Raw genomic sequence first — 144,179 nt, forward strand, 5'->3', positions numbered from 1 at the left:
AATGTTTTATGTATCAATAAACCTAGATAATGGAAAGCTAAACCGGTATAATACTTAGTTTTGAGCGTACAATATCAAATAATGTAGTAATCACCCTCCTACGTTTGTATGAAGAGATCCCCGAATTGCGCCATCTTAACGATCAAATAGCTTCCAAGTAATAAAAATAAATGTAATAAATAATTTACACATCAGTACCCTTATTATAAATACGAAAGTGTGTTTGTTTGTTGGTTTGTTGGTTCGTCCTTAAATCACGGTGCAACAGATTGACGTGATTTTTTGCATGGGTATAGATAAAGACCTGGAGAGTGACATAGCTACTTTTTATCCCGTAATATCAAAGAGTTCCCACGGGATTTTTCAAAAACCTAATTCTACGTAGACAAAGTCGCGAGCATCAGCTAGTAGGTACGTATATATGTGTAGTTACCTAAAAATATTGCAACTTATAATATTATTAGAAGATAAGTATTGGCTCTCGAGTTCGAACCCGTGTTTCCAAATCACAGATTCCGGATGCGACAGGCAAATGAAAATGTATCGCCCTGTCGGGAAGCATTCGTATGCCAGTGCCCTCAATTGATTTCTTTACGCTCCCCAGAGAATTAATATGAGCGAATAATATTTTGGTTAAGCCCTAATCATAAGAAATGGCGCCGTAGGGTTAGAATAAGGAAAAAATGTATTAGAAAAATATTATTATTTCTTTTCTTCTCTCGTTTACATTTCGTAATATTAACAACAGAGTAAAGTGAATATTTTTATATTAAAAATACAACAGTATGTCTGTTTGTTTGTTACTGCCATACGCCTCAACCGGTGGTCCGGTCTAAACGACATTAGGCACTGCCGTATCTTGTAACCTAGAGTGAATATAGAGTGTACATATTATACACGTACCTATAATACGTAGATTATACGTACTTTATTTTGAGATAACAATAGGTTTCTACGGGATTTAGAAAAATTAGACACGTGGACGATATCGCTAATTAAAATAAACTAATTTCACATATTATTGTATGCTTTTTACCTATGTGTTTTTAAAAATCTTTATATATAAAAGGAAAAGGTGACTGACTGACTGACTGACTGACTGAATGACTGACTGAATGACTGACTGACTGATCTATCAACGCACAGCTCAAACTGGACGGATCGGGCTGAAATTTGGCATGCAGATAGCTATTATGACGTAGGCATCCGCTAAGAAAGGATTTTTGAAAATTCAATCCCTAAGGGGGTGAAATAGGGGTTTGAAATTTGTGTAGTCCACGCGGACGAAGTCGCGAGCATAAGCTAGTCAAATATAAAATGACTAAAAAACATTGAGTTAGATAAAGTTCTCCAGCGCGTCATGGTTCTTGCAGATATAGGAATTCCGTGAGCACATAAATATCAACACAGTAAAAAAAGAAATTAAAAGCTATAGTTGCAACTACAGAACAAGACTTACTAACCATCCAAATCGCCTGGCAGTGCAGTTGACAGTGCCGCAGGCGATCCTGTCCTCCAACCAATCTGCTCATAGTCCACCGACTGCTTGCATGATAAGGCACAACAACAACAAAAAAAAAAACAGTTAGATAAAAGTTGTCATGATAAAGAATATGTAATACAACGTCTTTTAACAAACAATACATACACGAAGTCACGGGTAGGTATTACTAAGTAAATATGTATTTTATGTACTCCTACGAACTAAATGAAACCGCACAGTAACAAAATCAAGACAAATTAGACTCGCGAGTGAGTAAATAACAAGAAAAACAAAAGCCAATACGCAAAATGGCATGACAAATATTCTCACCTTACATCTTCACGGTAGAATTCCCTTTGTACAACCTTCCCAATTATAAATCCTGTCTTAAAATATTCTTTATTGGTTTAGTAATAAAGGCTACCCTATAGACCTATTTAAGGCAAGTGGTCCGCTCGCTGTATTATGAGATGGAGCATGCTAACTCATCATATCAGTATACGGCATGGACGTAGACGTGAACGGTCGTCTACGTCGTAGCGCCTCGTAGCTCCCACCTCGTAGCTCTACGTAATCCGTATTAACCTTATTTGTAGACAAATTGAATTTAAAAACCACTTCGGTCCTTTGAAGTATTGGGTATTGACGTTTTTGTGCTCTCGTTAAGAGTAAAGTTTGTTAAAGTTATCTTACCTACTCTTCAGTGTTATTGAATTTGTTTTGTTTAAAGTACGACACAAGAGACTTTGAAAGTTATCCTGGACAAAGTTTTTGCCTTTCAATTATTAGTAAGAAGATCTTATCGACGGTTGTGCGATAAATGGTAAGTTGCTTTTTGTATTTGTAATTTGTGTTTGTATTTATTTTTTAATGAAACTGAAATCGGTATATACTTAATGTATATTTTATTTTTATAAGTACCTACTTCGGTTAAAAGCTAAAAGCAATAATTAAAACACTTATTATAAAGTATGCATTGTTAAAAAAGTTTTTATGAATGTATTAAATTGGGTAAAAATCGTTCATTGTAACTTTTATCGAATTTTATTTGAATTAATAGGTGAAAAGTTTTTAATCCAAAAACTACATTATTCTGATCGCTTTTACTAATGTCCGCGTGGATTTAGGCTATTAAAAACGCCTCGTGAACTCTAAGATTTTCTAGAATAAAAAGTAGCTTTTATCCGCCTCCGAGACGTATGCTATCTCTGCACTAAATTTCGCTTGAACAGGTAACATACTGACAGACATTTCAGACAGTCATTTATTCGCATTCATAATAATATTAGCTTTGCATTCTACTAATTTGGATGTACAAGACCTCTTAAATACCTAAATTAATATGTCTAAAATTAGTGCCAGCATTTTACAATATTCTATTGTGGACTGCACTCAAAAGTCAAAGTCAAAGTCAAATAATTTATTCAAAATAAGTAATAAATTACACTTTTTTGATGGTCAGTTGTTGGATTTGTAGGATGATAATATATAGTGGTGATAATGTTTACGCGAACTTAAAACTAAAGCTACGAGGGTCACAAATAGGGTACAAATTACCAATAAGTATTTCGGTTCGTTAATTTAAACTTTCAATCAACGCGAAGCTCAACAGGATCGCATTTAGTTTTATTTGATGGCTCATTTTCATTCTATATCATTCCATTTAGTTTCTCGTTAATGGTACGCTACTGTGAATTACGCTAGCAATATTATTATGTTTACTAAGTAGTTTACTTTACTTTTACTTAAACACCTAACACTGAAAATACTAGTCCAGTCTAAAGTTTTAACACACTATGATACCTGTAGGAACAAGATTGTCGTTATTTTCAATTGATAAACATCCATGGCTGGACATAGGTCTCTTGTAAGGATTTCCATACGGGACGGTCTTGCACCATCTTATCACAGACGGTCTTGAAATCAGCGATCTGAAGATTAGTTTGATGTCGTCTGTATACTTAGTGGAGGGTTTGCTGATGCTGGGCTTTTCTGTGTGAATTCGCCATTCCAGCACATCAACATCATCGAATTGTATGCCCCACCCAATGCCACTTCAGCTTCACACCCCATTGGGGTATATCGGTTTTTCAAAGGATCTCCTCATTTATGATTAACTAGCTGATGCCCGCGACTTCGTACGCGTGGATTTAGGTTTTTAAAAATCCAGTGGGAACTCATTGATTTTTCGGGATAAAAAGTAGCCTATTTCATTCTCCAGGTCTTAAACTATACCCATGCAAAAAATCATTGATCCGTTGCTCCGTTGTGACGTGATTGAAGGACAAACCAACAAACAAACACACTTTCGCATTTATAATATGGGTAGTGATTTACCGTGTAGAGAAACTCCAAGCGTAACTTTGTGTTATGCCCGATGAGAGAAATTTAGCATTCTTATAAGGCTTTAAAATAACAAGTGTGAAGATTACAATTTTTTTATTCGGCGAGGAAGCTTGACTCCAACTATCTTATCATATAAGTGACAATACAATCTAAGATAGAAAAGGTATTATGAGAGAGAAACTATTTACCTACTTAGTTAAATTTTTACTTCCGTTTAGAAAAAAAAACGTAAAACATACTGCGTACCGAGTTAGAAGATAATGTAGCGCCGAGAAATGCGACACGGTTCCGCATGTCCTCATTTCGATACAATGCATATAGAACGCCGTAGAGAGAGACACACCATTCTAATTTGTATGGCAATTAAGCTTTTTTTTAATGAAACTCCTAGCACAGGCTTGCTACTGTGAGCAACAGATTAATCAATGCGAAGTCGCGGGCAACAGCTAGTATATTATAATACCAAGAAAACCCTATATTATGAATTACTAGCTGATGCCCGTGATTTCGTACGCGGAGATTTAGGTTTTTAAAAATCCCGTGGGAACTTTGATTTCCCGGGATAAAAAGTAGCCTTTGTCACTCTCCAGGTATTAAACCATACCCATGCCAAAAATCACGTCGATCCGTTACTCCGTTGCGACGCGATTGAAGGACAGACCAACAAACCAACAACCCAACAAACCAATAAGCCAACAAATCAACAAACAAACACACTTTCACATTTATAATAGGGGTACCTACTGATTAGCTTTTCAAAAAAAATTGCTTGTCATTCTCCAGACCTTTAATTAAGTACTATACCCATAGATTTATAATCATACCCATGCAAAAATCATGTCGATCCGTAGCTCCGTTGCGACGTGGTGTAAAGACAAACCAACTCACCATACTTTCCCATACGCATTTTTGCATAGGTATAGGCAATGATTAGAAGGGGTCACGAGTCACGACTCACGACCCTCAACAAAATAGAACGGGACGTAGTGTATAAATTAGCGCAACTTTATACCATTTAATCGATGAGCATAAACTTTTATATTATACGAATAAAAACTTTCCTTCCCCGGCGTTGGTTTAACAATTTAAATGAAGATGGTAACGGCTAATTAACATTTCACTGCTGAGAAAATTTCGCTTCATAATAACTCTGAGGCGGTGGACCTTAATATTATTTTATTGTATTCTTTTGTATAAGTAGCTAATATAAATGGCAGAATTAGATTTGTAACTTTTTAAGCCCAGTGTAAGTTAAGATTTGCAATAAAACTTAAAGCTAGCCTTATCTAATTACTATACAAATCATGCCCGCGTGGAATGGTGCCAAAAATACTGGTTGCATTTCTGCGCTGGACAGCAAGGCTGATCAGTTGCGCAAAAAATGAGCCAGCCCTTCTGTCACCAGATGAGGCTATTAATTGCGGTTAAATGTCTCGTAATTTTTTTTAGCACTAAAACTCCATGGCTCCAAAGTCTCCACGGCGAACGGAACAAAAATGTAACTCTCGAAAGGAAAGGCATACTTGCGCTGCTTGCCGTTTTCAGATGTTTCTGCTGCGGCTCCCGATCTTGATGCTGTCTCCCTGATATAACACGGGGCCAATGTGTCAACGCAAGTTGCGTCTCACATTAGCGCCCGTCCCCGTTTCCAGGGAACCAACGTCAATCCACAAGATCCAGATTTGTTAAAGAAATGTCCAGAAATATTAAGACTTATTACGCTTTACGCGTAACTCAGCTCAAACCACCGAACGGATCGAGTTAAAATTTGACATACAGATATTTATTATAACATCCGCTAAAGAACCCGCTAAAAACTCAACCCCAAGGGCATAGATTAATTATTGGTCTCGCTCCGCCCATGGGGTTAAAAAAGGGGTTTGCGTAGTCCACGTGGACGAAGTCGCAAGCATAAGCTAGTGTCAATATAAATCATTCACAACATGGTATATGTCGGAGATTCAATAGTAGATTTCAATAGATACAGATTCAAAGTATTTAATTGAATGGACTTTCACAAACCCTTGATCAAAATTGAAAAGCTCTGTACTAAAATAACCATAACTTTATCCATAAAATCTCCAATCAATTTACACCTATACTAAAGATATTTAAATTTATATTTCTTATAGACAGGACAAAGCATTAAAAATCAAAAATCATGAGATGCCATTTTAGCTAATCTTTGCTTCAGTTTCAATATTATTAGCTAGTAAAGAACGCCCTGGTCTATCTTTTATATTCTATTCTATGTTATAATATTCTATTCTATGTTATATCATGGTTCTCATACCCAAAAATCTGTTTTACTACCTGAAAAACCAGTCGCATTTGCACTTGCACATTTAAATGGTTGTTTTCTCACGGCATACTAGTTTACAGAATTAAAGCATAGGATTGGTATTTTTTTAAGGATTACGAATAAAAGAAAATAAAACCTGCTTCTAAAATACAGACTTTCCTAGTTTAGGAGTAAAAATCCTATAAGAAATCTTGCACTAAATTGTTTAATTGTTAACTATTAAAAACAGAAAAATAAATATTTCACACTACTCATAAGTGATCTGGCAACTTATCTGAGAATTGCACTTAACTAACTATATTGTAAATATGAAAGTGTGTTTGTTTGTTGATTTGTCCTTCAATCACTCCGCAACGGGACAACAGATTAGCGTTATTTTTTCAATAGATAAATTTGTTAGTTAAAGACCTGGAGAGTAACACAAGATACTTTTTCTCCCGGAAAACTAAAGAGTTCCCACGGGATTTTAAAAACTTACATCCACGTGGATGAAGTCGTGGGTATCAGCTAGTCTTACCGTACCTTTCCTAACCTACCTTAGTCTTAAATATAGTATTTTGAAACGCCCCTAATAACCGCTCTAAATCAGTAAATCTCTATAACATGTGCCTTAATAGGCTGGATGTGAGAGCTATTTATGCCACTCGAGCACTTTGCTAAGTGGCCATAGATAGTGGTATCTTGGTTCGAATAAGCCAATTTAGATCGGAAATCCTATTTCGTTAACGTAGGTAATAAATATTAGTCATACATAATGTAAAGGAGGGTCGATTCATAAACCAGCGAATCTTTATCTCGATTGAGAAAGTTCCTGCAAGGCCCAAAGTGAGACTGGTGCCGCAATCTTAAAACAAGTTGTTAGTTCCATTTTCAGTAAGGTCTATTCAGGATTTTATTCAGGAATCTAATTTCACAGGACTGGCCTGACTGAGGGGTAGTTTTCGACTTATCTTATAGATTAAACTAAGCAAACTATAGCAGTTTGCAGTTCTTAAAAACATATTCAACTATCAGTTTGCTGGACCAACGACTTAAAAAGAAAGCAGGGAGTGGGTGGATAAGGAAAGTGGTATCTTGCTGTGAAATGGTGAAAAAGTGATGCAGGGACAAGATCGGACATACTTCCCGAAATATACTCATCCTGTAAAACACCATTAAGCCGGCAACTTTGCGGCACGGGTGGTGGATTTGCTAATGAGAACGTTTTTTAAATAAAACAAATATCTCAATACAAAATACCCGCTCGTCACGGTGAAATTAGAGCAAGCTGTAACGTTATTAATGAATTTCCGATATTGCTGGCCAGACCGGCAAATATAATATTTCCTACGCCTATTACCATGGACTATAAGAAAATGGTAGATGGAGCTCTTGGGACCAAGAGTGTTCATAAAAGTGAAGCTAGCACTCTTAGCACCAATAAAAATATTGCTATCTTAATAATAATATTAAAAATATCAAAGTTTCGATGTGTGCGCCAAAGTAACTGGACCAATGTAGTTAAAATTTGGAACGGAGATAGCTTATACCCTGATTAACATAGGCTACCTTTTATCCTGGAAAATCAAAAGAGTTCCTGCATTAAATGAAGGAACATGAAGTCTGCCAATCACTTGGCCACCGTGGGAGATCCGTGCTCTATAGGCCAGCGACGGGTTGATCATGGTGATGATGATGATGAATCGTGGTCTAGCTCGGGTGGTGTGTTGCAAGTATTTTTACATATTTCCATAGCCTAATTATCATGCATCGTGTTGTAAGACAGTTGAGTTTATGTACCTAGTTAATTTCTTTTGTTATTTTATTAATTTATATATTTTCTGCCTCTATTTTTCTTTTAGTCTGTGCCTTATTAAGTGTTTTGCGCACCAAACTCCCTTGTTTCGGGATTATGAAAGAAAAGAAAGTGATCGCTTCTGTACGCTCTGTAAAGGATTATATAGGCCAAAGCCGGCTTGGCTTTGGTCTTATTATATCTATACAATATTAGTACAAGTAGGTAGTACTTGTAATTATGCTGTGCTAGGGTTATTTTTATAATTTTTATGATAATGATTTTACCTACACTTCAACGAAATTTCTAAATAATTTTAAATACATATCCAAAATTGCAGAACCGGCAGGATTCGAACCTGCGTCTTCTGAGTCGTCTTCGTCCTACGTCATAATAGCTATCTGCATGCCAAATTTCAGCCTGATCCATCCAGTAGTTTGAGCTATGCGTTAATAGATGAGTCAGTCAGTTAGTCAGGCACCTTTCCCTTTTATATAATTATTTAGATATTATACCCTTTACGAAAAAGTTACCTAAAGTACCCATTATAGGGTTGTTCTTCCCCCCCTCCCCCACCCCTCTCTCTTTCAAAAGGTTCTTCTAGAATTTATTTTAAAAGTTACATTCTTTAAAATTACTTGCCCGTTATAACGTAAGTCTAACACTGTCGAACAATGGGGTTTGACCCACGGCCTCAACAAAACAATAATTTACAAAGGTCGGCATTAATCTTAAATGTCATAATGTTAAGACCTCTTCAAATGTCCAAATACTTGGTAATACATAAGAGCATTTCTAGACAGGCATCTAGCTTATATTGTCCAGCATTGTAATACTAGGAATTACGGAATGACAGTATAAAGTACATTCACTCTATGACCTAATGAATAAGATACTAGAGTCTATCGGTACTTTTTCGGAAATTATATTAACCCAACTCCAATTCCCATATCCAATATTAGGTCACTTTAATTTATGCATTTTTTATTTATTCAGATACAAGTTAGCCCATGACTGCAATCTCACCTGGTGGTGATGATGCAGTCTAAGATGGAAGTGGGCTAACCTGGAAGGGGTATGTTAGTTTTTTAGGGTTCCGTACCTCAAAAGGAAAAACGGAACCCTTATAGGATCACTTTGTTGTCTGTCTGTCTGTCTGTCTGTCTGTCTGTCTGTCTGTCTGTCTGTCTGTCTGTCTGTCTGTCCGTCTGTCTGTCAAGAAACCTACAGGGTACTTCCCGTTGACCTAGAATCATCAAATTTGGCAGGTAGGTAGATCTTATAGCTGAAATTTGGGGAAAAATCTGAAAACCGTGAATTTAGGGTTAGATCACACAAAAAAAAATTAAATTGTGGTCATGAACTAATAATTAGTATTTTCAACTTTCGAAGTGAGTGACTACATCAAGTGGTGTATCATATGAAAGGTCTTCACCTGTACATTCTAAAACAGATTTTTATTTATTTTTATGCATCATAGTTTTTGAATTAGCAAAATGTCGAAAAAATACGACTGTAGTACGGAACCCTCATTGCGCGAGCCTGACTCGCACTTGGCCGGTTTTTATTAAACCCATGCCCCTTTGGTTTAATAAAAACGCTTGGTGGCATGGCATGGCTTTGCCGGTAGGGCAAAGGGGTTTCTTTAGCGGTAAAGCGGTGATAGCCTAGTGGTTAAGAAGTTGGCCTCCTATTCGGGGATCCGAGGTTCGACCCTGAGTCTTTAACTTTTAAAGTTAAGTGCGTCTTAAGCAATTAAATATCACTGATTGCTTTACCTGTAAAGGAAAACATCCGCATGCTAGAGAAGCTAGTTCTCCGCAATATTCTTGAAGGTGTGTGAAGTCCGCAGTAGGCCAGGCGAAGCGATCTATGCCCAAACCCTTCTCGTTCTAATAGGAGACCCATGTTCAGTAGTGAGCCGGCGATGGTTTGATCAGGATGATGATGATTTACCTGCCACAGACATAACTAAAGATTTAGACTCTTAACATGTACTAGTTGTAGGTATTTAATTTTGTATAAGTATTATTTATGTATTTAAGAAGACTTGTACACAAAGAAGAAAATCAATATTCATAAAATTATTGCTGATCAAAAACACTACGCACGCTGATGTGGATCAAATGAAAAAATATTGAATTTCTAATACTCGTTGTCTCACCACAGCATCGCAAAATATTCAGACTATGAAAGTTTCAAGTCATTTTATTACGTCCGTACCAGCTATCTAAAGCATTTCTAACCGTAGAATTATTTGTTGGAGCCTTCTCCACTATTAAGCTGATTGCACATTTATCCACGCTAAAAGTTCCGCACGCACGAAATTGTCACAGTTCAGTCAAGTAAAAAGACTCTCTGTCTTTTCACTTGACTGAACTGTGACGTATTAGGGACTGGGCCGTAATCTGGCAAAAATTGTATTTTTAGGGTTCCGTACCTCAAAAGGAAAAACGGAACCCTTATAGGACCACTTTGTTGTCTGTCTATCTGTCGGTCTGTCAAGAAACCTACAGGGTACTTCCCGTTGACCAAGAATCATGAAATTTGGCAGGTCGGTAGGTCTTATAGCTGACATTCGGGGAAATATATGAAAACCGTAAATTTGTGGCTACATCACACAAAAAAATTAAATTGTGGTATTGAACTAATAATTAGTGTTTTAAACTTTGAAGTAAGATAACTATATCAAGTGGGGTATCATAAGAAAAGTCTTCACTTTAATTTATTTTTAAGTATCATAGTTTTTGAATTATCGTGCAAAATGTCGAAAAAATACTTTGAGTGATTGAGTACGAAACCTTCGTTGCGCGAGCCTGACTCGCACTTGGCTGGTTTTTTTTATTTATTATGACTTTGTTCACACAAAATTATTAAAGTGCATGGACTGAATCAACATGAAATTATTTTTTGAAGTGCAAGGCCTAGCCATATGGCGGGCGTGAAAAGGTTTTATGTGAATCTATCCACCAATCATCAAATCTGAATGTCTACGCCTATGCTTTTTCGACTGTGTTTTATGATGAAATCATGACGAACTACTAATAAAAATGCGTTATGCATTGACATCGCACGGTCATGTAACTGTGCGAACAGTTTCACTATCATAATATTTTTCATAGTAATATGATGCATATTTTATGAGATTCCTCATAAAATAGCAGCTTAATAAAATTTCTCGTGAGTGGAAATTTTATAGTTTTTATCACAATATGCTCAGCAAAAAGCAAATTTAATCTACAAACTTTTTGGACGACAAGTCTATACCTATCAGTCCTAATTAATGTGAATACCACAACCGACAACGGTACAGGATCCACGCGTAACATGATCCAAATCAAGGCATTGTTGAAGTTATTGACAGTATCGCATTCAAACAACATCGACATTATATCCGAATGTTCTTGAAATATGTTATAGATAGTGTAAGGGGGCTGTTACTCTTTCAATACTATCACGCGATGATACGTTATATCGTCATCCTATATCGAGGGAATAGCGATAATATTGAGAGTATCATAATGTATCTGGATGTTCTTGAAATTTTGCAACACCAAAATCGCTATATGATTGTGTGTAACACCTCCAATCACTTGATTGACTTTACGTGATATACCTACTACTACTAATTTTTAAGTTCCGTACATGAAAAGGTAAAACGGTTCCCCTTATAGAATCACTTGTTGTCTGTCTGTCTGTGTCTGTCTGTCTGTCTGTCTGTGTATCAAGAAACCTACAGGGTACTTCCCATTGATCTAGAATCATGAAATTTGGCAGGTAGGTAGGTCTTATAGCAGACACAAGGAGAAAAATCTGAAAACCGTGAATTTATGGTTACATCACATAAAAAAAATTAAATTGTGGTCATGAACTAATAAATAATTAGTGTTTTCAATTTTCAAAGTAAGATAACTATATCAAGTGAGGTATCATACAAAAGGGCTTCACCTGTGAATTCTAAAACAGATTTTTATTTCTTTTTATGCATCATAGATTTTGATTTATCGTGCAAAATTTCGAATAAATACGACTGTAGTACGAAACCCTTGGTGCACGAGTCTAACTCGCACTTGTCCGGTTTTTTTAATTAATTTATCTAGCAAGATATTTATTGGGATGCCACTCCCAAATATTGGTAGAAACATAGAGTAAACTTTTCCATTTTCTTTGCGGCAGCCAATTTTGTCTATAGGGGCTGATAAGAGTGATTTTATCGCGGGCACCAGTTCTTAAACGTGGAAAATGGCCCCGTATTATATCTCTCAATGTTGCCTAAGTAGCCAATCCCTATCATTCAACCTAATGGCCCGTCTTAATGTTGATATTATATTTGCGATAGTGGCTCTTTTGTCTGTTACTCTGCAACAAACGGAAAAATTTTGCTGATGACGCTATTATGGAACCGAGGAAAATAGCGCGGCGTCGAGATATTTAAATGAGTCCGCTGATTGCTATATGAAAATAATAGCAGTTCAAACAAAAGATAGACTATCTGTCTTTGTTTATATTGCAGCGTACTTTTTGTTACAATAAAACTAAAACATACCTATAGATTTCTATGTCTATACAAAGTCATCGCCAGTATGCGATATTGCCTTAACAGTGAAGGAAACCATCATGAAGAAACCTGCATGCTTAAGAGTTCTTCATAATAGTGTCGTGGCAGCCCCCTGTCAGACACCCTTAAACTTTTAAATTTTAAGGGTGTCTAGCAGGGGGTTGCAATGATACTAAGTGTCTGGCAATGCATGACGTGATTTATAATACTATTCTGAAAAATATAAAAAATTAGACTCTATACTTTGACGTAAGATTTTTTACACCTTTATTACCTGTCATCTCCCAAAATCACCATGATCTAAAAAACATCCAAGCAAACACATTCCTCCCAATATTGGAGGCAATACGCAGATAAACTTTTAGCTTTTATAAAATAACGAAAATCAGGCACGCGTTGTCTCTATTATGTACATTAAAAAATACAATTGGTATTTTTACGTTCGTGATTTTTGTAAAAATAAAATTCAAGTTAAGATAATAACTAAGTTGTAGATTGGCATTCTCTGAAAAAAGGTATTTAAATTAAACTCTTTCAGAAACATCCATGACCTACAAAAAGCAATTTGACACGCTTTTTTTACGACGGATTTTTTAAATGTAACACAATTTAAATAAAAATGATTCAATATTTATTAATTAATTTCATTTTTGTTTCCAGATTTGCAATGCAGCCAAGAGGATTTAAAAATATGAAGGTAACAAATTTCATTGCATAGACTTTAAGTACCTTTATCGTGTAAAAGATAAATAATTATTGTTTATTTATTTTTGCATTTCACATTTACAATTTCAGTTTAATAGTATTTTAAAATATACGATTTACGTGATATAAAGGAACAAAAATAAAATTTATCACGCTGTAATGTAAATATCATGTACAAAATGAATGCTTTTGTAACTTTCATTAATACACTTAAAATTGATTTAAAATTCACGCGATTTCAGTCATAAAATTTGATAGCAATAAAGGTAATATTTTCACGAAGTTCTACTTTTTACGGTTCCGTACCCAAAGGGTAAAAACGCAACCCTACTTATGTCACTCTGCTGTCTATCTGTCCGTCTGTCTGTCTGTCTGTACGTCCGTCTGTCTGTATTTTTATTTTTTACCTTAAAAAATAAGGAAATATAGGGCCGTTAGAATAATAATTGTCAGATTTAGACCATTTTCATGACGGGGGCTATCTCAAAAACTAAACTAGTTAGAAATAAAAAAAGTCGGTATATTATGTACCATAATGTATTTAAACAATATGTATTGAGAACAACAATTTATGATTTTTATTTTTTTTTACTTCAAAAAAAAGGGCCTCAGATTCAAATCGGACATATGACGTAGATATGTCAACGATGTCCACTGACTGAATGGGTAGAATTTGGATCAGAGATCGGATTAGTGCGTAAGCAATATCCGAGTTCGGTCCGAGTTTTTTATATCCGTATTTTCACGGACTCGGTTCGGATGAGTGCGTAACCGCTCTTATTGCAATGTTCTAATTCGGTAAAGAAATATTTCGTACACCGAAGATGTGATGTTCATAATTATGTACAGAAACCTAAAAGAACGAGGCCCGACTCGCACTTGGCCGGTTTTTGATGTATTGAGCTTCTCTACTTTGTGGTATCGACATGTTAACGGGTATCCGTAGATAAGGCAGAAATAAACGTTTCACTTAAAAAGATATCGCGTTCTGGCGGGATATATTTTAAAATGGTTCTGCAAAGGAAGCTGCGGAAATGTATTTCGTACCGATATATTATGTGACATGCCCAATAATGTATGTGACAGAATTTATTGTTATAAGCATCGATTCTGTATCGATGGTTATAAGTTTTAGCATTTTTAAACATACTCGTATAGGTACCTATACCTACTTGCAATCTTCTTTTAATCCATACTAATATTATAAATGCGAAAGTGTGTCTGTCTGTCTGCTAGTTTTTCATGGCCCAGCAGTGCAACCGATTTTGATGAAATTCGGTACAGAGTTAGCTTACATCCCGGGGAAGGACATAGGCTACATTTTATCCCGGAAAATCAAAGAGTTCCCACGGGATTTTTAAAAACCTAAATCCATGCGGACGAAGTCGCGGGCATAAGCTAGTCTCTCATAAGAGTAACGAAAGTGCCCTCAAAGGACACGCCGCCGTAGGTAGGTATATTTCTCGGGCCACGTAACCAACTGGGCCCGGTATTATATAAAACACAAAAAAATGTGTACCTATGTCCGTTGTAAACTTTGAAACCATGCAGCCGATGTGCCCCAAACTGATTCATTAGAAAGGCAATAATGCGAAACTGTTTGAAACAGGATTTAAGGGTAGTAGTACCTATACATCGGGTATCCACTAGTGTATGTAGTGTATGATCCGAATTAAATTATGATCTAATTCTGATGATTTCTGATTCAAAAACGGGATTTTTAAAACCTAAATCCGCGCGTACGAAGTCGCAGGCATCAGCTAGTTATTATTATAAATGCAAAAGTATGGCAAACGATGAATTATTTAGAGATTATAACTAACTGTAAGGTTTTGCTGCGTTTATATTTTAAGCAGTGTGCACGCTCGACTAGGCCTATTTTCAAAATAGTTCGCGTGGAATTTTGCTAAAATGTAATGAAACTCGTGACTTGTTTTGAGAGTGTTTGTTTAGGCACCTACTTTAGTACTTACCCGCTTGTTTGGTTAGTTAGATGCAAACTGCGAAATGTTTAAGTGTTCAAAACTAATTTTGCCTAAAAGGTTTTTGCGGTCACTTTCAAAGTAGTGCTATCTTTTATATTAAACTGGCTAGTTTAGGAGCTTAAGCTGTGTAGTATCATGTACAGTCGAAGTATTCAGAACACAATATTTTCGTTGATTGTTTCAAAGTTACTTTGAAATCTATATATATAAAAGGAAAAGGTGACTGCCTGACCGACTGACTGATCTATCAACGCACAGCTCAAACTACTAGACGGATTGGGCTGAAATTTTGCATGCAGATAGCTATTATGACGGAGGCATCCGCTAAGTAAGGATTTTAGAAAATTCAACCCCCTTAGGGTGAAATAGGGGTTTGAAATTTGTGTAGTCCACGCGGACGAAGTCGCGAGCATAAGCTAGTCCATATATATAAAAGGAAAAGGTGACTGACTGACTGACTGGCTGATCTATCAACGCACAGCTCAAACTACTGGACGGACTGGGCTGAAATTTTGCATGCAGATAGCTATTATGTCGTACCCATCCGTTAAGAAAGGATTTTTGAAAATTCAACCCCTAAGGGGGTGAAATAGGGGTTTGAAATTTGTGTAGTCCACGCGGACGAAGTTGCGAGCATAAGCTAGTCAAAGACAAAAATATTTATTTAAGTATTTAAATGGATTAAGTGTTTAAAAAAAATTACCGTATATAAAGCTATTTCGTGCTACGAGTACATTACAATATACATAAATAAAAAGCTCGGCAAGGTATCTTCTATCACAATCTTTCAATTTAGATCGACCGAGTCGATTCCTGTCCATTTATTTGTCAATCTCAATGTAGAGGAGTGACATTAAGTAATATCTGGAATCGAGATGAAAAGTATGATCAATGTGGTTGTTTTTCCATTCGTATTTATTTGGTACTACCTAATGCCTGCGACTTTGTCCGCGTGGAATTAGGTTTTTAAATATCCCGTGGGAAATCTGTGATTTAACAGAAAATAAAAACAGATTTTTATTTATTTTTATGCATCATAGTTTTTGAAAAATGTCGAGAAAATACGACTGTAGTACAGAGCCCTCGTTGCGTGAGTCTGACTCGCACTTGTCCGGTTTTCATATGGAACCGGTACGGAACCAGTTTTTGTATGGACCGGTATGGAACTCTAAAAACGATTATAAATACTGGAACACCTCAAAGGCAACCGGAGTGATGTTTGAATACGTTCAGCTTGTAGGTTTGAAGATAAAACCTTATTATCGGGTCATGTCATGACATGACCATGACCTCATGCTGCAGTTAGGAAGGCCAGCGCTTTGTGGAAGCGCTTGGTGGTTAAAGTTTGTGTGTTTAATTTCCTAGCAAGTTTTACACTTGACTACGTAGACCGCTGTGATTATTTAAAAGCTTTACTATGAGTACATAATAAGGGGTTGTCCGTTGTACAGTCTCAGCAGAGACCTTCTAGCTAGTACCTTCCAGACAGAAGGTTCACTCCATAAATACGTTAAAATAAATAGCTCTTAAGAAATCTTGCCCAATAAAACGCAATTCCCACTACCAAAAAAAGCAATTCAGCTCGCGCAGTGCTGCGGCCTAAAATTTAATAAACGCTTCTCTTTCTACCTTTATCATTTGTCTCTCATAAGAGTAACGAAAGTGCCCTCAAAAGGTCGCACCGTGTAGGTATATTTCTCGGGCCACATAACCACGCTCTAGTCTAAGGCTTTAAATATTAACTTAAAAGCTGCACTAAGACCTAAGACCTATAAGTACGCGAGATAGCAATCGGGGTATGAGGCGGGAAGGACGCCTCGCACACCTGCACGTCACCCGTGCTCGCACGCACCGGGCTAGCGCTGGGGCTGTGCGGGAGTGCGGGGCGTTCTCTCCCCGGTTGCCATTTCAACCTGAGGCGTACTATTATTATGCTACTACAGTGCCAACAAATAAAACAATAAACAATTCAACATCGATTTAGAATCTGATTTCAATCAACTCATGAACCTTTACACTTTTGTAAAGAATATTATAATTTTTGTCTTAATAGAACTTGGCTTTGACACACTAGCTGTGTGTCTTGATTAAATGAATCGCTACAGAAATCCAAGCAGGAATCGGATTGATATAGCCAATCATCATCATGGTCAACCCATCACCGGATGTTTTCCTTCACCGTTAAAGCAAGTGATATTTTAATTACTTAAAAATGCACATAACTCCGAAAAGTTAGAGGTGCGTGCCCGGATCGAACCCCCGACCTCCGATTGGAAGGCAGACGTCCTTACCACTAGGCTACCACAGCTACTATGCCATATGGCCAATATAATTTTATAATGTAACCCATGGATATAACCGGAAAATATATGGAAGAAGCCTCACTAGCTGAAATCAAGTCATTTGAAGCGGACGCAACGCGACACCACTCCTAATCCTCTTATCCTAATATAAGATACGGCCTTTTTACGTCCACAGCCAGAGCTTATAATATTTTATATTGAATAATCTCAACCTTACGTTCGTTGTAATAAAGCTCAAGATACTGGAAATATTCGAGTGAAATTCTCGTGGAAAATTTTATATGGGATCTGTTTCGACTGATATGTCTTATCGTCTGTCATTCAATGTTCACGGCTCATTGAGCCTCTTCATATACAGAGCAAAGATTATGTTTGTCACAATATCATATCGTATTCATTAGATATAAATACCTACATTCGTAATAATATGCTTATAGGACTTCTTTGATTTTCCAGGGAAAGCCAATGTTCGTCTTCGTGATACAAGCTATCTCAATACCGAATTTCGTCAAAATACAATACTTAAACGGATGTGCCGTGAAAAGGCAAACAGACAAACACATTTTTGATTTTATAATACTAGTATGGGTTATGGTAGTATTTATGAACAATTTTAGCGTTTATAATTTATGAACAAGTTTTGAAATAAATAGAAAACTGTTTCTTCGCTGCAAAACAAATCTTTCATACGTACCTACCTAGTTTATACTAACTCCACATAAATACACACGATTAATATCGTTATGAAAACGTTAATTTTAAAACGAGTTAGCGTTTTACACAACGCTTCGTTCGCAATATATCATTCACAAGAACATTACACAGTACAGTGTTGTAATGTTGACAATTGCGATTATTTATGTTGGACTAAAGAGTGTTCCACATTTGGCTGCGCGCCAGGGCTGCTGTTGACGCTGGTAAGAGCCATTCGTACTGCAAATATATTCTATAATGTCTTATTTGTCGTTCAAATGTATTCCATCTTTTGATTTTTAGACAAACTTCTAAACGATATAATATATTTTAAAGGTACGCCTTACACGGGCTTACTTAATTGAAATTCCTCGATTCCAGGCACTTTAGATAAAATTATTACGTTACGATCCCATGAAGAAATTTAGGTACTGCAATACCCAGCAATAAATGAAAATTTCAGCAATGTGCAAAATAATTGCTCGTAGCTTCATTTATGTTTAGCTTTAATTTCTGTAGATTCTTAATTTTTATGTGTCTTTTTGTGTTTTTCTGGTTACTAGTGAATTTTTTTTTTATTTATTCACTTGATTAATCGATGGTAGGATTTTGTCATTTGTATACTAGGTTAATGATTTTTTTTGACAGATTAATTTTCCTAGTAGCTAACTTTTTAAATAAAGTTTAATACCAATAACTGGCTTATTCGTCTTGTGGCTAGCAAGTGGCTAGCACATGGCTCATAATATCGTCTTGGATTCAAAGCCCTTTTTTCTCCGCTGGTCAAAATGCATTTACGCATACCGCACAAGAGCGGGTATGTGGACTCACTGTCACTGTGTGACTCTCTGGCACAATACAACATACCCACTAAATCCTAGGCCGAGCCATGAACTGAAAAAAAAATCAGTAATAACTCTGATATTTGCAAATTCCTTTGTTTAGCTAACGTAAAGGTATTTCCCTACTTTAAGTATATTTTGATGTTACAAATATGATGCTCATTTGAGTTAGAAAGTGGGTAAGTGGTTAATGGATCCATGCAAATGGAAGCGTCGAAATCGTTTGAAACGGATCGACGGACAAATGACAATGGAAATGCATTAAAATTTTTACATTTTCACTTTTTTGTTCATACGCAGCGAGCAGTGCATAACTGTTCAGTTTTTGGTAGTGCTACAAGCTTTTATTCTGGCGTTGATTTATAATAGCGTTTTGCATAACAATGTAAATAAAATATTATTATATTTTTTATGTTATGTATTTTATATGTAAGTGTATTGGGCAACCAAAAAAAGGCTGAATGAAGTAAAAACTAGGGATTTGTGGAAAAAAGGGAGTGCATTTGCCCAACCGTGGAGTCATTCAATTCATTAGTTTTATTTTAATAGAAATAGCGAGCAAACGAGCAGGCGAGTCACCTGGTGCTAAGTGAATACCGCCGGCCATGAACATTTGCAGCAACAGAGGAACTGTCGATGCATTGCCGCCTGTCAGGAATTTGTTCGTCCGCCCCTTGAATAACTGCATGTTGTAATCTAGTGGGAACACCGCCGATGGGAGTTGGCTCCACAGTTTGCATGTGCGTGGAGGAGGAATAAGAAGTAACTGGCACAACGGACGCTCGATGTGCACCGGACACCCAGGTGGTGAGGGTGAAATTGCGGTGACGCGCGGTGCGGTTGTAGAAAAAGCAGGGTGGAATGAGGTCAAAATGTTTTATTTATATAAACGTGAACAAACAAACATTATTACCTACCTCACCTCTTTATTTCGACATAATTTTGATAGGGACATCAAGCACAGGTGGTGATTAAATTTTCATTGTGAAACATTCCTCAATAAATATAAATTTTATGTAAACTGAAAATTAATTGAAATTTTATCAACTTCAATAGCTTATTAATATTTCAGTCCAAATAAAGTAATTAATGTTTAGTTGTAAATAATAGGATAAAGTTTCTCATGAAAATTTATTACGTCAAGATAAAACAATAGCTTTCACAGCTAAAATCAGATAAAAAAGCTATAAATTCACTAAGCCAGAGAGTTGTAGTCATAATAATAGAGGGTGACGTAACGTTTTGCAAAATGAATCCAACCTAAAGATGTTATTCATCAGGCATGCTTTTTAGGGTTCCGTACCTCAAAAGGAAAAACGGAACCCTTATAGGATCACTTTGTTGTCTGTCTGTCTATCTGTCTGTCTGTCTGTCTGTCTGTCTGTCTGTCTGTCAAAAAACCTACAGGGTACTTCCCGTTGACCTAGAATCATGAAATTTGGCAGGTAGGTAGATCTTATAGCTGACATTTGGGGAAAAATCTAAAAACCGTGAATTTAGGGTTAGATCACACCAAAAAAATTAAATTGTGGTCATGAACTAATAATTAGTATTTTCAACTTTCGAAGTGAGTGACTACATCAAGTGGTGTATCATATGAAAGGTCTTCACCTGTACATTCTAAAACAGATTTTTATTTATTTTTATGCATCATAGTTTTTAAATTATCGTGCAAAATGTCGAAAAAATGCGACTGTAGTACGGAACCCTCATTGCGCGAGCCTGACTCGCACTTGGCCGGTTTTTTTGGAAACGTGTCGGTTACAGTGAGTCGGTACGAATGGGCTCCCTACGTAGGTAAATGAGGAGGAAATTCACGACGAATTCCGGTTTATAGCGGTCACGCTAATAGCTTCAAAAGTTAGAGGTGCGTTTCCGGGATCGAATTTCAGTCTCCCCCAAATTGGACCTCGACTGGATCCGACCGATCCACTAAACATTGTCACCGTTTTTTAATTCCTAGATGTTAAAGAGAGATATTCTACAGGTTCAAGAAAGCACTTTCTCAATAAAACTTTTTTGGTGCTTTCACACAGCACTTTTTTTGTTGTGTTTGGTAGCAAATGTGTACTAACATTTTTAACTGCTATATGGAAGCACCTAAATAATAGTTTTCTTTCAAATCTATCTAACTCAGGAAATAAAAAATAGAGTTAGTAACTACTAGGCGTAAAGGCTTTCATGCGAAATTGCACCCTGAACTATCTGTGCTTCTGAAACCTTTGGAAACGTGTAACAAACGTTGGTTACGGTGAGTCGGTAACGAATGGGCTCTCTACTCTCTACGCAGGTAAATGACGAGGAAATTCACGGTGAATTCCGGTCTCTCGTCACGCTAATAGGTAGTGGATCGTTTGTGAATGCTGTGCTTGTAGAAAAATAACTTTTAAAAATAACTATGAGTTTTGAACGACCTAATATAAGAGTGGGTGGAGAGACCGACCTACATATATTTTGTTACCTCAATTACTTAATTTTAAAACTATATTTGGGAAGATTATAAGAGGAGTTTATTCGTATAGTACTTACGCGTGTGTAGTTTTAATTTTGTAGTTTAATTTTTAATTAAAACTACATAATATCTCTACAAAAATCTGAAAACATTTGAGAAAGAGTGATTTTTCACAATTTCTCCAATCGAATGTTTGAACCCGTGTAACAGGATTCCATATCAAGTTTATGATAAACTATTTGATGCCCGCGACTTCAACGGCGTGGATTTAGGCTTTTCAAAAATCCCGTGGCAATTCTTTAATTTTCCGGGATAAAAAGGTCATTTGTCTATGTCAATTTTCAGGATACAAGCTGATATTAGTTGACAGGTTCAGGCATCAGTCAATTTTGTTTTTCATCCATGAGCGATGCGGATGAAGCAAAAAAATTACCCGATTCTCATATAAATTTGCTATGACAAAATCAGCCATGGCATCCAACAGTGACTGTGGCAAAATTGACTTGAAAAGTTGTCTTGGACCCCAAAGAACTATTTTTCTAACCTATACGAGATCACAGTGAGCCGTAAAGCTTTGATCGAATAAAGTAAAAAAGTAAAATTTGAAAGAACGCAAGTTAAACGTCGAAAGTTCAAAACTAGTAACATAAAAGTACTTAACTCAAAAAGAAGCAAAAAGAAAGCTACACGTAACTAACAAAGACGTCATTCCATCCGTAGTCAACTTTCTGAACTCTAAAACTAACTTTGCACCACCAAAGTCGTTCAAAGCGTGTAACAAAGGTAGTTGAGAGCGAGTTGGTAACAAATGAGCGTTCCACGCAGTTAAATGACGGAGAAACTCATGGTAAATTCAAGTCTCCTTGTTATGCTAATACGAACTGAGACGTTCGGAAATAGCGCGGCAACGAAAAGGCGGCTTATGTAATTGTTTAGGAATAAAAAATGGCCTTTCTTAATACGTCTTAGCGAATTCTCGCTTGGGTAGATCTGTGTGAATTTCTAGCTCTGACTTTGGTAATAACTTAATAAGGACGTTGCAATCAAAGATGGCCGGTGGGTAACTTGAAAACAGCATGGCAGTTTAATGAAATGTTTCTGATTTTAAAAGATGAGCGGTCATAGGGAGCGGTGTTGTAAAAATAATGCGCTTTCCTTAAAATATGTCAAACCAACTATTTACTATTAATACCTAAATTAATTCTATTTTGTATTTGCAATTAAATTAATCTGTGTGTCGGCCTACTCAAATATTTAATGACGATATTGTCAAATCTATGATTAATATTGAATTGGATTATGATTGACGCCAATTAGCAAATGGATTGTTTATGCAATTTAATTATTACTACTATTTAATAATTCATTAATTTCGTTTAAAGTTGATTAAATTTTTAAATACCTATACTAGCTTATTCTCTCCGTTATGGCTGGACTAAATATGGATATGCTAAATAGGTATGTATTTTTTCGAGATAGGCAGGTATACTAGGTTTATCTTTTTTTAATATTGTATTCCATTACAAGTAAGCCCTTGATTGTGATCTCACCTGATGGTAAGTGATGATGCAGTTGAAGATGGTAGCGGGCTAACTTGCAAAGCGATGCGGCGGTTTTTATTGCACACATACCTGTCCTTATCTGTTTCTACACGGCATTGGGACCGGAAATCGCTTGGCAGCTTGGCTTTGTGCCAGCTTTATGTGCACGGCGGGTGGTAAACTAGCCACGGCCGTAGCCTCCCACTAGAATGATCTGTTGGTAAATTAAAAAACTCTTTAAGATTGGCTCAAATGAGGGAGCTGGAATGCAAGCAGCCCAAGATCGTGATTCGGGGAAGACCCTGCAAACGACATAATAATAATATGTCCAGCAGTGGATATCTATCGGTTGCCGAAATACTTTCTAATCAATCAATCAAACTGCCTGTTTGCGACCACTGCTGGACATAGGCATTCCCATGAGTGCGACAACATACACGGTCTTCCGTCTTTCTCATCCATCCATTTATTTTATCGTAAACTACTATCTCATCATCATTAATTACTTATTTATTTTATACTTTATTGCATCATCATCAGTAATAACTGATAGACGTCCACTGCTGGATATAGGTCTTTTGTAGGGACTTCCACACACCACGGTCTTGCGCCAGCTGAAGCCACCGGCTCTGTGCAACTTGTTTGATGTCGTCTGTTCACCTAGTGGGAAGTCTTCTAATGCTGCGTTTTTCAGTGCGAAGTCGCCATTCTAGCTTGAGACCCCAACGTTATCGGTTTTACGAACTATGTGCATTCAGCCTATTGCCACTTTAGCTTCGCAACCCGTTGAGCTATATCAGTTACTCTAGTTCTCCTACATCATCATCAACATCATCAACCGATAGACGACATATACAACGCACATAACTCCGTGAAGTTAGAGGTGCGTGCCCGGGATCGAACCCCTGACCTCCGACTAAGAGGCGGACATCTTAACTACTAGGCTATCACCGCTTCTCATAGTATTTACTATCTAGTATCTGCCGATTAAGTTGTGTGAAGAATTCTTTTCACTTTATCGAATTAATTTTACATCAAATTTTATACCATTAAACAACACTAACATGAAAGTTAATTACTTAATTTGGCTTCGTAAAAACAAATTCATCATCATGATCAACCCATCACCGGCTCACCACAGAGCGCGGGTCTCCTCTCAGAGTGAGAAGGGTTTTGGCCATGGTCTACCACGCTGGCCATGTGCGGATTGGTAGACTTCACATGCCTTTGAGAACATTATGGAGAACTCTCAGGCATGCAGGTTTCCTCACGATGTTTTCCTTCACCGTTAAAGCAAGTGATATTTAATTAATTAAAACGCACATAACTCCGAAAAGTTAGAGGTGCGTGCCCGGGTACGAACCGCCGACCTCCGATTAGAAGGCGGACGTCCTAACCACTAAGCTATCACAGCTTAAAAACAAATTACTAGAGAGTAAATGAAGAAGAAATCTGAAAGGGTCCCCGATTAAAACCTATCTCACTTTGATGTCTGTATTACGAGCTACTAATTGCAAATGGAGTCACTACGAACTTCCCATTGACCGGTGGCAAACATAAAAAAGCCTTTGATAAAGTCGACAAACATAAATTGGGAATGGGATCAAGCAGGGCCAGCGGAGATCGGTTTCAATTTTCATTTTCGGCCTTTTTCTCTCTCGAATGAACTCGAATACGGGAGAACAGTTCAGTAGACTTTCTTTGTAGATGTAATGGATCATACGTTTATTAGTTTACCAGGTGACTCCCAATATATACTTAAACTAGCTTATGCTCGCGACTTCGTCCGCGTGGACTAAACAAATTTCAAATCCCTTTTTCACCCCCTTAGGGGTTGAATTTTCAAAAATCCTTTCTTAGCGGATGCCTACGTCATTAGCTATCTGCATGTCAAATTTCAGCCCGATCCGTCCAGCTTGAGCTGTGCGTTGACAGATCAGTCAGTCAGTCAGTCAGTCACCTTTTCCTTTTATATATTTAGATTACGAGAAAAATGAAACAATCACAGTACTAATTACGTACTTCTATTGTACACCACGAAAATCAGGACAGAGAAAAACACATATTATAAAGCAAAAAACAACGTTTAAGTTTTGGTTTCGGAATTTGTTAACATTAATTGGTCAGTCATTTGTGTTTTGTGGTGCAATAAAGAACATACAAACATACATACATACATGAGTGTATTATCCATAGCATTGAAAGTTGCTAACTTAAAACTGAATTTTATAGAACCATGTTTTATACGGTATCAGCTACATCGTACACGCAAATCGACGTACATTTACCGGAGCCTCAACTTCCATAGAAGGTGTTTAGTAACGTACCATTAATAAAATTATACCCGCTGACGTTTCTGCTTCCCCCTATTAAATAAGGAATTAGGGATTACGCTGAACGTAATCCAATAAGAACATTCATGACGTCCTAATTGAATTACGAGCGGGCCCTGATGCGGCGGTTATGCTAATCTTTTTACGGGACAACATGACGAACACTTTTATGGCCATTACGCAGACGTTTTAACTGTTTTACCGTTGGAATTGTAGTAAAACGGGTTGAATGAAAATTTAACAGGCACTCTAGAGTTCATAGATATTATGGAAGTCAATTTAAATAGGTACTTACCTCCTTTATGTTAACTCAAAAAGTCAAAAGTCAAATGATTTATTCAAAATATAATAAATTACTCTTATTGATGGTCTGGTATGGTGTTAGATTTGTAAGATATAGTGGTGATAATTATTACGCAAACTTAAAACTAAAGCTACTTTTAACTTTTAAAATTGTGAAATAGCAATGCCTAATAACAAGTTATTTAGTGTTCCAGTACGATGCCGTGCGGAAATTGATGAAGACGTTTAAATAAAAAATAATAAAACAAAATCATTTTATTTCAGGTCTGGGACCCATATAAAAACATGTGTTTTTTTTTAATTTTTTTTTTCAACCTTAATTTTTTAGTTTACCCGGTTACAAATTCGAAAGAAAGAAAAATGATTATTTTTTAAATTGTGCCACATATCACAAGTTATACCTAGAGTTGGTTATCCCGGGCGCTTCCTCCACTGGCCTCAAGCAGGAAAAGCGTAAGAATAAACTATGTCATGTGTGGCACAACCAGAAAAAAGGTTCCAGCTCAGCAAAATGCTGTACGCCTTGATACGCAAGAGCATGCAGCGATGATTTTCAGCTGGATGATTTTGACAGCTTTTGTGTAAAGATCTTTCAAAATTATTCCGCTGTTAAGTTATTTAACAATTTAAAAATAGTAATATTTACCCATAAGCTGTGATAGCCTAGTGGTTAGGACGTCCGCCTTCTAATCGAAGGTCGGGGGTTCGATCCCGGGCACGCAGCTCTAATCGCATTTATGTGCGTTTTAATTAATTAAATATCACTTGCTTTAATGGTGAAGGAAAACATCGTGAGGAAACCTGCATGCCTGAGAGTTCTCCATTATGTTGTTATAAGGTGTGTGAAGTCTACTAATCCGCAAATGGCCAGCGTGGTAGACTATGGCCAAAACCCTGACTCTGAGAGGAGACCAGGTGCTCTGTAGTGAGCCGGTGCTGGGTTGATTATGATGATGATGAATATTTACCCTTGAGAAAATATTGAATAATCTAATCAATTTTTGTCTTTTTCAGGCGTCGACGGCGCTGATCCTCCTCGTTCACTTATCTCTCCACACCGTTGATGAGGGCCATGCCATAAATCCCAGTAAGTATCTACACACAGACGTAAATAATACTATATTAGGTTGATATTTGTATAAGCTGATTCTTGTATAAGTAAGGTTATGATAAAAGTAAATGAAAACTGTTTCTCCACCACGAATGCGCGAAGATACGACACGACTATTAAATACCTGGAGACGTAAGGTACTTTTTGTAACGGGAAATCAAAGAATTCCCACACGATTTTAAAAACTCAAATCCAAATGAATGAAGTCGCAGGCATCATCTAATCTAAATAAGTATATAATAGGAAAAGGTGACTTACTGACTGAATGACTGACTGACTGATTAATCAAAGCACAGCTCAAACTACTAGACGGATCGAGCTGGACATGCAATTAGACATCCGCTAAGAAAAAATTTTTGGAAATTCAACCCTTTAGGGGGCAAAATAGGGGTTTGAAAGTTGTAATACCACGCGGATTAAATCGCTGGCATAAGCTAGTAAAATATGATAGTACTAGCTGACCCGCCCCGGCTTCGCTCGGGTGGAATTTAGAAACAAGGTGGGGGTTGAATTTCAAAAAAGCCTGGAACACGTATTTCTTCATTTGTGACCGACAACCCAAATACCAATTTTCGTGCAAATAACTTGAAAAATGACGGACTTTCATACAAACTTTCATCCCCTATTTAACCCACTTAGGGGTGGAATTTCGAAAAATCTTTTCTTAGTGGATACCTACTCTTTACAAAGAACACACCCTCAAAATTTCATGTCTCTAGGACCAGCGGTTTAGGCTGTGCGTTGATATATATGTCAGTCAGTCAGTCAGGACTTTGAATTTTATATTATATATAGATTTACAAGTAAACAGTATGACAAAAACAGTGAAAGAAAATTCACTTAGTTTTTATGGTAAGTTTGTACCCTTAATGTTATTTAATACAGTTGATAAAATGTAAAATGAATGTCCAGTTTTCTTTCTCCATCTTTTTGTGCGAAGCATCTAAGAGTTTCCGAGGTGGTCGCATTATATCCCCTTACCGTTATATTTTCCGCATTTCAGTACCTGTTTTCGATAAAAATATAACGGTTAAATATTACCGTCTCTTCTTCAGTCTTCGTGAAATACATGACTTCCATTCACAACCTTCCTGGTACAATAGGTACCGGGTTCGATTCCCGGGAGGGATAATTTGGAAACTCATAACTTCTAAATTATCTCTAGCCTGGTCTGATAGGAGGGTTCTGCTGTGACTACCACCCTAACAACAAATATGTAGTAACTGCCAAGCGATCTAGCGTTCCAGTACGACGCCGTTAAACGAAGAAAACGGCAGGGATGCTAAACTGCCATACTTCTCCCAAGTCAGCTCGCTGTTTCTATACTTAGTCTGCGACATGTTGAGATTGCAATTGGGGTATGAGGCAGAGGGACGCCCCGCACACCCGCACGTCACCCGCGCTCGCCCGCGCCGGGTTAGCGCAGGAGCTGTGCGGGTGTGCGGGGCGTTCCCTCCTCGACTGCCATCTCGATCTGTCACGATTAAATACATCAGCTATGACATTGTCACTTACAATCACTTGAGATAGCAGCTATGGATAGCAGAATAAGAGTTATTATTTCGTGCGTCCATGGACCGCAGTCATGGTAAAATTTAGGAAAGATAGATATCTCTTGGAAATATAAAATATGGAAAAGATAAAATTGTGTGCATCTAATACTTGAATTACCATTAACCCTCCATTCAATAAAGAGCTTGTTCTGAGCGATTTGTTAGAGCCAATCTCCGTTGGAGCGGCCATATCTATGAAATATTTCAGCTTTTATCTTCCACCGTTTCCTCTCATTGTTTCTAATAAAATAACCCTTTAACCACCAAACGTTTACTTTAGTTACACCACCACCGCGTCGGTCATAGAGGCCTCAAGTTATTATGATATTGTTTAATTGTTAAATGGTTTCATGGTTAATTCAAGTGACTTTAGTCTTTAAATGCGACTTCTTGATGAAGTCGCATTTATATTGAACGTGTTTTAATTATATCAAAAACAATACCAAGATACGTACTTAATTATTACGTTTTATATTTTCATACTATATTTAAAAATAGTTTTATTTGGAATAACTGTGGTTCTTGATGTTGTATTTCAATGAGAAATTCGTAGCAAAATTAAAAAAAATAATGGCAAAAGCAAAGTAAAGTAGGTAGGTACCTACACTATTCATGTTTAAAAAAAAGTTACCATATTTCCATACCATAGTAAAAAAAGTTACCATATTTATTTTATTTTCTCCCAATTTAAGTCGTTTACTATGACCGTGCAAATTCAAATCGTGAATATTTGACTTGCGGTAAAATTGGTACCTGCTGTGAGAAAGGAAAAGTAACAAATGCATAGGGAAAGTGACAGATAGATAGCTTGCACTACTACGGAGTAATTTTAAAAACAAAACGCCTTACGGCCTTAGGGACCGATGACGTCAAGTGACTCATAATGTTAAGGGTTAATGAATAATGGAAGAGGCGCGTGATGAGCGGAAATAAGCAATGATTTGATTATTATTAATGGCGCTAAATATGGCCACTCTTCCGGATTGGATCCATTTTGATGTACTCATGTGAAATGTTATAATTTTAAATTAAATTCATAAATGTTAATGAAGTTCATTTGTTAGAGATAAAGTTTAATGGAGGAGTTTTATGTTTCCAGAAAGTTGTTCGTGGGGCAACGTGTAAACAAAATGAAAACATTCCTTGAAAGTTGTATTTATTATCAGTACTCTTATTATCAGTACCCTTATTATAACTGCGAAAGTGTGTTTGTTTGTTGGTTTGTTGGTTTTTCCTTCAATCAAGTTGCAACGGAGCAACGGATTGACGTGATTTTTTGCATGGGTATAAAAAGACTTGGAGAGTGACATAGGCTACTTTTTATTTCGGAAAATCAAAGAGTTCCCCCAGGATTTTAAAAACCTAAATCTACGCGACCAAGTCGTGGGCATCGGCTAGTGTTTAATACGTACATTTCGTTCTGGGTACGTTATACCCAGAAACGGTGTGCATAAATAGCTTCGAATCGTAACGACAAAAAATAGTTCACATAAAATACCGTCCAAATTATGACCGTATATAGTAAAAACGGTATCCAAAATGCCCATTCACATTCAAGGGACCAATTTAATACTTTGACACGAGAAAAGGCTTTTATCCAATATCAAACGGCATCGCATCCGAGCATGTTATCATCCAATTCTGGTTTAAATATTCCGTGTTAAAATTTTCACGCGACGCGAGATTACCCGAAGAAATGTACCTCTAGTACGATTTCATCATAGTTTTCCAAAACCAAATTCTTTGTAGAGTTTCTCTGTATATTTATTGCCTGCTTTCGTAGTTATTTTATGAAAACCATCATATTATTAGCCTGAAGACTTTGGGACCCTGACTTTTATCAGTTCTTCGAGCTACAGGCTCATTAAGCTATGTCGCTAACTCTGATCACGTTGCAATACTCCAAAACAAACTATCTCCATTACACGCTGAGTGACTCTGCCATTATACCAAAACCATAGTGCCAAAGTGGCAACCCCCTGTTAGACACCTTTAATGTTTAATAATAAGAGTGTTTGGCGTGGGTGAACACGACAATGCATGACGTGATTTCTAATACTACTCCGAAGAAATTGTAAAAAATTAGACTTTATACCTTGACGTAAGATTTTTTTTTCAATACCTGTTATCTCCCAAAGCCACCATGATCCAAACAATAATCCAAACAAAATGTTTCTCCCAATGTTGGTGACAATACCCAGAGAAACTTTAGCTTATAAAATAAGGAAGGTCTGGCAGGCGCTGGCTCTCTCTCTCTGTATTAAGTATTCTGTGGTTATACGTAGTGTATAACTTCAAAGGTTCAGACCCGTTGTACTATTATCGTACCTATTTCATACATAAGCTTGGGCTTACTAATTGTAATGAAAATGGGAAATTATTTGTGTTTATGATGGTAAAAACAAACAAAAACTAACAACTCCTACTAGGGGTACTGACGTAGTCGCAAAAGATTTTCATATATAAAGTATTCATCAGGGTGAGCCGTGTCGCGCTCGGGCCATTCCCTATCTTTTTTGTGTCATTTTATTTGTTGAAAGAGTGTTAAAACGTTATGATTATGAGTCCCATTATGCTTTGGATTCGCCCCAGTTGTATTTTATTGTCTCATTTACAATTACTGCGTGCTGATTATTACACTTTTGTTGTATTTGTTCAAGTCGAAAAATATTATATTAAATTGTCCTATGCAAATAGAATAGAATAGAATAGAATAGAATAGAATAGAATAGAATAAATTTTATTGCATTAACTGTGTAGGTACATTAGGTGTTATACTTGTTATAAAGTTCTAACAGTTTGCCACTTTGTGGCGTGCAATACTGGTTACATTTAATATTACAATTTTTAACTATTTTGTTTACAAAACTAAAAAACACTACCTAGGTACTTACATACTATACTTACATCAATAATTTTCATAAAAATACTCATTAACATTATAAAAGGCCTTACTAATTAACCAATTTCTTAATTTATTTTTAAACATATTGCCTTCTGTTTTTTTTAATATTGAGTGGTAAATGATTAAAAATTTTAACACCAAATGCAAATGCGCTTTTTGAGAAAGTGTAGCAGTTATTTTGGGGTACAATTATGTTGTATTTATATTTTGTACGCAAATAAAAATACGCAAATAATCACGTCAATCCATAAAGTTATGGCCACACCTGTGTGACATGAACGTGCAATGCGGGAGCGTTGACGACGTGAATCTACAGACTGCAGAGCATATTGCCATTAAATCTCGTGGAAGGTGAATACAGTGTGAATGAAGAGCAAACTTACACTTTCTCATTTATAAAACCGGCCAAGTGCGTGGAGGGTCACGCGCAGTGTAGGGTTCCGTAGCCAAAGTTTTGCTGGGTCAGCTAGTATAACAATAAATAAATCCAAACTAAATGAAACGAATAGGATTACGTTCAATCACAAATACAATAGATACAATAAAACTAATGTATATTAATATGCAACTCATAATATCTACGTACAATAATTAACCTCAAAAAACAGATATATAACTCCTTAACCTGTGAACCCTATTTAGCCATGATAGTTTTCCTTTTCTGTTATATTTGTTCTGTTCCATTGGGTTTAACGTTGACGTTTTTTACTATCCGTTCAAAAAACATTCAAATACAATATTATCGCAGGTTGTTCGTGCATACGCTTCACGTCCACGCACGGCAAAGAGCGCGGCACGTTCAGCAGTCCAGACTACCCACGCCCCTACCCTCTCAGCGTCTGCCTGCTGTACACCTTCCTCGCCGAGCCGCACCAGATCGTCGAACTCGTGTTCACGGACTTCGATATTTACAAGGAGCATTTGGAGTAAGTACTTCATCATAATTAACCCATCATCCAGAATGAAAAGCAAAGTTAAACCAATGATGGCGAAGGGTTTTAAGCACAGAAAACCAAATAAACTAAGCTGATTCCAAGTTCTATGCTTTTAAGCCAAGATATTCGTCTACGGCTAGGTCTACGTTTGCCTTTTTTCTTGCATTGCAGGTATGATGAGCAGGCAAGTCATATTTTAAATTGCGCATTATATTCAAGCTTTCTCTTTTCATCATCATCATAATCAACCCATCGCCGGCCCACTACTGAGCACGGGTCTGCTCTCAGAATGAGAAGGGTTTAGGCCATAGTCCGGCACACTGGCCCATTGCAGATTGGCAGTCATTCTCCTGTACATACTTATAAATAAACCAGTTTATGCTCGAGACTTCGTCCATGTGGACTACACAAATCTCAAACACCTATTTTACCCCTTTTGGGTTAAATTTTGAAAAATCCTTTTTTTAGTATATCAAGGGCCAGTGGTTTAGGCTGTGCGTTGATATATAAGTCAGTCAGTCAGTCAATCAGGACTTTGAATTTTAAACATACAGATAAACATAAGGAGCATTTGAATTTTGGACTAAGTTTACTTTCGATGTGATAACGTCGCAATAATAACGTTTATAGCCGTAGGGTGACGTGAGCAATAAAATCTCATGGGATGTCGTAAAATCGGACGTCTCTATTCTAACTACACAAATACACTGCGATCGGGAATTCGTATGCGATTAAATGGCCATGACTTTATGTACTGTCTATAAAAATATCATTATGACGTCATCATTGCTCTCCCTATGGGCCCAGTTCAGTTGAGGATAAGGCATGTGCATAAAATCTATATGTATTCATCATCATCATCGTTCATCGTCAACCCATCGCCGCCCGGCTCACTACTGAAACTTTAATAATCACTGAGAAATAGTTTATTTTTGATGTAGTCAAATACCCAATTAATTAATTACCACCGTACACGGTCCACCGCCTTCCTTATCCACCCACTTCCCGCCATCTTAAAGCCTTGATAATGTAAATTAAAATATTCTCGTTTTGCAAGTTCGGGTTTGGTAATCCTACTAATATTATAAACGTGAAAGTGTTTGGATGTTTGGATGTTTGTTACTCAATCACGCAAAAACAGCTGAACGGATTTGGATGAAATTTGGAATGGAGATATATTATACCTTGGATTAACACAAAAGCTACTTTTTATCCCTGAAAATCAAAGAGTTCCCGTGGGATTTTGAAAAATGTAAATCCACGCGGACGAAGTCACATCATCTAGTTCGGTGATGTAATGTAGTCGGGCATCAGCTAGTTTTTGAATAAGTATTTTTCCTAAAGTGATTCAGATTTTGTACAGTTTTAAATATTGAATTTTGTATATCGGGGAAAATAAAATATGTCGATAACATTTTATTTTATCGCTCTTTTCAAACCTTCAAAACGAGTCTATGCGTTAAATTCGTATCAATTTAAGCAACCTCGAATTGAGGCAGACACTTTTGCATTTATAATATTAGTATAAATCACGTATCTGCTGAGTATTAAAAATCGAGGATAAATTGACTGACATAGCAATGTGCCTATAGCTATAACCAATGGGTCTAGAAACTTAAAGTTTTGTATGTAGGTAGTATTAATAACATAGAGCTTCACTAAAAATAAATTTTCAATTCAAACCGAGCCAAGCAGGGGCAGATCGCCTAGTTTTCAATAAACGAGTACAATAACCATACAATAACAATTTAATTTGCAAATGAAATTGTCATAAACAAACGTAATATTGTATCATTCTGTACCGAGCTTCGTCAAAATAACCAGCTGAGTGGTACTAAAATCTGCATTATGCCTGGTTTACAATTTTGTCACATTTGTACCCATAAAGCAGTCGATGTAAATGGTCGGAGGCAGCTATTGTGAACGCAATAAACTTCATTCGACTATAAAAGCCTTTTACGTGCTTTACGTTTCAAAGGATGATTCACATTTTCTGGTCGAAGACGTAGCAGTTTTTGACCGACTTTTTTTTAAATACACACTGATTTCTCAGCGATTTCTGGATCGATTTGCAGTTTGTTTGTATTCCATCATCATCTCAGTCCATAGTTGATCCTAGTCTAAGTACTGCGCGTATGTCTCCTTTCAGAATGTGAGAGATTAAGGCCATAGTTTATCATGCTAGCAAAGTGCGGATTGGCAAATTTCACACAACATAGTGACAAGAAAAACATCATGAGGAACCTGCATGCCTCAGGAGGCATGCAGGTTCCTCATGATGTTTTTCTTGTCCGTTAACTTAAATTACATTTATTAAAATAATCATCATCGTTTTCAACTGATAGACATTCACTGCTGTTTTAGGGACTTGACCAATAAACCAACAAGCAATACTTTCGCGTTTATAATATGGGAAGTGATTTTTAAATATTATTTGATTTCACGTCACTCCTAGTCCTCAAATACCTTATATTTGACAGATGTTAATGCAGGATCAAACTGAGAGCTCCGTCAATCTAGTTTGCTCTGATTGAACTGCTGCGTTTTACGTTGAATGTGAAGACACTCTAAGGCCGAGAATAGGCAAGCAAAACGGACGCGGGCGAAAATCGCAGGAAGAGCACTTTGTACTCGCCCGCTTTAGATGCCCCGATCAACAGAGCATAGCGAACGATTACATGGGATTCGGGTTCCTGGTAGCTTACACACTACATCCGACTTCCGTCATCTGAACTCTCTCCGTCGTCCGTGAGAGCGATCACGCACTGCACTTTCGTCATCCGAATTCTCTCCGTCATCCGTGAGAATATCTCGAATGTGCCTCAAATTCAAACCGGACGTATATGACGTAGATAATTACGTCATAGACGTCCACTGAATAGCTTGGATTTGGATCAGAGATCGGACGAGTGCGTCAGAGGGGTGACGTACTCATCCAATCCGAGTTCGTGAAAATACAGATTTAATAAACTCGAACCGATCTCAGATATCGTTTATGCACTAATAACATACATACATATCTAAGTCATATGTCCGATTTGAATCCGAGGCACATCCGAGATATTCTTACGGATGACGGAGAGAACTCGGATGACTGAAGTGCAGTGCGTAATCGCTTTAACAGGCTTTTACTGTTAATAGATTCTTTCTTTCTCCTCTTACTTCACATAATTTGACTATTCCAAAGCACCTATACTGAGCAAAGGCAATGTAGCTTACACATTATGTGTATAATACGCAATTGGCCAGTTTTATGCTAGCGTATTATTATAGTATTCTCGTTTCAATTTGTTTTCATACATATCCTTAAGCACTTGTGTGTCCTTCATAGCTCCTCCAGATCTCTCACGGGATGCTGCTCGAACGGATTTCTCATGAATATCATAACACACATGAAATATTTAGACATAACCGAAACACTCCGTGTATCCACCTACCTATGCTATTTTATTTCTTGAGCGTACACATAGGGAATTGCAAATTAAGTAATAACTCCTTATGTAACCATTACACGAGCAAATTCGTATTAGAAACTAGAACTTCGTACGCGTGGATTTAGGTTTTTAAAAATCCCGTGGGAACTCATCAATTTTCCGGGATGAAAAGTAGCCTATGTCCTTCCCCGGGATATAAGCTAACTCTGTACCAAATTTCATCAAAATCGGTTGAACGGTTGGGCCGTGAAAAGCTAGCAGAGAGACAGACAGACAGACAGACAGAAAGACAGACAGACAGACACACTTTTGCCATTTATAATATTAGTATGGATGTATTCATTTTTTTCTATTTTACAAATTACTGGCTGATACACGATTTTGTTCCAGAGATTTTAGGTAATAGGTTTGAGAAAATAGTGAGTGAAATATACACATGACAATAATATCTTCTAATGGACTAAGAGCCAGCGCGTGCCAGACCTTCGTTATTTTATGAAAGCTGTAAGTTTTGTCCCCAACACAGAGAGGAACAATCAACGACTATGGATCATGGTGGCTTTGGGAGATAACAGGTAATAATGGTGTAAAAATATAAAAATCTACGGAATGAAATCGCGTGTCAACCAGTTATTTGTAAAATAGAAAAATTCCTCTGGCACGTGCTGGCTCTCTCTCTATCAGGCAATCATTAATGTACCTATGACTGGCGAGCACTCGCTCCTAGTCCAGCGACAAAACTATCCCAACAACTACCTACTCGTCAACTTTTTTCGAGTTTACTCGTTTCTCGCTAATCATCGGTGGTCTAAAAACTACCTAAAGCTATTCAAATAATATTAATACGCTTCGTCAATTATAATAAGGCAACAAGGTTGCAAAATTTCTGTTCATTATATTCCTTCAGCAAAATTCATCATGGGTAAAAAAGCTTGCAAATTATTTCCAGTTCATAAAAAATATTTATTGGAAATATTTCAACCGAACTTTATAAATAAAAACACCAAAGAGGAACATATTTACAGGTACTGAAGGGTCTACCCACATTAAGGCCTCATTTTTAAATCCATACTCCATACTAATATTATAAATGCGAAAGTGTGACAGTCTGTCTGTCTATCTGTCTGCTAGCTTTTCACGGCTCAACCGATTTTGACGAAATTTGGTACAGAGATAGCTTGCATCCCGGGAATGGACTTTTTATCCCGGAAAATTGAAGAGTTCCCACAGGACTTTTAAACACCTAAATGCACGCGGACGAAGTCGCGGGCATCATCTAGTAAAGAATATCAATCTGACGTCCCTACGAATACTATAAATATAGCTAAGTGGGTTTGTTTTCTTGGTTTGTTCTTCTATCACTCTGCAACGGAATAATTACTGATTAAAGTGATTTTTTGTATGGGTGACGTAGGATTGTTTTTAATCCGAAAAAAAGTCTAATATTATGTTGTTTTTTAGGGTTCCGGAGGAATTTAGGAACACTTATAGGATCACTTTGTTGTTTGTCTGTCTGTATGTCTGTCCGTCTGTCATGTCTGTCCAGAAAACCTATAGGGTACTTTCCGTTGATCATAAAATTTGGCAAGTAGGTAGTTTTTATAGCACAAGTAAAGGAAAAAATCCGAAAACCGTGAATTTGTAGTTACATCACAAAAATGTGTTTATGAACAAATAGTTCGTATTTTCAATTTTCAAAGTAACTATACCAACCAGGGTATCACAAGAAGGGGCTTTACCCGTGAATTCTAAAACAGATTTTTGTTTATTTTTATGCATAATAGTTATTGGTTTATCGTGCAAAGTTTGGAAAAAAAAATCCGTTCCCTCCGACGCGCAAAAAAAATAAAACCAACGCCTGTAACTATCAGAGTTTTTTTGATATTAACAATAAACCTCTACAAAGTTAGTTTTGCAGTTCGTTAACAAACGTGATCCTTACCGTTTTACTTCTTCTATAGTATGGAACCCTCGGTGCGCGAGTCTGACTCGCACTTGACTGGTTTTTCTTTTTCAATTAAGCAGTGGCAATAGCTCACGCACTGGGTTAGCGCGGGGGCTGTGCGAGTGTGCGGGGTGTCCTACCCCGATTGCCATCTCTACTTGTCGCGTATAACTCATGATTTTTGGATAGCTTTTCCGCTATTGAGGTTCCAAAGATTCGGGGTTGTAATAATAGTAAGTTAATTTAAAGGGGCTTTAGTTTAGTTATTAAGACTGATTTACGTATTCATTGGGCCAGGTAAGTTTAAGCCTCGATAATTTAACGGTTTGTTCGTAATCTGAATGGGCGTAGGTTCTTGTCCATTATTTTACTTAGGTACATAATATATTACGCTGTCTACATAAAAATTTGCTTTTTTTATTGCCAATAAGTAAGTAGTATACCAATAATAATATGTACATTGTACATACTATCATTTAGTTTGTTTTTGAATACTTTGAGAGCTTTATCTTTAGCCTTTGGAATTTTGCCTCCTCATTTCTAATTCGAACCGCTAGAATTTGGAACGCCCTTCCAACACCAGTTTTTCCTTTATTTATAATAATATGGGTACCTTCACGTCAAGAGTGAATAGGCATCTTCTAGGCTAGTGCGCTCCCATCTTAGGCTGCATCATCACTTGCCTCCGGTCTGATTCCAGCTAAGTGTTGGTCTATTATATTTTTAAAAAATCTTTAAATTTTACATCTAAGTGACATATTTCCTGACTCATTGTCTGATATCAATGCCCAGCCCAAACCCTTAAAGCTAGAAAACTGAAATTTTGCACACAGGTTTTCTTTATAATGTTGATAAGGCATAAGGCGGGATTTTTAAAAATTTTCGTGAGAAGGACTTATATTTATACCAAGCGAAGCTGCGGGTCGGTATTTGTTGAATATTGTTAAGTCACATTATACAACGAAATATATTCACAAATAATTTACAGTATGCAATTTGAAGGCAAATATATTTATTTATTTTTAATTAATGCCTTGTTAAGCTTTAAATTAATTGCGAAGAACAGGTAGGTAGGTAGCTATCGCTTAATATAATACTCTAGTGATCTGTGAAATTTAATTTTGAATAATAAGCAGACCTTGATTGAATGGAGTCTGGTAAATTAAGTTACGGCGTTGAAATGTTGCCAAAATCCATTAGTATTATACGAACTTATTAAAATGAAATATTACTCTGTAGTTTATCAGCATCATCGTCGCAGGCTTACTATTGAGCACGGCTCTCCTCTCAGAATGAGAAGGGTTTGGCGATACTCTACCGCGCTGGCCAAGTGTGGATTGGCAGACTTCAAACACCTTTAAGGACATTATGGTAAACTCTCAAGCATGCAGGTTTCCTCATGAAGTTATCTTTCGCAGTTAAAGCAAATGATACTTAATTGCTTAAAACGCACATAACTAGGAAAGTTAGAGGTTGCATTTAAACAAAGAAAGAAAAACGATATATTTCTTATACTTAGTCAGTAGTTTAGCGTTGTTAAAGCTTTAAAACTGCGTAGGTACATACGTACGAGGACATAGTGTCTGACCTTATCAAGTCAACACAGAAATTCAAGAAAGACTGTCCTGTCTTCGTAACATCGATAAGTAAACCAAGTTTAATTAAAGGATCTTGCTGGATCTTTAGAGGCTACAACACTATTATCAAACTGGAAACTGATGCCGTCAGATGTGGACGGACCTTTACCCATTCCCGTTTATAAAGCGTTCCTTTACAATACATTATATCGCGCGTTGAACTGACGTCCTGGAACTAATCGCGTGGAACTAACAAACGATATGCCCCAAAGGTGTGCCTTTTCTATTTACAGGTATTTTATTAATCCGTAAAATATAAAATGTTGAAAATAATAGTACTCAACGTTAAAAACTCAATTTTAGTAATATGCCACATTAATCATGTTGAGTAAACCTGGGTTAACCCTCCATTTTCCATGGCCCCACCAAACTCTCGGTTATATGGGGCGAATCGCGGGAGGGCGCCCGTTCGGTACTTGCTCTTGGCGTTTTCCCTCTTGTCTCCCTACAAATTATTTCGTCTCTTCCTTGTCCCATATGCTTACTCTCCCCCCTTGGGGCTAGATGTCACTTGCACAGCTAAGATCCCCGCTGCTGCTCCTCACTGGTGCCGGCCTGGCACCTGTACGCTCCGAGCTGCTTCACCTCTTAAGCCAATTGTAGAATTAAGATAATTCAAAAACTATGATGCATAAAAATAAATAAAAATCTTTTTTAGAATGTACAGGTGAAGACCTTTCATATGATACCCCACTTGATATAGTTATCTTACTTCGAAAATTGAAAATACTAATTATTAGTTCATGACCACAATTTAATTTTTTTTGTGTGATGTAACCACAAATTCACGGCTTTCAGTTTTTTCCCCAAATGTCAGCTATAAGACCTACCTACCTGCCAAATTTCATGATTCTACGTCAACGGGAAGTACCCTGTACCTTCTATCTGATTTTTATTTTTTAGGGTTCCGTAGAACCCTAAAAAATAAAAAGTGTGTGTCGCCAGCGTGTTAGCACAGGGCAGTGTCAGTAGCCATGCCATTACATTGCGGGCGACGATAAATTACATGGCAGTGAGTGTCGTTTTATTACCTAGATTGGTGATACGAGTCTGTTGCACTTTAATCGAATATCTTCGACTAAAACTGAAATGTTCTTGAATGCGTATTTTAACGATATTGTTATGTTAATAAATTCAAATTAAACTCCCCACATGGTAATTTATCTGATTAGGTCAAAAAACGTCCCGTTGACCGTTTTAACTGCGACGTTATGGCTGTTATTTCAGCGGTTTTTAATGCGCGTCGTTGTAAAAATGGTGACGACTTTGAAACAACGTAAAATAAAACAATAAAACATCCCTCGGACAGTTTTAAGTCCACTAACGCCGCCGTAAATTTAGTCGCAGTAAAATACAGAAGGTAGTTTTGCGTTCTAAAACCGACCGCAACACAATATAATATTAACAGTGGCTTTAAAAAATGTACTTAATTTATGTGCAAAAATAATATGGAACCAACTTCCATCAGCGGTGTTTCATCGGGTTATTGTGGATGCATCAATTCTATTCTAACTGACGCTGGCCATACAAGTTGTCTTGCCATACACACTGATAGCTATGCACCACCAGCACCACCTTCAGGTTTAAGTTTACTGGACGCTGCTTCAAGTCCGCTGCAAACTTGATCGTGTATAGCCAGCATAAAAGATTTTGGAATGCCACTGCAATGTGACATTATAATCAACCTATTATCGGCTCACTACTGAACACGAGTCTTCCTCTCAGAATGAGAGGCAGACTTTACGGCACAGTCCTCCACATTTTCCTGAATTGGCAAGCTTCATACACCTTTGAAAACATTATGAACAACTCTTAGGCATTTATCATCATCATCATCATCATCATCATCATCATCATCATCATTTTTAACTGCTAACGTTCACTGCTGTTTTAGGGACTTCCACACACACACCTTGCACCCCCTGAATCCAGCGGCGTCATCTATCCACCTAGTCCTAGTGGGAGGTATTCCAAGGCTGTGCGTTCCGGCGTGAGGTCGCCATTCTAGCACATTGGGAGCCCAACGTTTATCAGTTTTTTGAACTATGTGTCCTGCCCTTTGCCACTTCAGCTTCGCAACCCTATGTCGATCACTCTGGTTCTCCTACAAATCGGGACCCGACCCCTGGACTCCCGAGGAGCCCAAAGTTTAACCAAGTGTTTCACTGCCTCTACGCTACCGCTTCTGCAAAATACATCACATCACAGTCAAATAAATAAAAACAAACCACGTCTAATATTTTAGGGAAGTGTATTTTTTACCCAGCTCCGCAACGGTATGAGAGCAATAAATTCTAGTCTGTGACAGTTATAGATGACAGCGTAATTACACGACTCACCAGGCATTCTAATTGAAACCAAAAAACTGCGCCACAGATAAGCGGTAGCGGTAGAGCAGTCGACAGTATACGCACAGTTCATGGCAGTTTTGAAACTTGTTAATCAATAAGAATTATTATTTCCTACAAATAATTTAAAAATTATAAAAGCTGTGATAGCCTAGTGGTTAGGACGTCCGCCTTCTAATCGGAGGTCGGGGGTTCGATACCGGGTACGCACCTCAAACTTTTCGGAGTTTTGTGCGTAATTAATTAAATATTACTTGCTTTAACGGTGAAGGAAAACATCGTGAGGAAACCTGCATGCCTGAGAGTTCTCCATAATGTTCTTAATGGTGTGTGAAGTCTACTAATCCGCACATGGCCAGCGTGGAAGACTATGGCCAAACCCCTTCTCATTCTGAGAGGAGACCCGTGCTCTGTAGTGAGCCGGTGATGTGTTGATGATTATTTCCTACATCCATGCTTGTAACAAAACGTCGAGGCGTCATCGAGGATTCAGCTAGGTACACTGGCAGGCGTCAAATGTAGGTAGGCTAGGAAGGCTAGTCGCTAGGAAACGACTGTGTATCTTTCATTTCCCGCTTGGAATTAGTAAGTACCTACTTCGCAATTATTTAGGGGTGATTTTACGTTACCCTTAGCCTAATTATTTGAAAATGAAAATTTCAGAGATGTCGATTCAGGATCAAACCGAGTGTTTTTTCACTCTAGTTCACTCTGGTATAACCATCGCTATCTTTTAATATGACGATCGTATACTTAGCATGACGCATGCTCAGATCATCATCGTCGTCAACAGATAGAAATCCACTGCTGGACATAGATCTCTTTTAGGGATTTTGACATTCCACTTTCTTACGCCGCCTGAATCCAGCGGTTCACAGAGATTCGTTCGATGTCATCTGTCCGTGTCAACCTAGTGTGGAGTCTTTTTGGGAGCCCAACATCCATCGGTTTTTCGAACTATATGCTCTGCCCATTGCCACTTCATCTTCGCAACCCGTTGACATCCCAATCTCCTCATTTCTGATTTGATCACGAAGAGAAACTCCAACATTAGCTCTGCTCTCTCCATCACAACATCAACGGTGCAAGCGTTGATTAGTGTTGACTTTTAAACTTCATGTTATTTCTGACTTTCATTCCATTTCAATATTCATTTCAGTCTGAATATACGAAAGGTTTCATTATGATACAAAACATTGAATCAGCTGAATGACGTGCGAATTTAATTACGAAATGAAATTGTATTCATTTCAAAATTAAATTTGAAAGTTAAACAGCTTTCTTTTATGTTTACCTCCTGCATATCTGTGTGAAATGTGAATACATATAATATCTTACTATAGAACATCACCGTCATGATTAACTCATCGCTGGCTCACTACTAAGAATGGGTCTCCTCTCAGAATGAGACCGGGTTGACTGTAGTCCACCACGCTAACACAATTTAGACATAGAAATAGAATAAAATAGAATAAATAAATGAACAGCTATTAGTTTATGAGAAATGTTTTTAAACCTAACTTGTATCAAAATCAGTCTAATATAATGCCGATGCTTTCTACTTATTTATTAAAAGTAAGCACCTAAAAAGCATATAGTACAATCGAAGATTACGTAAATGATAAAAAAATTGTAAATTGAACATTTGAAAAGAGCAACCGCCCAGTTTCTTGCTGGCTATTCTCGGTAGGAACGGCATTCCGAACCAGTGGTAAATATTTCGACTATTCAAAAGCACTTGTAAAAGTAATTGAATAAAAATATTTTCTATTCTATTGTATTCTTTCATGACCAGAATTTTATGATATACATATAAATAAATGTGTTTATTTATATATCATGAAAATAGCAAACAGTTTGATTAGAACACACAGAACCATCTAATCAAACCCGCACGTGTGGCATAGAGAACTCTGCAATCAAAAATTCTGGCCTCGTAAAAAATTCTGAAACGAGCCCTGTTTCGTTTGCGAGTATACACGACTGAAATTGGTATAACTTTAAAATTGACCATTCTAACAAAATTTGATTCTAACCGGGAAAATAATCAGGTTTAACAAAAACAGTTCTACCACAGTCATGCTACAGGATTTTCTGAAACGATCTACGAAAAAAACTAAATAAAGTTTAAAAGTAAAAACCGACGACTGCTTTGTAGATTTATTGGACGTGTAGAACTCTATGAAGCCAACTCAAATACTTACTCGTTCCGAAAGACTTGTTCAATTTTCATACCAAACAATAACACTTCAATATATTATTTGAAGTCTAAAAAAATAGTTATACTCAGAATAGTTTGCGAATTCTGTGCGCTTGTACTTGCTAGAAGTAAATACGTGTATTGACTTTAATAACAAAATTTATAATAACATGTTTAAAGGTATATTAAATGGGTGAGGTCTCTGTAGCCGGTGAAAATTAATCAACCTTAATTGGTAACAGAGCTAACAGACTAATACTATTGAATTAAATGTATTAGGCTCGTCTAACTTCTGTTATATCGTTTAATGTAAGAAACTTTGGATTTTAGGTAGGTATTGAAGTGAATTTGTAAAATCGTAATACAGACATTTTCAATTTGTAAAGAATCAAATACTAGATCTTTTTTGCGGTTTTACAAAAACATATAAAATATGTCTTTTTTCTATCTGATAAACTTAAATAAATATTAGGTAAGTAAGTCAACACACATTTTACCCATAAAGGTTTCAATATTATTTATGTTCGGTAGTGAGGTAGAAAGAGGTAGTAGGTAGGTATAATACTTAACACTTAAGTAAATTAGATTAAAACGTAGGTACCATTAGCCGAGGGGCTTTTAAGGAGATTATTTTTAATTTTGTGATATAATAATTTTAACTGATTCCCTTAAAATTTTCAGCTGATAAATGGTATGCTGGAAATGCGATAAGTTAAATAAATTAAAATTTACCTTTTAGGTATCTGTAAAATAAAATGAAGTATAATTTGTTTATTTGTTAACCCTTTTTAAAAGTTCTTCTCGTTTTCATTTTGTAGACGTAGTAAACATAATATAATAATATTTTAAGAGCTTTTAAATTAGATACAGACCTTTATATTATTATTATCATAATAATATTATCTGGGTTCTTAAAGTCGATATTAACCCTTTATACTATCGTACTGGAACCAGATGAATCGGAACTTTTACGAATAGGTCAGCTTTTAATTGCGACCGAAGATTCTTTCATAAACAACGATAAAATTAATATTATTATAAATGCTAAAGTGTTCTCTGTCTGTCTGTTAGTTTTTCACAGCCTATCTGTGTACCTTTTTGCCCCGGAAAATAAAAGAGTTCCCACGGGATTCTTAAAAAACCTAAAACCACGGGCACGAAGCGATTTATTTGGGACAGAGATAACTTGCATCCTGAAGAAAACCATGCACTATTTTTATCGCAAAAAAAAAACAAAGACTTCCCACGGAATTTTTAAAAAGCTAAATCCACGTGGATGAAGTGGGGGGAATCATCTTGTAAGTTCATAAAATCAACAACGGGAACAACAAAAATATTTATCATTTCGTCTTTCTAGATTCAGTATCGAATAACACCAATAGCCAATAAATTGGTTTGGAGAGATTTCCATCTATTTAGCAGTCTTGCCATCCACACATTTCGCGCTCGATTTCTGTGAGTCTCCGAGACTTTTAGAGTTGTTTTATTACACTTTCAGGCCATCAGTTACGCTCGTTTTCAGATACGTTGTTTTCGACAAAGGCCTAAGAGCATTAAGTAAATGTAGTTTGCAAGAGTATCGAACTTGGAAGCGTCGCGGTTATATCGTTGAATTGTTTGGGGCGATTTGTTTTTGGGGCAACTTTGTTTATTTATTCGAAAGAAAATGTGTACTCACGGGACAAAACCCGGATCTTAAGCTTACAAGTGGACGTAGATCCAACGTCTAAAGGCTTTATGAGAGAATTGATCTAAACTGAAACTCATAGATAAAATGACTGGGATCTCAGCTTTCAGAAAATCATTGTACGGAACGATGATTCCCAGTGAATATGGAGAGAGAAGGGAGAGATAATTGGCACTAAATTATTTACTTAGACTTACTATCTGGTTTATAGGATAAAAAAAGACGCCTGCCTTTATATCTCGTATACCTCACCTTTTTGATATACCCCTAAACTAGTCGACGATAGATAGTACTAGCAAAAACGTTGTAAAGTGCCCTTAGCGACATTTCCTATAACCATATAAGTGATAATAACCATTGTTACCATGGATATTAGAATACCTCAGGATAGTTATCATTAGAATACTTTTTAACACGCAAAGCACAAGGCTAACATAGTATAATATTGCCCCAACTAGATCTCACTGCTGTCCAGTGGCTAAGGCATAACTAATTGAACTTATTTACACCGTCAAAAAGCAAAGAACATCTTTTGGTCGTTATTTTAGGTCTATAGGTTTATTGAAGTCTCTTCAATAAACTTTCAACTAAGTACTATGATAATAAATTTATATCTTATATAAATTTCGCATTTATATATATACTTAATATTATAAATGCGAAAGTGTGTCTGTCTGTCTGGCTGTCTGCTAGCCTTTCACGGCCCAAGAGTTTAACCGATTTCGATGAAATTTGGTATAGAGTTAGTTTACATCCCGGGGAAGGACATAGACTTTATGCCGGAAAATCAAAGAATTCCCACGGGATTTAAAAAAAATCTAAATCCACGAGAACGAAGTAACGGGCATCATCTTGTAACCTATAATTAATTATAGTTGTGGAAAGGTTTCGTCTTCCATTTTGAAAATTTATTTTTAATCACTGAAGTAATTTTACACGTTGTTCATGGAATATTTATGTAACAAAGCTTCGAAAACGATAAATGGAAGACAGATACGAAAAACGTGCCAGTTACTTCTTTTTTTAAATCCAAAATAGGTGTATGGAGTGTGCCAGCACTTTATAGCAAATTATAGTCACACAAGAAGCGAGGCCGGAGCTTTGTGTTCGGAGTTTTTTGTGACTTTTATTGCTCAGAAACAGCGGTATCTGTATTCCGGCTTGTTTAATAAAGTGTTCTTTGTCCGGACTTAATTTAACGGTGTCCGGAATTTGTAAGTGAATTTTTTGCGAGCTTGTTTTAAGAGTGAAACTTCGTGCATTGTAATGTTTTATTATTTGACTAGCTGATCCGCCCGGGCTTCACTCAGATGGAATTTAGAAAACCGGCCAAGTGCGAGTCAGACTCGCGTACCGAGGATTCCGTACTATAGTCGTAATATTAACTTTATTTTTAGCCATATTTCTATGAGTGCCTTTTATATTATGGAGTTTGTTACTTTTTATTTTTGGGTTTGGACTATTTATAAGTTTATTATTTCAAAAGCTAAAAAGGCTAATACAGGTGGAGAACAGAAGGAAAAAGTGTAAATTCACTCAAGTAGACTCGGAGACCATGGTTCGCTCTTTCTTCAAATATAAAGAAGCCAGGGTATCACTACCCATATTATAAATGCGAAAGTGTGTTTGTTTGTTGGGTTATTGGTTTGTCTTTCAAAATCACGACGCAACGGAGCAACGGATCGACGTGATTTTTTTACATGGATATAGTTAATAACCTGGAGAGTAACATAGGCTACTTTTTATCCAGAAAAATCAAAGTTTCCACAGGAATTTTACAAACCTATATCCACGCGAATGAAGTCACGGGCATTAGCTAGTTTTCTATACTTATTTAAGTTAATCCTTCCTAAGTAAATCTTATACCACCGAAAACCCTCGAGGATACATAAAGTGTGGGGCCAAAAGTGACGACGGTCATAAAGCCTTTTGCCGTCATACATTTTTAGGGAGTTATTTTCGTGAGGGAGGCATCTTTTAGTCAGTATTTATTTTGTAGAAATAAGGATCTAAATTCTCGGTTCATTGAAAAAAAAGCAGTTTTTTATATTTTAACAGAGATTTTCCCAAGGTATATTTTAAAATTAATTTAAGTTTTTAACTTCATCATAATCATCATGATCAACCCATCGCCGAACATAGAACCCCCGGTCTCCGATTAAAAGGTGGCCATCCTAACCACTAGGCTATCACAGCTTTTTGTGCTTTATCAAAACGGGTATAGTTTTTAAAATTCCCGTGAGGATTTTCCAGGATAAAATAAAGTGGAATGTTAGCTATTGATGTACCTACCAAATAGATGACGCCTATAAAGTCTACTTTATAGTTTAAATAGCGGTGTAGTAAAAGCCACTTTACAAGCAAAGATTTTATAAAATATTTTCTTTACAGCTGCACGGGAGGCGACTACATCAAGGTTTACTCAGAAGGTGGAGTCCACGGTCCTGGGCCTCCTGGGATCAACGAGTACACCTCCTGGTCCAGGATCCTCTGCGGGAACAGAGCTGATGCTCCTCCAGCGTTATACTCCCATGGACCAGTGATGGTATTAGAGTTGAAGAGTGGAGAGAAACCGTCAAATGCGTCGGGTTTCATCGGAACATACAGGTTTATAGATGGGCGTGAGTACTGAATTTTTAAAATCATTAATGGCTTATGGTTATACTTAGTCGGAATGAAAACACTATGAAAATATACCTACGGCATCGGTGACACACATTTGACGCGGTGGACTTGAACCTGTTATTTTTAAATAAAAATAGCGAGCAAACGAGCAGGCGGGTCACCTAATGTTAAGTGATCATCACCGCCCATGAACATTTGCAGCACCAGAGGAACCGCCAATGCGTTGCCGCTTGCCAGCCTTTCAGGAATTTGTTCCGTTGCGACGTGATTGAAGAACAAACCAACAAACCAACAAAGCAACAAACCAATAAACCAACAAACCATCAAACAAACACATTTTCGCATTTAATCGGTAGTGACGATGATTGATCAATATTAACCTAATATAACTTTCTAGGTAATTTCGAAACGGACGGTGTGAAGGTTATGGACTCGCAGTGCGACTACGTGTTTGCATCACAAACTGACAGGCCAACTCATGGCAGGCTCTACAGTCCCAGATACCCTTCCAGCTATCCCAGCAATGTACGCTGCAATTATCATTTTAACGCAAGGTAGGTAGTTCTCATAATATTTCCTTAGACAGAATCAAATAATCCCCGCGAGTTTGGCCGGATCAATTGAGGTTTTAAAAAATCCCGTGGGAATGCTTTGATTTTTCAGGTTAAAAGTATACTATGTCCATCCCAAGATCTGAACGGTTGAACCGTGAAAGGAAACAACAAATAACACACTTCCAGGGTTCCACTGTGAAATTAGGCTCAAGTTATAGATTATTAAGTCCATTTTGTATAACCAACGTACTCACGTTTCGTCAATTTGACACTTTTTTATGTAAATGGGTACACTTTGACATTCACATTACATTTTTGCGACTAAAAATTCAAAGAGCGCGTGGATTTCAGTTTATTTATGTAAATAAACGCAGCGAGGCTCACATTAATTTCCACGTTCATAACATTTGGTTAGAATCATGCCCCGTAGCTAAATTGGATGCATCAGGCGTGCTTAATTATTATAAACCGCGTAAAACAGACGCTAATTTTGGAAAACTTGTTTTATGTTTGCGTTAGTATAAGATACTAACGGATACCCGGCGTGTGCTACTACGCCAAAAAGAAATGTGCCCCATGCATTATTTTAGTGGTCTATAACCATCTTCCCATGATTGCCTTTCCAATGAAACTAGTTTGGAGCAGACCGGTTGAATGATTTCAAAGTCTGTAGCGGTCATAGGTTGAAATATTTTAAGTGTTTTAAATATCTACCACGTTAGTTTTAGAATACGCAAAAACCGAAACGCGTGTCGAATATTTTTACATGGAGAATAAATATACAAAATTTCAAAAATATTTTATGAAAATTTACGAAGTTATAAGCTTGTTGTGTTGAGTGAGTCGTTGTCTCGCAAAAACATAGTCACCCCAAGCAAGCAGCTGTGAGCGAACGGGACGGCTGGCGTCGATCATTCGCGCTCCCGCTTGCGCTGCTTGAATCAGCTGGTGCATGCGGTCATTCAACTAGGTGTTCAAACTTGCAGGATTGTAAAGTATTTATTGATCAAAATATATAACCCGTTGTAAAAATGATAGCAATCGATTCTGTTACTGACTCTGACCAAACTACTTTCAGGTTTTGCGTATATTAAATTGACGTTGTATATATTAGGATTCTTTTGAAAGGATAGTTGCACAATGCAATCGCAATGCAATCCCAATCCATCAGCCTGTATGCGTCTACTATTGGACTTTATTAATAAGATGTATTATATCCATACTATATGTCTGTCCGTATATCTGTCTGTTTGTCTGCTAGCTTTTCACGGCCCAACATTTTAACCGATTATGATGAAATTACACCCCGGGAAAGCACATAGGCTTCTTTTTATACCGGAAAATCAAAGATTTCCCTCGGGATTTTTAAAAACCTTAATCCAGGTGTACGAAGTCGCGAGCATCATCTAATTATTTATGATAAGGAACATTAAGTAAAATAGTATTTAAAAAAATATTAAGTATTATACGTTTTGCTACAGTATTGCTACAGTATTGGATATATCAGTTTATTTATTTAAATAAACGGAACGTGGAACGAGGAGCGCAACCAGATTAAACATATTCATAACATTTGGTCAGAATTATACTCGGTAGCTAAATTGGATGCATCAGCCGAGCTTAATAATATTGTAAATTAGATTTGTTCCTCAACTTAACATTTGAAATAGAGACTAATTTTAGTAGATTTTAGTGCAAATTTTAGAAACGAATAATAAATAAGTAGTAATAAAATAGGTACTAAAAATAAACCGCATTCTTATCAACATTATCTTGAACACAAAACACTGAAAGCTAGATAGTTCCATGTTGTTGAAATACACATTGACGAGTTGTTCATATAAAAAAACGGCCAAGTGTGAGTCAGACTCGCGCACCGAGGGTTCCGTACTTGGGTATTTTTCTCGATATTTTTCACGATAAATCAAAAATTATTATGCAAAAAAATTAATAAAAATCTGTCTTAGAATATACAGGTAAAGCCCTTTCATGTGATACCCCACTTGGTATAGTTATCTTGTAAAAACTTTGAAAGTCGAAAGCTGACATACGCATTTTCAGTACCTATTGTAAATGCGTGAGTAGAGATTATGACGTCAGCGCCTATCACTACTGACGTTATCAGCATTTCTTCGATGCGCCTAATGCTGCCAACTCTTGCTGCTTTCATACGTATTTTAAGTATGGTGAAATGCGTGAGTAGAGATTATGACGTCAGCGCCGATGACTACTAGCATTTATTTGATGCTCCCGCGATGCTGCCGACTCTTGCAACCGTCACACGCATTTTTAGTATTGAAAAAATCTTGTGGTTCTGTCGTTTTTTGCGCTTCTTTCATTTTTAACCGACTTCAAAAAAAGGAAGAAGTTCTCAATTCGTCGGAATCTTTTTTTTTTTTTTATGTATGCTCCCCGATTACTCGAAGACGCCTGGACCGATTTTGAAAATTCTTTTTTTGTTTGAAAGGGTATACTTCAAAGTTGGTCCCATTTAAATTTGGTGAAGATCTGATGAACATCTTCGAAGATAGATAATGGAACTCCTCAACGGATAAGAGTAAATTGCTCGCGATCAGTGTAATAGCTTAGTAAACAGTAGATTTTTAACGAGGCATAGCATATTTTAATACCATGGGGCCACTAAAAATTGTGAAATAATTTTTTTTTCCAAAAAAAATAAAAACCGACTTCGATACACAAACACTAAAAATTTCAAAATAATTTAATTTATTACCGAATATATTATGTATACAAGAGTTGATATAGTTCTATAATAATATTTTTTGGGGTCGGTGCCAATGAGGTGCCATTGTGGAGTCTCATAAAAATTCGAAGTCTAGACGATTCGCGCAGCTGAAGCTAATTGGCACCGGCACCAAAAAATATTATTATGAAACTATATCAACTCTTGTATACATAATATATTCGGTACTAAATTAAATTATTTTTCAATTTTTAGTGTTTGTGTATCGAAGTCGGTTTTTATTATTTTTGGAAAAAAAATTATTTGACCTAAATTGTATCACCTTAACTCAGACCTCAGACAGTTTAGGTTTTATATATAAATCCTTGTCTTTTGTTACAGAAAACACGAAAGGATCAAATTAGTGTTTGAAGAATTATATTTACAGAAAGGAGATGAGAGGTACTTTTTTCGTTTATTTTATCAAAGAAAAAATAATAATGACAGATTAATCCACTATAACTTAATAGTTGTTTTTTTGTGTACACGGTTTTATTTAATTAGGTACACAAATACATACCTACTTGCTTATTTCTTTCTGTTTTGTGTATATGTTCCATTCGAGTAAGTGTTTCTTGTCAATTAATGTTGGGATTTTGCATCACCATACTAATTTATATTTTTGACGTAACTCCTGTGCTACGTCTGTAGGATGGAAGATGGAAGTTGTTCGCTAGGCGTGCTTTTATTCCTTAATGCAGTTTTAAGAAAACGTGCTCCTAACTTTCAAAGTAATAATCCAGAGCTTGTAGATGGAAATTAACAAACTATTGGAATTAATCATATTAGGTAAAATTGTTAAGTATGTAACAATTAAAACATAAAGACATATAGGTATAAGTACTAACAGTTCGAAATTTTAGAGGTGAAAAATTCAAAATTTAGTAAAGGCTAGTCACACATTTTTTGTATGCGATACAGTTAAAAATAATGTTGCTTACAACTTCAAACTCCTATAAAAGAAAAACTGTTTATTTTGCACTCTCACGCGATCATTTATTCAACACTCACTACATTACCATATTTACATTTCACTGTTTCTTTGTCGATCGGAAGATCGGGAGAGTGAGTTACATCTTTATTTTCTTTACAAAATGTAATGCGGATGGATCAATGGTAACTTTGAAATTATCTTAACCCTTTTGAGTTACAGACTCTTTTTTAACTAGATAATTTATTAATTCAACAACTCGAAAATGATCCATTTAAAATTTTCGCATAATTTCAGGTTCCATTTTTAAGTATTTTGTGTAATCGTGTTGAATGAGAGAATTATTATCTTATTATTAAACTAGCTTATGCCCGCGATATCGTCCGCGTGGACTACACCAATTTCAAACCCCTATTTCACAGGCAGGGTTAATTTTTCAAAAATCCTTTCCTAGCGGATGTCTACGTCATAATATTTATCTGCATGCCAAATCAGCCCGATCCGTCCAGTAGTTTGAGCTGTGCGTTGATAGATCAGTCAGTCAGTCACCTTTTCCTTTTACATATTTAGATTAGAAAGAAAATGCAGAACTGCAACTAGTTTGAAATAGTTTTACCTAATTACAAATCAGTTGGTATACTATTATAATACGAGTAGGCAGGTACCTAAGCATAATACTTTTCCTTTCCTTGGTTGACTTAATAGATCAACAAATCGTTGAAACCTCGGAGAAACGCGTAATTGTGACGCCCGGCGCTTTGGACCTTTTTGAGTTTTTCATTCGTAATAATTATTTTCATTGTCAATTATTCGCGGTACTAGGCCGCCTAAAGTGCTCCTCTAATGCATTTCAGCGAGAATTACTTGTTTAGGTACCAAGGAAAAATAGATTATTAGGTGCAAACTACAAACCCTATTATTATTGTACTCCAATAAACAGATTTAGGTTTAATATTTCAATTTGCCGAGCGTGACACTGAGTATTTGCCATGATTTAAGAAAAATAGCAATAATAATTTTTCGTTTTAGGGGATATTTAGGTACCTACTACTAAACACCCGATATTCCTGATTAATTCACTTATTTTTGAATTATGAAAAATTGGATTTTACTTAGGGACTTTAAAATACAGGTTTCACGAAGTTCATCCTTTATTATTTTTTACAGTTGCCTAAATCGTGCTGATATCATAAAAGTGTTTGATGGAAGAATCTCTACGGCTCCTGTCATTGCAATGCTTTGCAATGAAATTGTAGGTGAGAAAATTGAGATAATTTATTGTGTTACATTTACTTAATTACTAGCCGATGCCCGCGACTTCGTTCGCGTGGAATTAGGTTTTTAATAATCCCGTGGGAACTCTTTTATTTTCCGGGATAAAAAGTAGCCTATGTCACTCTCCACATATTTATCTATACCCATGCAAAAAATCACGTCATTCCGTTGCACCGTTGCGACGTGATTGAAGGACAAAGGTGCTAGAATGGCAACCTCGCACCGGAAAGCGCAGCGTTGGAAGACCCCCCACCTGGACAGCCGACATCAAACGAGTCGCAGGGAGCCGCTGGATTCAAACGACGCAAGACCGTAACGTGTGTCCCTACAAGAGACCTATGTTCAGCAGTGGACATCTATCGGTGATTTATGTTGTTGATGATGATAATGATGTTAAATTATGACTACATAATATAAATACGTAGATAGATAAATAGAAGTACTGTATTGCATACAAAATATTAGATAAACAAGACAAAAAACAAAGAAACTAAAAACTAAGAAATAATTGTATGCAAAGGCACGCATTACTACAAAAATACATCTTGTACTTTCATCAGCATGCATACTTCTCTTTATGAATTTGAAAATTTGTTTAACGCATGATGATTTTTATTTAGTACATAAATATTATGTGTTCTGTGTTTATATTAATTTTCAAATTCAAATATTAATTCAAAATACAAAGGTTGTTTATGTTAGGTACCTATTGTATGTTTTCCTCATACCTTTTCAATCGCGATACCCGGTTTTGTTGCGAAGTAAATATTTACGTATTCCAAATGTAAATATTGATATAGGTTAGTAGGTAACCCTTTTTCATATCCCTGTACAAGTTTCAGGAACCCGACCACCTTCGAATAGGTTGTCTTGTTTATAATTGGGTTTTATTCGCCTTTTTGTTATGTACCGCACAAACTGTTTCCAAAAAAAAATGAGTAGGTACTGTATCATAGAATTCAGAAAACGTACAGAAATGGTGAGCTTGTCTTTGCTAACATAACTAGTGAAACAGCAAAGTTATTGTAAAAATAGACGTGTTTGCTTAGCAGTAGAGTTTCATTTACGTTCGCGTGTACGTAATTACCTTTTGATCTTGCCATGCCCTTTAATAAGGAATATTAAATGAGTTAACAGTCATTGTAGATCGTTGTGAAGTTCGATGCATACACGAAATGCAGGGGAACCAACGCGCAACGTCTTTTACATAACCAAACTGATCTTTATTTAACTGTTCGAATCATTATAATGGAAACAAAACATAAATTAGAGACGTATGGTCCAAAAGTAAATAAAGCTTAATTTTATTTGTTATCAAAAAAGCACTATGCCTTGACTCCACTCCATTCAATGGCTATGTGTTGGTGGTTGCAAGTTACAACTTATTTTTGAAAGTATTTAACCTTAGTATTTTCTTTTAGGTTACGAAATTCTATCAACGGGACCAGACCTTTTGGTTCAATTCACTGCAAACTCCGACACGCCGGGACAGGGGTTTAAAGCAAGTTACCAATTTCTAATGGAGGATAACTCTAGCGCAGGTTTAGTAAGCATTTTCCGTTATGTTTGTTTGTCTTTCGTAACTAGAAAACTGCTTTACAAAAGCTGAAAGTTTCTATTATTTGGTTTCATTGGTTTCCTTCGAGACTAGTGAATCCACCACGGATCATCGAGCAATCCTTGTTTGCAATCAATGCCTACTTAGGTAACACAGAAATACCACCTTAGATAACCATCTTTTATCTTTCTCAAAATTTGCACGATCTCTAGGATCGATAATAGCTACTTACAATGATATTAATTTCGTTTACTCGACTGCGGCAAAGTCCAAAGGAGGGTTATGTTTTTAACCTCTGTATGCTATTCCTATGTCCGCTCGTAACTACTCAAACTTCAAAGACTTCACCATATTATGTAAAAGCCTGTTAATAAAAGATTTAAAAAAAACATTATATTCTTGATGGCGCGAGGTAAATACTTAAAAAAATTTACTGCAGATTTTATGCGTTTTAATGTGCGGGCTAAAAAAATGCATTGTAAATGGTAGTTGGGGTTTTATTTGAAAACTTTTAAATCTCTTGTATAATAATCATAAATTTATTTTTAGGTCTCGAAAGTAATAAGAAATCAAGTATAGGAGAAACAACATCTGCTATGGGACCCGCCGTCAGCGCTGCAAGTAAGTTCTAGAAAATTTACACCTGTAAGTTTAACTCAGGTAAGTAGCTTACGTAATTGTTTGACTACGTCATTTAATTACATAAGCTACATAGGTATAAGAGTGTTTACATTAGTAAAGTCGTAAGTTAATAAGGTATGCTATTTACGCGAGTAAAACTTACAGGTGTATCCGTGGCCTTAATAGTAGTGCAATCAGAAAGTACAACATACAAATTTCCAAATTGCTTCCGCCAGGAATCAAACTCAGGTTCCACCCGCCCTCATGAGCATAAGTCTCAAATAGGGATTTCCACACGCCACAGTCTAGCACCGCCTTAATCTAGTCGTGAGTCCACCTAAGGGATGGTCTGCCCATGCTGAGCTTTTTAGTGAAAAGTCACCATTTCAGTACCTTGGGACTTCAAGTTACCTTTTTTCTTACATGTTTTTATCTAGTATTCACTTTCACTAGCCCATTTTACCCTTCAAATATAATCAGGTGTCTTTAACCTTCCATCCGTTTTAGCGTGGTCCTGCAATCAAGTATTCAGGTGCGATAAGAGCTGGAGTGGGAAATTGATCTCTTCTTTATACCTTTCTAACGCAATGCTATTAGTGAACTGACTGTCTGACATTATCGACGCAACGCCTATATTGAAAACAGATTTAACTTTGGTAAACCGACTTTCTAGGACATACGACATCAAACAAGTTACAGGAGCCACTGAATTCAAATATTGTAAGACCGTGGTATGTGGAAGTCCTTAAAGAGCTCTATGCCCAGCTGTGGACGTCTGTCGGTTGATGACGACGGCTCACCACTGCGTTAGGGAGCTGTTGTCTCTAACTATTTACTTACATATTTTTATGTACTTATAATACATTCACTAACCTACTTTACCCTCCACATAACTCAATAATAACACTAAGGACACGCTCATAAAATATAATCCGGCGTCTTTAACCGCCCATCCGTTTCAGCGTCGTCCTGCGATCAAGTATTCAGGTGCGATAAGGACCGGAGTGGGAAATTGATCTGTTCTTTATACCCCTCTAACGCAGTGCTATTAGTGAAATGACTGACTGACAGTATCAACGCAGCCCCTTTTTAACCGACTTCCAAGGTCGTTCTCAATTCGGCTCGTTTTTTTATTTTATTTTTATGTATGTACACCGATTTTTTCGACGTTCCTGTACCGATTTGCAATTATTTTTTTAATCAACAGAGGATGTTTCCGTGGAGGTCCCATTAAAGTTCCACACCTGAATCCTGATGCTGCAGGGTTACTGCCCTTTTGCCCTGCAGGGGTATTGTTAAAAAATTTTACGAGACATTTCACCGCGATTTTATGCGCAACGGATCAGCCTGGCTATCCGTATTTGTATTTATATCGTATTGGTATAGTTATTAGATAAGATAGATAGATTTTCAATAAAAAACACAACGTTTTAGATATAATATTAAATATAGTGCGCTATATTATGGAGCAGAAGAGTGACAAACTAAGTACAATGTTGTCAATGCTAGTCATATTTTTACTAGGCATACGCCTTATTAGTGAAATTCTGTTTCCAGCTAGACAAGCTGATCTGGTTCACTTTCAAGGATACCTACTTGACTCTAGAAACTATTGGTCAAAAACTTGAAAACTCTGTGCAGTACCCACTTCTGGAGATTAGGGGCTTCCAAAACAGACGTGGCGTCATTACCTTGACATATATATAGAATAGAGGTATTACCTTAGGTAACGTTAATAAAGTTAATCCTGTTCCAGCGTCATCCTGCGATCAAGTATTCAGGTCCGATAAGAGCCGTAACGGGAAATTGATCTCTCCTTTGTACCCGTCGCCGTACCCTCCCAACACGCAATGTCATTATGACTTTCTGGCGCGAGGGAGGGAGCGAGTGCGATTAGTGTTCGAGGACTTCAGCCTGCAGAGGGTCACGGGCAGCATTATCGAGTGAGTTGTCAACACTTTGTTTTTTGGTACACGCATGACTGTAATATTAATTTTTTGTATTTTTATAATTTTTATAGTGTTTAACTTAAACTTTAAGGATATTTCTAAATAATTTTTGATATGTATTTAAAATTATTTATTAATTTTTTGGCTCTACACTCGTGTGTGATTTTTTTTATTCTGATACAAGTTATAGCCCTTAACTGCGATCTCACTTCTGTAAGTGATGATGCAGTCCAAGATGGAAGCGGGCAAACCTGGAAGGGGTGTGGCAGTTTTATTAAACCCATGCCGTTTGATCGGTTTCTACGTGGTATCGTACCGGAACGCTAAAATGCTTGGCGGCACGGCTTTGGCCATCAGACCAAATACGAATTTGTTCAATAGATAACTTATACCACTAAAACTTGTATGGGACCGAAGGAAGGCTTCGATGTACGTAACACAAGTTTTCTAGAACGAGTGCTAAAGCACTATTTTAGGCCTTAAAATACACTCCTTTTTCTTTGTTAACTGAAACCGACCAAGTGCGAGTCAGACTCGCGCACTGAGGGTTCCGTAATAGAGTCGTATTTTTTCGAGATTTTAAAACACTAAATTAATTAATTAATTTTAAGAAATAAAAAACTGTTTTAGAATATGCAAGTACAGCCCTTTCATATGATACTCCATTTGGTATAGTTATCTAATTTCGAAAATTGAAATTTTCTGTGAAATCACAAAATTCTCAGTTATCGGATTTATTCCTTTACTTGTGCTATAAGACCTACTTACTTACCAAATTTCAAGATTCTAGGTCAACTGAAAGTACCCTATAGGTTTTCTTGACAGACACGACGGACAGACAGACAGACAATGAAGTGATTCTATAAGGATTCCTTTTTTCCTTTAAACCCTAAAAAAGCATCGACATAATATCTAAAAAAAAGGTCCTAATCAACTTTGACTAACGAATATCGTCCAGAGGCATTTCACCTGTACCCGTAGTACAAGATTTTACGTCTCACCAAACCAAACCAAATTCGAGAGTCAAAATACTTCCGCGTTACAGTAAACTGGATCTTAGGTACCTTGTTTTAAAGCACAAGTTTGTCTACACTTCTACAGCCAGCGCTCCAAGCGGAAACATTGCGAAATTAAAATCAGTGGCATTGAATATTTGACTTCAATTCAAGGCTGTTTAGGTCCATTTTACTGTAACGCGGAAGTATTTCGACTCTCGAATTTGGTTTCGTTTGGTGAGACGTAAAATCTTGTACTACGGGTACTGATGTTATCTGTACCCGGGTTAATAGAACCTTTGAATATATTATAAGTCATAACCATTGCTACAGATTGCATTGAGTCAGTCCCTGAAGCAGAAAATCTATGCATAATCCAATATGATATCTAGATGTACAATATTATATTACATAATGCTTTGATGACCATGATCGATAACAACAGGTTTGTGCAATGTGCATTCCTAAATTGACCAAGAGAGAGTGAATTAAGATCTTAGTTTAATAAGCTTTACTAAACTCCGATGACCGATTAGTCATGTCCAAAGATCACGATCAAAATGAATACCTACAGGAATGATATGTCTTCATAATATTATTGTGATTGTCTTAGCCGCCAATATGTTTTAATTCAAGAATTTTTATTACATTATGTAGTGGTAAAAAAATGTTGAAAATAGTTATGTAAGCATGCAAATGATTTTCTGCAAACTGTTTTCAAAGCTATATTTTCGGTGGTTTTGGTCATGCCTCGTCCTAACGTCAGATAAAATTGCAATTCAACCATAAATCACTACCCATATTATAAATGCGAAAGAGTGTTTGTTTGTTGGTTTATTGGTATGTCCTTCAATCACGTTGGAACGGAGCAACGGATCGATGTGATTTTTTTCACGGGTATAGGTAGAGACCTGGAGAGAAACATTGGCTACTTTTTATCCCGGAAAATCAAAGACTTCCTACGGGAGATTTAAAAACCTCAATCCACGCGAACGAAATCGCGGGCATCAGCTAGTATTGTATATTATTTTGAGCATAAACTAGTAACTAGGAATAGCAAAAAGTTCCTAAAAACGAACCTCATAAACAATTTTGCATGAACAAAAAACAGCTAAACGCATTTTAACGACTTTCGTTTCACCACTAAGCTGCATGCTGCGAGCCAAAATTAAACTTGTTGTAAAACTCATTTTGTGGTTACACGACCATGTGGGGTTTGGACACAACTTAGCGATATGCGGTTATGTGGTTGTATGGATTATCTGTAGTGATAAATCGCATTCGCAGCTGGTGCTAATTGTTGAGCCACAAAAACCGTGTCGAACGATCTTTATGAGTTCACACAAGTTAGCAATGTGCAAAAACTTAATGAAAACTAAGTAAAGGTACGGACAGACGTGCTAAAAAAAAGCGTGCTTTTATGCTTGCTTAATGTTAGCATGCTCATGCAACTGTTCACATTTGCCAGCAATAAGCATGCTTAAATAAACTGTAGAGTTATATGTTGTATGTTGTACTGAGTACATGCTAATAAGCAAACCCTGTTCAGACGCGCTCGGAGCACGCCCCCTTCTACCCGCGCCTCAGGTAGCATGCTCGAAAATCAAACGTCGGTTGATTTTTGAGCATGCTCGAAATAAGCATGCTCATTACATGACACACGTGCTACTAATGAGCACTTGCTCAATAAAAGCATGCTTTCGTGCTAGTAATGAGCACGTCTGTCCGTACCTTTATGCCTGGCATTCGTTGCAATGCTTCTTTTGATATTTGATATAATTTATTCGTTATAAACACATCACAGTTTTACAGACACAAAAATAATTATTACAATATCACATTATTATTATGTGATATTTTAATATAATGAAATAGCAAAAAGGTTAGTCGACATCACAGGAGACCGAAGAGCTGGCAGCTACCTCGGACAAAGAATTAGCCTAGCTATTCAAAGGGGGAACGCTGCCAGTATCTTCGGAACCTTGCCTAAAGGGACTCCTTTTAATAATATATTCTAGTTATAATTTTATATTTTTTAAGGTTTTGGTTTTAGTTAAAATTATTAATTAATTAACTTTTAATTTTAAATTGTTACATAAGTATGTATGTATAATTTAATTTATATATTTGTTATGTGTAGTATTAACAAATAAACTATTATTAAAAACTTTAAACCTTAACACTTGGACATAAAGTATAATAACGATTGCAAAATATTTATATTTATGACCTCTTGTCATTGATGATTCGGAAAAATCAATATAAATTATTATTATGTGTATCTAATCGAAAACCAAATATTGAAACCGTATTAACCGCAAACACTGAGTCGCAGTTCTATCGCCCCTACATTGTAGTAATAGAACTTCATACGTTATAATAAAATGTAATATTTGTATAATCGGGGTTCTGCTTCGATTTCAGCTTTTTGATTACATTAAATGCAAACAAAACACGATTTATCTCTCTTAATTTCCTCCTTTGAATGATATAACGAACAATGTCATATAAATTTTAACCGAGCAATAAATTCATTGACGCCGTCTATCTGTCGAATGCATTGCGGTGAATCCATTTATGCGAATCAAGAGCTTGTGGATTTTTTAAAAGATGCTTGACAAAACTTGAAAGTTTGTTAGGTGGTACTGCGTTAAAATTAAGCCGTGATAATCTAGGAATCCCGGGCAAGCGCCTTAAGCTTTTCATAGTTATGTATGTTTTAAATTTAAAGCAATTGAATATCACTTGATTTAACGGTGAAGGAAAACATCGTGAGTAAACCTTCGTGCCTGAGAGTTTTCTATAATGGTTTAAAAGGTGTGTGAATTCTGCCAATCTGCATTAAGACAGCAAGGAGGATTATGGTTAAACTCTTTTCAAGTTAAAAGTAGAGGATGATGATGAAAGGCAGCCAATCACAAAGACTAGCCAACTACGTTGAAGATATGATAGTAAAAATACGCTTACATAGGTGCATTTTCGGTTCTCTCACTTCATATTACGTTGGAATGAACGACCAGAGAGAGCACGTGCAAGATCAATAGCTTTGTGTTCTCAAATTTACTTCACAAGAAAAAACCAGTCTTAGGTCTGAACAAATCAATTTTTATCAAGCACCCTCTCATAACTTCACGCTGTCTCTCGGGGTACATAACTGCCAGCTATGTGCTTACCTCGCTGGATCCGAACACAATTCATTGTTAAACTTGTTCCCGCGGTCAGTCAAACATCATTTACAATTCTGCCTACTCGTAGCCTGAATGTTCATCAGATAGAACACGTAGCAGTACAACACACTCGATTGCCTATAGAATGTAAGGATTTAACCACAAAATCCTAATTAAGGCATGCCTTTAATACCTGTTATCCGTACTTAATATTATAAATTCGAAAGTGTGTCTGTCTGTCTGTCTGCTAGATTTTCACGGCTCAACCGTTCAACCGATTTTGACGAGATTTGGTACAGGTATAGCTTGCATCCCAGGGAAGGACATAGGCTACTTTTTATCCCGGAAAATTGAAGAGTTCCCACAGGATTTTTAAAAACCTCGCGGGCATCATCTAGTAGTTTATAGGTTTTATAAACTTTTATGTTAAAAAAATACGGGCTATATTTTTTTAACATAAAAGTTAGCACAAAAGATGTGACGACAATCTCCTACATGGTAACAATCTCAATGGTTGTTATTGGTTGAATTTAAGTCGGTAAGACTTACCACCTTACCGGCAAAACCATGCCGCCAAGCGATTTAGCGTTCCGGTACGATACCGTGTCGAAACCAAAGGGGTATGGATTTAATAAAAACTGCCATAGCCCGCATCTTTCTTAGATTGTATCATCTTTTACTACCAGGTGAGATTGCAGTCAAGGGCTAACTTGTATCTGAATAAAATAAAAAAACGCTAAATAAAAACTTTCATACGAGTAGTTTGGATTTCCACCACATATGGATGCAAACGTTTACTCACGGTTTCTCCTAACATGGGGACATTATAAATGTATTTGCCGTCACGTTAAATTAGCTATGAAAGTTGTTTTTGTGGGAAGCTCTTAAAAGCTTTCAGGTCAAGCCATTTTTCGTGTGACCAAATTAACCCTAATGACGGCCAACAAAACACTTCTACCTGCCCTTTTTTACCCTTTTTCAACACGCCATTCCCGCCTTTTTATTATTGTAATATTAGGTACACCGTTTTAAATTAAGCACAATGTTAATTCCAACTTTTCCAAGTAAAATAATGTTGGAACGTTGGAAGTTACGCAGTCACGCAAAAGTACGATAATGTTATTTGTCATACGAATATTAAGTTATGTTTGTCCATGTTGCTATACTTAGGCAGTTGTTCGACCACCGACTATAAGCGAGAAAAAATTGAGCAAAAGCTAGAAAGGAGCTGCTGGCGAGCAACGAGAAGCGAGTGTGTAGTTGAGATAGTTTTGTTGCTAGATATTAGTACGAGTGTGCTTGTACAATGGACAAATAATTACCTGTCATAGGCCTACATTTATTATTTAATTTCTGCGCAAACTGTCCGAGTATTTTGACCGCCGAGAGAGCGTTGCTGAGGGAGTTATTCTTTGTTTCTTATTGGTGCGACAAATTGGAGAAAGAGTTCTCACCGGCAGTGTGCACAGTCGGAAATCAACCATTAGTACATTAATATTTCTCTTTTTTATTGACACAGAACCATACTATATCGATTGTAAGTTTCTTGAACGAGAAGATATTCGATAGCTATAGTCGCTTTCTCGTCAGCGGTGATACATCTGCCTTTAGTTGTTGCCATACTTACGACCGAATACTGGAAAGTTAATATGAGTTTTAGGGTCATTTGCTCACACGACTAAGTAGGTAGTAAAGTAAAGAGAACTTTTCTATTCAATTACCTAACTATTATACCTACACCGAAAAGGTGGCGTCAAGAAGGCATTTATAAATGACCTCTAATATTTTCAAGTGATACGAACCTTGATATAAAAACCAAAGATAGGTAGATCACTGATAAAAGTGTACAGTACAATGCCCATTTACTTGAGACCTATTTAATGTTCTAAAGTAACAAGCGACAAAAACAAAATCAAAACGAGTTGGAATTCACCGTCATGGCGCTTGTTCCATAGCCTAAATTTAATTTCTAAAGAGCTACATGCTCAATATTATTTTATTCATATGTAACATTAATTATCTAGTCATTCACCAACATGTACTGGGATGAATATCGTGACACTGAACTAGACCCTCAAATACAAATACAAATTTCTTTATTGCGAATCTGGGTAAACAGTGGAGATGTTACAAAAACAAAAAGGTACAGCCAAATTCTGCCTATTAGCATGCAATATGTTATGATATACCTAACAACGTGTACATAGTTTTGATAAAATTAACCAAATTACTTAGTCACAAAAGAATAAAAAAACAAGTAGTACTTAAATAATCAATATGTTATATTTTATTGTTGTATCGTGATCCAACAGCCTAAGTACAATCAGTAGTGCGACGTTTTCTTCGACAAAGCATTGCGATTACATACAATATGTACGACGTAATAATATTATTGTGTCGCACTGATAAAATAATAAAATTATCGTCATACACATTATTTTGCAACACCGCATTGTGCCAAAGATCAAAGGAGGTATTTTTCACGCGAGACTTTATAATATAGCGTATCTTTGGATTCTACATATCAACGGTTATGAAATAAAGTTTTTGTTACAGCTGTGAAAGTATGGACTCGCTGGATGTGTTTTTATACGTGGACGGGCGTCTGGAGAAAATGGCCTCATATTGTGGCAATGACATACCCAAGCCTATAATGTCGAATGGACCAAAACTATCCATGGAGTTCAGGGGCATATACTCGTCGAGATACAGCAGAGGGTTCAAAATATCCTATTATTTTGTTGAAGGCGAGTTTTTATATATATAGATACATGGCATAATATTGTACCTACATGGCATACATTATACATGGCATAATATTGTATATCAAATCTTTGAAAAGAGCAGCCGCCGAGTTTCTTGCTGGTTCTTCTCGGTAGGAAAGGCATTCAGAACCAGTGGTAGATGCTGTTGACGATTCAACTTGTGAAAGTTTAATTGAATATATATTTTTTATTTTATTTATTTATAAAAACAAATTAGAGGACAACGATTCTCATATCCCAATTTGAATGTGACAAGCATTTGTTGGTTTGTCCTTCAGTCATACCACGACCGGAGCGATGGATCGATGGGATTTTTGCATGGATATAATTAAAGTCCTGGAGAGACTGGATCACAGGCTACGTTTTAGCTCGGAAAATTAAAAAGTTTCCATGGGATTTTTAAAACCTAAATACACGCGGACTAAGTCGCGGGCACCAGCTAGTTACACATAATTAAGTACTGACTACTTATACGTTAACATCATTTTGTCACAGTTTTTGGGGGTTGAATTTTCAAAAATCTTTTCATAGCGGATGCCTACGTCATAATAGCTATCTGCATGCCAAATTTCAGCCCGATCCATAAAATAGTTTAAGATGTGCGTTAATAGATCAGTCAGTCAGTCAGTCACCTTTTCCTTTCATATATTTAGATTTTATCTTTTTTATCAGATTATGCTATCGCTACGGGGAAGCAGCTTCCGGAATTTCCATGTGCCTTCGTATACAATAGCACGGAGCGTCGTAAGGGCGTGATGACGTCACCAAACCACCCCGGGCTCTACCCAAGGGATACTGAGTGCAATTATTTCTTTTACGCGAGGAAGAACGAACGTGTGCACGTTCATTTTACCCATTTTGACGTCGAGGGAGTTGTACCGTAAGCATTTAATCCTCAGACAATCTTTCATCTATGATTTAATCCACAGATTCATCTATGACTATTATTAATATAACTAGCTTATGCTCGCGACTTCGTCCGCGTGGACTACACAAATTTCAAACCCCTATTTCACCCCCTTAGGGGTTGAATTTTCAAAAATCCTTTCTTAGCGGATGCCTACGTCATACTAGCTATCTGCATGCCAAATTTCAGCCCGATCCGTCCAGTAGTTTGAGCTGTGCGTTGATAGATCAGTCAGTCAGTCAGTCAGTCAGTCAGTCAGTCAGTCAGACAGTCACCTTTTCCTTTTATATATTTAGATATGTACTTAGGTCGTAAATGGAGAAATAGACTGACATAATTGTCAACGTAGGTACGGCGGAAACAGCTGGGTCAAGAAACTTAGCGGCGCACAGTTGTTTCCTCTATAACGTAGAAATGCAGGCCCCAATAAGATAGGATTTTCGGACATCCGAGTGAAGTCAGGGCGGTTCAACTGCTAAAATCATACGGACGAAGTCACGGCAATAAGCCAGTCTCAGATATTTCTTTTGCTAATCCCATTTTAATACTGTTTGTTTACCTTACACGTCCATAATCAGAAATAATGGGATTGAAAGTTTTAATTAAATTTCATTGAACCAACGTGGTAGGCACGGAGTAAACAAATTATTCTTCCGTAATAACTTGAGATAAAAGTTCCCTTATTATTATGATAAGAGTAGGTACCTATTTAATTACTATATTTATTTTACCTAAGCTACCGAGGATACCTTTCTATATCAACGACCTCTCTAGTCCAGCTATTTACGCCATAATCTTGGAACTGAGACGTCTTGGATTTCAGAGTTAATAAGTTCTAAATAATTATACCTAATAATTTCTTAATTAAAGCATTCATTTCTTAATTGAAGCATTTTCTACCAATTAAATATTTAAAACAAGACTGTATAGGCATCTTCGTCTTTTGTTAGGCCATATTCAACAATTTCGAACAACATCAAAAACATAGTTTAATTTTTTTTACTGTTCTTAGGGTTCGGTACCAGGAGGGTGCCTATGATACTATTAATTACTAAGCCTCCGCTGTCTGTCCGTCCAGTCCGTCTGATTGCCCGTCTGTCTGTCAGCGGGTTGTATCTCATGAACCGTAATAGGTCTCTAGTTGAAATTTTCACAGAGTGCACGTATTTCTATTGCCGCTATAACAACAAATAATAAAAACCAAGATGGCGAATTTAAAATATGCCGTCATGCAAATTCAAAATTTCAAAAAAGTTGTAGGTACGATGATAAGGAACCCTTCGTGTGCGAGTCCAACTTTGGAGTCCACGCGAAATTGACCGGCATTTTTAATATTTCATTGGATTAAACAGTGTTTTTGAAAATTTTATTTAGGTAGGTACCTATAACAATGTCATAAACTACGATTCGGCGGTGTTGCCACTAGATTACAACATGGGGTTATTCAAGAGGCCAACCAACAAATTCTTGAAAGGCCTCAGTTCCTCTAGTGCTGCAAATGTGGTAATCACTTAACATCAGATGAGCCTCCTACTCGTTTGACGTTTGCTAGCTATTTCAATTTAAAAATAAATGATGTAATGTGCAGTCAATACATTGTACTTCCTTAGATGCGAAGCTGTATCAGCGAGCGACTACGTGCAGTTCGCAAGTCAGATGATTGATACACAAAGCCGGCGGTACTGCGGGCAGCTGCGCGAACTTCAGGTCGCTTCGGAAGGCAATTTCCTGCGAATCACGTTCCGCTCCAATGACCGCCTCGACGGCACTGGCTTCCGAGCTGAATACATATTTCTGAAGGACACCGAAATGCAAAGGGCTAGGACCGATTCTAGTGGTAAGGAAATTATGCTTTTTAATGATAAGACAACGTCATCATTCGTGACGTGATTACGTGCGTTACAGCGAGGGCCAATGTGGAGTCACAAAACAATATAAAGAGTAGGTAGACGATTCGTGCGGTATAAAGTATGTACTAAAATATTCTATGCCTGGTTAGAAACCTACTATTTACTGAGCTATTACACTGATCGCGAGCAATTTACTGTTATCCGTTGAGGAGTTCCATTATCTATCTTCGAAGATATTTAGCAACTCTTCACCAAATTTATACGGCACCATTTCGAAAGTATACCTACCCTTTCAAATAAAAATAGAATTTTCTAAATCGGCCTAGATGTCTTTGAGTAATCGGGGAACATACCGAAACCGAACGGGGAAAAATTCCGATGAATAATTGAGAACCTCCTCTTTTTTTGAAGTCGGTTAAAAAGACCTCGGTTGGGTTCAAAATTAGTCGGGCTTACTTCAACTAGTACAGCCGGTATCAGCTATATTAATACTATTATTTTGCAATAGGTCAAATCGTCATCAGAACCATCGCGTAAATTTTATCGCTTATCAGCTTTCTCTCTCATAAGACATTTACATCATCCTTAAATTATTCACACTTTAAACGTTACTCGTAGTTAAACATTTTATTTGGCGATAGCGAAAATTTAACTGTAGGTATTCATCGAGCGGGAAAATTATTCGTTGAACTCTGTTCACCGTTATGGAAGAAAAATTGGAAACGCGCCAAAGGAAATATTTCATTTAGTCGTTACCTACCTTTTATATTTGGCTGTTCCTAAATTATACATCCATTTAGAGTTGTGAGCAAAATAAACACCTAAGTATATTTAACTAAGTAGATATGTTATATTTTACTAGGTTCGACCTTGTTTCGCACGGGTGGGCCTCTACGCTTCAACGATTTTATACAGTTTTTCTTTCATAAATAATTTTGCATTGCGCATATATGACAAATGGGCTGACCTCATAGGTCAGATTTTGCACTTTTGTGAAAATTTATAATTTTGCTTTTTAAAATTTATAATTTTAACAATTTTTGTATGTATGTTTATGTTAGTTTGTACTCGTAGTTTAATTAGTGTAATTGGCTTTATGGCCGTTCTAATTAAATAATAAATAAATAAATAATAATAATAATATATAAGATAAGGTAAAGTAGAAGCCTTTAAAGATCATCTGAAATTTCTAGAAACTGACATAGGTACCTATCGTACAGCTCAATTATTTAGGTACAAAACTTGAGATTTTGCATGCAGGTAGATGTTCTCTATTCTGTAGATCCCCACTTAAGATGATTTTGGCTAAGTTGTGGTTTATAAAGGAGTTCAAACCTACAACGCAAAATTTTGTTTGGTTGTACCTATGTAAAATAATATCAATATTAATATGTTACCTTTTCAGGTACTCCTTCCCACGAGTCAGCAAGGTGTTGGTGGTTTATCGGATTATTACTAATCGTAACAAAGTTATAAGAACCCCAGAACTTCCCCATAGTAAAATAAATTGTTATTAAGAGAAAATAAACGCTATTGTTTGTACGTGTAGTTTCATTTTAATTTTAGAGATATTATTGTAGGCTGGCGCACCAGACCGCAACGCATTAGGGATGATTGTGCCAACACGTGGCGGGAGCGGGCCGTGCCACGTATGAGGCGCGGACGAGGCACGGATTAGTAAGGCTCGGTTTCAACTTAAACGGAGCGGAGAAATATGTTCAGTAGACTAATCCGATTCTTAATAGATGACGTGAAAAAACTATCACGTAATTTTTTTTTTAATAGATATAGCGAGCAACCGTGCAAGCGGGTCACCTGATGATAAGTGATTACCGCCGCCCATGAACATTTGCAGCACCAGAGGAACCGCCGATGCGTTGCCGGCCTTTTAGGAATTTGTTGGTCCGCCCCTTGAATAACCCCATGTTGTAATCTAGTGGGAACACCGCCGATGGGAGTTGGTTCCACAGTTTGCACGTGCGTGGAAAGAAGGATCTGGCGTCATGTTTTGAAAATCTGATTGGTCACACATAATTCCTCTCCGCATCGCGTCGCTTAGATTGAAACCGGGCCTTACATTATGCACGTTCCACGTCAGCTAGCTTGAATATTTACACATGACCTCTGTCCCCTAAGCCTCAAACATTTTAACTTTGCAAACTAAACTACAAAATTGAAATCACTCGTATAATCTCTGTTTAATCCCTCATGAAGCCGCCAAACCGCACGCCTCTCGCCCGCATCGAACTTAACGACCCGAATTAACCTTTTGACCCCTATAAAAGTACCTTTGTCCTTCCTATCCTTATTTGAGAACATATAGGGCTATCATGTTTTGCATACGTTTACTCGCTAAAGCCTACCTAATACCTAAATATATAAAAGGAAAAGGTGACTGACTGACTGACTGACTGGTCTATCAACGTACAGCTCAAACTACTGGATGGATCACTATTATGACATAGGCATCCGCTAAGAAAGGATTTTTGAAAGTTCAAGCCCTGAGGGGGTGAAATAGGAGTTTGAAATTTGTGTAGTCCACGCGGACGAAGTCGCGAGCATAAGCTAGTTTAATTGATAAACGGCAAACAGGTATGTAAAATCCATTTTCCTTATTGATATTACGAATATTTTTTAGACAATCGCTTAGCCGAGGTTGACGAGAGTTAACTTGCATCCTGGGGAAGGCTATTTTTTACTCATAAAAATCAATAATTTTCCAAAGGATTAAAAAAAAATTACCTACCTACAATCTAGGTCAATGTCTAAATCCCGGGCATCATAATGTATTTTGTAAGTTCAAAGATAGCTCGCAAGCTGGAGATGGACATAAGATATTTTTTATCCTGCAAAATCAAGGATGATCAACCCATCGCTCACTACAGAGCACGGGGCTTCTCTCAGAGTGAGAAAGGTTTTGGCCATAGTCTACCAAACTGGCCAAGTGCGGATTGGCAGACTTCACACACCTTTGAGAACATTATGGAGAACTCCACGCATGTTTCTCGCGATATTTGCCTTTACCGTTAGAGCAATTAGTGATATTTAATTACTTAAAACTCCAAAAGGTTAGAGGTTAAAGCCCGGGATCGAACCCCCTACCTCGGATTAGGAGACGGACGTCCTAACCACACTTTACACTAAAACACTATGTATCTACGACAAAAGTACACATTTAATAGAAATTCTATTATCTACTAGAATCACTCTCGGACCGCTCATGTGAAAGTTTAATTTCTTGACTTGTTCGATTGAACTTCTTCTTTGTTTAATGGTTAAGTACGTACTCGTACTTGAAAACCTATTATGTAGGTTTACCTTCTACGAGTATCTGAATTTGAAGTTTAAGCAATCAACTTGCTTTAACGGTGAAGGAAAACATTGTAAGAACTCCTGCATGCCTGTGAATTCTACACACAAAAGGTGTGTGAAATCTGTCGATCTTGAATCTACATATGGCCGGCGTAGTGGCCCGTGGCCTAAACTCTTCTCGTTCTGCGGGGAGACCCATGCTCAGTAGTGGGCTGGCAATGGGTTGAAATGGTGATGATGATGACTCTCTATCTAAAGGCTAAAGATGCAGGAAAACTACAGTACGCGGCAGAAAATAATGTACATCGGCCTTTAGAATAACATTTTGGCTTTCCCGGGCACGCACCTCTAACTTTTCGGAGTTATGTGCGTTTTTAAGTAATTAAATATCACTTGCTTTAACGGTGAAGGAAAACATCGTGAGGAAACCTGCATGCCTGAAAGTTCTCCGAAATGTTTTTAAAGTTGTGTAAAGTCTAGCAATCCGTACATGGCCAGCGTGGTAGACTATGGCCAAAACTCTTCTCACTCTAGGAGGAGACCCGTGCTCTGTAGTGTGCCGGCGACGTGTTGCTCACGATGACGACAATGACTGTACGTTGTAAAAGGTTCAGTATGAACATGAAATTAAGTGTTATATTATAATGACTATACCCCAAAATAAAATAATATTTATAATAGACAGTAAAAAACAAACAAATAGAATCACTCATAATTTTTTTCCGTTCATTAGTGAAAGTGAAGCCAGAGAAAAGTGAAACTCAGAATAATAATCGAAATGCGCGCCGTGGAAGCTGTAAGTGATCTCCATTTTCCGTAAGATTTGGTTTCGGTACTCCAATGATATTTATATAAGACTAGCTTATGCTCGCGACTTCGTCCGCGTGGAGTACACAAATTTCAATCCCCTATTTCACCCCCTTAGGGGTTGAATTTTCTAAAATCCTTTCTTAGCGGATGCCTACGTCATTATAGCCATCCGCATGTCAAATTTCAATCCGAATTTCAACCCGATCCGTCCAGTAGTTTGAGCTGTGCATTGATAGATCAGTCAGTCAGTCACCTTTTCCTTTTATATATTTAGATAAAGTAAAATAAAAACCTGAAACTCTCTTGTAACTCCGACTTTGAAATGTAGAATTATTAACTTACGAACTTACTTATACTTACTTTGCGAACAAAGTCGCAAGCATCGGCTAGTTCATAATATAAAAAAAATTACGCGCGAACTCAAGACAGCTGCTGCAAAAATTTCATACTTTCCTACCTTGTTTATTTTTCATTAACAATCCTCGTTTTCTTTAACGAAAAATGTCCTTGATTTACGTTAGGTAAATTGTTTAATTTTTTTATTTTTATTTTGTTAAATTGCTGTTGTAGTAGTGGTTAAAACCCTTCTCATTCTGAGAGGAGATCCGTGCTCTGTAGTGCGCCAGTGATGGGTTGATTATGATGATTATTTGTTGCGGGCTCTTCTCAGACCTGGGCGCGTTTGGAATTCTCGTAGCTTTAGTTTTAAGTTCGCGTAAAAGTTATCACCACTATTATCATCATTTTACAAAACCGACCATCAAAAAATGTAATTTATTACCTATTTTGAATAAACCATTTGACTTTTGACTTTTGATTAAATTGGTAAGTGTGACCTTATTACGACAGTGCATTTCAGATTGATAGTACTTACACATCATCATCAACAATCCATCGCGCGGCTAACTACTGAGCACGGGTCTCCTCTTAGAATTAGTCCACCGAGCGGATTGGCGAATGCGCAAAGTTTCTTATTTCCTGACGTCAACTAAATTAATTAATAGTAGGTACTATGATTTTATAAACAAAGGAAATAGGTATAACAAATCAACCAAAAAAAAACAACCTTTTCGGCACAGTTCATTAGAAAAGGTGAAAGTTGAAGAGACGCCAAATTGAAACTCTACGCCGGAAGGTAACTGATTCTCATTTTCCGCTACAATTAAGCCCTGAACCGCAATCTTATGATTTTAATGAAGAAAGCTCGGGACTTTTGTTTGAAATAATTTTTTTGGGTGTTTTTCCACCGCGGCACGCTAGCAGAAAATATTAGTAATATGGAAGGCAATCCTGATCGCCTTAAAGTATCATGTCATGGTCAACCCATCACCGGCTCACTACAGAGCACGGGTCTCCTCTCAGAGTGAGAAGGGTTGTGGCCATAGTCTACCACGCTGGCGATGTGCGGATTGGTAGAGTTCACACACCTTTGAGAACATTATGGAGAACTCTCAGGCATGCAGGTTTCCTCACGATGTTTTCCTTCACCGTTAAAGCAAGTGCAATATTTAATTAATTAAAACGCACATAACTCCGAAAAGTTAGAGGTACGTGCCCGGGATCGAACCCCCGACCTCTGATTAGAGGGCGGACGTCCTAACCACTAGGCTATCACAGCCTTAAAGTATATTAATATAATAAATGCGATTATTTATTACTAGCCGATGCCCGCGACTTCTTATGCGTGGATTTAGGTTTTTGAAAATCCCGTGGGAACTCTTTGATTTTTCTGGGATAAAAAGTAGCCTATGTCACTCTCCAGGTCTTAAATACCCATGCAAAATATCACGTCGATCCGTTGCTTCGTTGCGACGCGAATCGCGATTGATGGACAAACCAACAAACCAACAAACAAACACACTTCCGCATTTATAATAGGGGTAAAGTCATATCATTTTCTTGGTGTATTGTGTATTTTTACGGCCTATATCCATCAATACAATCCTAAAACAAAAAAATGTTTTACCTATGTCCGTATTAGACTTTGAAACCATCCAATCGATATGTACCCCGAACCAGTTTCAATGAAAGGCAATAATACGAAGATGGTTTTAGACCAATAAAAAATGGATTAGGCATTTTTTTTAGCGTAGTAGCACACGCTGGGTGTCCACTAGTTTCGAAACGGAGACTGACATAGGCTGGCTACTTTTTATTCCCGAAAATCAAAGTTCCCACGGAATTCTTAAAAAATCTATTTCCACGCAGATAAAATCGCGGGCATCATTTAGTATAATGTTATAATACTAGCTGACACGCCGCAGCTTCGCTTCGGTAGAAATGTTGAAATCCTTCATTAGTCTCCATTTATATTTAAACTAACTCCCGTCTACGACTTCATCCACGCGATTTAGAGCTTAGGTCACAGAATAATATAATAGTACTAAACGTACTTAGGTATAAAACCTGTGGGAACTATTTTTTTCTGATAAAAAGTATCCTTTGGCCATGGCCACCTCCAGGATGCAATGGTAACTCTGGGTCAAAAGGATCGGGTCAATGTTTCAATGTTTGAAGTCCTACAGATACATTAGAATTTAGACCTTACCGGAAATCGAACCCGGGACCACCAATTTATAATATTATTATGGCCACTTACATTATTGTGTTAGGGAGCACGTCAAAACAGAACATAGGAGACCTGTTTTTGAAGGAATTCCAAGTTCAAGAGAGAGAGATAGGCAAACCGCAGACGTGCAGTGTGGCTTGGTAATCTCCGGACCCTTTTGGCTGGGTAACTGAAGGTCAGAACCTAGAATTAAAGATTGAAACAAACAGAACGCGTGACGACCATGCAGCGTGACGAAAATGTATTAATTGGCTCTTAGAAGAATAATTATCAGGTGAATTCGAACCGGTGGTAAAGTCGCGGACGTAGCATAAATCTTAACTGTGTCCTACTAAAGCTTTTAAATACATCTTCTGCATCAGCGGGCATCTCATACTAAGCACCAGATATCCTTAAATTACAAACCGTACACATTAAGAGCCGGTTCCCATTTGCCGTCTGTCGGGCCCGGATTTTAATCGATAGGTCGATTTCGTAAAACCTGCTTCAATCATTCAATCTCAATTGTTCTGATTAGCTGAGTTTGCATAGTAGCCAATAGTGAGCGAGCGTCAACTAATCAGGAGGTGATTGCGATCGTGACATTGTAGCTGTCATTCTACCGCAATGTCAGCGGATATTCCAGTGGCAGAACATTTTATATGAAGCTATTCACACTTATCTGAAACCGGTTTTGTGTCAAAATGTTCTGCCACTCATCCGATCCGATTAAAATCCGGGTCCGACAGCCGACAAGTGGGAATGGGCTGTCAATATGCACGCTAACAAACAATAAAATAAACTTCAAAAAAATGTGCATGCCGTGAAGTTTTCGTCACACGTTTTCTTTGTTTCAGGCTTTTTTTAAGACAGAAATGTTATCGAGTTTAGCAGTGCTCGTAACATGTGTGTCGGTAGGTACCTAGGAAAACTTCGCGAGTACCGCTCGGATGATCTAAAATATTCATCACACGGCCACTGCCGCGTCCTGTCGCACTCGGCTCCCGTATTCCCGTACGTGTGGCAGGGAATAATGTATTACGATCCGCCCACGAAGTTCAGCGGTGCGACGAACTGAGTGACCAGCTGGATGACTTTGACTTTAGTTCCTGGGGAATCTTATACAGTTGGATACATTAAGGCTTATTTTTTTAACAGACTAAGAAATACCTACTTGTAACATAAACATATGTTACTTACCTTAAAGATCTTCCGATGGATCCGAGACATGGTCGCTAACTATGGGCCTCATAAGAAAGCTCAGAGTCATTCAGAGGGCGATGGAGAGAGCTTTGCTCAGAGTTTATCTACGTGATCAAATCAGAAATGAGAAGATCCGTAGTTGACCTTATAAAAAGATTCCGACGAATTGAGAACCTCCTCCTTTTTTTGAAGTCGGTTAAAAAAACATAAATTAGTAGTAAGAATCAGAAACGAGGAGATCTGCAGGAGAACTAGAGTAACCGACGTACGTCAACGAGTTGCGAAGCTAAAGTGGCAATGGGTTCTTGCACATAGTTCGAAAAATCGATAGACATTGGGGTCTCAAGATGCTAGAATAGAGGCCTCGCACCGGTAAGCGCAGCGGTGGAAGACCCTCCACTAGGTGAGCAGACGACATCAAACGAGTCGCAGGTAGCTGCTGAATACAGGCGGTGCAAGACCATGCGTATGAAAGTCCCTACAAGAGACCTATGGCCAGCTGTAGACGTCTATCGGTGCACAATGATGATGAGACTGTAATATTTTACTTTAACTATATCTTATAATTTTACTAGGCTTTGCTCGAGTTGAATTTTCGAAAATCAGTAAGGGGGTAAAACTTCTAAAAATCCTGAAATGAAAAATGCTTCTTCATTTTTGCCCGAAAGTCTAAATACGAATTTTATAAAACTTGAAAATGACGGAATTTCGTATAAACTTTCATCCCCTATTTAACTCCCTAAGAAAGAATTTCCAAAAATCTTTTCTTAGTAGGTGGCTAAGTCATAAAAGAAACTTACTGTCACAAGTTTCTAACCCCAGCGGTTTAGGCCGTACGTTGATAGATCACTCAGTCATATAATATTACAGGTGTAAGTTTTAGTTTTTACCTACACTGGAAGAAAAATACCTACTTATCAAAAATTGCGAATTTTTAATTTTGAATTTTTGATAAGTAGGTACCTACTTTGCCTGCTAAAATTAAAAATTCTAGATAGTCGAGTAAAATAAATTAAAAACCATTTGGTTTGAATCCCGCCAGCCAAGAAATTTAATTTATAGCAAACAATGGATACACAATCAGTCTCACAAAGCGTTAGCTAATGAAAACAAATGAAAATCGGTGTTATATGGATACCCTTTTGTGTTAAGGAACAATAAAGAAATAAAGAAAATACGTCCAAAATTTATTTGATTTTTAAACCATCATCATCACGATAAACCTCAATAGCTCAACGGGTAAAGGTGTGGACTGAAAACCGAAAGGTCGACGGTTCAAACCCTATTGCACTATTGTCGTACCTACTCCTAGCACAAGTTTGAAGTTGGAGAGGATTATATAGTCAGTTAACATGGCTAATATTCTTTTAAAAAACCATCACCGCCACACTACTGTGCGTGGTCTCCACTTAGAATGAGAAGGGTCTAGGTGACAATCCACTACGCTGGAAATGTGCAGATTGGCGGACTTCGCACACTTTTGAGAACACTGTGAACTCTCAGGCATGCAGGTTTCCTCAAGTTGATTTTCTTACCGTCACAGCAAATCGACGACCTTCCTGGCGCAGCGGTGAGTGCTGTCTTACAAGTGGAAGGTTACGAGTTCGATTCCTAACAGGAGTAATTTGGAAATTTTATAATTTCTGAATTGTCCCTGGTCAGCCCCCCAATTGTGTAAGAATAACCATTTCATGGCTATCGCAATCGTCAAGAAATTCTGCCCTTTGGTTGGTTGATGCGCTGTTTACATTTTTTCACAGCCAATCAAAGGGCAGAATTCTTGACGATTGCGATAGCCATGAAATGGTTATTCTTACACAATTAGGGGGCTGATCTGGTGGGCGGGTTTGGCTGTGGCTAGTTATCACCATACCGGCAAAGCCGTTCCGCCAAGTGATTATGCGTTCCAGTACGCTGACACGTAGAAACCGATCGGGGGTATAGGTACGGTATAATGGAACTGCCATACCCCTTCCAAGTTAGCCCGCTTCCGCCTTAGACTGCATCATCACTAACCACCAGACTAACTGTGAGTGACATTAATTTCTTAAAAAGGTACTCTAACTCCGAAAAGTTAAAGTTGCATGTCCAGTTTCGATCCCCGAATCTCTCAAATGCTTAAGCTTTTAATCACTGGGCTATAAGACAGACAGCCTGGGTAGGCCAGACCTTCGTTATTTTATAAAAGCTGAAATTTTCTATGCGTTCCTTTGTCCCCAACACTTCAACAACTTTCGCTAGATGTCGCTTACTGCAATGCATCAATTTTGTTAGAACCATGTTAGAACCAAAGAATTTGTATGTACTACTTAGAACCTACTCCTTACCCCATCTAGCAGCTAGCACGAAAACTATTGCGCCACAGTTAAAAAGTTCGTTCTGGACATCGCTACGAGAAGGCACTTGCAATGTAGAACAGCGTTCGCGATGTAGTTTTCATAATCCTGTATAGGTGACGTTGACTTACAAAATGATTAATTTCGGATTTCACACAATTTTAATATAATTTTTGTCTACGGGTATAAATTATAATAATATTATCTTTTTATCTATAAAAGTGTTTATAAAATCTTAAAACTATCATCAAAAATTCTATCATCATTGGGTTGGGTGAGATGTAAAATTACATACGTTAAGTCCCGCAAATTGCTATTGCGCTGGAACCATGTCTCATTAACATCGAAATGACGTTAGCCGAAATATAAAATATACCATCAGCTCAAAACTTCAGTGTAGTGCTGACGTCACTAAAATGTCGGCCACGCGCATTAGCAATTTGCGGGACGTATACTACGCCTACTACAAACATATTATTACAAGCATTAAGTACTGAATCTAAACAATTGAACATAAAAATTACAGATCGAAAATAATATCTGTAATTAAGAAAAAAGTACTGAATACAGAAAGTTAATTTTCATCGATTGTTATGGAATGGGCTCTTAGGTACACCTATCTGATGCGATAGCTATGATCACTTATTGATTTTATCAATTATAAAAAAAACATAAATCTGTAAGTTGAAAATAAAGTTTTTGGATTGGAGCGTCCTTTGGAGCGCCAGTCTCTGGAACTGCAGAATCGGGAACGCCAGGAGATTTTATTCGTACCTCTTTTATGTAAAAATCTTTCACTGGTAACCGATTGTTTGATTGAGTTTTAAATATTATGTTGGTGCACATCCACTCTGTGTTTTCGTCCTGTGAAAATATATTGGTTTTGTTATTATTTTAAACAGAGGGTTTATCAGACAGACAGGCACTATTTCGCATTTATAACTGATAGGTACTAGCTGATGTCCGCGACTTCGTCTGCGTGGATTTAGGTTTTTAAAATTCCCGTGGCGCCTCTTTGATTTTCCGGGATAAAAAGTCACTCTTCAGGTCTTTAACTATACCTACCCATGCAAAAAATCACGTCAATCAGTTGCTCCGTTGCGACGTGATTGAAGGACAAACCAACAAACCAACAAACAAACACACTTTCGCATTTATAATAACGGTACTGATGATGGCATGACGATGTCTAGTGGATTTAAGTTTTTTTAATACCGTGGAAATTTTGATGTTCTCATATAAAATAGATTAACCGACTTCCAAAAAGATGGAGGTCCATAATTTAGTTTTTTTATATACGAGTAGTATAGTATTAGTATTTTTTATATAAGTACACCGATTTTTCTGATGTTTACGGAACCATTTGATTTTTTTTCCAATGGTTTCTGAGATGGTTCCATAAAAAAAATCCGCTTTTGACGAAATTTGGTACAGACATAGCTTACAACCTGCGGAAAGACTACTTTTTATCACAATACAATTATTCTATACTAACTTATGCTCGCGACTTCGTCCACCTACAACATAACTTCGAAATCGCTATTTTACCGCCTTAGGGGTTGAATTTTCAATCCTCATATCTACATAATAAGCTATCTGCATGAAAAATTTTAGCCAGATCCGTCCAGTAGTTTGAGCTGTGCGTTGATAGATCAGTCAGTCAGTCAGTCACCTTCTCCTTTTATATAATTAGATTAATTGCTTACCCAACATGGTTCAGTCCCACTAACTGTGAAGTTGATGGGCATTTGTTTCGTTATTTCAGAACCGACCAATTGGTCATTCCACAATAAAGCCTTTAAGGTTTTCACGTTCGCATCTTCTGCAGTTGTTGTATTACCAGCACTATAATAGTATCTTATTCTTTGAGATACTTTAACTGATGTTGACAAGAGATGCGATATTTGTGGAATATCCGTACCAGTGATTCCTTCGATCTGAAACAGGAATAACGTACTTTTATATTCAAACTCAAACTCAAACTCAGAGCATTTATTCAAAATAGATAAGTACAGTACTACCACTTTTACAAGTCATGCCGATGTACCTGTGCAGAAACCTTATTTTGAATGGCGCGTAAATATCTCAGCCAACCGTAGCGCGCGTTCGTCCGTTGTTGGTTGTTGGCTATGCTGCTATGTGACCTGCCTGCTCGTTTGCTCGCTATTTTTATTTTAAAAACTTACATTATTGTAAAGTGATTGCTCGTCGTAAGTAGTTTGACTCAGCCAAAGTTGATCACCTAAGGTAACTGCCAAGCCATTTATAGCACTTTCCTCTATTAATTCACCCTTAATGCTAAGACAAGTGCACTTTTCTTCAGCAACGTTACACTTTACTTTAATAGTCCGACCCGAGCTGATGATGTAACTGCTTCCTGAAACCAAAAAACAAAACCTTTGGACAAATCATCAATCATCATATAAAGAAAAATGCCAGTGGGACTCACAAACGAAGAATTCCATAAAATTGTACAAGGTAACCTTTGGGGCTACTTTGAAATCTAAATTGATAAAATGAAAAGGTGACTGGACTGACTGACTAATCTATCAACGCACAGCTGAAACTACTGCACGGGTCGGGCTGAAATTTGGCATGCAGATAGCTATTATGACGTAAGCATACGTTAAGAAAGGATTTTTAAAAATTCCACCCATGCCCCTAAGGGGGTGAAATAGGGTTTTGAAATTTGTGTAGTCCACGCGGACAAAGTCGCGAGCATAAGCTAGTTTGTATATAAGTATTATTTGTTTTTAAATAACGAACGAGAAATACACGCTGTGAAAATTTTAATTCCGCTGACAGACAGACGGGACGGGTTGACAGAGGTGGAGGCTTAGCAGACTGCAAACAACAACTCTACCTTATCAGCAAGTTTGATTTTTAATGGCTATCAGTATTTTTAACATAAATGTACAGTAAATAATATTGAAGCGAACTTCTTGCGTTATTGTTCTCAGCATTTTAACATGCGAACGTCTTCCTATGGGAATCGTGTAAGTATGGGGCGAACCACTAGTTATTGATGTAAGAACTCATACTATCTGATATAGATAAACTGTATATCATTTTTCTTTCATATACCTAAAGGAGAAAGTTATTTTAGAAACTTGAAATTTCGCATATTAATTGTAGGTTATGTAAGTTATTTCTTTAATAATATAGAGTTACTACTAAATATTTTGAAAAATGACAACGAAATTTAAAAAAAAACCTAACTCCACGTGGTTGAAGCCATGGGAAAAATCTTGTTGGATAAAAAAGGACTCACCGGGTTCTTCGACATAATCACAAGATTTAGCTGGATTTTTTATTGTACTTCCCAAAACATTCGATCCCTTTTCTGGACGATCAAGATCTGCGTACATAAGAAAATAAAACTAGTCTCATTTCATTTCATTTATTCATTCGCTTTCATGTACGTTGGATGGTGGATGCCTTGATATATATACGAGACCCTGTCAGACCATTCCAAATATAATTTATCGTAAGTAGTACAATTACTTATATGATAATCAAAATTTTAAAATACAATCAGTGTTAAAATTTGAATTTGTATTAGAATTTACAATCAATTTTGTGCAACGGATCAGCCTGGCTGTCCAGCGCAGAAATGCAGCCAGTATTCTTGGCACAATTCCACGCGGGCATGATTTGTATAGTAATTAGATAAGGCTAGCTTAAGCTTAAGTTTTATTCACATTAATTATTCTAAAATAATTTAAAAAACGTTTAAAAAAATGTTAGAATTAAAATAACCAATAATAATGATGTAAAAGACTAGCTTTAGGCTCATGAATTAGGCTATATATTTTTTTTTTTTTTGTGAAAATTATTTGTATTTAAATTATTTAAATAAACTATTAATAAAATTAAATCTAAAAAAAAAAGAACATTAAATTAAAACTAAAATAAATTAAATTAAATCTAAAACCTCATCGAGACCACCGCAGCGAGGCATTGTACCCAAGATGCTGGCAGCATTACCCCTTTGGATGGCCAAACTAATTCTTTGACCAAGGTAGCTGCCAGCTCTCGGGTCCCCGGTTGACTCGATAACTCTTTTCGCAATTTCTTCAAAAAGAGCTCGAGCCCCCGGGCCCCACGGCCCCAAGGTCTCAATGTCTCAAGGTCTAGATGATGTAAAAACTTTGAAATTAATTAGCTTATATTTTACATATTATTCTAAAACAGATTTTTATTAATTTTTATGCAAAAGAATAATATAATATATTATTAAATTACAAAAAACAAAAATACCAAACTTATTCTAAAACATAAAAATTACAAATCGAAAATATCATCTAAACCACCGCAACGAGGCAGGGTGCCCAGAACGCTGGCAGCGTTACCTCGTTGAATGGCCAGACTAATATGCTGACCGAGGTAACTGCCAGCCCTCCGGTCCCCCGTGGATTCCGCGAGAAGGGATGAAAGGTCCTTAAAAAAGGATCTAGCATCCTCGCCCCACGAACCCATGGTCTCCACCCCAAAGGCACAAATATGAAACTATTTTCTATATTCTCATATTTGCGCCTCTTGGCCCTTTCTGCCTTAGTAGCCGCCACTCCGGCCGCCACGGAGGTCGCCTGTACGTGTGACAGCGCCAGTGTATCCACACACGTGGCATCCCACACAAGCGACCTACCTTGCTTCCACGGGACAAGAGTCATACCGTCTGGTCTCTTGCCATCGCTACGTGCCAAACCATTTGGTTCCAATACTGCAGGCACATTAGCCGTGACAAGAGACCTACGTATGACTCCGTTCAAGGAAGCATGACGGGAAAAACGACCGGCATGTTTTTATTTTTCACAATTTACATATTATATTTTTATCAATATAATTCACAACCAGCCAGAATTACTGTTATAAATGGCTGAATAAATAGTATAACCCGCAAATTGTTAATGCGCGTGGCCGCCGTTTTAGTGACATCAGCACTAGATTGAAGTTTCGAGCTGATGGTATATTTTTGTAACGAAATGACGTCAAAATGACGTCATTTCGTTGTTAATGAGACATGGTTTCAGCGCAATAGCAATTTGCGGGACTTATACCTACTTATGCAGCAATGCAAGCAATTGAACTAATAGTGAGATAGTTTCAGCCAAGCAGATTGTTGAATTGTGTTCCAAGCCCATCTATATACACCACACACTCACACACACAGGCACACGCACACACATACACACATCCTATTAAAGGTTTTCTATAATGCTAGGCCTATAATTATTAAATTATTCTTACCCTTAGGATTTGGAGGTGTCGTAGGTGTCGGCGCATCTGTTTTGTTTTCAGCTTTATATTTATCATTCACACATTCTGCTTTTTCCTGAAATTATTTTTAACTCTGGTATCTGTACGGGATTTGCAAGCAGTGTTTACTTTCAAATGATTTAACATAATTTTATTGTACATGATAGAAAAATTTATCAAAAATTAAGTCAAAAAGAAAAGGAAGAAGGAAAGTCAGGAAAGTCCAAAAGTCATTTGTGGGTATGGGTATTACCTTTTATAATAAAATCCCGCAAACTATTTTGGACTTACCTTTGCACAAGTTCAAAAAATCTATTAAAAATATGCTCCTGAAAAAAGCATATTACACAATTGAAGATTATCTAAATGGTAAAAGAGCCTGGATTTGACCTGCAGCTCGTTCCAGCAACGCACAAGACTGCAAATACTAATTTATACATGGCATAGTCTTGTACCTATATCAAATATTTGAAAAGAGCAACCACCGAGTTTCTTGCTGGTTCTTCTCGGTAGGAAAGGCATTCCGAACCAGTGGTAGATGCATCCGACTATTCGAAAGTACTTGTAAAAGTTTATTCGAATATTAAGGTTTTTATTTATTTATTTTATTTTATTTAGTTACTAAGTTTTATGTTAAAATTGCTAGTAAACCATTCAATAAAAAATAAAAATAAAATAAAATAAATATATATAAAATCAGGTCAAAACGATGTAGTTTTATTTATCTTTAAAATATACGAGTAATAATAAAAGTAAAAATTAAAAACTAAAACCCGACTACGATCGTTTTAATAAACGCTGAAATAGTATAGTAAAATTAGGTTGCTGTCGCTTATTATATACTATATTTATGAAAACAGTATTTTTTTCTCTTTCATTTGACATCCCACTCAATACAATAGCAAAAAAAAATTAACACCCCATAAACACCCCCACTTTTTTGGATGTAACATCTGTGAGATCGATTTTATTCGTATAAAATGTAGTCTATGTCACCCGGACTATAACAACGAATAAATTGACACCTCATTCATTAAAATCGGACCAGTAGTTCAGCCGCTACAGTTGAATACACATAATATGTAGATACAAACATACATACACACATAGACTGCCAAAACCATTATATTATTTTCTTTTGGCTTTACCGTAGTCGGGTAATAAAATAACACCTGACTCACTCAATGACTGTCTCGTCAACGCCTCTAGCCAAAACCCTGGGATCTAGAAAGCTGAAATTTTGTACCAGAGGTTCCCTTTATGATGTAGATAAGAATAAGGTAGGATTTTTCAAAATTCCTACCGGAGCGAAGCCGCATGGTCGTTATATTTTAGGGTTCGTTTTTTTTAGTTTTTCAGACATCCGTACCCGAAGGGTGCTAATTACAAAGCCTGCTGTCCGTCCGTCTTTCCGTTCGCCTGTCTGTCAGCAAGCTGTATCTCGTAAACCGCAATAGGTAGAGAGTTGAAATTTTTACAAAGTGTGTTTTTCTATTGATGCATTTATTGTTTTTCTATGATAACAATAAAAAATAATAAAAGTTTCATAATGGCCGCTATGAAAAAAGGAAAAGTGTTATTTCTTGCACGATGGTACGGAACCCTTCGTGTGCGATTCCAACTCGCACTTGATCCATTTTCTTTAACTTTCGAGCACTAATACGTCTGGTATCTTGACTTACCATGCTTATTTTCACTAGCACTGAAATAAAAGTAAACATCTTTTAGTATGAGTTGGAGTTAAAAACTTATACTCATATTTATTTAATAAATATTAGTATAAGTTTAAATATAATTTATTTACAAATCTCATCAAATAATTTTTTTTAATCTTTACAAAAATGAAATAACATAATACTTAATAATATTATATTTTATAGTTAGTGGACACTTTACTTGTTTGTACCTAGTACCTATGTATTGTTAGATAGGTATATACTTACAGGAACCACTTGTACGGTTAAAACTACTGATAGACTGAAATGAGAAAATAATGGTATTAGAAGTTTGCTACTAAAATTGTTAAACGTTGACAAAACGGTGAGAACCCATATACAGGCTGTAACCAGAACGCTGGCAAAAACGAAGACAGATGATAGTATGTAGGTACCTACTGATGATTACTGATATTATGATACCAAAAAAATAAACACAATTTTTTTAAAAAAAATCCTATCCTATCCTATATGTAAACATCGGACTGACGCTAAAGGTCAATGAACTTTGCGTAAGTAGGCTACTCAGAGTCAATGCCAAATCGTAGGTGGGGCATTGACCCGAGTTTTGCATGCTATACTTTGCGGGTTTGAAGAATACCTACGAAAACAACTTCAAAATGAGGCAAATGGTTATTGGTAATCGATTGTGTTTGGGTAGTATAACAATAACGCTAAGTTTTTGCCAGCGTTCTGGTTACACCCTATAGTATGTACTTGTCTCATACGATTCTGACAAAATCAAATTTAGATTGAATTAGCGCACAAGACTATGTCTGTCTATCTGTCTGTCTGTCTTTTCACAGCCCAACAGCTCAACCGATTTTGATGAAGTTTGGAACAGAGTTAGCTTACACTCCGGGAAATGATATAAATAGGCTACTTTTTATCCACCCAAACTCTCGCGACAAAATAACTTAATATAATAACTTTGCAGCCTTGCCAAACACATAACTATTGTTAGCAGGGCTGATTGCAGCAACGCGCTATTCTATTGAAAAAACCGGTCAAGTGCGATTCAGGCTCGCGCACCGAGGGTTCTGTATTACAGTCGTATTTTTTCGACATTTTGCACGATAATTCAAAAACTATGATGCTATTAAGTATTAGTTCATGACTGTGTGTGTGATGTAACCTTAAATTCACGGTTTTCAGATTTCCCTTTATGTCTGCTATAAGACCTACTACCTGCCAAATTTCATTATTCTAAGTCAACGGGAAGTACCCTGTAGGTTTCTTGACAGACCGATAGACAGACAGACGGAAACAAAGGGATCCTATAAGAGTTCCGTTTTTCCTTTTGAGGTACGGAACCCTAAAAATGAAAAAGGAGACTTATGAACGAAAATCTTACAGGTTCAGGAGTGTCAGGTGTATCTGAAAAAAATACAATAATATTGTGATATATGTGTTGAGTTTAAGTATTAATCCATTATCGCCATTACACCAATCATTTAGACAAATTCAACCATTGTCAATAAAAAAGTGTAGGAGGTAAAGTGTAGGTAAAATACTCAATATGCTATTTTAACTCTATGAGTCAACTGTCATGTCAAAGGTACGGTTCACCTTTAAAATAAGGACTAAAATCGTACTTTTGATATGAAGTTTGACACATATCGCATTAGTATAAAAGGTGTTGACTTATGTAGAGTTTACTTAACATCAGGCAAACGTATCGCTTTGTAATGCCCAAACAGCAAAAGTCTCATCAAAATAGGTTCAGCCTTTTCAACGATTAGCCAGTTTAAACAGACAGACAGAGAGACAAAAATTTTAAAAACGTGTGATACAGTTCAAATAACCATATTATGAGCTTAATTTGAGGTACCTAGGTAGTTATTTCGAAATTGCAGACAGACACTTCAAATTTATTAGTATAGATCAATTTTTGAATTTTGACTGAAGTTTAGGGGTTGAATACAACAAATCTGTTTTCTCTTTTTTATAGTCCGCGACAGGTCAAGATGGCAATCGGGGTATGAGGCAGGGGGACGCCCCGCACACCCGCACGTCTCCCGCGGTCGCTCGCACTGGCAGCTGTGCGGGTGTGCGGAGCGTCCCCACCCCGATTGCCATGTCGACCTGTCGCGCACTATACTAGATGTTCGATGTTACGTCTACATTATTCGAACTTGCTGGAATTAACTTAAAAATTTCGAACATGGACGCATGTGTAGAACTAACTTGATAAAAATAAAAAATTTACTTACCATCTCCCAATTTAGCAGTTTGATAAGTTGCAAAAATCAAAGATAGAACTAAAATATGTCTAAACGGTGACATGTTTGTTAACATACTAAACTATTAATAGTTAATTATTAATTAAGCTTGAAATTCCTGAACAAGGATATTTATAAGGAAAACCGCAAATATTAGGTAAAAATAAATTGTTGGTTTGTAATTAGTGCCTACTGCAACAATTTATTAGATTAATAAGTATATAATATGTTATCAACAGAAGAAATAAATTTTTAAAAACCGGCCAAGTGCGAGTCAGGTTCGCTCATCGAGGGTTCCGTACTCGGGTATTTTTGGGATAATAATATGTTGCACGATAAATCAAAAACTGTTATGCATAAAAATAAATAAACACTGTTTTATTAACCGATTTTAGAATGTACAATACCTGGGTAAATCCCTTTCATAGGATACCCCACTTGGTAAACTAATATACCTAGGTACCTACTAATTATTTTATCATAAACACATTTTAATTTTTTTCGGCATGTAGGTAACCACAAATTTATATTTTTCGGATTTTTTCCTTTATTTGTGCTATAAGACCTATCTACCTACCAAACTTCATGATTCTAGGTCAACGGGAAGTACCCTATAGGTTTTCTTGACAGACACGACAGACAGACAGACGGACAGACAAACAGATAGACAGACAACGAAGTGATACTATAAGGGTTCCTTTTTTCTTTTTGAGTTACGGAACCCGAAAAATACAGAAAAATACAAAAAAAATATAGGTACCTACTGACTTTTTGTAGGAACTTTTTTATAGGTAGGAACTTTTTATTTTTCCGGGACACATGTCCTTCCCCGGGATGCAAGCTATCTTTATACCAAACGTCAAAAAATGGTTATACGGATGAGCCGTGAAAAGCAAGCTAGCTGACAGACAGACAGAAAGACGCTTTAATATTAGTATGTATGGGATATGGATGTTGTATAGCTGATGGATTCTCTCTTCTCACTTGTACCACAATCATATTATTGTGAATATGGTTTTCCATCCAATAAGGGTTAAGTGCTACCCTGAACATGGGAGAATGAAATGGTCCGTGCAAGAACGCGTGAACCTTTTTAGAATTGATCGTTAGTAAATTTCAAGGTATGTAGTAGGTATAGTTCAGGGCTAAGGAGCCATTTATAAGAGCTTCTTATAACCATCTCAGTGCAATAGTCTTAGTTATTTCGTGTTTCATACCTTTTTATAAAATTATTTAAATATATAAAACGAAAAGGTGACTGACTGACAAACTGATCTATCAACGCACAGCTCAAACTACTGGACAGATCGGACTGAAATTTGGCTTAGTTATTTATACTGATTTTTAGGTTGACAGACGTCAATCCAACGAGTCGCAGGGATGTCGCTGCGCTGGTCTCAGGCGGCGCAAGGCCGTAGCGTGTATAAGTCTCTACAAAAGACCTATGTCCAGCAGTGGACGACTATCGGTTGCCGACGATGATGATGACGACAAGTCTTTACAAATAAATCGTTCTAACCTCGGAGTATGGCTTAGCTAAACTATTTTTGTCATTTCCGTAAGTAAAGTATTTTATACTTACCTACGTTACGGTTTGGTTAGTAAGATAATAGTTGAATGTTTTCAGACCCAACATGGAATTGGGCAACGCCTTTCTTGATTTCTGAAACTCGACATCAGTGAGAACACCTGTAAAGGAAAATGGGAATTACAGAATTTGTGCTAGCTGCGACACTTAGGGCCAGCGCCGACTGAATGCGCTGAGTGACGGCGACTGGCGAGTAGACTATAGATGCGGCGAGTAGTGGCGAGTAGAGTAGAGTCGCAATGGAGCTAGTGGCGGCTCGTAGAGGAGCTACGCGCCTATTGGCGGCTATGCACGGTTAAATATGGACGAGAAACATCTAGAATTTCGCGCGGCGCACCCTTGTGACATCATCATTTAGAATTAGACTAGCTTATGCTCGCCACTTCATCCGCGTGGATTACACAAATTTCAGACCCCTATTTCACTTCCTTAGGGGTTGAATTTTGAAAAATCCTTTCTTAACGGATGCTTACGTCAAAATAGCTATCTGCCTTATAGCCCTATCCGCATGCCAAATTTCAACCCGATCGGTCCAGTAGTTTAAGCTGTGCGTTGATAGATCAGTCAGTCAGTCACCTTTTCCTTTTATATATTTAGATAATATAATATTTTAATAGTGCGTAGGAAATAACAAGAATTAATTTAACCTTTTTTTCCCTTGAAAGTAGACGAAGTGTAGGTACTTTTATTCATAACAGTTTATCATTATATCAAAGTACCTACTGTTCATGTTTCCTAACAACCTTCAGTTCTTGGCTACAACTTTGACCCTTGCAATAACGATGTCTTCAATAGCGCAAGAAATAATGGGTACAACTTTTTATTCGAACAAACAATGTTCTATGCAAATAAACAGTTCGTTCGTTAACTCTAACTATATCAGAAGTTAGAAAAGAAATATTATTGTTAAGGCTGCTTCACACACAAAACGCATGATGCGACGCGACGTAACGCGAGACGGAAGCGAATCTTAAAAGCTTCTTTTTGCCAGAGCAAAAGTGCGACACCGCGGCATACCATAAGGCTGATAGGTACCAAAACACTGCGATACGACGTCGGCTCGTAAAAATCTAAGGCGTCGCACAATGTGCATGCAAATTTCCGATGCGGTGCCGCACTGTACAAACTTGCGATGCGACAACGTATTCCCGTTCAGTCGGTGTCCACACCTCTCTGTGTGGCATTCTGTGCTATGTGTGTTTTTCTTGATGCGTCTTAACGCAAGTAGAAGCAGTCAGAGTTTTCTCCTAAGATGCCGTAAGCGATGAAATTTTTGCGTTGCGTCAACGCATCGCATTGCCATGCGGCATCGTTTTTGCGATGCGATGTCGCACCGCAGTGTTGTTGCCTCGCCTATAGGACTGCATGGTTTTTTTTACTCCAGATACAAGTCAGCCCTTGACTGCAATCTCACCTGGTGGTAAGTAATGATGCAGTCTAAGATAGAAGTGGGCTAACTTGAAAGCGGTATGGCAGTTTTTATTTCCAAATTCTAATTTCCCCTGCCGGTATGGTACAATAACAATTTTAAATATACTTAGACGATATTATGCAGTAGTAAAGGTAGAGGTGACAGACTGTCGTACCGTAATATTCTAACTCCGATGTTCTCTTGGTGTAAAATAGACTGTCAATTATTGCTTTAGGCCGCGAAATTAATGCTTCCATTTGCAGCATGCCAGATTATTGCATATTGTTGATCTGGAGCTAAACGGACTTGCGGAATTTTATAAAATAGTTCCTTGTATAGGTATTACAAACTAGCTGATGCCCGCGACTTCGTACGCGTGGATTTAGGTTTTTAAAATCCCGTGGGAACTCATTGATTTTGCGGGATAAAAACTAGCCTATGTCATTTTCCAGGTCTTTAACTATACCCATGCAAAAATCACGTCAATCCGGTGCTCCGTTGCGACGTGATTGAAGGACAAACCAACAAACCAACAAATAAACATACTTTCGCATTTATAATAAGGGTACCTACTGATGGTACACATGTACGCGCGCGTTCTGTGACGTCCTAAGTCCGTGCAGAATCACTGCGACACATCTCTCTCGCGGCAACGCTATGTCAAAAAAGCGTTATCACACTGATATACATTTGGGCTTCTATATTTGGAGTTTTCAAATTACCTCACCATTAAAATCTAAAGACTTCCTTTTTAGACAATGGATTTATGAATTAGTATCATAAGCTTCCTTTATCCGTAAAACAATAGGGATGCCTGGTTTTAAATAGAACGTATTGCCTTAATATACCCGTTAATGGATACATTAATTTGTTTGTGGTCTTTAAAGCATGTAGGCTGGCCTGCTAGGTGATTCTCTAACTCAGTGTCTAACACTAAATGATAGCCACCGAGGTTAGTTAGTTCTACATTGCTGCTTCACTGGGTGATGTTAAAATATTTTTTCGTAGAAAACCTTCAACGAATTAAAAAAGGAGCTCCGTGCCTATCATTGAGTATTGGAAACTGAATTAGCGAATCACCCTGCTGAAGGTAGTCCGAGGTTATGGAAGAAGTCGATCGGTTGATAATGATGATGATGATGATGATGATATAGATGGCGCTGTGATTAAAATGTGTGACTTCATCCGTGTGGATTTAGGTTTTTTTAAATCTCATGGGTACTCTTGGATTTTCAGGGACAAAAGTAGTCTATATATGGACATAGACTACTTTTTGTCCGAGGCAAGCTTACATCCCGGGCATAGGTCTGGTATGTAAGCTAGCTCTGTACCTTTCAACAAAATCGGTTAACCAGATAGGCCTTGAAAAACTAGCAGACCGACAGACAGACACACTTTCGCATTTATAATATTAGTATGAATTTTATCCACTGAAGACCGCCGCAGTAGATTAAACTAACAAGCAATTAGTCCGCATGCCTAGAGTCCACTTGATGGATAGTATACGTGAGGAAACATTAATGAGGGACCTCCTGTCTCCTCGCAAGTATCCCACGTCGTCACAGTTGCCGTACCATATCATATTTGAAAGAAATCCTAATTCATTAAAGAAGTAGCGAGTATAAGCGAGTAAGCAATAAATAGTAATAAAATAAAAACCGGCCAAGTTCGAGTCAAGCTCGCGCAAAGAGGGATCCGTACTACAGTCGTACTTTTTCGACATTTAGCACGATAATTCAAAAACTATGATGCATAAAAATAAATAAAAATCTGTTTTAGAATGTATAGGTGAAGACATTTCATATGATACCCCACTTGATATAGTTATCTCACTTCGAAAGTTGAAAATACGAATTATTAGTTAATGACCACAATTTAATTTTTTTTGTGTGATCCATCCCTAAATTCAGGGTTTTCAGATTTTTCCCCAAATGTCAGCTATAAGATGTAGGTACCTACCTGCCAAATTTCATGATTCTAGGTCAACGGGAAGTACCCTGTAGGTTTCTTGACAGACAGACGGACAGACGGACAGACGGACAGACAGACAGACAGACAGATAACAAAGTGATCCTATAAGGGTTCCGTTTTCCTTTTGAGGTACGGAACCCTAAAAACGCGTACCGACGCGTAGGTACAAACTAAGAAAGAGAATAATAATGCTACCTCAAATTTTCAAAATACATTGATGTACATTTCTTCCAGTTACTGTTTTGTTATACTTAAGCAGATATAGATTAAATCTTGAGGTTATAGGTAAACTAACAAGCAATAGGCTACTTGACTCATATCTAATTTCGTCCAATAAATGATTATTTATTATAGTATTTTGCTTAAGACAACGAAATATATCAATAACAATTTTTAAAAACGCAGGATGGATATATAAAATACAGTTGTTATTTTTATTTGAAACGCAGAAAACGCTGTCAGCCATGATGTGACGTCATTAAATATGTAAACAAAGAAATGTCATCCCTATGTCACGCGGGGACTAACGTAGTATCGATATATATAAAATTTAAAGTCCTGACTAACTTATATATCAACGCACAGCCTAAACATCTAAACAGCTGGCCCTAGATACATGAAATTTGGTGGGTGTGTTCTTTGTAGGTAAAGAGAAGGTATCCACTAGGAAAGGATTTTTTGAAATTCCACCCCTGAGTGGGTTAAATGGGGGTTTGAAATTTATGAAGTCCACGCGGGCGAAGTCACGAGCATAAGCTAGTTTTTATATATTTCTAAAAACTCATAGTAAACGTAAAAAAATATCGTTTTCTCTTTATAAATTGAATAAGTTATTAAGTAAGACTTACAACAAAGTGATCTTTGCAAAAATAAATTTGGGTTGAAGTCTTTGTCATATAGGATCCCTTTAAGCAAGTCTTCGTGTGTTACGTATATTTATTTCACTGGGCACTCTAATCCACAACTTTCCTGTGGTCTTTATCGATGCGTTTTTTACATTCTCGGATGATACAATAACGATAATTACTATATTTTTCATGTAAACTAGTATAGAAGTCATGTTTATTAAACTTTGGGAGGTTATGCTGTTGTTTACAAATGCATGACGTCAGAGCACAGATAATCTATGGGCCAAACATGGCCGACAGTGTTTTCACCTGTCTAAGAAAAATATATTTTTAAATTAAAGTTTTACGGTTTTTAGGGCGCAAAAAAATATAGTGTTAATTTTTTTGATCTAATAGGACAAATATTAACCATTTAAGACCAACTTAAAAAAAGTGTCAACTAGCCTATTAGTCCGCGTGCCTGGAGTCCACTTGATGGATAGTACATGTGAGGAAACATTAATGAGGGACCGGCTGTCTCCTCGCAAGTAGCCCACGATCCATCAACTTGACACCACATTTACCGTAACATAATCTAAATATATAAAAGGAAAAGGTGACTGACTGACTGACTGACTGATCTATCAACGCACAGCTCAAACTACTGGACGGATCGGATCGGGCTGAAATTTAGTATGCAGACAGCTATTATGACTAAGGATCCGCTAAGGAAGGATTTTTCAAATTTCAACCCCTAAGGGGGTGAAATCCTAATTCATTGAAGAATTAGCGGGAAAAGGCTAGTTAAAAATAAATATTCGTAAAGAGTAACACCTGCCGATCCGCACTTTTCGACCGTGGTTGGCTATAAAACCTTTCTCATTCTGAAAGAAAACTCATCCGCAGTACTGGCAGTACTGGGATAAGTTGATGATGATGATGAAAGAGAGACGGTCATAATGGACGGCATAACTCAAACATTCAAATGAAAGCGAATTTTAATACTTCGGTTATGGTTTCAGTCGTTTGTTGTTTACTTACTCATTGTTTTCCTGCGTTTGTTTTGTTAGTTTTGATTATGTTCACAAAACAATATTAATTAATTATTATGTAAAAAATAAGCAGATACGTACTTACGTACTTTACGTAAACTATCTAAATAATTGAAGACTTAAAACATTTATATCTTTCTCTAAACTACTACATTTGGATCACATTTGTAGAGCGCTATCTCTTTTACTCTCGTGCGTTTTAAATCGTCTATCGTACTCGTCACTAAGCATGAATTATTTATGCCAATTGTCATGTAATATATATTGTGTTATAATGACAGAACACTACAACAAAAACCATATCTACTTACTATAAAGTGTTCAGTTTTTTATTTTATTCAGATACAAATCAGCCCTTTAGTTTCATTCTTGAAAATATTTTCTAGTAAATACATACTTGACAGACAGGCAACGTAGTGATCCTATAAGGTTTTTCTTTGTCCTTAATGTACCTATTAATTAAAAAACTGTTTACAGTTTTATATTTAACTAGGTAATTGCACGTGCCAAGCAATTTAAAGTAAACTAACGGCTGGTTATAAAAACAACCATTTAAACTAGACTCACGTCTCGCGAGCTGCAGACTTGAAGATATAATTTTCAGCTTCCTTAATTAGTTGTCAGCTTAAATGTTAAAAGAAGTCTTTTCTATCTCTCTAAGGAGAAGATGATTAATTCATGAACTATTTTGTATTACAGTTTCCATAGCCTAATGGTTAAAACGTCCGGACCCTATTCAGGGGTTCGGGGGTTTGATACCGGACGTGCACCTCTAACTTTTCGGAGCTATGTGTGTTTTAAACAATTAGACATTTTCTACTTACTTTAACGGTGATGAAAACAACGTGATGAAACTTGCATGCCTGAGAGTTTTCCATAATGTTTTCAAAGGTATGTGAAGTCTGTCAATCTTCACTGGGCCGACCACAGAGTGACAGACTACGGCTTAAACCTTTCTCATTCAGAGAGGAGATCTGTGCTTAGTAGTTGGCCGGAAATGGGTTGATCATGATAAACTACTATAAGAAAATCTTGGACAGTGTGAAGTGAATATTGAAAGATCCAAAATTCTTAGCACATCTCGACTGCCGATCTACCTTCAACGAAATAGGACGCGAAGGAATCTTGAGACACCCGAATATTTTTTCTATATGAGATGTACCGTGGGAATTGAGATATTTGGGAACCTTTCATTGGTACAGACGACCTGTGTAGCGTAGCAGTATTTGATGTTGTCTTATAAGTAAAAAGTCCCGAATTTGATGTCCCGCTTTGTCAATTTTTGGGATTTATAAATTCTACGTTGTCTCAGGTCTGGTCATAAGACCTGGTTATGACCAGACCTAGGTAAATTTATTTATGCTCTCTAATATAATGTTTCTTTTATCATTTTTAGAGTTCAGTAGAATTCTTATACCTCCGTAGTATACAAGGAACCCTTATCTATAACTTCGTCCGATATACCAAAAATATTTCCGACTGTCACTTTTCATGTCCCCTATTTTTTTTAAATATGTTTCTATGTAGCGTTAATAAATGTCTTCAACTGTACCTTTCCTTAAAGATTTCTAAAATGTGACACAGCCAGTTGAACTGATGGATAGATGGACAGATGGACTGGATGAAACTGTAAGTAGGTACTTGTTTAAATACTCAATCTTAAATTTACTGAGAAAGTTAAAACAAAATAGCTGCTTTTCCGCACGCCTTTGTCTCGAAACGTTTATTTATTTTGCCTCTAGAAGTAGATACCAGCTTTGTTCGGAACATGACAATACAGTATTATTATTTTCGAAAGCATAAGTATTTTCTCATAAAGTTGACATAAATTGTTCTACATTCAATACCAAAGTTTTCTGAGAAAATATTTTGCTTGTCGTCAAATTGCAAAATTCGAAGTATGCTTTAGTTTAACCAACGGTTATAACTTATATGTATAATACTAGCTGATGCCCGCGACTTCGTCCGCGTGGATTTAGGCTTTTAAAAATTCCATGGGAACTCTTTCCGGGTTAAAAAGTACCATATGTCACTCTCCAGGTTTTAAACTATCCCATGCAAAAAATCATGTCGATCCGTTGCTCCGTTCCGCTCACAAACCAACAAACAAACACACTTTAGCATTTATAATATGAACAGTGATTTTCTTTTATTGATATTAGATAATAATCGCATGAGAGTGAAAGAGCTGTGAATATAGTCTACAAAATGTAAATCAAGTGTCTTGCTTTTAAGTCCTCGTTTTAGATACCTATGTAGCAACTTCTTTTTACATATTTTTAGGGTTCTGTACCTCAAAAGGAAAAACGGAACCCTTATAGGATCACTTTGTTGTCTGTCTGTCTGTCTATCTGTCTGTCTGTCTGTCTGTCTGTCTGTCTGTCTGTCTGTCTGTCCGTCTGTCTGTCAAGAAACCTACAGGGTACTTCCCGTTGACCTAGAATCATGAAATTTGGCAGGTAGGTAGATCTTATAGCTGACATTTGGGGAAAAATCTGAAAACCGTGAATTTAGGGTTAGATCACACAAAAAAAATTGTAATCATGAACTAATAATTAGTATTTTCAACTTTCGAAGTGAGTGACTATGTCAAGTGGGGTATCATATGAAAGGTCTTCACCTGTACATTCTAAAACAGATTTTTATTTATTTTTATGCATCATAGTTTTTGAATTATCGTGCAAGATGTCGCAAAAATAAGACTGTAGTACGGAACCCTCATTGCGTGAGCCTGACTCGCACTTGGCCGGTTTTTTATATAAGTATCTAAATATACAGAAATCGAACCTCAGCAATTTTTACGGCTATTGATAAAACGAGCTACAGCTTACGAGTGTGCACGAAAAGTAGACATGTGCAAAAGCAAGGAACCATAAGCTCAATTTGCTACAATCTGCTGAATCACACACACAGCGTACACTGGCCACGCTCCCTCTACTAAACATGCAGGAAAAGCAAGGTACCAAGCAAGCAATACGCAACACCACACAGATCCTCCAAAACACACTCAACGCACATTTCACTCCGACACCGGAGCATCTTCAACACACGTACACCTTACAATGCACTATCTAAAAGTACCTACTAAACTTAATACTTGGTATTACAAAAATCACTTTGCAAATTGTGCAAAGACATTTGCTTTTACTGTAAAGACATATAATACAGTCCACTAAACCTTTTGTAAGTTAAGAGGTTTCTGCGACGTCAGTAACTTATGACTATGCCTGCAGCCTCAAGGGTTAAGAAAGTAACACAAAGGGTCGTGACTCGTGGCGACCTTTCAGTAAAACGGAAGTATCTGACATTGCTCTAAGCTTTTTGACTTGTGCAGATAACTTTTTTTAACTTCAGTTATGTTCAGTATAATATCTCCCTTCTCTATAAGCTAAAGGGGCAAAATAAAATCTTAAATATTTTGGCTCCGTACCATTTGCATGTAAGTATTGTCCCTTAGTTATGCACTCATCCGATCCGAGTCCGTGAAAATACGTTCCGAAGTAGTCATATAACTAATTGTATAGTAGCTTATGACATATGACGTAGATATTTTTATACCCGTATTTTCACGGATTCGGATCGGATGAGAGCGTGATCACTCTAGTCTGTAGTTCAATCATTAGTTCTGTCAATGAGATTGGGGACTATTTGTCACGCCATGCAAAGGTGAATCAATGTTTCATATACTGTAGCAAAATCTCTTCCAAAATCTATAGAATTTGAATATTTCCAATGGAAGCTAGGTCGTTATGATAGAGATGCTGTCAGCGCCAGGCGAGTGATCGTTAGAGCAGCTTTGAGAATTGCAAACATGTTTGAATGGAAAATATTAGAATCCCATGAAACCACTAGAAGTGTTGTGCAATTTGTACTTGCAGCTTTTTAACCGACTTCCAAAGGGGGTGGTTCTCAACTCGGCCCTTTTTTATATCTCTAAAATAAGGTTAACTTATCAAGAAATAAAAGTATACACCTGAGAAAAGTACCTATAGGTATAGGTAATTATACAATTGAAAACTAATTGTTAATTGTTTATTTACTTTTAATTAAGATTTAAGTTTATTTAATAGAATTGTTTGTTATTATTATACCTTCCAAATTAAATAAATGTAAACCATTGAAAATAATGTAGGTAAATGTAAAAAAAAAATTGGAAAATCAAATAGTTCCTACGGGGTTTTATAAACCTAAATCCAAGTAGACAAAGTAACGGGCATCAATTAGTTACTTATGCATGCATGGCACAATATTGTAAATTGGATATTTGAAAAGAGCAACCACCGAGTTTCTTGTCTTCTTCACTAGACGAGTCAATAAGTAAAATTTTATTTAAATAAAAAATAATTATATTTCTATTTCTAAGACACCGATGTAAACCATGTTTTCCTAGACTATACTTCTTTATCTGTCTAGGTTTTCGACTTTTCCGTTTGCTGCCGACAAATATACCTATCCATTATTGATTAATGGAAGGAGTCAGAGAGTGTTACCAGTCAAAAAGACATAATATCGGACTAATCCACCTCGAAAAAGTTAATAAGTCTTCTTTACTAGTTCAAGTTAACCATCGATGAAGTTAACGGTTTTTTAGCTTCAGAGTAAACATTACCTACCTGTGTAACTGTTAAAATAGAAGGAAAATATATAGTTTAAAATAAATAGATATATACATAGTTTTAAAAAAACCGGTACGCCTGAGAGTTCTCCATAATGTTCTTAAAGGTGTGGGAAGTCTGCCAATCCGCACTGGGCCGACGTGGCAGACTATGGCCTAAACCGTTCTCATTCTGAGAGAAAACCCATGCTCAGTAGCCAGTGATGGGTTGATCATGATGATGATGATGATGATGACCTATATAACTTAAACTCGTTAGCACATTCCTCTGTTAAATTTATGGAAAAAATGCCCTGATTCCGCTATACAAATTTGCTCTTTTCAAATTCTTACATCGCCACAATCAAGTTTTTAAAAGCGCTGAAGTTGAAGTACGTGCTGTATAAATTTTAAATACATTTGAATTTTTATCCAACGCCGCTTAGCCGGCAATGGGGATGTACAACAATACGCCGACATTTTTAGGTAAGAACTTTCTAAGGCGTGGGCCACGAATTGGTTAGTGACCCAAAATGGTTAACGCTCACTGATTTTTTCTCTTTGTCATTTGCATGGGATTACTTAACAGAAAGAGTCCTATACTAATTTCACTCCGTGTATATGGTATAGTACCTACCTAAGCTACGAAGACGAAGTGAAGTATCTATAAAATTCTATACACATACACATTCGCCCAAGCTACGACGAACCAGGGACACAATATATTTGTGTACACAATTTTTCGCTTTTCAACGAAGATATTTTCTCCATTATTAGATTTAGTTAGTACCTCATTCTGCTGTGTCCATTTTGCTGTACCAATAATAGATATGTGTATACCTATCCTACATATACCTACTACTTGTCTCTACACCTACACCTGGGTCTAACTAGTAAGCGTCTCATACCTGAGCACTTGGGCAGAGCTTGTAAGTTAATTGACTTTATTTGACAATCAATGAGGCATGTTCAGGTAATACCATCTAGTCAGACCTAGACCTAGATCTAATTAATAGTTTATTAGTTCTTCGTCTTGTATTATTATAGAGAGAGAGCCAGTCCTTGGATGTATGTTGGGTTCATGGTGGCCCATGTGTGCATGGTGGCTTATTAAACTTTAAAGGTGTCTGGCAGGGGGTTGCCACCATACTAAGTGTCTGGCAATGCATGACGTGATTTCTAATACTATTTTGAAGAAAATATAAAATATTAGAGTTAATACTTTGACGTAAGATTTTTTACACCTTTATTACTTACCTGTTATCTCCCAAAGCTACCATGATCCAAATAAATAGCCAAACAAACGTTCCACCTATTGTAAGGGACAATACGCAGAGAAACTTTCAGCTTTTATAAAATAACGAAGGTCGGGCACGGCCATTATAATTTTCTGTGTTCTTATATTATTATTTATGTCAACAACTTAAAGGCAATGGAGTTTATGATTTAGGAGTTTTATGACTGCTGTACCTCTTCCAAGCATGTTCGCCGCTGACTATTTCAGCACCCACGTTCAAAAAGTTACCAATAAGAACACAGGTAATATTGTTCAATCAACCGTTATATTTGAACGATTAACTTTGGAGTTTGATTTCCGTTCCAATTTAGTCATCGGGTTTTTTGAAAGAGCAATTTTCGACGGACGTTTAATAGTCACGTTCGTAATGCAACCGCGTCCCCGGGCATGTTTAGTTCGAAGGCAGTAGGTATCCAATTTGTTTTTAACAAGCTCATCTTGTTAAAAAGAATCGGACGGCGAAATATTAGCGTTGGTGCCTTTTTTGTAACGGGGAATCTCGGATTGTAATCAAATTAGATTTCGTCCGTTTAGATTAAATTTTAAGGGTGCTCGTGCATTTCGACCGAGAAAATACGATAAGAATTCTACGAATTGCTTTGCGTCATCCATTCCTAATACACATAATAAGTACTCTTCTGCGATCTTTATTTCCTGACAATTACAATACCGGTATCTTTAAAAAAAAGTCAAGTACAAGAATATTTTGACACTTCAAGTCAATGCAAATAAATAATTTCAATTTCAAAAAATAAACAATTTCAATTTGTATCGTGGAAATCAATACAACAGTGAACAAAAAAGAACTTCGGTAAAACGGCGATGTGTGACAGGCCTAATGGCATGCCCAAATGCAGTGTGCGTCCTTCGTGTTTTATGTAAGTACAGTATACTATATTCAGCCATTTCTGAACTACAAAAAAACAACTGAGTTTAGGTCAAAAAGACTCGACTACACTCAACCCCAGCTGTTTACGCTGATCCTAATTCCTAGGATGCAGCTATCACTATTATTCCATTGAGCTGCTAATAGTTGGTATTAAAATAGGTGACCGACCGTATCATTTAGTTATAGATACAGGGATTACCAAACACAGCACTTTCAATTCAGGCTTCAAGTGTCAAGTATTGGACGCTAGAAGGCTTAGAAGCTAAGCACAGGCTTAGTGTATAAACCCGAAGCTGAAACGCTTGGAAGATCGTAGGACGTAGTGCAATTTTAGTTCAATGGGATAGATACCAAAATCCACATCACTACTTCACTATCCATATTATTAAATGCGAAAGTCTGTTCATTGCTTTGTTGGTTTGTACTTCTATTAGTCACAATGGGGCAACAGATCGTAGTGATTTTTTGTGTCTCGATTGTGGCCAAACGACAGCTACAATGTCACGATCGCAATCATCTCTGATTGGATAGTCCTTGCTACAATGTATGGTTGCAGCAAGAATGCCATAAATTCAGCAAATCACAACGATTGTGATTGTAATAATAATTGATGCAGTTTCCCCGCAATCGAGCAGCTGGTGCCTTGTCTAGTCTTAATATATAAAAGGAAAAGGTGACTGACTGACTGACTGACTGACTGACTGATCTATCAACGCACAGCTCAAACTACTGGACGGATCGGGCTGAAATTTGGCATGCAGATAGCTTTTACGACGTAGGCATTCGCTAAGAAAGGATTTTTGAAAATTCAACCCCTAAGGAGGTGAAATAGGGGTTTGAAATTTGTGTAGTCCTCGCGGACGAAGTCGCGAGCATAAGCTAGTCTAACATAATTACTGTAAACCAAGCAACCAAGGAAGATAGACCATTGTGTCTAAGTAAACTAGAACTTGAAAAAGAAATATGATGAATTCTCATAATAAAATCGCTAAATCAAATAACGCGAGCAAACAAAACAAAGTAAATATTATAGTCGTAAGAAAAATAATGTTTTCAGTAAAGGCCTGAACCAGCAAAAAGGAGACGCGTGAAAATGCGCGGCAAGCGTTACACACATACTAAACGCGTATGTACTATGTATATGTTTTTTTACGCAAAAAGTATGCATTGGACTAATAAATTCGGTGAGTGCGAGCCAATGTAACGTTGCTTGCAAATTGCATCCAGATCTTTTGTTGTTTGTATGAGAACTTACAAAAGTGCGCGAAATATTCCCTAAATCGCCCTGTAAAATTTCGCCAAGTACATTTGCGGAGAGCGTTGGGTCAATGTACAATATAACTCATATTATACAATATATCAGTGTTGAGTATAAAGCCTAGATTGATATTTTCACTGACTCTTTTTAATTTGACGTCCATAAAGCTCATCTTTCATAATAATCATAATCATAATCCTAATCATTTATTTATTTTGCTCAGATATGGATACATTATTTACTTGGGGTCTTAAAAATTAGGTAATCACATATCCTGCTAAGCATGGCGTGCAAAATTAATTGAACCCATCTCATTTCACCTTCTCAAAATGTTATTATTTGATTCTTGAAAATTTTCATCAAAGCTTGTATGTAGGTATAACTTCTGGAGAGTTTTCGTTGCGTGCCGCTGCCATCCCGCGTTGCGTCTGTTAATGCCATAAATATCGTCGCTGGAAGACGAATGTCCCGAGTAAACACTACTTGGCTTCGTCGTTTTTCCCGACGGTGAGTATTTGTCACCTAGAAATGAAATACGAAGGCCATAAGTCAGATATTTTATTTATTTTATCCCGCTTTTCTCTTAAAAATTTCCGGCGTCCGCAATATTAAAAAGAGTTTTCTTCCAAGCAATTTATGAAGGCAAAATCCTATAGTTAAACAGCCTATTATTAATACTTAACAAAACAATTTAATTACTTTGTATTTTGCCCTTTTTAGGGTTCCGTACCTCAAAAGGAAAAACGGAACCCTTATAGGATCACTTTGTTGTCTGTCTGTCTGTCTGTCAAGAAACCTACAGGGTACTTCCCGTTACCCTAGAATCATGAAATTTGGCAGGTAGGTGGGTCGTATAGCTGGCTTTAGGGGAAAAATCTGAAAACCGTGAATTTAGCGTTAGATCACACAAAAAAAATTAAATTGTGGTCATGAACTAATAATTAGTATTTTCAATATTCGAAGTAAGATAACTATATCAAGTTGGGTATTATATGAAAGGGCATTCTAAAACAGATTTTTATTTATTTTTATGCATCATAGTTTTTGAATTATCGTGCAAAATGTCGAAAAATACGACTATAGTACGGAACCCTCAGTGTGCGAGCCTGACTCGCACTTGGCTGGTTTTTTTTCGCGAGATTGTTCAGGTAAAAGATATGAATAAAATTATACCAAAGTTACGCAGCTTTTGAGATACTTAAACTACATTAAGAGAAATACGCGAATGAATATATGATTATGTGAAGGTGCATCCAGACCATAGGTATGATAACATAACATGGTTTAAAAATGGTTAGCTACTACATTATAATATTATGATATCAAAGTTAACATTTTATTAGAATGATTCCGTCATGTTAAATCATATGAGCGTGCTATATCTATAAAAAAAATTATGTAAAACGTAAAAGGGCACCAGAAGTGAGTTAAAAAGTGCGATAACAAACGCTAAATAATCTGGCCACACCTTTATGATTAAAACAATAATTAATTTTTAGGGCTCATCTATTTTTTTAGTGACGCTGGAGGAGGCTTCATTGTAGTTCGATAAATATCTGACAAGTACGAGACAGGTCGAATCTCGAGATGTCAATCGGTGAGGGAACGCCCCGCACACCCGCACATCCCCCACGCTAACCCGCTGCGGGCGACGGCGGGAGACGTATGGGTGTGCGGGGCGTATTAGTAAAAAAAGTGTATAACACAGAATCAGGCAAAATATAAACATTCAAGTACTAATTTGCTATCAAACAAATGAAATCTAAGGACTAACTCATATTTACTCTGCGATTCGACACATATTAATGCCTACATAGAAGGGAATTAATCATTGGCTCGGTAATTAACTGCGAGGCGAGGCGACACAACCCCTTTTCAATCAACCTACCGCTCAAAATGAAAAATATTTGTCGTATCAACCGGAGCTTTATAATTAATTCCTTTATTAAACCATGCGCGTCGCTACTTCCGATGTTTGAACATACATTTTATGTCGCTACTCATGAGTTAAATGTTTATAGCGACAAAGCCAAATTCAGTCGGTAGACATAAGGGTGGTTACATACTATCATTTTTTCAGCAAGTTTTTTCAAAGAATACGTCTTCTTCTTTTTCTCAATCGTTCAGTCTTGACAGAGCGGTCGTGGCTATGAACTCTTCACAGCTGCTCGTGCGATCTCCCTCCAGTGACTTCTGTTGGTGGCATTATGTGCACACACTGAGACAGGCGTGTTTGGTAAGGCATACGTCTTACCAGTGTCATTTTCGGCACACACGCTTAGGTACACCGTGCTAAATTTTTTGCTTCAATAAACAATGCGTATGCACGCGTGCATTCCGGCGTGTTCGTCTAAACCAGTGAGTGATCATCATTATCATCATCAACCCATCGCCGGCATATTACTGAGACCGAGTTTCCTCTCAGAATGAGAGTTTGCTTATAGTCCACCACGCTAGCAAAGTGCGGTTTGGCAGATTTCACACACCTTTGATTTTCAGGTTTGCTTGGCAGATTTCACACACATTATGGAGCACTCTCAGGCATGCAGGTTTCCTCACGATATTTTCCTTCATCGTTAAGCTACAAGACACTTCAGAGGCAATATTTGCGTACTGATTTCCACAGAAATGTATGAAGAGCATTTTGACGCAAGCAACTATGACGTGCGTAGCGTAAAGTCTACTACTCATGAATCTATGGGTATACTTAAGGTATGATTTCGAACCACAATGCACGCAGCAGCGCTGCCGCAACAGTGCTGTCACAGTCCTGTCACGGCACTACTGGTCCCTATATGTACTAAGCCTATATGACATTACATTCCGAGCTAGGCAGCAATGTCGCGGCAGCAATGTAGCGAAACATTGCTGCCTAGCTCGGAATGTAATGTCATATAAGCTTATAGAGATTGTATGGGGACCAGTAGTGCCGCGATAGGACTGTGACAGCTGGTGACAGCATTATTGCGGCAGCGCTGCTGCGTGCAGCGTGGTTCGGAATCATACCTTTACTTTAGAATTGTGTGCTGTTAGCTTGCTTTTTTTTTATTATTTCTTTTTCTCTTATATGTGTGGTAGAAAATTACTAAGTATTCTACCTATAAATAAAAATAAGGGAGATAAGTAAAACTTGCTTATAATTTCTTTTCATCCCATGTGGGTTTCATGTTAAAGATAAATTTTCCAACTTTTAATGTTAAACTTAGGGTTGAACGTAAAGTAAGAGCTCAACAAATTTTAATATCAAAGTTTGAAAGCACTTACCTTGAAATACTACTTTTAATGGTTAGTAAAAATCGTCCAGGTTTAGTTTATGATATCCATTATAGTTTGGAAAGTGTTTCTTTATGAGCATCTTAAAATTATAAGAACTACTAAGTAATTAACCGTTAAATGGTTAAGTTTTTACTTTTTATTATACTTAATACTACTCTGGTAGTACTAAGTAGTTAACCCTTCTTCTTTTGCTTCGCATGGAAGCCTGCCTATTCCACAGACAAAATATATGAATGTATTATATTAAAACGCCTTTGTCGTGAAGTGTTTTGAAAGATGTGAAACCGGTATTGGATACCGATTTTTTCCCACTCAATCTCCAAAACTAATTATTATATCTTCACTATATTATGGTAGTAGGTACTGACAGTACCTGCTGATTTTTGTAAAAAAAGAGAATTGGGAGTTATGTCATCATCAACATCATGATCAACCCATCGCCGGCTCACTACAGAGCACGGGTCTCCTCTCAGAGTGAGAAGGGTTTGGCCTTAGTCTACCACGTTGGCCATGTGCGGATTGGTAGACTTATGTATGGGAGTTGTGTAGTAGGTAACATCGACAAAAAATTTCACTCTTTATCCCACACAAATCCATTCGTTTTCATGGGTTTTTCGAGATAAAAAAGTAGGTACCTACTGACTACAAGAATGCCAAGTTATGTTTTATTCCATCCAATAGTTTTAGCATGAGGCGTCCACAGACTTGACAAGTTTTTTTAAATAATAATTTCCACTTTTAGTTTTAAATAACTTATACCTAATTATTAATTATAATGGTAAGTATATAGTAGCAAATAAATAATAATTTATTCATGAGAATGCACTGTGACAAAGTTAGATCATCACAGTATAAAAGCCTTATAGCTTCTACCAACACATAATGCAATCTATATTTGAAACTAGGTTAGAATATTTCTTAGCAGTTCTACCATAGCTGGGACATGCCTTGTCTCCCGTCTAGTTTCGTTGATTAGTCTAAGCGTTAAGCCTTAGTGCACCTGATGTAGGTAGGTACTAACTGCTAAGCCTGTTTGCGAGTTTGTTTAAGCAAATTACACATTCACAGAGGATGTTCACCGCATTACACTCGGGTGGTTTATAGACCTAACCTAGTATAACTAGATATTATGTTTTTGATTTATAGCTAGTTATGTGTTTGGTTAATAGCTAGGTGATAGCCCAGTGGTTAGGACATCAGCCTTCTTATCGGAGGTCGGGGATTCGATCCGGGGCACGCAACTGTAACTTTTAGGAGTTATGTGCGTTGTAATTAATTAAATATCACTTGCTTTAACGGTGAAGGAAAACATCGTGAGGAAACCTGCATGCCTGAGAGTTCTCCATAATGTTCTCAAAGGTGTATGAAGTCTACCAATCCGCACATGGCCAGCGTGGTAGACTATGGCCAAAACCCTTCTCACTCTGAGAGGAGACCCGTGCTCTGTATTGAGCCGGGAATGGGTTGATTATGATCATGATGATGATGTATGAGGTTAAACCCTTATACTAAAAGAAAAAAAACTTTTTCAATAAAACAAGAAAAGAAAAGAACAAGCACCGAACTGTATCGTTATCGTGAAATATTTTATGTAAATCTACTTAAATAAAGAAAGTAGGTTGAGATTTATTGAAAGACAAAACCGACAGAAGTAAGATTTTGATTTGCATACTTTTGTCATTCTAATCGTTGGGGTTTGGGAGGATGGTTAACGAATGTCTCGTTGTTCCCGTAATGACTTAGTACTTGTTCATAATGACGTCAAATTCTTGTGGCAAAGCGGTACACTGAAAGGAAGAACTTTCCAGGAAGCGTTTATGTCTAAAAATTTATAATACAACGACTAGGTAGGTACCTATTTATATTTTAATCATTTTGGTCTACTATCTAAAGGTTCGTTATCTCAAGAGATTTTGCAGCATCTTTCTTCTCTACATAGTATAAAACAAAGTCGCGTTGAAATATGATATTTGTTCAAGTTTTCGGAAGAAATCAAGCCAACTGAGAGTTCACATCGAAAATGCTGACACCAGATTAGAAGGTATCTAGGTATATTGCACCCGTACGAAGCCGAAGCGAGTCGCTAGTTATTTATAAGTAGGCAAATCTGCAGCAGACGTAGCCACGTCGTGTTCTGGAGTGGAGACCGCGTATCGGGCAGCGCAGTGTTGGACGACCTCCAACCCGCTGGACTGACGACCTTATGAAGGTAGCGGGAAGTGGGTGAATGAGGAAGGCAGAGGATCGTGTGTGGTGGCGCGCTCTTGGGAAAGCCTATGTCCAGCAGTGAACGCAAACAGGCTGATTAATTAAGTTCAATTTGTTATAGCACTACATCCTGAAACTTCCTTCACATTAGTGTTACAGCATAAATTATGGTATCTATAATGTATCCCATGATCACCCGGATCGTACAATACAACCACAATACATAAATTAGCATAATCCGTTACAATTACATTCACGATAACGTCTAAAGCTACGATCGCACTACCGAAATGTTGTTCGACAAAAAGCGGTTAAACCTCATTTTATTAAGTAAGCATTTAACCACGTTAAACATCCAAGAAAACAAAATAAATAGGTATAGTGCCTACAGTCAAAACGCACTCGCCACATTTTGTAAACTGTCAAAAGTACGTTTTAACAGTATTTTGACATGGCAGTTTACACATAGAGTAAATATTATGGCGAGTATGTTCTCAAAATGTATGCACTATGTTCAAGGAGACATACCACGACAAAAAGTTTGCGGCTAGTAACAGTACAAATGGTGATGCCTCGGCATCAATTTCACAGTAGGTTACTGCACAAATTTCCGATAAGTAAAAGTAAGTATTAGAATATTTCGAAAAACCAATGTACGTTGTGGTCTCAAGGTGCTGAAATAACGACCAAGGCGTCATTGGCAGCTAGACAGGCGCAGGGAGTAGCGGAATCCAGGCGGTGTAAGACCATGGTATGTAGAAGTACAAGAGACCTATTTCCAGCATTGAACGATCTATCTTAGAGCGCTTGTTTGGCTCTGATTGACCTTAAAATCCATGTACAGTTTAAATTATTGTAAAATGTAACGTGAAATTTAAAATGGTTTTGTTTTTATCTTGTAACACGACAAAAAGTCTTAGAACAAGAAGTCTTCAATCTGCTTCTCCAATCGCAAACTGTACAATGTACCTAACTCATAATGATGCCTTTATAGTATGCGCTGCTGTATTTCCTCCCAGTCATTAGTAAGCGAGTTAGGCTAGAGATAGACCGTATCACAGGTAATGTGTGAAAAATCATGTGAAAAACTTTTCATTATAATGTAACACTTGCTACCTTACTTAAAGTGGCCTATGAAAAATTACGAAGTCAAATCTCACAACGCAACAAAATTCATCAGGTTGATCAACCCGAGCTAAGATAATGAAGTACGTGTGAGCGAGAACACTCGCGTCGATGCATGTTACAAAGGGAAAAACATCTACTCAAAATAATCTATCAAACGACCGTTTGCTACGTTTCACGGGAAGCGAATTTTCACTTTCCGTGAAAAAACCAGGTGTGGTGTGACATATCCGCACTATTGATCTTCATCATAATGTCTCTTAAATTAAAAACGATTGTAAGTGTGAAAATAAAAATCACTTTCCGTGATAAAATGTGAAATCACTGTGAAAAAATAGAATAAAAATTTCAGCAAATGGTGATTTAAAAGTAGCAATCTATCCCGTCTCTAGCATGGTCTATTAAAACTGCATCGCTTTTGCGTCGCTTAGTTTCGGCAGATGCGCTAAAAGCCGGCAAGCGCTTTTAGCACATGTGCCGAAAAGTTTCCGGAAGGCGTGTGGTTGAACGGTAGCTAACATCGAAACATACCTAATTCGGTATTTGACAACTAGTCGAATCAGTATCTTTTTATAAAGCATCAAATCACGCGCTTAGTATGCGAGTTTCTAAGACATACTGGCATGTGATGTCACAATGATTTGACGTACTTTTTTAGTTTAATCAATAATTTAAAATGGTTATTACACGTCTTAATTACTTCCATAACAGCTCATAATGGTAAAAATTTATCCTATAAACAATTGCTACTTAGTTTATTAGTGTACCTATCCATAGGTGTATCCAATCTCCTATATACTACAGAATATCTAATAAATACGGCCTTTTATTCAAAAGGTCGGGGGTACGACCCTATAAGGCACGCACGTCTGACTTTTCCGGACTATGTGCGTTTTAATCTTGAGCAACTAAATTACTTGCTTTACCGGTGACGGAAAACATCGTGAGGAAACCGGCATGCTTGAGAGTTCTCCAAAAAGTTCTCAAAGGTGTGTGAAGTCGACTAATTCGCACTGGGCTGGCGTGGCGAACTATGGCCTAAACCTTTCAAGAGACACCTGCTCAGTAGTAGGCCGGTGACGGGTTGATCATGATGATGATATATTGTGTACTGCTTGACTGGGCCTGGACTGGACTGGGAATTTGGTATAAGGATTCCTCCGTGCCTCGAAGAAGTATCTCAACTAATAGCTAAGTCAGCATGCCAGGCTAAATTCTGATCTTCAAATTCAGTTACCCATTTACTTCACGAGGCCTGGGTTTATTACTTTAACGATGGAATCGACCTTAAGGTATTTGTCCTTTGCAAGAATATGTAGACTTCGTCCTTACACAAAAAGTCAGAATAATGAATTAATTAAATACATAATATACTTACTAAGTATTAAAACTCAATCCATTTTGACGAAAGTTTTTCATAGTCTGTCGTCATGAATTGTATAAACTGTTACAAAATTCGTAAACTGGGGCATAGAAAGAGATCTCAAAAACTTTAATTTTACAAACTTCGTGTGGATGTGTAATATAAACTTCTAGTGTGGCTATCATCGTTAGAAGTATGCCTTTCGCTAGGCTAATTGATTAACTTGAAAAACTTTTCACCGCAAAACAAATAACTGAGTTACGAGTTTACTTTCGTCGGATAACGGAGCCAGAACAATGACACAGTTTCCGCGAGTCATGAAATGAAATAAAGTTGTACAAATAAGATGAAGTTCCCACAAGAAATATACGACGCAGCAGGTAATATTATTATTGTTTGTCTTATTTCTGAAACAAATAACATAAGAGCCTCTAGTTCATTCATTTAAAAAAAAATAAAGGATAAAGATAGTCTCTTTGTATACTTTCTAACAGCCAAAGGAAACGGAAACAGAAATAAATCAAATCTAGAGTAAGTAAAAACATAATATCATAATACAGTTTGCTCTGAAGTCGTGTAAAAATAGTGCCCCTTTGCCTAGGTCCGGTCTATGCAAAGGCGGACTTACCGCCAAAGTGATCTCTCCCAGACTACCTTTGGCTAGGGACTGAGAAGCAACGGGTCGATGCGTATTGTAAAACTAGCGACCCCCGCGACTTTGCTCAACGAAAATGTAAATTCTCTTCTATGCCCTATCCCGTAAGAATTTTGAGAAATTCGGCTCTGTGCAAAATTTTAGCTTTCTGGGTTTGGACTGGGCGTTGATGAGTCAGTGAGTGATTCAAAACATTTATTTTGAAATAGAATCTTTGATGAAGAGTTAACTACATCGTGGTATATTATTTTGCACGAGTAAAAGAGAGACAGCTGCATTAAACAAAGGTTATATCCAAACGTGCTCCTAACTTTTCGTTAATTCTGGTTTAAGACATTTATTGTTCCATAAAGAAATTTCCACTTACATGGAACTTACAGGCTATTAAAAAGTGGGTTACAAAATTGTATCTTAAAGCGCACAGTGAATACATGGTAGGTACTAGGTACCGAATTAAAATAGGTTAAGTAGGTAATCATAGGTTATATACATTTCTAATTTCTAGTAGGTACATGTTAAGTATGATATTATTTTATAATAATTACACTAGTAGGTAGTTTTAAAATTTTAAAGCACCATCATCATCAAAATTATACCGACGCATCGCGGGTCGATCGACGGACGACGCGAGCCACGGCTGATTCACTGCAAAGATTACATAGATTCATTCAAAACTGGTTACTAGATGTGGCAACAAAAAATATTGTTTCTACTTGATAAGTTAGCAATTAATTTCATAAGATTATTTATGTTTAAGTTTTACTGCTAAAATGGGCTTTGAGTAGTTTTTTAAAAATGTTTACACTTTTGCAATCTTTAATATTTTTAGGAAGTTTATTATACAATTGAGCACTTTCAAAAGTAATATTTCGTTTACCATAAGTTTAAATAATTACTATGAACATAATAAACCTATTCATTTTTAGCTCTAGATGAAGAGCTCCCTCGTTAGCTGGTTTCCGAAAAAATATTTATTACGCTGGGTTAAATACATTGATAACCAAAAGCCAAATCTCTTGATCCTTTGGAATTGAGACCCAATACCCATTTGTTGCCGAAAAGCACCAGATTAGCGCAAATGCAGCTAGTAGGTATTATTGGACCATACTCTTTAACTTTGTTATTTTGGTATCTACTAAATTATTAAATCTGGGAGGTATTCCATAAAATAGTATTTGTTTATTTTCAGACTTCGCGGAAACCTTCTGGGAAATCATAAAGGATTTACTTGATCTACGATGAAAAAACTGTACAAGATGAGCTTACGGATGCTAAAAAGGATCCGTGAAAATTCTTCAACTAATGGTTAGGGGTATATAATATTTTGGTTTTATTTTTTAACTACACTTGCACTAGAGTGAGCTTTCAACTTGGGGTTCAACTAATTTTTATTAAAGTTGCGCTTGTTGCATATTGTGCGTCAGATTGGTGCTAAACTTCTATAACAGATTTTTACGGGGCATCCGATGCTACTGACAACATTTTGCGGCTCTCACGGCTCTCGCGGCTCTGTGCGATCTGCTTTAGTATACAACATTGTGGCTAATTCCATTGTACACAATCTCTAAACTAAACTAAAATGGCACGTCTAAATCTATTGCTATCCCTTTCATAATGTTGCTTGCGGAAAAGGACAGCACTACATTTAGACCTGTTAATTTAGTTTAGTTTAGAAATTGTGTACCAGAGAATTGGCCCCATTATCTCGTAAATCTAAACTAAATTTATCTAGGGATTTCAATCAGACAGTCGAATAAGGGTTAACTCCCAACAAGCCTTTCGCATTTACCTTTTTGCCAGTAACTTTGTTTTTATCTTACGCATATAGGAGACGATCGACAAAGGTCGGTCCAATCTTCTAAATATTCTAAATATAAAGGAGAAGGTGACTTTTTTTTTCAGATACAAGTTAGCCCTTGACTGCAATCTCATCTGGTGGTAAGTGATGATGCAATCAACAACAAAGTGATCCTATAAGGGTTCCGTTTTTCCTTCTGAGGTACGGAACTCTAAAAATTGGTCCCAGATTAAACATAGTCGTCTGCGTTAGCCCATTTATGTTATGCTTAACAACGTATGCATGCTTTTATCCTTTTTTATTTATAGTGAAGACAAAATATATACTTAGAATACATACAGACAATAATCTGTAGTTACACATTTTATGTCCCTCCTGGTGTATATTGTTTGAAGTACGAAACGATGTTTTTATTATACTGATTATGTAAATAAGTATCTTTATTTATGTTTATGAAATACTATAATAGTAGTGTTTTATAGGTATCCTTTTTTATGGCTACATGACGATATATAAACAGAGTCGGTACAGTGACTTTACTAGCTGTATATATACCTACCTATTATACTATGTAATATATATTCTTTTGGATGTACCTAGTGTTAGAATCAAAACCACTTTGATATACTTTAACTAGTTTAATAACTGTTTCTTATTTAATTAATTTACAAATCAGTACAACGCACTATTCATATCTAAGCGTCACCATCAAGTGTAGAGTCTACCCAAAACCATAGACTCTTGGAGAATGTCAGAGGGTGCTAGGCCGTGTGCAGACTATCAACATTATTCATCTAACACACTATCAACAATCCACCTAACACTAGCTATATCTTCTCCTCTATATATATAAAAGGAAAAAGTGACTGACTGACTGACTGATCTATCAACGCACAGCTCAAACTACTGGACGGATCGGGCTGAAATTTGGCATGCAGATAGTTATTATGACGTAGGCATCCGCTAAGAAAGGATTTTTGAAAATTCAACTCCTAAGGGGGTGAAATAGGGTTTTGAAATTTTGTAGTCCACGCGGACGAAGTCGCGGGCATAAGCTAGTTATTAATAAATAGCGGATTCCCGCGACTTAATCTGCGTGGATTTAGGTTTTTTTTATAATCGTGTGATAACTCTATGGTTATTAGACTATTGGTTATTAGTAGATACCTATACGAGATTAAATCCATCTTCAAGATACAATCTGTCTCTGTACCAAACGTCAAAATAGGTTAAACGGATGGACCGTGAAAAGGTAGCAGATACAGAAACCGACCGAGAGAAGATGTAGTAGGGATATTTATTATTATAGGTACTTTGGTAGAGTTGAACGATTCTACTGTTGTAACTAATGAGAAAGTTTCTAAAAATATGAAATTAGTAGTAGCAAAAGTCTAACACACAATCTAGCATAGAAAAAATATCTATGAACAAATAGTAAGTAAATCTTTCCAAAAGAAAGAAAACATCGAATCGAGGCAGAAAAATAACACTGCGCGTTTAGTAAAAAAGGAGAGATAAATCATAAGGAGCAACGGAAATAAGACAAGTGGGCGAATAAATCTTCGTTAAGCTTTGATAAGTGAGCTCCACGCCTCTGGCCTGACGCGATGCCCACCATAACTCACCTCTAACGTCGTGACAAATTTCACTCATTTCGACCACACTTACTATATCTGTTTTCACGCTAGAGTACTTATCATTTAATTCACTCACTGTTTTAATGAGGTAAGGGTGTTTGTGCACTCATCCGTATTCAATTCGTATCCATGATTCTTCGAAGTGGCCGTCATACAAATACGTTCTCATTCAATTCGTAGTTTTGCGGAATCCGTGATTTCACGGATGAGTGCACAAACGCCCGATGAGTCAATGATCCATACTCCATACTAATATGATAGATACAAAAGTGTGTCTGTCTGCTAGATTTTCACAATCACAACCCGCCAGTCTAACGAAACTTGGCTCTGATATAGCTTTCATCTCGGGGAAGGACATAGCCTACTTTTTGTTCCGAAAAATTAAACAGTTCTCACGGGATTTTCAAAAAATCTAAATTCACATCGCGGGCGTCATCAATTACCTACAATGCAAGCTTTTATTCCGGATACGGATATAGGCTACTTTGTATCTTGGAAAGAGGAAAATTGTACAATAAGCTAAGTATTTTATCGTTACAAAAGGTGTTTTTCACAAAATTTTATCATGACTTGTCGGTGCTACTTCATTTTCTACTTTTATTAGTTTTAATCGAAAAAAGTTTTACATAGAAACGATTGACGTCATGGCGTCGCGTCGGTCTACTTGTGTATCCGAAAAGTTAATGTGATTTTGCGAGTGCTGTGACCTCAAAGTACCTCTGTGTTGAATATACCACAGTACTCCGAGGTTGCAACGGATTACATTTCCTGATGATATTTCTGCATCACAGGACGAGGTGATGTCATGGGATTCGTTTGAGTAATTAATTTGAAAACGAACTCGGCACGGTACGGCATAGTTCTAGTAGGTAGTCTATATATAAAAGGAAAAGGTGACTGACTGACTGACTAGCTGACTGACTGACTGACTGACTGATCTATCAACGCACAGCTCAAACTACTGGACGGATCGCGCTGAAATTTTTGCATGCAGACAGCTATTATGACGTAGGCATCCGCTAAGAAAGGATTTTTCAAAATTCAACCCCTAAAGGGGTAAAATATGAGTGTGAAGTTTGTATGAAAGTCTGTCAGTTTTGAAGTTAGAATCGCGAAATTTTGTAATTTACATTTATAGAAGAATCTTCATTCCGAACCGCTGGTAAAGTCTTGAATTATCATAAGTGGCACCATGCTGTCCTATATAAAATAAACTAGGTAATTTGATTTTGATTTTTTGAAGGCTCGTACAATTTGTTTATGGAAAGTTTAGACAAATTGCTAGATACGAGTCTGTACGTGTAGCGACACAATTTAAATACCGAAAGGAATGTACATCGACCTTTAGAAGGAGATAGCAGATTTGTAAAGCATTTCCTCTGTCGTTGAGACCGACAAAACGTCATATAGGTATGAATGACAGAGACAACGCTCTACAAAGCCAAAATCTCATTCTAAAGGTAGACGTACATTACTTTCTGCCGCGTACCGTAAGTAAATATTGGTGCGGGGTTTACGCACCTTTTGACACCTACAATAGCTCAACCGGTAAAGGAGTGGACTGTAAACCGAAAGGTCGACGGTTCAAACCCCGCCCGTTGCACTATTGTCGTACCTACTCCTAGTACAAGCTTGACGCTTAGTTGGAGTAAGGGGAATATTCTAGTCATTTAACATGGCTAATATTCTTTTTTTAAAATGTGCTTCGAAAATGGCAGGCTATGGGTTGGTCATAAGGTCCAAGTTACGTATGGAGTTTCAAAGCTTCATGTATATACGATGTATCATAACATTTGACTACCAGTCTTTGACATAGGATACCTACCAGTCAAGTAGTCAATTCTGCCGCTACCATTGTAAAAATGTCGTAAAATTGTTGTCTTTTGTTACTTAATACCACTTAAATTCACAAAGCATGACAGCAAATAGGTACTCCTAACTACATCTTAAGAATATAGTTTAGAACTTAGATAAGTACAAATGAATAGAGATAGCTTGCATCCCGAGGAAGGACGTAAGCTACTTTTTATCCCGGACAATCAAAGAGTTCCCAAGGGATTTTTAAAAAAACCTAGAACCATAGGGGAGGTTTGCCCAAAGTGGACATAACAGGAAAAGCGGTTATTTGTTATATTTCGGTTATTTGAAATAATAACTAGAATTGAATTAGGAATAGTATTAGAAATCACGTCATGCATTGCCAGACTCTTAGTATCGGAGCAACCTTAAAGTTTAACAATTTATGAATTTTAAGGGTGCCTGGCAGGGCGTTGCATCGATAGGATGATACCTACCTACTACTAAGTAGGTAACAAAAAAGTCAGTGATTTTCAGAATAAAACAAATCTGATTTATCAAATCAAATCGGAATCCATTTTGTCAAAGACCGCAAAATTATGAATAAAACTTTTCTAATATTGCCGCAAAGTAAAATGCAAATCCATATCGCAGAACAGATTCCAGAAATCCCACCCCAGACGTCGGTGTCGGCAGTCACAGTGAAATAAATCGTCTGAGTTCTTGTGGCGAACGTATCTTCACTTCCCCCTAGAGAGTCTTTGACAAGACTGTATTGTTCATCCTTAGAAATAAGATTTACACAGTAGACAATTTGTTTTAAAGATGCGTAGTACCATATATTAATATGTTAATATGTGCGTAATATCATGAAATTTTTCACGGGCCATTCGTTAAACTGATTTCGATGAAGTTTGGTATAGATATAGCTTGATCGAAAATCAACGAGTTCCACCGGGGGTTTTTAGAACCTAGATCCACGAGGACCAAGCGACATCATCTAGTATTATATAAACGAAGCTTCCTATTTATAAATAAGACTAGGTCAATATTGATGTAGGGCTGTGTCCTGACACAAAAAGTGAAAAAATGTTGTACATTTCCGAATACAAACACAAAGCAAACTATGTTCAAGGTACAAAGGCAATCTCACCTCAAAAGCTAACTAAAAATAAACCTTAACATTTCGTACTAAGGCATATTACATACAATCGGTCACTACGCTAGAGGTATGAAAAGCTCGGAAGTGCAAAAAGCGCTTATCATTTTCATTAAACTTTGTAAATTGTAATCGTTGAAGCATGCTCGAGCAATATGATTCAAACTATGATAAAATGCAATATACCTACAGGATGGTTATTTAAATGAGACAAGACTATTAGGCTATAGTCTCAATTGACAATTGAAGACTTATCACCTTGGTCGAAATTTGGTCGAGAGGACATTTGAAAATAATAGTCCGTACAAAATGACTTGTCAAATGGCATGTCAAAAGTATGGTTCACCTTTAAAATAAGAACTAAAATCTTTTTTTTAACATGATGGGCCGATTCTCTTGTACACAATCTCTAAACTAAACTAAAATGACACGTCTAAATCTATTGCTATCCCTTGACTACATTTAAGACGTAAAGTTAAAATGGCCCGTGAAAACTCATTTTTTACGCATTATACACGCGTTGTGTGACGTCCTGTTGTACTGTCACCATTTCTTTCGTGTATTATGCAGTGAACGATAAAGCATAGAAACCGCGTTTCTAACAATAGTCCTTTTAAAAATAGGTGCCACAATCTCACATTTGTTACACATGTACCTATGTAACTTCAAACAATGAAATTAGCGTAAATTGCAACAGGCTCACAGATTGTAGACTCGTGATTCGTTCTGTGTGTGATAGACCGTCAAAGTAACAGTTATAGAGTTACAACCGAGTTGAAGACGCCTGCGGTTTTAGCGTAAGTCATCGATGTATATTGTATAGCCCAAGCGTATACGGAGACGCATGCCGCGCAGCACAGCGCAGGGAATGCGCGACGCATTTCTGCACAAGCCTTATCTGTGCCTGTATAGGTACGCTCTTCTTTATAACGTATTGTACACAAAATACGGCGCTGTGCAAACTGTGTCGCCTGTGCGGCCTGCGTCTCCGTATACGCTTAGGCTTATGTCGAGAATCCTGAGGAATGCGGATTGTCTAGGCCAATAGAGGTGTACCATGTTTTTGCTTTGGACTATAGCATCTGTACTGAATAAGCGTCAAAATATCTCATCACATCATCGTTTTTATAGTAAAAGTTATTTAAGAAACCAATCAGTATGAGTAAAGATACTACCTATTATGTCGGTGTAGAGAGATAAGTTGATATCACAAGTAATAACCAGAACAAAGAATAGAGATGTTTTGTTGCGTCATAAAAACTAAGGGAACACAATAGCTAACGGAAAACGCTGTAAATTATACCTACATACTTTTACGAGGCCCGAAAATGAGTTTTGCTGTAAAATCAAAAGTAAAACATTTCCGGTTGATAGTCAGACATTTTTGTGCTGAGTAGGTACGTGCCTTTTGTACGCGGTCAAAGTCGTAGTACAGAATCCATACTAATATTATAAATGCGAAAGTGTGTCTGTCTGTCTATCTGCTAACCTTTCACGGTGCATCCATTCAACCGATTATGACGAAATTTGGTACAGCGATAGCTTGTATCCCGGACATAGGCTAGTTAAAGAGTTCCCACGGGATTTTAAAAACTTGAACCCACTCAGTAAAAAATCAATGTAGAACCAACCAATGTCAAATGAGCTCGGTGGCTAAAATTCGGTGTTAGACATTGAGTTAGTTACGTCATTAGACGTCATCTTGATTACATAATGTAACGCTTACTAAAACATTTATCATAACATACATTCTGTTGACTCATTGAATATTCACTAAGTAGGATTAGAATATGTTTGTTGCTAAACATGACGCGTTTACCAACATAATATTATCATTATTAATGATCCGTGTCTTAAACTAAATTAAGTACTTACACTTACCTGGTAGCCCAGTCAAAATAGACTTAGTATAGAGCTGAAATTGTACAAATGTTTGGAACACCATTATAAATGAAATGTGAAAAGTCCCCATCGATCTGACTTTTGCAAAAAAAAATTATTCAAGGTCAATGTTAAAGAAAGACATTTGCAAAGAAAATAAATAATCACAATAATATTATAAAGGCGAAAGTTTGTGTGTATGTGTGTATGGATTTGGCTGATATTTAGAATGGAGATCGGTTATACTATAAATTAACACATGCGACTTTCGGCTCCGAACACGCAACTCTTTCAGGAGTCATATTATGTGAGTTTTAAGCAATTAGTATATCGCTTGCTTTGACGTTGAAAAAAACATCCTGAGGAAACCTGTGCGCCTGAGAGTTCTCCAAAGGCATGTGAAGTATGCCAAGTCACATTTAGCCAGCGTGGTGGACTATGGCCTGTACCCTTCTCATTCTGAGAGGAAACCTGTGCTCGGCAGTGGACTTGGATTAAAAAAGATTGGCATATGCATTGGCATATCTATAGAAATAACTTTGGTATTTGTTGGTAAAATCCACACTTGAAAAATCACTTGTCGTAAGGGCATAGCGCTGTTCGGCTATTTGTTATACTTTTCTATTTTCCGTACAAAACAGGCTCCATGCGAATAGGTCGCATCAATCAAGCGTGAGAAATATCACTATAACATCCTTGCGCCTGTGATATCTGAATTTTCAGTCATGATTAATGTGGGAGATGGGAAAGGTTACTTTTTAGGGTTCCGTTAGGGTGCCAACGGGACCCAATTACTCCGTCCGTCCATTTGTCAGCGGGCTGTATCTCGTGAACCGTAATAGGTAGAGAGTTGAAATTTTCACAGAATGTGTATTTTCACAGTAGAAAGAATTTATATTGTCGCTATAACACCAAAATATTGTAAAAAAATTAAAATGTAGTGATTTTGGAAGTCGGTTTTTTTTATAATTTTTTTATGGATAAACTAGTAATCTAAATCCCGATTTTCACGTCTGTAACTTTAAAAACATAGGACTTGCATATAAACTTCCAACCCCTATTTACCCTACTTAGGGGTAGAATTTCGAAAAATCCTTAGAATACACCCTCCAAATTTCATGTCCCTAAGGCCGGGTTCCCACTACGCCGGACCGGCAGATCTGCCGCGCCGGTAAATCTGCCGGAAGAGCTAGTGGCTGTACAATTTATATGAAGCTATTCACATTATCCCGGGTCCGGCATTTTTGCCGAGCCCGGCATTTCTACCGAACGTTTTGTCACTACGAATTGCCGGTAGAACGACCGGGCCCGGAGTAATGTGAACGAGTTTGTGCCGGTATCTGTCCCCCGCTCGCCCTGCTCGTGCTCCCCTCGCCCCGCCCGTGTTCCACTCACGTCATTCGGCTCGCATGTTCTGGTAAAAGTAGACGTTTAGCATGGATATTCAAGCAGAAACTTTAATTACGCTTGTCCAAGAGAGACCTGTTCTGTGGGATAAGACCGAAGACGTTTATAAAGACAAAAACTTAAAGTTAGCAGCATGGCGTGAAGTATGTTTAATACTGAAACCAAACTTCGATGAACTGGATGAAAAAGAAAGAAAACAGTACGGTGAGTTTTTAATGTTTTATTGATAGAATGTAAATGCATTGATAAATTTTATTTTATAGCTGCTGCCTGCCACGGAACGGAACCAATATCTGAAACAAAATAATTAGTAAATGATGTCCGTATAGCGTTGGCATTAGGGCCACCTCGACTCGACACATTTCGATTCATGAGTGTAGTTTCTTGTTCTTGTCTATGTTCTATATTTTGGTAACTTTCAAAATTTAAACCATCTTTTTCTCTTACAAAATTATGTAAGACTGCACAAGCTTTAATTACTTGAATTGCTGTGTCTACGTTGAGATCTATAGCTCGATGGATTATTCGCCACTTATTTGCCAGAATACCAAAAGCGCACTCAACATACCTTCTTGCTCGACTTAGTCTATAGTTAAAAATCTTTTTATCAGTATTCAAATGTGTACCTCCATATGGACGTAGGAGATTAGGTGTTAAAGCAAAGCCTTCATCGCCAACAAGTATAAACGGTAATTCTTCGTGCAAGTTTTCATGAAGCGGTCTAGGCTTTGGTACATTTAAAGTACCATCATTGATCTTTTGCCAAAATGTACTATCCTTTAATATACTGGAATCGCATTCCTTGCCAAATGAGCCCACACTAATAAAAATAAATCGGTACTCTGAATCGACAACTGCCATTAATACAAAAGAATAATACTCCTTGTAATTAAAGAACATAGAACCACTCTTGGCTGGTTTCAAAATTCTGATATGTTTGCCATCTACTGCTCCAAGACAGTGAGGAAAGTTGGCTTTTCTTTCGAATCCTGAAGCGATGTCCTCCCATTCTCTCTCAGTATCAGGCAGCTTAAGGAAATCTGTCTTTAGGTTTTCCCAAATGACGTGGGTCATTTCTTTTATTAGTTTACTTATTGTCGAAACGCCTACTCTGTATGAGTAATGTATTTCTTTGAATGAACATCCTGAAGCTAAATATCTGAAAAAAAAAGTATTTTTTGTTAATACATTATTACTTTATACGTCACCAAGAAACAAATTGTATTGTTTTATGATATTTTTTTATTGATTTCAGGAAAACAGGTTTCAACTAAATGGAATAATATACGAGATTCGTGGCTTAAGACAGTAAAGAAACAAAAAGATGAGTCTAAATCTGGATCTTCGACCAAAAAGACACGAAATTATTTATATCACGAGCAATTAATGTTTTTGAAAAAAGTCTCCGAACCTCGACCACCACATGAGTCAGTTTCAAAAAAAGCAAGAACCGAGACTGAAGTAGGCATGAAATCAGATTTTCGTTCACCTTTAATTAAAGATAAAAAAAAAATTGATAATAAAGAGGTAAATGACAGGATGGTAAAGTTTTTGGACTCCAGAATAAACCCAGAAAAGGAAAACCATCATCTATCTTTCTTCAAAGGCATTATACCAATCTTGAACACTTTAACTATCGAAGAGACTTTAGAATTTCAAGCTAGCGTCATGACAATGTTGCAAAAAATTAAAAGTAGGAATTATGAGAGACCAAATTACGGACATTGGCGTGATTCATATAATCAGATAACCGGACCAGATCAGTATTCTGGATACTACACACATAATAGCGTCAATCAACAGCCAATACCTACGCAAGATCAACACTACCCTGGATACTCTACGCAATATAATAGTAGCAATCAACAGGCAACAACATCTATACCATCAACTTCATCTCAGACATCGAATCCGATTCCAGCTTCGCCATCAGCATCTAGTAATCGTTCCATACATTCCCAAGACTCAGATTACTTAGATTTTGAAGGGATTTAAGTTTGAGTACAAATAAATACTTAAATAATTGTTTGCATTTTTAATTCATAATGATTATCAAATACATACACCCTCACACACACACACACATTATATATATTCACATTCATGAAACAAACATACATAGCAAACATTCATTCATTCATACAGTCTTAAGTAGGTACCTACGTCAAAACTATTATTACGCAATCTAGTGCATAAAATAATCTTACCTTAGACATATGGCTAATCTTTGTTCTGGGCAAATACATTCTCTGAAACTTGTATCTCGTACTCTTATGTCTAGTCGTCCCAGTAAATCGTCAAAAGTGGTTGCTGTCATTCGAAAATAATTGAAGAACTTTGATTCGTCTCTTCTAAGTTCACCCATTAATGTTTCAAATGTTCCAAGTGAAAATCTTTCCCGTAAAATAGGGTGTACCCAATGTTTTCTTTTATTTTGCCTTCTATTAAGATACCACCACAACACAACAATTTCGTCGTCCATTGTGCGCGCAGGTCCAAATTCAACTGAGGACTGTCTGAATTTCTTCCGGGATCCGATGTAATGTGAACACTCTGTCCGGTGTCCGGTTTTCGGCAGATCTGCCGGTCCGGCGTAGTGGGAACCCGGCCTAAGACCAATGGTTTAATAGGCTGCGCGTTGATATATAAGTCGGTCAGTCAGTCAGTCAGGACTTCGTCTAATTTTTATACAGATGATTTGAATTTTGAACTTTGATACAACTTAGCGCTTGACTGCCATCTTACCTGATGTTAAGTCACGACGCAGTCTAAGATGGAAGCGGGCTAATTTAGAAAGGCTATGGCAGTTTCATTACCCACAACCCCCTGATTGGCGGTGATAATTTCTGAACATCAAATGGCCTGCTTGCTCGTTTGTTCGCTACTAATATAAAAAAAACCGGTCAAGTACGAGTCAAACTCGCACACGAAAGGTTCCGCACTATCGTACAAGTAATTTCAAACCAGTAGGTATAATAAAAATTTGCAAGTTAACGATGGACAGCGCTATCTTGATAATTGATTTACTTAGTTAAATTATTTCATCGGGAATACAAAAATCGTTTTTGTGATATAACTATAAATTCACGGCTTTCGGATTTTTTCCTTTACATGTGCTTTAAGAGACCTACCCGCCAAATTTCATGATTCTAGATCAACGGGAAGTACCCTTTAGGTTATCTTGACAGACACGATAGACAGACAGACAGATAACAAAGTGATCATTTAAGGCGTCCTTTTTCCTTTTCAGCTACGAAACCCTAAAAAATGTTATACCTACTAATTCAGAAGGTTCTAATATTAAATCTAGCTATTTATTTTAGTATTTATATTAGGTATATACCTATTCAGTGAGCTGGAACACAAGCTATTAAAACATTCTCGATGTCCAGTTTACGAAACAAATTCAACTAGCGTTCCTAAGAACCGTCGTTCTTGGATTTATCGGTTTTGCAGTTAACTCAGCAATATAAGTGATTCATGACTTTGCGACTATCCTGAAGCGTCTATATTAGATTTTATATAACACTGTTACCCATAGTTCGCAACGTTATAAGCTTTGATTTTAATTAAGATATTCATACCTATTACCTATCGCTATTACCATTGAATTATTAAATGTATGCACGGCACAGATATATACCTACAGATATGTATCTAGTGGCCCCTATATAGCCCCTCTCGCTCAAGCAGAGGTACTTACTTGTGAAAATGTTAATGTTATTCCTTCTGTTTTACGTTCACTTCAGCTATACTGCAGCCCACCATTGCACAATAACTTGTACCTATTCAATAATTAAAATATTTCATTTAAATACTTGAGTCAACATAACCTCACTTCACGTTGTTTGTCAAGATCTCACGTACAAAATACATCTTGACAATGAAAAAAAGTGGCCACGGTGATAAGGACAAAAAATTATAATTTCGTCACTTCCTAATAAGAGCTTAAATGCATTTAGCTATCTCGCTCTAACAGTAATCTACATTTTGTATGACTAAATGACATTTCACGCGCCATTTTAACTTTATGTGTCGATTATTGTCAAAGGTACGATTTTATTTCTTGTACTTTTGACATTGTCATGTCCCATTGTGTTGACTCATTAGTAAAATAGAGCGTGAAAAGTCATTTTGTACGGACTATAATATTCGAGGTCTCGAAACTTGAAATTTATCATGTAGGTTTCCTCTATAACGTAGATCCCTCACTAAGAAAGAGTTTTATGAAATTAGTTGCTATATATTTGAACCATACATGGATCGTAGGCAACCTATGAAACACACAGTTTAAAAGTTCAATGTACGTACTCGGAGTCAACTCTTAACTGTAGGACACTCAATACTTTTGGCCTTGAAAATACCTACCTACCTTGAAATAGAACCGCTTTTGAAATCTCGCAAACTTTTCGGTTTGAATACTCAGTTAGTGCTACGCTCGCACAGCATTGAGTAGGTATTTTAGTTTGCTAGAAACTTTTCAATTCTGTAGACTTAGTACGAGTTCGCACATCGACAAAATTGAGCCATTTCAGGTATCAAAATAGTATAAGATCAAAATAAAATTGACCTAAACGGCTTTGTTTTAAATTATACATTGGCTTGAATTTATGCATTCATCTACGCCAGCGGAAACTTTTAGAAATAAAAATCTATCTATCTAGGTCCTTGACGACCTAGAAACCAAAAGGGTATGGGTTTAATAAAACTGCCATACCCCTTCCAGGTTAGCCTGCTTCCTTCTTAGACTGCATCATTGCTTATCACCAGGTAAGATTGCACTCAAGAGCTAACTTGTATCTGAATAAAATAAAATAAAATCATAGAATACGATGCTTGAAATCTATCAACTTTATCGAAGCGTGTAAACTCGTTCTAAGTGTACTGATGTTACTTCTGATTCGAAACCTGCCATTTACGGTAGCAAATTCGACGTGGCACATTCATGCCAAATGGACTTTTGTCGTAGAACATTTTGGAGGGAAAGAGTACGGTATAGACGTAGACACTACTATAATATGGAATACTTTAAAAGTTAGCAAAGTAGAAAGTTGTTCCACGGGAAGAACTATTTTACACAGATCTTTTAACTGCCATATAAATTCGTTATAACACGGTTTTTACAACGAAAGCGGACTAGCGGAAGCAAACTAGCTGATGTAGCTCAATTATTCTACTAATTCTACATCTTCATGAAAACAGTCACGAATAGAAATAGGTGGAAACAATATTACTTAATTCTTGGTGGACCGGGTGCTGGTATGGGATGCAACCTGTTCAGACACGCTGGCCCCTTCCCATCTACATGGAACCAACAACAGAGCTGGTGCGGCATGTGAAGCGGCTGAAAAAGCCAAAACATGCAAATACAGGGGTCTAGGCTCCGATTATGATTTTATCCCATTCGGTGTCGAGACCCTTGGTCCGTGGGGTCCATAGCGCTATAAGACTGTTTAAGGAAATAGCAAAAAGGTTAGTCGACATCACAAAAGACATTTATTTTTATGCATCATAGTTTTTGAATTATCGTGCAAAATATCGAAAATATACGACTGTAGTACGGAACCCTCATTGCGCGAGCCTGACTCGCACTTGGCCGGTTTTTAATTTTAATTAGTACCTATTAACCAATGGTTATTTTAGAATGAACGTACATATTATGTGCTCGGTTATTTTTGGTCGACATCTAGCTGGCACCAAATACGCTTTTTAACAATTTCACGTTTATAAGTCGTAAATTTTTAAAAGTTTATTTTGCGCTATAAAACTCAGACACGATAGACTATAGACTATAGCTGATTTTTATTACCTTTTTATGGATCTGGGTATGGTAGAGTAGTCAGAGTTTACAGATTTAGCGAAAGTATCATTAAATCGTATAGCCAATAATATTTAAGCTGCTGTTGCATTTTAGAAGTAATCTACTGGAACGATGAGAACATCGCTTTAATTAGAGTAAATACTAAATGACTGACTGATCTATCAACGCACAGCTCAAACTACTGGACGGATCGGGCTGAAATTTGGCATGCAGATAGCTATTATGACGTAGGCATCCGCTAAGAAAGGATTTTTGAAAATTCAACTCCTAAGGGGGTGAAATAGGGTTTCGAAATTTTGTAGTCCACGCGGACGAAGTCGCGAGCATAAGCTAGTTACTATTAAAACTTATTTTCACACTACAGGATATAAATTATATTACAGTCCGGTCAATATTAGCGTTCCCAACATTTGCACTAAACATTTTTACTCTAGAAATTGGACTATTATATAATTAATATCCCGTAGTTTGAAATAAGCTTTATTGGCTAGTTTAGATGCTATATCTTTTGCTTTGCGGCTAAATAATTTAATCGATGTTGTTATAACCACAGATTTTTAATGAACTTTTTGTTTTGTCGTTTGTAAATGATTTAACAATATTTCATAATTATTATTTGATTGCACAGTTAAAAGTGTAGAAGGAAATTTTCATAAATTAAATTTAAACACATAGCAAAATACAAATTTGGCAATTACCATAATTCAGTGGGCATGGAAAATACAATTATTATCCCATTATCCCTGGGCTTTGGTTGACCGTACGTTAAAATATAATGAATTATTTTACGTGATTATAATATCAATAAATACCTACTCAACCACGAAATGATATGTCTCTACCTGCATCGAAAGCTTACTGGCCGGATGTCATGCATTGTTTCGCAGTTTCGAAGTACGTTCATTTGTTTACATCACTTTTAGCGTAGGTACCTTTTTTTTGCCTTGCTGGAAGCTTAATTCAGCAAAATTTCAGCCCAGTGATCAAATCAGTCTGCCAATCTGCACCTGGCCTGCGTGGTGGACCATGGCCAAAATCTTCTCATTTTGTGTGGGCCGGCGATGAGTTGGTTATGATGATGATGATCAAATTGAGAAATACAGTGTAAAAAGTCTATTTTCAGTTTTGCATAACAGGATTCGTTTAGATGTCCCATTTTTTTGGATCCCTAACGCAGTCTATGATCGCTCTATGGTTTTAGTGGTCTAAGTGGGAGGTTTATGTCTCAATTCCCGGCAGGGGCAATTTGGGACTTGTGTCTCATAGTCTGGTCTGGTGACGTCCACTGCTGGACATAGGTCGTTTTCAGTACTGGATCCAGTAAATGGAATAATACAAAGCGGTCAAAACGAAATCTCTACTTTCTTTTACTGGAATTTAATGTATGAAATATCAACTGTAGAAATTTACCGGGCTTTTGAAAGCTCTCGTTTGCCCGTAATTTTAGGAGTGAGGTCTTTTTCTTATTTAAAAAAAAAACGGTGTGAAGCGAAGTGGCGGAGTAATCAAATTGGGTTACGGGTGTCCTTTTAATAGTATTCTGTATTTATTTTCCGTTCCAAAAGGCGCTTTTAACAGGAAACATTGCTGCGGTTCCTTATTTGTTTGATTTTCATTGTGGAATACGCGGTTTTGTAATTTTTACATTTATTTTTAACTAGCCTTTCCTCGCAGCTAATTTTAAAAGCGAGAGGTAACTTGGAGAATTTATATTTTATACTAGATGATTTTGGTTTTTCAAAATCCTGTGGGAACTCTTCGATTTTCCGGGATGTATGAAAAGTAGCTTATAAAAAGTCCCTCCCCAGGATGCAAGCTATCTTTGTACCAAATTTCGTCAAAATCGGTTGAACGGATGGACCGTGAAAGGCTAGCAGACAGACACTTTCGCATTTATAATATTAGTATGGATGTAGTTAGATCTTTAAATTTAATTGTATCGGCGTCTGATTGCCAAACAACAATATTTAAAATATATTGTTTTCTCTGTAAGTGTATTTTGAGATTACTTCTGGATAAAATAGCTTTCCTAGACCTGTTAATTTAGTTTTACTTTGAGATAGTGTACCTACAATAAAACTATCAACAGTAATGATCAACTACGTACCTACGCCAAATAGATCAACTTTATTTAATTTTGTTCCCAAGCGTGTTTCCAATGGGTCTAAGAGGATTTCTTATCGCCGTATTCGTGTGGAAAAAAGAATTTCCCGTCCTGTTAAGGCTAGTTCGTTTATGATTCAGGTGCGGAGTGAATCCTGCCGCCTATGGACCTATCTAGTATTGTATTGTAGCCTGTATTGTAGCACGTTTTAGTATCATTATTTCAAAATCTAAATCTGTTGATTGCGGAAGGATCTGAAAACCCACCGCAGTATTATCTCACGAAAACTACTACTATTATGTCATTAATGGAAAGGGAACAGGACTTTCAGCAACGCAAAGTACGACACAGAGAGAAAGTAGTAATAACGACCTGAATGATTAGCTGAATCATATACTACACCTACTTTATTAATTAATCTTTATTAATTTTAATCTTTTATCTTAATCTTCTAAATATATAAAAGGATTGACTGACTGACAGATCTATCAACGCACAGCTCAAACTACTGGACGGATTAGGCTGAAATTTGGCATGCAGATAGCTATTATGACGTAGGCATCCACTAAGAAAGGATTTTTGAAAGTTAAACCCCTAAGGGGGTGAATATATGGGTTTGAAATTTGTGTAGTCCACGCGGACAAAGTTGCGAGCATAAGCTAGTTTTGTTCATAAACGTGTTTTCTATGGCTCTAAGAGGATTCCTTAACGCCATATTCGTGTGGAAAACAGAATTTCCGATCCTGTTGAGCCCAGTTTGTTTATTCTTCAGGTGCGGAGTGAATCCTGCCGCCTATAGACCTATCTAGTGCTTGTATTATGAGCACGTTTTAGTATTTCAACCTATTCTACTTACCTATATTTTACTGAATAGATGACTTTGTGACTAAATTGATACTGTATCTCTTTTAATGACTTTCTGTTTTTTTTAAAGAAACTTATCAACCCATCGCCAGTTCACTACTGAACACGGATCTTCTCTTCGAATTATATGGTTTGGCCATAGTCTACCACACTAGCCAAGTGTGGATTAGCTTTTTAGATAATTAGATAATTCACACTTTAAGAACATGGAGAACTCTCAGGCATGTAGGTTTCCTCACGATGTTTTCCTTCCCATTAAAGCATTGATATTTTATTGCTTAAAACGCAACTTTACTCCGAAAAGTTAGAGGTGCGTGCCCGGGATCCAACACCGGATGTTTTAAATAGGAATTCGACGTCTTAACCACTAGGCTATCACCGCTTTAGTAAGCAATAAGAAGCTCAAAACCACAATATTATAGTAGAAGCACTAGAAGTAAATAGATCCGCCCCGCGTATTTTACAAAATTTGTAATGAATTTTATAAGCTACTTGAAATCAAGCTAAAATTATTATTATGATACCTACCCAAAAGATAAAATAATTAATTTTCTAAATCCATAAAAGGTTAATTTAAAGCGTCTTTTAAAGTGAAATGATTAATATGAAATTTGGTACAGCAAGGGCTACCTAGGAAGCTATTGCGTCCCAAAAATTGACATATGCAACTTTTTATCGCATAAAAGCAAACAGTTAAATCCCACGGGATTTTTAAAAAACCTAAATCCACGCGGACAAAGTCGTGGGCTACATCTAGTATTTTCATATTTCTTTTGGTCACTGAGCCAGCGAAGTAAGGGGTTTAGGTTAAGATTAAAGCTAGCCAAAAATAGAATCTAGAGTAAGTACATCTTAATGTTGCAACGTAACTAACAAGGTATAGTATACTTATATCTGAAAGAGACTTCAATATCAAAGCGCCTGGAATCTAGGGAAGTAGGTAAGGTCGATTCAAGTGGACTCGGCGGGTCACCGAAATATTTTAGTACTTACCTCGACGATTTCGAATGTAACCTCAACCGACTTTAATGTTTATAAATATAATTGTTTTTGAATCGTTGGAAGATTTTACCAATGGTTCGGATTGCCCTTTCTTCCGAGAAGAACCAGCGAGAAACTCGGTGGTTGCTCTTTTCAAATATTCAATTTAATGGCATATTGTAGGTACGTATAAATATTTGCGCGCATTACTAGAGCAAATTTAACTTCATCCACGTGGATTTAGGTTTCAAAATATCCCGTGGGAATTCTTTGATATTCCGGAATAAAAAGTAGCCTATGCCATTCTCCAGGTCTTTAACTATACCCATACAAAAAACACGTCAATCCGTTGCTCCTTTGCGACGTGATTGAAGGGCAAACCAACAAACCAACAAACAAACACACTTTCGTATTTATAATATGGGTTTTGTTTAATTATAAAGCGAGCAAACGAGTAGGCGGTTTTAAATGATAACCGCCACCCATGAACATTTTGCAGCACCATAGGATTAGCGACAGTGACAACGCTCTACAAAGCCGAAATGTCATCCTAAAGGCCGATGTTCATTATTTTCTGCCGCGTATCTAAATATATAAAAGGAAAAGGTGACTGACTGACTGACTGACTGACTGACCGACTGACTGACTGAATGACTGACTGATCTATCAACGCACAGTTCAAACTACTGGACGGATCCGGCTGAAATTTGGTATGCAGATAGCTATTATGACGTAGGCATCCGCTAAGAAAGGATTTTTGATAATTCAACCCCTAAGGGTGTGAACTAGGGGTTTGAAATTTGTGTAGTCCACGCGGACGAAGTGGCGAGCATAAGCTAGTTGTAGCTATATTTTGATAATGTGTAAAGGTAACTACTATCTTTAAGAGCTGTAGCATGAAATTGAAATACAATATTCCATTTCAATAAACACTAGTTAACTACAGCTGTCTATAACTAATATTATTTATAGTCTAACAACACTGGGTGTTAGCAAACACAATAATAACTAATATTATGAGCATGCTAATTTAATGTTATAACATCATTAGTATTTTAGTGCGAAAAGCTATGGAACAAATAATAATAATAATAATAATCCCTCTCGTAGTCCATGGAAGGTATTTTATAGGGTTCCTTACCTCAAAAGGAAAAAAAATTTGCAAATTGGTCCAGAAACCTTAAAATATTCGATGTACATAAGTACATTTAAAAAAACCGGCCAAGTGCGAATCAGGCGCATATTGAGGGTTCCGTACTACAGTCGTATTTTTTCGACTTTTTGCACGATAATTCAAAAACTATGATGCATAAAAATTAATAAAAATCTGTTTTAGAATGCACAGGTGAAGACCTTTCATATGATACCCCACTTGACTACCCTATAGATTTTCTTAACAGACACGACGGACAGACGGACAGACAGACAACAAAGTGATCCTATAAGGGTTCCTTTTTCTTTTTGAGGTATGGAACCCTAAATATAGGAAGATAAAATAGAGAGATTACATTTTATACATTTCAAATTAAAGCACTGACCACTGAGATAATCCTCACTGATTAAACCAAAATCGTCTCTACCACTCACAAAGTACCCTAATGGAGCTTAAATATTCTATTTCGTGGGTGTACAATTTTTACATCTATTAATCTTAAATGACCGACATGAAAAATGGTGTTTAAAAATTCTCTTAACATTTTCTCAACGTTTTTAAAATCCTCCTAAGTTGAAGAATACACCGTATAATTTTAGAATGCATTAAATTTTATATCTTACGTCGCTTAGTCACAATGTTTTTACAATGCGCGAACATTTTAGATAAAATCCTTGCTAAATTATTTTCATTTCAACTTTTCTAGAGCATGTTTATAAAAGTACTAGCTTACGCTCGTGACTTCGTCCGCGTGGTCTACACTTTCAAACCCCTGTTTCACTTCATCCTTTCTTAGCGGATGTCTACGTCATAATAGCGTTCTGTATGCCCGATCCGTCCAGTGGTTTGAGGTGTGCGTTGATAGATCAGTCAGTCACCTTTTCTTTCATATAGGTATTTAGATAGATATATTATGCTATTTTTACCAGAGTATTTGACAAGGCCTCATAAAATGGAAAGTATTGTTACAATGCAACGTAAACACTAAACAGACGCTAGAGTGGTCGTCAAAATAGACAGTTTTATAGACAAACAACGTCGCCATTACAAAGTAGATGCACAAACATTAGAAATTCTTGGCCAAGCCATTCTGAACTACGCTAGAATATACTATTTTAGGTAATAATCACACAAGCGACTTTTTGTTTTACATCTTCCTGTCGCGGCGAAATACACAATAATAAGTCTGTGTTTTTTATTCTTTAATGTAATCCTCCTTGTGGTTGTGCAAATGAAGTGTATTTATTATTATTATTATTAATATAAATGTAGGAAATGAATAATTTATTGCTGTATAAGTAGGTACTTTTATAAAACTGTAAAGTTAGTCTGTAAATAGGTCAAACACCTATGAATCAATTTAAACCAACTTTGCATTATAAGCATTACGACTGCATAACTACTGTACTAATATGAAAAAAAGGCTGAGTATAATGTGAGATGCTTACGTGACTCTCAAAGCTAGATTCTTATCTCAGCTGCTTAACCATGCGCAAAAACAATAGTTAAACTGGGAAGGGCGACAAAAATTAGTCGAAATTATTATTTTTTGTTGTCATAAAAAAACTACATTAGTCACAATGGTTCACATTTTTGTTGAAGTCATCATCTTCTGCACATAATATCAATAATCTATTCACATTATACTACTTAATAAATAATTTGATGAAGTCGGTTTTTTGCATCGATATAAATGTTTACCTTGCGATATGGTTGTTCCATACAAAAAGTGTGTAAAAATATAAAAATACTTTTTGCTCAGCAACATGTCGGTAGTCTGCTGTCATGGGTAAACTACCTGTACTTCCTATAACACGAGGACCGAACTTCTCCCACTGGCCCGTTGCCAGTAATACGATACACCGACTTAAAGTTTTATTACGTTTCGTTGCCGTGATATGAGGTTTAGAGAAATTTGTATGTGCACTATTAGATGTTATTTGACTTTGGCGGAATATTTTAGGCTAAAGTTTGTGTCCTAGAAACGTATCAGGGTTCATATTCGCTGATATATATTATATCAGTTCTCTAATTATTATTATATACTAGCTGCCCCGGCGAACTTCGTACCGCCTAACAGTCGATTCTGTTTCAGGGTTTTTTTTTTAATTATTCTCTCCGTCAGAACCATCCTCGTACTTTAAGAAATATTATAAAAAAAAATTAGCAAAATCGGTTCAGCTGTTTGTGATGGTACGGTGATCGTCTCTGCTTCTTTCAATGATCGGCTATATAGAGAGGAAATTTAACAAAATAGCTAGGCTGAACTTAGGGACACTGTTGGCATTCGGAATAACATGTTATCTCACGTGTGGCAAATTTAATCTGCCAGGCACATTGCGTTGGGCGGACACATGGACATCTTGACCTTCTACCAGGTTTTCGCGAGTTTGCTCATGAAGCTTTTTCCAATTGATTCTACTATTTTGAGTCATTTGACTTCTCAAAATGTCCCTTTGGGAGAGAGATCAGCTAGTTTTAGAACGACCTGGTAGTGAGGAAAATCAGTTGGCATGTGTATTTAGCCAGATTGGGCCATCACTTTAAACCGACTGACGAGTCTTAAGGCAGGGGGAGTCCCTACGCTAGAAACTAGCCTTTATCCATTGTTATCGAGGCCTCGGCTGACTACCCTTTTCGCTACGAAGCGTTCAATTGCCTTGTATGGGAGCAAGGTTATTTTTATGAGCTCGGAAGCTAGCCTCAGTACCATGGCATTTGTATATATGTATATATTTGTTCACTTATGTAATAGGTTGGCCAACCTATCGTTCGGGTAGTCCAGCCGGATAAGACATGGCATGTATGAGTGTGCCCGATTCGTCACCGCCGGATGCCGCCAGAATCAACCGTGTGCCTTTAGTCTGGGGAAAACCAGACTTTTATACGTCGGACGTATCAAATTAATTACTTCCAAAATAATGCCTCGTGTGTCACACAGTTCGCCAGCCACATTTGCCCCGAAGTTCGGTGCAAAAGAAAAGACACAAGAAAAAAAAAGGTCTGTACCTGCTCTATTGTTTACCCATTGTCCCGTTACCCGAAGATGCTCGTTCCCCTTCACAGCATACTGTTTATACGTCGTGATATCCTAAATGTTAAAACGTCTGCCATCTACTCGAAGTTCGATGGCTCGAACTCGACAAATACCTTTAGCCTTTCGTAGTTGTATGTATTCAACTTAATTAAATATCACTTGGTTCACCGTAGAGAGAAAACATCGTGAGGTAAACCGCAACCTGAGAGTTCTCTATGGAGCCCGCGCTCAGTAGTGAGCCGGCGAGGGTTGCTCATGATGATGGTGATGGTATCGTGGTAGCTGATAGTTCAAAACACACCACATTATCCAAAATATTTGTGTGAATTTGCTCAACAAGTCAATGTGTATTTTTGACAAGAGGCGTTCCATCTGACTGCGTTAGTCTGCCAACTTTATTCTATTTCTTATTTATTGCTAGGTAAGAGCTATTATTGTGAATTCGGTGTACTGCTGAAAAAAAACTAGCCTGAACTTTACTTAATAGTAAGAGTCGTGATATAGGTAATATGAGAGATTTAATATTGGAGTCCGACACATGGAACCATGTATCTACGGCATTTTTGAATACACACAGGTCGACCGATTATTTGAGCTCCATTATTAAATGTCTAAAGAAAGTAAGATGTGACAAATAAAAGATGATATTTATACTCAAATGCTTTTATTTCTGGTAAATAAGTTGTTTATTTACTCTCACAATTGAGTATTTTTAGAAAAAAAGAAACTGTTATTGTGATTTAGACGGAATTTTAAATGTGTTTGTTACATTTAAAATCCGCCAAATGTTCGCTTCCTAAGCCAGCCTATTTAGAAGGGAAAAGCGAACATTTAAACTTTAAAAACCCTTACGGCCGCGCAGTTTATTTCACAATCAATTACACACATAATATGTCATAAAATTTAAGAGAGATTTCTTAAATTTTATTCCTAAAAACGAATTAGAGTTAAATACACACTGTACACACGGTTATATACATAATCTAGCACAAGTATTTATTCTAAATACATCTGACCTAGTTACACAACTTGTCTAGTTAAAACACTTCGGTATATTCTTTCTAATTTAAACCTACTCGCGAGGTTCACAATGCGCCCCCACTTCTCGCGACTATGCATACACAATGCGGTGATTAGGTATAATATGAAATTTTCACACGCTAAACCCGTGGTCCACTCCATCCAAGCCCAGGGTTGAGACCATTGTCTACGTCTAGCATGATATTGGTCTTCTAGATTATTTTCTAGATCTATTTCTTCTAGGTATACCGGTTAATCAATTTTATAAGCTTAAAAGTTGTGGAACTACTTTCAAAATTTACACTAAATATAATAATCTGGGTACTTCACCATTAAACCGCCGCTGGCCCGAACACACTGTCTCTATAACCTTATCTTATTTCTCAGGACAAATTTTAACAATACACTATACTATAATTTTAATCTACACTCCAATTTTGCAAAGGAAGCTCAAAATATCTCGAATGGACGAGGTCGCGAGGTTCGCGCTGGGATTTGTACTTCCGACCCGAGCCGAAATCCTGCCTTGACTGTCTCCCGTTCTTTTTCCAGTTCTCCTTAAAGGTCCCCGTGGTCGTGTTTCGTCACGCCCACAGTTCTCTGTAAACCAAAAACACACAGGGGAGTACGGTTCTCTGATTGGTCTCCTCTTGCGCACAAAATTACCCTATTGGCCGAAAACAAAATTGCGTTCCAGGCCCCACCTCCAAAAATCTGTCCACATTAGTTCGCAGATACTTGTCGCCTGTTATTTGTCCCCAGACATATGGTTGCCATTTAGTATTAGTTTTTGCCGTGTTTAGCCAGAAATTTTAAAATAAATCACGCATTTCTTGACGGTTTTATTAACAAACGCACTCTCTAACTTCGATAATTTGTTTTTGCTGTATTTAAAATTTATGGTCGCCTTTTATTTTTTTCTTTGTTTTAGATTTATTGCCTTAGTTTTGAGAACGCCATAGATTCGTGTATCACACGCTCATAAATTTGGTGCTATTATGAGTGACCATCTCATGTTCTCGAGATTTGCGATCAGCAACACATTCAGCGATTCATTTTTAGATATAGAGATATGCTAAAAAATTACGTCAATCCGTGGCTTGATCGTTGCGACGTGATTGAAGTACACACCAACAAACAAACACACTTTCGCATTTATAACATGGGTAGTGATTATATATTATCTATATCTTATATATACTTTAGTTTATATCTATACTTTAGTTTAAATTTATAATGCGTCAGCATTTAGAAATTGAAAGCGTCAGTTTTTAGAATACACGCTAAATTGTGTTAAGATTTTCTGGGTCAATGACAAAATCCTCACATACTCATATATATCTTCGGAAGGAGGCAATTTGGCTTAAGTTAGATGGTTTGTTCAGCATTAAGGCGCCAAAACACGCTGTTAATCCTTATGATTTAGCAAGCCATTTAGTTTTAACATAGGCTTGCTATGTCGTGATTTCTGCAGTTTTGTGACTATAACTTGCTTATAACTTAAGTATAAAATTCAATATCTTTATCCTACGAGATCTTGTACTAAAAAGTATTATAAAATGTTCTTTGACATTTTTCTTTATTAGTTTGTCAATTACCCCGGAATGAAGTGACGAATCGACGTGAATTTTTGCATGGATATAGATAAAGGCATACAGACCAGCGGCGTACCGGGTGATTCGCTAACTTTCAATCCCTGATTGTAAGCCACCTCTTTTCACATTTGCCTTTGCCACGAAACATTAATTTTATATCGCTCAGTGAAGCAGTATTGTATAACCAACCGATCAATCAAAGAGTTCCCCCGGGATTTTTAAAACCTAAATCCTCGCAGATGAGTCACGGTCATCATCTACTTAAATGTAGGGATTTAATTATTGTAAAAACATGTTTTTAAATAATTATTATTGATATCGATTGTTTGCGATAAGCGTACAAGTGTAAACGTAAGCATTCTCTCAATTTTTTCACGAGAAAGTAATGGAAAAAACACGAGGCATAGGACTAGGAATGAGGTGTAAATCGTTTTGTTCTACATTTCCGGGGAATATCGAACATAACATTTAAAACAAAAATCTTTAAATGGTACGACGTCGACGCAAAACAATCTCGTACCGGAAAAAAGATCAGCAATCAACAAAGTGGAACAACTCCAGGAAATTGCCGTAAAATTGAAGGACACGCCGAAATGAATACCGAAACCCCTTAACCCATTTATTTAAGCTATAGAACTATGATAGCGTACTGAATCCAACCCATGGGAGTGCAGTTGGTTTCAAATGAGATTTTACATAGTGAGATATAAAATTTCCGCACCGGAAGACGCAGCGTCGGAAGACCCTCCACTAGGTGGACGGACGACATCAGACGAGTCGCAGGGAGCCGCTGGATTCAGGCGGCACAAGACCGTGGCGTGTGGAAGTGCCTACAAGAGACCTATGTCCAGCAGTGGACGTCTATTGGTTGATGATGATGATGATGATGATGTTATAAAATTTCATAATAATGAATGTTGATAATAGAATTTAAGCATAAAGTAAAATGGACCGTAACATTTAAAGCTTAAGTTTGTCCATACACTTATTTATCCAGTGATCTAAGCGGAAACTGCGTTTAAATTGATGTTACTGAATTTTTGACTTTAACTCAAGGGTGTTAAGCATTCATTTAGGATACTCGAATCTATCAATGTTGTGCGTTGGTGATATGCAAAATCTCATACTAAACACAGACAAAAGAGTAAAATGAAAACACGGAAATTCAATTCGGACGTCAAGTTACGAATTTACTTATAAAGTAAAAAATAGTGAGAAAATTGAATACTAATGGCTCTAGGACAAAGAAGAAGGAGGAAGGAAGAAGAAAAGAGAGTTTTTAAAAAACGATTGAGTGTAAGCAAAAATTTTGGTTAGGATCTGGCCATTTACTCTCTGGCTAACTTACATCATACAATATCATACTAATTGAGCTTTTTCAAATTGATGCCTAGTAAAATGCTAATAATAAACTGAAATTAAGAAAAACCAGTATGCCTGAGAGATCTTCATAGTGTTCTCAAAGTTGTATAAAGTTTGCAAATCCATTCGTGGCCAGCGTGATAGACTATGACTTAAGCCCTTTTCAATCTGAGAGGAGCCCCGTTCTCAGTAGTAGGTCGGCAATGGGTTGATATGATGATGATTATGAATAAACAGAAAGAATAAATTTATTAAAATTTATTTATATGCATACAAACTCGCTAAAATACTGTAATTTTTATCGGTAGTTCCTCAAATAATTCTTACAGCTACGTAAAGCTAAACTGAAGCTTGTAAAAGAAGATAATAATGGGCATCTTATTTCTAAAGAAATGAAACACCAATCAACTTTATGCTCCCAATGAAAATGTTCGGAGCCTCGTGGTCGTTAAATTATACGCAACATTTAGTTCAGGAAAACCTTTAGCGTAAAAATATACTTACAGCAAGCCTTATTTACCTTTGAAAATATCATGAGTATTATTTTTCTCGGTGGAATCTTAATTAAGTCACCGAACCGAAAATAAAATTAAGTATTACTAGATGATTCGCACGACTTTTGCCGCCTGGATTTAGGTTTTGAAAATCCCGAGGGAACCATTTAATTTTCCAGAATAAACCCCCAGGTTGTGAATATCTCTGTACCAAATTTCATCAAAATCGGTCCATTTGTTTATCTGATTTTGACGAATTAAATTATAATTAATAATAAATATATAGACTACTTTTTATTTTGCAAAATCGAAAAGCTCCCATGGGATTTTTAAACAACCTAATCGATGCTGACGAAATGTCGGGCATCATCTATTTCATCATGATCAACCCATGGCCAGCTCACTAAGAGCACTCTCCTCTCAGAGAGAGAAGGGTTTTGGCCCTAGTCTACCACGCTGCCCTAGTGCGGATTGGCAGACCTCAAACACCATTGAGAACTCTCGGGCATGCAGGTTTCCTCACGATTTTTTCCTTCCCCGTGTGATATTTTAATTACTTAAAAATGCAATAACTTCCGAAAAGTTAGAGGTATATGCCCGGAATCAAAAACCCAATCTCCGATTAGGAGGCGGACGTCCTAACCTATCTATCCTAACCTAAATCATCTATTTAGTACATAGATAACTTGCATCCCTGGACGCGGATAGGCTGCTTTTTATCCCCAAAAATCAAAGAGAGAATTTAAATTCACGCGGATTAAGTCACGAGCATTATCTGGTGTACTTGTATTCATTTTCTTTATAATATTATCGAAAAAAAACTCAATGCAAAATTCAAAATAAATACTCATACATCCTGTGATACCGGTTTGATATCCCCGTTTTGAATTCGCATTTGACAAAGAACCTTTCGAAGGCTCTATTCAAGGAAGGCGAAGGTAAATTGATAAATGGTGCCTTTTGCCATTGTGCTAACATTTTTCTTTCGCATTTGCTTTTGTGGAGCTAACGAAACGTGAAACGAGTGAGCCCTTTCGACAATTTTGGGTTGAAACTTGAGGCCCACTTAACTTAAAGGACAGTAAATTTCGAAAAAGGAATAAATATGTAAGGTTTCCATAGGTTTTGTTACCATCACGGCTGCAGTAGTTTACTGCACTAGTACTTGCTGTAGGCAACTTATCAACATGTTTTTTTCTTTTGCCTACTTTGGATTTGTAACTTTTCTGGAGTAAAATCTTCTATAATATAAAAATGAATCACTAAATGTGTTGGTGTTGGGCAAATCTCGAGAACAGCTGAACCGATTTCGCTAATTCTTTTTTATAATATTCCTTGAAGTACGAGAATGGTTCTTACGGAGAGAAAAATTTAAAAAATTTGAATCGACTGTTAGGCGGAACAAAGTTCGCCAGGTTAATATTAAAACGAAGAAAAAAGTAACTCAATAAGGAGTGAATAAAGTCATAACGACTTACATTTAAATGGTCCAAAGGGCCACGTATTTGATATCGTGGTGAAGTTTCTAAGCAACTTAATAGCTGCTATGGGATTAATTTATGTTGTTTATAATAATAAAGATATCAAACTTTGGACATTCAGAATCGCTGTTGGAGATAACCTCTGTACTGTTATAGAGTCATCGCTTACAGCGACTTTTTGCAGCGATACTGTAGCGATACATCGCTGGTCTGCGTACCTTTGCCCACGTTCGTTCGTTGCCCAATAAAACTTAAAGCTAGCCTTATCTAATTGGGAATATTGAGTATATTAGTAATTGTTAGAAGTGGGAGACTTCTACAATGACTATATTTTACCAGCAAAGTTTTGCTGCCAAGTGATGTAACGTTCTGGTACGATGTCACAGTCACAACGATTAGGGCTATTAAGTAAAGATGGGCGTTATTGGCTATTTCTGGCCACGGTTATTAAACCGCTATTTAGTTACAATAGCGCTATTGATAACAGTTGCCTAGTATCGGTATCAAAGCTGTGTTTCAACTAATTTAATATGCGCACCGTTTTTGTTTGTAGTAAGTAGTAACTTAGTTAGCTGCCGTATCGAATCCGTCTGTAGGTATGGCTAAAGTTTCAAGTCGTGTAAGTGCATTAGAATAATATTGACGATTTCCCTTCATGCTTTTCTAGGCTTAGGACTAGCACAATTTTCAAAAACGTTTAATCAAAGTTTTGTACAACACTAATTATATCACTTAAGTACCTAAAACTATTAAAACTTTATTTTTTATCTTAACACCTTTTTACAATTTTATACACCTACTAAGTTATTTACAAATTATAGTCAATCGTCAATATCACCCACACTACAGGCAAAAGCTACCTAAATAAAACAAAGCAATATCTCAAGACAAAACTTTAGTATTTACTGAATACAAACACCGCTCAAACTATCTAATTAGGTATTAAAACTTTCATCAAAAGTCAAAACAAACAAACGCGCCGTAACACCACCTGATCTGCGCGCGCATATTTCACTAAAATAAAACCAATTTTACTTTCATGAAAATCGTGAAGTAATCACAACCTTAAGTTCATATCAGCAAAGTTTAATTATCATGATCATTGAGGTCAAACTATATTGGACGCTTGCACGGATAGTTTGCCACAGTCAAGTTAACCAACAACATTTCACAAAGATTGACAAACGAAAAACGACCTTATTTTTATTAGTCTAAGGCTTAACTGTAATAAGCTTGATAGATCAAACCTTAATGGACAAGTACTTGAACAGTTAACCAAACAAATTAGCGCCTTAGTGTAATAGACATAAGGTCGTTTTTGGTTTATCAATTTTCGTGAAATGTTCTTAGTTAAGTTACTAAGCCGGTAGCCATTAGCCAATAGCCATTAGCCAATAACCGCTCCTTCTCAGCTTTCAGTCAAAGAAAGAAAGAGAAGGCATAATTATTGCGTTTCTAGTTACCAAAAAACCAAACAATGCATTGTCAGTTGCCAGTTGGCAGCGTTGCGTTGTCAGGTGGTTCGTCATAGATGATATCTGTTAACCGTTGCTAGCTACGACAATAACGCTATGGTACGCTAAAGGCATGGCAGCGGTTTTCAGTTAAGTTAAGCTATAGCGGACACATGTCTACTATTAAGTAATATTGGTTATATTAAAACTGTCGTATCTACCCCTTCTAGGTTAACCTACTTCCATCTTATATATCATCACCACTTAACATCATTCAGTACAATCGCAATCAAGGGCTAACTTTTAGGAGAATAAAAATAAAAATTCCGTGTTATATAAATTTTAAATACCTATATTGATAAAGCTTATGCTCGCGATTTCGTCGGCGTCACCGGTCCGCGTGGGCTGGGCTACACAATTAATTTCAACCCCCTATTTCACCCCTTAGGGGTTGAATTTTCAAAAATCCTTTCTTAGCGGATGTCTATAACAGCTATCTGCATGCCAAATCTCAGCCCGATCCGTCCAGTAGTTTGCTGTGCGTTGATAGATCAGTCAGTCAGTTAGTCAGTCAGTCACTTTTTCTTTTTATATACTTAGATTCCATATGGATAGATCCACAAAATTTGATCGTAGATCGTCTTCTATAAGTATTCGAAATCGAAAGCAAGATATGCATTTAAAAAATTGGATCTCGTTGAGTACACTTAACCCTAACAAGGATTTATAAGGCTCTACAGAGAGAGGGTCAAGTGAAATCGTTTTTGTGGAGTAGGGTGTATTACTCGTCGTGGGGTATTCAAGATCTCTTGAAGTGTTGTGTCTTTATTTTCTTTTTCTATTTTTCTTTTCTTCTTCAGCACAATAAACGCGTGTAGCATATTATATTGAGTAATCCCCAGTCAGAGTTCTAAGTTGTAGCAAAAGCCTCTTCAAAAATAATGAAAAGTGGCACTTTCAATTTAAACATGCAACAAGTTTGGCAAGTGCCGGGCAATTTGAAATTTCCTGAGGAAAAAATAAGAAACGCTAAGTTTTATTACCAATATCCAGTGGCGTGCACAGGGTTTGAAGCCAGGGTAGGCACTAGTTAAGTAGGAGCCTGTTTACTGGCAGGTCACTATGAAAAATATGCATTGAGCAATTCAACTGGGGTAAGCAGTGCATTTATGCCTCTATGACCTGCACGCCACTGTCAATACCCTCTATTAGACGACATCATACGGGTAACAAGGAGCCGCTGGATTCAAGCCTGTAGCGTTGGGAAGTCCCTACAAGAGACCTAGATGTCCAGTAGTGTACGTTGATCGGTTATGATGATTATTACACCTGACAAATTTCGGAAAGTCTACAATTTGATTGCTACATTTCTATCTATTATTTAGTAAACATAATGTAAACACCATTAATCTCGAACCACATATTACTTATGAGGAAATATGACAGGCTTATCGAATAAGCAGAAATAACGATATTGTTACATCTCACGGCGCTAATAGGTTCAGACACATAAATCCCGGTTCATCCCACTTTATTTATACACGGGGCATTCGATTGCTGCAGTGTTATTCTCAAACTGTGCACTGTTCATCGTTCAGTTCGTCGTTGAAACTTTGGAAAATAGGTGAGAATGTAATCTATACTGATATTAAAAGAGGTATTTGTTAGTTGATGAGTTTAATTATGTACTTAGATGGTAATATCTAGAACTGATGAACCGATACAGAAAACTCATTGATAGATAACTTCACTACTTACTATTATTATAAATGCGTAAGTGTGGTTTTTTTATGGTTTTGTTTGCTCTTGAATAATTCCTGACGCATAGACTTAGTATGTTAAATAGTTATGTTTAATATCATCGTTGCTTCAGCGTTGGCAACAAATTTTTAAGAATAGTTCTGTTGATTACGGTTTTCTATTCCTTCGTATCTCTTTGAGCTTAATTAGCTACCATTTGTTTTGTTTGCGTTGACCATTAGTGAAATAAACAATGATAAGCAGGAAACTTTTTTTGGTAAACAACTTAATGTTTTGAATGGTTGATTCTTATAAATACATTTTCCCCTGTTTCCTCACAAGTTGGTATAGTTTGAAAACAGAGTTGTATTTATCGACTTAACCGTTATCTAAATGTCTACCTTGAAGGTCTTTATTTGATTGTAACACTGATGACTGCAACAATTTAGTTTCCACGAGCTTCATGAAATTACGTGACTGCGATGAACAAGCACCTAACAAGTGTCATAAAATAAAGCCAAAGTTAAAAGAAATGTCCTAATGACGAAAGCAATTATTATAGCAAAACATCAAGCATTTTTATAACAAGGAAAATTTTGTTTTGATGAACCATTAATCTGAGTTCCGCATTTGAAAGAACTCTCTTATTTTAGAAGACACGGGGGGGGGACACACACTTTCTAATTTTGTGTAAAAATCTTAATGCGGTTCACAGAATACATCTACTTACCAAGTTTTAACAGTAAAGCTCTTATAGTCTCGGAAAAAAGTGGCTGTGACATACACACAGACAGACAGATAGACAGACATGACGAATCTATGAGGGTTCCGTTTTTTGCCATTTGGCTACGGAACCCTAAAAATGAAACACGTTTTAATGAATCATCTTGGTGTCTACTTATAGAGGTTTTTCCTATTAAAGCTGTAAAAATATTTTTTTGCGAGATGGGCTTGCACTTGTCGACATTCATGCTTAATAAAAAGCAATGATGATGTCTAGGTTGGAGAGCGCTTGCCTAGAAGATGTCTATTCACTATTGCCTTGAAAGTATTCAGGTCATAGTGGAAAGAGCAGGAAACATGAACGCCAATAAAGCATCCCACACCTTAGATGTGATTTGGCATAGTTATATCTCAAATATATAAAAATAAAAGATGAC

General features: G+C 36.9%; 3 protein-coding genes and 1 pseudogene across 3 annotated transcripts; 2 read left to right on the forward strand and 2 right to left on the reverse strand.

Annotated features, from left to right (window-relative positions):
- The first annotated feature begins 1,968 nt into the window (after window positions 1-1,968).
- On the forward strand, window positions 1,969-68,857 carry LOC117985902 (suppressor of lurcher protein 1-like). The gene is made up of 15 exons (XM_034972703.2): window positions 1,969-2,306; window positions 13,124-13,160; window positions 26,635-26,707; window positions 31,938-32,115; window positions 47,767-47,996; window positions 48,398-48,554; window positions 51,640-51,699; window positions 53,396-53,484; window positions 54,925-55,044; window positions 55,611-55,682; window positions 57,439-57,625; window positions 64,350-64,540; window positions 65,231-65,438; window positions 67,076-67,302; window positions 68,721-68,857. The coding sequence occupies exons 2-15, from the start codon at window positions 13,131-13,133 to the stop codon at window positions 68,789-68,791; spliced, it is 1,893 nt and encodes a 630-aa protein (XP_034828594.1). The 5' UTR covers window positions 1,969-2,306; window positions 13,124-13,130; the 3' UTR covers window positions 68,792-68,857.
- A 9,300-nt stretch (window positions 68,858-78,157) lies between these two features.
- On the reverse strand, window positions 78,158-86,783 carry LOC117986123 (uncharacterized). Its single transcript, XM_034972949.2, has 9 exons — window positions 86,712-86,783; window positions 85,853-85,875; window positions 84,727-84,760; window positions 84,466-84,485; window positions 82,775-82,859; window positions 80,796-80,882; window positions 79,711-79,901; window positions 79,231-79,461; window positions 78,158-78,388 (listed from the first exon to the last, which is right to left on the reverse strand). Exons 4-9 carry the CDS (start codon window positions 84,466-84,468, stop codon window positions 78,179-78,181), a joined length of 807 nt encoding a protein of 268 aa, XP_034828840.2. The 5' UTR covers window positions 84,469-84,485; window positions 84,727-84,760; window positions 85,853-85,875; window positions 86,712-86,783; the 3' UTR covers window positions 78,158-78,178.
- A 33,049-nt stretch (window positions 86,784-119,832) lies between these two features.
- LOC138402936 (uncharacterized) lies at window positions 119,833-121,937 on the forward strand. The gene is made up of 2 exons (XM_069501517.1): window positions 119,833-120,117; window positions 121,169-121,937. The coding sequence occupies exons 1-2, from the start codon at window positions 119,943-119,945 to the stop codon at window positions 121,906-121,908; spliced, it is 915 nt and encodes a 304-aa protein (XP_069357618.1). The 5' UTR covers window positions 119,833-119,942; the 3' UTR covers window positions 121,909-121,937.
- LOC117986124 (uncharacterized) lies at window positions 120,490-122,523 on the reverse strand (annotated as a pseudogene).
- Window positions 122,524-144,179: the final 21,656 nt, after the last annotated feature.

The sequence above is a fragment of the Maniola hyperantus genome, chromosome 10, assembly GCF_902806685.2.
Source record: "Maniola hyperantus chromosome 10, iAphHyp1.2, whole genome shotgun sequence".
In the NCBI taxonomy this organism is placed as follows: domain Eukaryota; kingdom Metazoa; phylum Arthropoda; class Insecta; order Lepidoptera; family Nymphalidae; genus Maniola; species Maniola hyperantus.

Excerpts from the sequence above, each read along its gene's own strand:
- LOC117985902 (XM_034972703.2), top strand. The coding sequence starts at position 13,131 with ATGCAGCCAAGAGGATTTAAAAATATGAAG. Across the intron at positions 48,555-51,639 it reads AATTATCATTTTAACGCAAG|AAAACACGAAAGGATCAAAT; the intron begins GTAGGTAGTTCT and ends CTTTTGTTACAG. Across the intron at positions 55,045-55,610 it reads GGAGGATAACTCTAGCGCAG|GTCTCGAAAGTAATAAGAAA; the intron begins GTTTAGTAAGCA and ends ATTTATTTTTAG.
- LOC117986123 (XM_034972949.2), bottom strand. Across the intron at positions 80,883-82,774 it reads GACACCTCCAAATCCTAAGG|ATCTTGATCGTCCAGAAAAG; the intron begins GTAAGAATAATT and ends TTATGTACGCAG. Across the intron at positions 79,462-79,710 it reads AGCAATCACTTTACAATAAT|ATCGAAGGAATCACTGGTAC; the intron begins GTAAGTTTTTAA and ends TTCCTGTTTCAG.
- LOC138402936 (XM_069501517.1), top strand. The coding sequence starts at position 119,943 with ATGGATATTCAAGCAGAAACTTTAATTACGCTTGTCCAAGAGAGACCT. Across the intron at positions 120,118-121,168 it reads AAAAGAAAGAAAACAGTACG|GAAAACAGGTTTCAACTAAA; the intron begins GTGAGTTTTTAA and ends TATTGATTTCAG.